The sequence below is a fragment of the Gobius niger genome (assembly GCF_951799975.1).
Source record: "Gobius niger genome assembly, chromosome: 23".
Classification (NCBI taxonomy): domain Eukaryota; kingdom Metazoa; phylum Chordata; class Actinopteri; order Gobiiformes; family Gobiidae; genus Gobius; species Gobius niger.
In genome coordinates, this window is record NC_136874.1 from 6,223,944 (window position 1) to 6,345,839 (window position 121,896).

Below are 121,896 nucleotides of genomic sequence, written 5' to 3' on the forward strand. Positions count from 1 at the left end.
AATGATGACTAGACATTTTCATTTTCATTCAAATCATAAAAGAAAGGGGTTGAATGGCGAATGTGGAGTCCTGTATTCGGGTTTCATTAGGGGAAAGGTTGCCAGGTCGGAATGAGGTTAGCGCAGATTAAGCACAATAGGATTTTGAAAGTGTTTAGGTCAATCAAACTGGGCTTAATCCAAAACACAATGAAAACATTTATTTACAAATGATGTCAAGCTAAACAGCACTATTTCCTGGGGCTTAGACACCGCGTTCCCAAACGCCAGATGAGACCAATTACAAGGGGAAAACAACATGAAACAGCTTCATTCATGGTAAACAAAGTCAGTTAAAATGGTTAATGCTGGGATATTACCTGGTCATAGGAGACGGGGGTTTGTCTGTGGGTGGACAGCTCTACGAGAGTGCTGAGGTCAGTCCTCAAGTCCGACTTACAGCCCACCAGAAGCATCTTTGTGTTGGGACAAAACTCCTGGATCTCCCCCTTCCACTGTGGACACAAAAAACACTTTAATAACACATCATCAGACTCAGATCCAGTGACTTTAATAATTCTTTCAGTGTCTTGTAAAAGCACCTTTGTACCTTTGTGCAATTATGAATATTAATGAGATAAATACTTCATCTCAGAGCCCACGCCTTCTCTACAGATCTTCATCTCTCCTAGCATTGCAAACACAAAGCAGCATGTGCAGCCTTAACTTAAACACTATCCCACACAGGTCTCGGCTCCTGTCACCTGGGCTTTAAGCTACTTCCTGTCTGCCCTCGTGCTTTGAATGCTGCGGTGGGGGGAAAAAAAAAGCACAAATAATCCATGTGTTTCCTTCCTGTATTACAATGCCTCCTCTGTTTCCTCCGGCATTTCTCCGGGAGGCTTTAATCTCGGGGGTAAAGTGCCTGCGGGCCATGTACCGGTCAGGGGAATCGGGTTCACCCACGTCCCATGAGGGAGTCCTGAATGCGGTGTGACTAAACACTGGGATACACTTAAAGCAGCAAAGGTCAGCTGACTTAAGATTATAGGCAGACTTCAATCAGTCCTTCTCCGGGAAAATGTATTGACAATCAGAGCTTGTTTCTAGCTCTCGCATACTATCCCCATTTCCCACATGCATAACCTAACATACAGCATGTGTCTTTTTAGGTTTAGATCAAAGTCTACGCATTAAAAATCAGCTTTCTCCAGATTCAATCTCGCATCACATGTTTCCCATCATCTCCAATCAACGTTGGTTTACATAAACGTCTGCCTTTTCCTCGCAGACTCTCGTGACCCGACAGCTAAGTCAATAAGCCCAAACAGGAAGTGTAGGTGCGGTACAGAAATACGCCGAACCATCAGATGACGGACAGACTTCCCATGTCCCACGGCGGTCACAGGACCAGCCCTTGTGAGTGACGAGAGGCTTCACCGTTTCACCTACTGCTAACTGAAAATGAAACTGCCTCGGGATGTGCCTCCAGTGCTTCAAGTAATGTGTCCTTTCAGCCACACATCTTGGCCTTTGGCTTCTTCTTCGATTTGCTTCATGCACTGCTTCCCCTTTCCCTTTTCTTCCATTCTAATAAATCCTTCTGAATCCTTGATCGTTGTACTAATTGCACTACTACTTGAGGAACTACTGCAGCTGAAGTGGCCTCATTTGATCCATGTATAGGCGTAGTGGTACTTGGAAGATCAATTTACTGAAAGGAGGTCCTATAGACATAATGAGCATTTCTTACAGGTATTGAAGATTGTATGTTCCTACACTATTGCTGCTCCCTCTTCCATTACCACCATCACTACTTCGACTACTTCTGCTAACAAGTAACAACCCCTCCTATGTCCACTGTAGTCATCAGACCTTCCCATGTGAGTGACTCGAGGCCACGCAATAACCCTATGGTACCACTTCCGGCTGATTTAAACCCGCAACCGCATGACCCCACTTACTTAAATCCGACTGGGAGCCCTTGAGCGACGCGTTTGTTATGAGATTTACACGAGGAAGTGGCGGTTCATGAGTCAGTCGCGTAGCTCGGAGCTCGGAGGAGAAGTGACTGACCTTTTTCAGCACGCTGTCGAGGGTTTCGGGCCGGCTGATGTCGAAACAAATCAGCACGGCGTCCGAGTCGGGGTAGGAGAGCGGGCGGACGTTGTCGTAGTACGGGGATCCTGGGGAAACAAAGAAAACAAATCTGTTAAATCGTTTGCAAACCAGACATAGTTCAATTACAGTTCATTGTACTTTTCACTATTGCACAATAAGGATTTAGTTTTCATAGGAACAGCAAACAAGGGCCTGTATTACCATTCTGAAGATTAAATATGGTAAATATGTTTGCGACTGATTGCAAAGGAAACACAACCATTCAACACCATCTAACCCCAACCTCCCAGTGACCCACTTTTACGCCCTGACCCACGACTTAGGAAACCCCTGCATTAGGCATTGGCCCAGCGTTACTATGTCCACCTCAAATGGATGCCCCCTCGTCCCAAAGACAGGTGAGGTATTGAGGGCCCCCTTTTCCACATTCAATTAGTGCTATTTCGGGAGCATCAGAGAGAGGCGAGTGGGGCAGCACAGGCAGCTCACTGTACGGCCTTTACAGGGGAGTCCAAAAGGAGGCTGTGTGGTTGAACCTCCCAGAGCAAATATGTGTTTTATTCAGGTTTTTTGCCAGATAGGTCTATTTACAATGACAACTGGTGAGGAGGCAGCAACACAGACGATGTAAATAATGAGATAACTGAGAGTATGGCTTATGAGCTATAAGATCACTGCGATTCATATGAAGGGCCCAGGATCAGTGTGGTTTGGCAAGAGGGGGACTTAAAGGGACTAGATGCAAGTTGGCCATTTTTATACTCACTACTGACACCTCAGGTCTTACATGTAACTGCAGCTTCTATATTACGCTCATGCATGACGGCACTTTGGACCCGAATTAACACCTTTTTGAGTGACGGTGCAGGATATTAGAGACAGTTGTGGTGTCTGGAATTGTAGGGGGAGGAAAACACTAACATTTTAAAACTCCGTATAGTCCCTTTAAACCAGCAACCTTCCCCTTATCGGACACCAGTGCAACCAAGTCATTGCAAGGGGGCAACCATTGTGAATGCTTTACAGCTACTATAACCACCAATACTGATAATCATGGCTGGGTACCATTAAACAATACCCAGTATGGTATCAGGGAAAAAGTGTAGGTACTACTGGTATCGTGAAAATGAAAGTATTTGTTTCAGCTCAAATGAAGGATTTTTTTTCTTCTTTTCAATTACTATTTTTCCACCTCATTTTTGCAAATTTTTTATAACTAATACATTTTATAACCACATTTATTCCAAATTTCTCACACATTTTTCTTATTTTAGGTATTGGACAAAGTATCGTTCAGGTATCGGTATCGAAAACCAAGTATCGCACTACTGCTACAACAACCACCAATACTCGTTAGTTGCCGACGAAGCGTCTTGTGACGGGATGCAAAACGTCCTCAACACGAACCCAGTACAAATGACGGCTTGAGAACCTCCTCTATATTCATACTTTTACAACGAAGCCACTGCTGCGGCGTACACACAACACAGCGGAGTAGTTAGCGACCTAGCAAAGCACTCCTACAAGTCCTCTCTGCCGCGAGATATTGTCCACAGTCTGCAAATCTTCAAACATCACTGACACTTTTTCTTTACTCTCCCGACGGCCGCTTCTCATGCCGTAGCCCATGGCAACCGGAGCGAGAAATAACAAATAATGCAGCGTGGGGTGAAAATATGTGCTGACTTGGACATGATCACTTGTTGAAAGGCTCTGCGGGGAGGAGCGGGAAGAGAGCGAGGAAATGACTGGGGAAATGGGAAACATGTGTGGAGGAGGAGGAGGAAGAAGAAGTGGGAGAGAGACGCCCAAGTACTCTCGCAATACTGTGGTATTGCAAAACGCGATTAGGCAGATTAAGCTTGCTGTGCATATTTTATACAGGTCTAAAAGGCTGGAATAATAACTGCTAAACTGATGCAATGATAACACCTATTTCAGAGCAAGTCTGGAGATCTCGAAGGGTTTATACAAGAGCATTATGTTCTTTTGTTTGCAAAGGATATTGTACTGCCTAACCTGAATCAATGTTTCTCAACCAGGAGGCACTTCGCAGGAGTAAATACTACGCTGACAGAAATGGCGAAGGGAGAGAAGGATATTGTACATCCAATTACACAATGGAGATATTTTTTTTTTATTCAAACTTGGCTGTAAATACTGTTTAAAGTGGAGTTAGCCCACAGTTAGCTTTGCCCGTTAGCCTGTTAGCGTCTTCGTGATTCTATTAGTGTGTATTGGTGGCTCCGGTCCGGTGGCAGTCAAGTTGCAATTGTGGTTTATTCAAATGCCACAAACGCAGAAACAACGGCACATATTTCATTTCTTAGGATTTGCTAATATTTAAGATAACTGGACAAAACGTTTAAGCCAAAAAACGTAGTCAATTTCAGCCAAAACTGCAAATGAATATGTTTAGACCAAAATGTTGGTAATATTGTTGAGGGATGTCATAATTTCCCAATAAATTTAGCTTTAATGCCCGTTTGAATCCAATTTAATGCCCTTTAAATGACATTTAAAGTGCATTTGAGACATTAGACAAAATTTTACACAATTATTTTAAAGATTTTGCTAAAGATTGTACCCAGCTTTCTTTAGTTTGGCCATTTTTTTGACGTGTGTAGCTTCACTTCCTTATTGGACACTGACAGGAAGTGACATAGTAGATTAACAATGTTAAACTGTTGCCATGACGACCATGTTAAGTCAATGGGAAATGAATGAGTCAAACTGCTCTGGAACATGATCTAATGTCACTTCCTGTCAGTAGCTTAGATTTCAAATAAAAAATACATTTTCTGCCCAACATTTTTTATCTGAAATGATAATTATGCAACAGATGAACTTGCAACAGATGTTTATCCTTCTAATTTAGTTGTTGAGGTTTTGAACCACTTCTTCACACGTACTGCTATTGCTATAGTCGTAATTTTAGAACTGATGCAACTAGTTAATGGAGACGGATTGCAACCGCTCACTTTAATACAAATGTATAAAATAGAAAGGGTGTCCTAACAATGATGGTTTGTTGCTAATTCTAAGACATGCGGTCATGATTAAAAGCGCTATGTTGACTAAATAGTTAACACAAGTTCGTTTTTGTTTTGTTTTTCTATGACACTTTTATGGATCTTAAAGATAAACGTTTTTCAGGCAGACCAGTGAGAAGCGCGTCGACAAGTCAAGGTGAGTCAGGCTCATATGACACGCTCCGACCGACCACACACGAGACCAAAGACCGAGCGAGAGAGAGAGCGGGGAATCTGGGGAATGTTGTTTTTGGTCGATTTAACTGTTCCCCTGGGAGGTCTGGCTTTAAACACCTCCTGCAGGACCGTCCCGTCACATGCACTCACAATCAGAGCCATATTTACACAAGCCACACTTCCTCCTAAACACACCAACAAAGCCACACTCGAGGGGAGTGCAAGAAATGTTCGCGAAAGGGGCGAAGTGGACACGGCTAATTAGCTCTGGACTCGCTGGACGGCGGCGAGGTGCGCTTACGCTGACACACACAGTCGCACACGGGCAAGGTTGCACAATGAGATCTCCTGGCTTCGTTGGGCCCAATCCAAACATTTAATGGTTATCAGATGGGAACGCACCACGGCAATTTCCAAAGTTGTTTTTGTGCAACGCTTTCGCAAGAAAATAAGCTTGGGGTTGACGGATAAAAAGCAAGGGGTGTAATTCAAGTCTGTATCAACCTTTCGAGTTATGGGAATGGGAAACATCTGAGAGCAGGGTGGTTTACAAGAGTTATCGCAATCAAAACCACAATTAGCAAAAACCTGCTAATCCTGTAGATATGTTTTGATCGGGTGTCTTGTTTCTTATCTCATGGCAGAGTGGAGTTTATGCTTGGCCAGGCTAAAACAATGGCAATGCGATCACCTACTACAATGATTTACCCCACATGTTTCACCCCCGTTCTGCAATCAATCTTTGTCCCATCATCGTCTGAAGTGTTATTTTCTCCCCAGAAACAATCACTGAGGAAAAACAGAGGCGCTGCTGCGGCTTAAAGGTGAAGCAGGAGACTCAGGTGACATTTACAAGGAATTGATTGCTTTTATCAAAGGTAATCAGAGGCGACATGACAAAACAAAGGTCTTTTCTGTGGACACAACAAGCTGATAAACCTGCTTGGTGGAACGTATCAGAGGTCTATTCAGTAAATGCACTGTTTAGTGGCATTTCAGAGCCCATACTGTATCATCAAAAGTAGTCACATGAACAAACCAGGGAGTTATGAGTATTTTTAAGCATCCTGGTCATAGAAAGCACATTGTGAGAGGAGCTCACGGAAGAGGCCGGGTTGAGTCCTGGTCCGGATTTAGAGATCCTCTGGAGGACAATGGCTAATGACACACTCCCTTTGTGTCTGTGGGCACTTCCTCCATCTCCCTGCGCTGACAGGAAGATGACCTCCAACTGCAACACTGACTCATGCTGCTGGAATGACGCGGCAAAGAAAAAAATGTATCCCCAAAAAAAAATTAAAGAGCGTATCAGAAACTTATCAAAGAAAAAATAATCTTTCAAAAACATCACGCGCTATGGAGAGTAGTCTTATTATAGCTGGGGGACTCGCGAATACAGACAAGCCATGACCACAATATTAAAACACACTATCACATTTTGCCTGGTCTTTCATTAAGCTCCTCGTCTATTTGCGACATCTGGCCTCAAACAAACCGCCTAACTCAAGAAATATGCAAAAGCCAGCCTTGAAAACTTATTGGAACCATTTTCCTATTCCCAGATGTTTACACACACACACACACACACACTCAAAATCCCCCAAAGTGTGTTCCCAATCATGTCCAACTTTCCTCTATTATGGGAATCCTAGTCAAGGTATGTAGCTGGTCTGCAAGCTGGTCTGCTGCATAGCTGACATTGTTGAATTGGGAGACCAAAGAACATGTGTTTTTCATTGTGAAAGTTTCGTAAGCCCCAAGGGAGACCTGGAAAAGCCAATGATGCCATACCAGGTATACACTGTGTGGGCTGCAATGCATTAAAGTCCCTGAGAAGCTTTAGAGAACACAATAGACTCTGAGAATAGGACAAACCAACAAACAAACGTCCCATGTGCGAAGTCTAGTCTGCACGTTTTCCCATTGACTTTGTCTTGTAGCGGCTTCTAATGTTTCCTTCTTTGGACGGCAGCCAAACCCATTCAGTTAATAGTGAGGTTGTAGATGAAGTATCATAAGCTCTAATTAAATATCCATCTTGGCCAAGGACAGAGCAGTGATTATTATGTGCGAGGAAATGTTAGCGATAGAAGTTGAAATGTTAAGTAATGTATTGAAATGATTGAAAAAGATTGTTTCCCTTCTAAAAAAGACTCATTTTCATAAAGTTGCCCAAAGCTGTGTCTATAGAGAAAGACGGGGTCAAAGCACATTGTGAGGTCAGCTCGTGGACTCTAGTTCCCAGCATGCATTTCTTCCCACCGTATTAAAAACACTGCGATATCGTCTCGCGCCCCGAGTTAAGGAAGCCCTCTCGTCCCAGATCTTATATCATGGGAATGAACCTAAAGTCACCTCAGCTCCCTCCTTCAGGCTTTCTAATGGGATCAAGCACACGTGAGTCTGCGCTACTGAAACTGTGGACTGCAGGGCAAAGGCGGGTAATCCCATTGCATCGCTTTATAAGATGCACTGTGGTCGAAACTCTACTTGATTTGATACCGGATGATTAAATGCGGATGCTTTCTTGTCTTTAGGGCTCATTTGAAGAAGTCTGCCACCTTCATCATCAGGTCAAAACTGAAAATACAACAGGTACAAGTAGGGCTGGGTACTGCAAAAAAAATGTCGATACTTTTAACGATACTTGGTTTTCAATACCTATGCTAAATTATTTGTCATGTAGAACCATAAAACAGATTAATAATGTTCCTTTTGTTTTGCTTTCGTATCATTTGTTTGAGGTGAAACAACCAAGAAACTTCCTTTAATGACAAAAGGGCCGAATTTTCTTATTTTTCCCATTTTTAACCAATACTTTCACGTTTTCTCTCCAAATTTTCCATATTTTTTCCATAGATTTTCCCACTTTTTCCCCCAATTTTCCCCGAAATGTTTTCCTACATTTTTTCTAATTTTGTTTCATTTTTTCCCAATTTTTCCTTTGTGTGTGTGATTTTTCCCAATTTTTCCACTTGTTTTTCCCAGTTGTTTTTCCTCCCAATTTTCCAATTTTTTTTGTCACTTGTTTTCCAAACCCCCCCCCCCCTTTTCACTTTTTTTCATCAAAACTTGAATATAAAGATTTTATATTTCTTTTCAGTAGTCCCTAAACCGTTTTTTTCTATACCAGACTGGGATCGTTTGACGGACCCAGTTCTAGTAGTAGTTTTATTAGTAGTAGTAGGTTTTAAACCCCTTGCTTTTCTACTCTAAATTTAGCTGTTTTTGTCCAAACCATTCATGTGAAACTGGCCAACAATGACTTCAACAAAACCTCAAAAAAAAAAATCCTGCAATTCTCAAAGTCCTTGCGTAACATCCCTCTGCAATGTCCTTTCATGACACCAAGTACCAGGAAGTCTCTGCGATCTCCAACATTCCTGTGTCCTACCAATCTCAACATCACAGCATTGCGTTTGTTATTGGCAAATTCCTTTCGAAGATTCTATTTCTCCAAGGGCAGCGAAAAAGAAGTCCTGCTTTATCTATTAGTACAGCGAGGGTTTAGCCAAGGGTCAGTCCTGGTTTAGGCTGGTTAAAGGGCAAATGTAGCCCAACAATGCAAAGTACACAGCTAAAAGTATGTATTGATAATTAAGACTCTTTTACCTTATTTTGAGTAAGTCTTTTTGCACTTATTTCTGAAGTTCCGTGCAAATTAAGTCCATGTTTTCTGGCTTAGTGCAAACATTTCCCAGGTTTTTGTCCTGTTTTAGCCCTGATTTGCTCTTGGTTTAGTTGTATTAAACCTGGTTTGCCATCGTTAAGTAATGAAATATTGTCGTTTTTCTGACTCATGCCTCTTCGCAAAATCCTTGACCTTTTTAGACTGAATTATTTTGTGCTTTGCTAAGGTTTGGTCCCGTTTCAGTGAAGAAATGTTCCTGGCATAGTCCTCGCAAAGCCTCTGCATAGTCCTGGCCTTGGTTTTTAGTGTTGATTCACTTTTGAGCGGTTTGAGAGCTAGTTTAGTCCTGGTTTCCACGTTAGTTAGATCTAGTTCAGTCCGACAAACCACCAGACATGTCCCCCCACAGAAGGCTAAGTATCCCAGGCTTGTTGGGTACAATAGGGCTCTTTGTGCTGGAGGAAGTGCAAACCTGTAGTCCAAGGAATGCCAGACATGCGGCTCCCAATTCGCTGAGCCCAGAAATGTGATCCCACGGAAACAAAGGCAGAGGAGGGCGAGGAGAGAGCCAAGCCAGAGCAGCTTCAGAGGGTCTGGAGGGGAGCGGAGGGGGCACCAGTGGGGCAACCCGCCAGATATCCCGCTATCATACATGAATGAAACGTATAGCAGTATGCACGTCTTTGCATTTCATTTCCTTCCATTTATCTCTTGTCAAACTAGGCCACACTCCCAAGTCTTCGCATTACAAACCCAAAAACAAACAGCATCACATTCTGCCTTCGGAGACACAAGTAATCAAAAACTGTCTCCACCGCGGGGGACGGCGGACTGGGAGCTGCAGATATGAGAAGTGCCCGTGTCTTTTCTTCCTTGATAAGATTATGCTCTCGCTTTTATTCGCTGTTGCTTCAAGACGTCGCTTTGGAATAAACAACTGCCACCGGTGCCAGAAGCGAGGAATCTCACCATTGATTTGACAAGAGCATCAAAGCAGAAATGATGAGATAATGGAAGAGACAATCGTTCGACGTCCAGTACATTTCTTTGTTGTCGATCTCGACGGGAAGAGGCAGTTCTTTTGCGATGATAGCCTCATTTGTCTATGTCTCATCTTATGATAGCTCGTTCAATATCTGTCATTCTGAAAGATGCTTTGCCTCGTCAGCCATTATTCTATGGGTTTTTGGTCATTCAGCTGAGCTATATTGTGGTCACAGAGCAGAGAGGGTGGTCCATTACCCATTTTTCATAGTTCTGGTTGAAACAAAATACTTGTGAGACACTTTTGGGCATTAAACCACCAAAAGTTCAGGTGGATTTTGTGATATATTGCGTTAATTATCATTACTATTACCATTAAGTACCACTTCTTTCTGTGCTAAAAAAAACAAGGCCTAACGTTCATGTGTTCAGGCAGTCTCATCTTTTCTATGCAACAAAAGCTCTTTATGCTCAAGCTGTGCAATCAACCTTCAAAATTAAAAAGATTAAGTTCGAGCCAAGAGCCTTTACAAACTTTTCTCTCTGCACTTAAACCGCACTTTCAAAAGATACACACTTCAGCACAAGGACAAAACTTGCTAAGACATTTAGCAGTAAAAAGAAAACAGGATGCTTTGGGCAAAGGAGTGTTTAGTTTTTGAGGGTCACAGGCTCTCCTCGGAACACAACGTCAGTCCTGCCCATTACGTCATTCAAGGGATGGTGCGACCGTTTAAAGTGCTTCCTTTGAGGGAGGGGTATCAAAGCCCTATCCCGCCTGGAGCCTGAGGGGGGGAAAGGTCTGCAAGATCCGGCGCTGTCCCGACTGTTAATGACCTCATGAGCAGAGGCGGGGAGTTATGAGTCGCATTTACTTCAGAAACTTTAGAGAAATGCCAGGACTCATCGAGCTCAATGCTCAATGTCACTCGGTCTTTGTGTCTTTTATGAAATCTTAAGAAGCCTTTTATGGACTCAGTTAACATTATCGTTCTGTTTTCTGGTTCTAGATGACAAATATTATGGTATAGGCATCATTCAGGCATTGTTATCATAAACCAAGTATTGTTAAAGTACCGGTATCTACAAGAAATGCAAAGTAGTTGCCGTCGTATCGTGTTATTCCTTTGAAACAAAATCGAGTTTGAAAGTTTAGTATCGTGACAACACTGCCTGATTGAGGAATTTTCACTTCTCTACTTCAGTATATTGTCTTGAAGAAGAATTACTCTGACTTCAGTAAAATATTAAGCCACTCCTCCCACAATGCCTATAGATACAGACGGCATCGCGTCATAGAAAGGGGCATGGCCTCGCCAAGGGGGAAAACAGAATCTTTTTCACTCTTTTTAGCCATTTTCTGGTGGAATGTGAACTTAATAATCACATACAAATAAAGTTAAGTCTAAATCGGGTCCATATGGATGTTTATTCACAGCAGATTGTTCAGTAGAAGCGAAAAAACGGCAGCTGTAGCTAGTGTTAGCATTAGCACGATGTTAACATGAAGCATCGTGCTAGCATTCTCCGTCATTTAAGTATTTATGGGCTGTTGAACCACTTTGCATCTTTATTTAGTAGAAAACTAAGGCAATAATTCAGCCTTTGTTGTAGTTTTTGAATAATAAGAGAAAGAAAAAAAATGTTTTCCCCTTAACTGTTTTCAAACATGACCATATATGGGTGATTCCAGAGATGCCGTCTGTATCTATATGTGACCAGTTCTTCTTCTAATCTATAGATGCAGCAGCACTGTAGGCATAGCTGGGAGATCCTGGGGGGGGCCTCTTTTGTCTTGCAAGGGTCAAGCCAACCCCCCCCTGCACTCCTGAGCACACACACCTCTAGAGATAAAGAAATCAATGCCGCTAGCCTATAGGTGCAAAGTAAGCTCCATCAATCCACCATTTGGGCCAGAGCGCTGGGAGCTGGAAGAGGGCCTTGCTTCATCTAATAGGGAACACTCCTACTACTCCCCCCGTTGTAGTTTATAAAGCAGAGAGAACTGGAAGAAATGGCTCCAGGCAGCCAGCCAGGAGAGCAGAGCAATAAAGCAAAACTTGGGCATTTGTTTGGATTCGTGACACATACCGGAGAGGTGAGGGCAGTGGAAATTGGAGAAAGGGGTTCCGCCGCTATAGGGTTTGTGCGATATTAAAAGAACACGGCCATGTGTGGTTAGAACTAAAAGCTGCGAATGTTGAAGCATAGGAATGAGTTTGTGTGGTTTTGACTGAGCATTATGTATCGAAGAAGATTTGAGCTAACCGTGAGAATTGCCCACTCTTATTTTTTTAACAAGCTAAAAGTGAAGAGTAAGCAAAAGCAGAACAACAATTTCAATCTTTTGTGTGACTGTTCTTGGCTCTGCATGTTGCAAAACTGGAATCCACGAGGCACGACGGGCAAAAAACATCTGTCTCTTGCTCAACCGCAACTCCCGACCGTTCAGATCCTCCTTTTTTGGTGCTTCACGGCGTTCACGTCATCGAGGGCAGAAAGAGAGAGGCGGAGAGGGAGAGGGAGGGGAGAGAGAGAGAGACAGAAGCAGCTCAGGAATCCCAAACCACAACAGCTGAACGCCGGTTTGCCTCCGCCCCGTAGCTTGAACAACCCCCCTCCCTCCCTTCACCACAACCGCCACCATATGCTGCCCTCATCGTTCTCTGCTGGGCAATTCACTCGCGGGACATTGATGGATGGAAGGAGAGAGGTGGGTTTGTTTACACGCGAGGCAAGCGAGTTCGGAGTCCAGCTAACAAGCATTAAGAGCTCTTCCAGGACACGTGCTGCCAAGATTTATTTATTTTAATGACGAAAATTCCCCCTAAAGTGTGGTCACCAGATGGAAATTATTCAGTCCTTTCCTGGATCTATAAAACAAATATGCACTGGAGTTTTTTGTCCCCCCAAAAGGATGAGGAAAAGCTATTACCAACTCTTGAAAATGCTTAGAATGGTATCGTCAAGCCCCTTCCATCAGAACAGTAAACATTTAACATTTCATCCAAAGGCAGGAGGTTTTGCATTCTAGGGGAAATTGGGGCATCCAGTGACTTTTAGACAGAGTTATCTCATCTCTGCAAACAGGTCACGCAAACAAAATTTTGGCCAAGCGATTGGGACATGTCCGGACATAACCTGACAGAGTGAAATGACCCGAGACAGGAAGCAGAGACAGCGGGGGGATCGAAAAGTGCAGTAATTCATTACCTGATGTGTCCCATAGGCTGAGCTCGATTCTCTGCGTGTCGATTTCAAAACTGGCCGTGTAGTTTTCGAATACTGTGGGGACGTAACTCTGCGGAGAGAGGACACAGAAAGTTATTAACATGCTGATAAAAGAGCGTAGAAATGAATCCGTGTTGTTGTAACATGACTACGCTGCTACTACAGTATATGACGGTAAGACACATGTTGCTACTGACGCGCAAATTTATGATCTTGCAAGTGCACATTCCGAAGTTATGACTACATATATTCAAAAACATAACACCCTAGCTCCTTAGTCCCTACTCCCCAACCCCTCTTTGTATCTATCAGTTTTATCTAATAGTATAAACATATTGACTGCAGAAAGCGACTCCCAAGCTCCGGTTACTTAAATGTCACCGACACCTTGATCGCTATAGGGCTCGCCATCATAGACACAAAGGTATCGGAGGCTTGTTCCCCTAGACATACAGTAGATAATGTGCCATTTAAATGAGAAAATTGGCTTAGAATAGCTTGAATCAACACAGTTTTGAGTAGATTTGACCTGGTTTTGAAATGCCCATTTTCCACCTAATATGCAAATTATAACTTGTGGAAGAAAAAAAAAATCTTAACATTTGTGCATATTTAACCTTTTAATGACTCAGTGGCGTTATGGGTGCAGCATGACACCTTTCCTTTCCATTACACTGGCCTTTATGAAGCTCCAGGATCATTGTTTTTAGGGGTTCGTACCAGAAACTAGCCAGAAACCCCAAAACGATTGATTTTGGAGCGTCGTAAAGGCCGCTGTGAGGGAAAGCAAAGGTGCCATGCTGCACCCATAACGCCACAGGTCAGATAGGCACAAATATCAAGCTTTTCTTTTCCACAAAAAAGTTACATAGTGCAGCTTTAAGAAAATACAACTTTAATTTCCAGACTAGTCCAAATCTAGTCACATCATAAACTCTCTACATCCACTAAAACCATCATAGATACATAGAAGATACGACCACTAGGCTTACGTTTTCACTATTTCTATCATTATGCTACATGTAACCCCACAGTTTGCACTATGCCCCCTTCTATAGTACCAATATTCTTATTTTTAGCAGGGCATTCTCTCCTCTACGTTTCCAAATGCGTAAGACTAGCCCCGGACATGGGTGCTGGGAGTGCGCGTGTCTCTCTCGCTCACCTCGGGGAAGCAGTCCTTGGCGAACACGTGAAGCAGTGCTGTCTTCCCGCACTGGCTGTCCCCCACCACCACGATCTTGCACTTCACACTCTGGCTCGGATCCATGGCGGATTTGAGAGAGAATTTCTGACACGAGCGTCTCTCCTTCATTGATTTCCAAGTGCGAAAAGTACGGCAAAAATAGACAACTCCGAAAGCGTAAAAAAGAAAAAAGAAAAGAAAAGGCGTGCGGAGGAGCGGTGCCGGTGCGTCGCTCACTCTCACTCTCTCGCGCGCCCTGTGTCCTTCTCGCCGTGCGCAGCTTCCCCCCTCGGTGTCTCTGCCTGCTCTGCGCCGGTAATTGCAGTTTGGCTGTATTTATAACCTCGCACGAGCCTGTGAGCGAGAGAGCGCGCCCCTCCCTCCCTCCCTCCCACTCTTCCGAGCCTCCACCGCGCGCATCAGGGCAGGCCCATGTGGGACAGGGATCAGCGAGGGCGCCCCCTTTAGGACCACACGCAGTCGTCAGCAACAAATGAGCCCAATGGAAAGCAAAATAACGCGCGTAAAGTTAGTTTTTTCATCACTATTTTATGTTTTGCGCAATGAAAATGAAGCCCTTCCGTGCGCAGCATATGCTAGGCGTACAAGTACTGCAAATAATTAGGCTTGTCATCGTCCAATAAATTACAAAAAAAACAAAAAATTTAGGCTCAGTAATCATCCTCTGCAGGCCTACATTTATTTACATTCTCCTTTAATTTTTATCCTTTTTTTTGTAATAAATATGTGTTTTAGGGAGTTTCATGTTTCAAATTTCAAATATTTTGTACTAAATATTTGAGCTTGGTTGTCCTGAAGTAGGTTAATACAAACCTGCAGACTAAATTAAACTCTTAACCCCCACCTGAACTGACCACGTGTTTTACAGTTTGGCAATATAGCAATGAAAATGAAAAAGCAACAACAAAGTGACCAAAAAGCAACAAAGAAGCAACAAAAGATCGACCCCTACGTGCCAGAAATGCAACAATAATGCTACATAGTGACAAAAACATGGTGAAACCACAAACAAAAAGTATATATCATTTATTATTATAGTCTATAATTATTGATATATGAAAAAGCAACAGAAACATGACCAAAAAAACAAACACAAAAACGCAGCAGCGACATGATTCTTTTAGTAAGACAGAGGGTTTAGTTCACCTGCTTCACTAGTTTCGATCACTTCCTCAGAAGTGTCACCTGGTGATGGAGGTGACGCGTCGTTGGCAGCTTACATGGATTTTCCAGTCAGTGGGCAAAGCTTCTGAGGAAGATCACAGGAAGTGATCGAAACTAGTAAAGCAGGTAAACTAAACCCTCTGTCTTACTAAAAGAATCATGTGATAATAGTGTTAACCTAAGAAGACAGTATGAGGCATTACACTGTTGCTCTCCAGTCATGTTATGTACCTTTTCGGAAAAACAAATCATTTCTCTCATTCCCCTCTGTCACTGAACTGTTGAATTCTGAAGGGAGTGTGTTTATTAAGTAACATAGACCTTTTCTATTGTTATGGACTATTGCTCACTTGAGCCTCTACTATTGTCTGAATCTGATGAAGCTTTCAGTTTTGGGTAAAGCCAAACTAGAGAAAATGCACGTTTTGACAGACACAAATAATATGGAACATTTCCGTCATTAATACTCAAATACTCTTTTCACAGACTCATTTTAATGCGGATGCTCCTCCTGTTAAAGCCACATACTGCAAATGTGCGAATGTGCCAATGTGGGTAACACAACAAGCAACACACTATTGTGGAATTTCTCAAACTTTTTTGTAAAGCTGAGAACATCTATTGCCTCTTGTGCTTTCATTACTCTCATGACAAAACTGACCGCAATGCAAATGATTTCTATCTTAAAGTTTTAACCTACATTTGCCTGGTTGTAAATCACTTTCCGCTTTAAGATAACAGTCCCGGCGGTGGCATCCTGCCCTTTTGGAAGTATGCTAAGGATGCCACGTGCCACATTCACTTCTATTCCTGGAGACAGACGGGATTTGCTAAAGTCCATGTGTCGGCCGTGGAAAACCTGTCCATATATTTACTACGGTTTATGCCCAGGCTTAAAATGTCAAACCGCCCCAGAAAGACAAGATCATTTCCAATCCTATTCCTGAAATGGTGCTGCTGATACCACTGAAATGTTAAGTGTAGTATCTTAGACTTAATGCTGTTTGATCTGGCCACTTAAGCTAGACAAATGTTTAAAATAGGTTATCGCTAAATGTGTTAAGGCTCAACGTTTGCTTGGTATTTTGAGGAATTCAATTACGGTTTTTGAGACCCATCACCAGATCTTCAGCTAAAAGGGTCAGGAATATAAGTATATATGTATGTATGTTCTGAGTGCTCCGGTTCCCCTCATATTCCCCTTGTTGCCAGGACCAACCTGAAAAAAAAACTCTGGAATCTCTTGGTTTAATGAAGATAGATGATACATAGAAAAAGAAAAATACTATAATACTATAGATACAGACGGCGCCTCTGGACTCGCCCATATATGGTCATGTTTGAAAACAGTTTAGGGGGAAAACAATTGAGAAAAATCTAAACTTTCTCTAATTATTCAAAAACAAAAGCTGAATTATGAATATAGTCTTCTAAATAAAGATACAAAGACATGGAGAGGAGCAAAGTGGCTCAACAGCCCATAAATACATAAATAACAGCTATTAATCGTGCTAACGGCTAGCTACGACTGCTATTTTTTCACTTCTACCGAACAATCTGCTGTGAGAAAATATCCATATGGACCCGATTTACACTTGACTTTAATTATGTGTGGTAAAGAACTTCATATTCCACCAGAAAATGGCTAAAAAGAGCGGAAATTTGTGTTTCCCAAAAGGTTCTATTTTCCCCCTCGGCAAAGCCACGCCCCCTTCTATGCTGTCTGTATCTATACTATACATTTACAGTCACATAAGGTAAATAAACTGGATGGATGCCATGAGTACGACTACCTTTTTCTCAACCATTACTAGCCATATCAAAGAGATTTTCTAATATCGAACTGGGTTGATTGAGGATGTTTTGCTTCCATCTTCCGTATACTTCAAAATGTAACAAGAGGAAGAACAAGCTTCTAAGCGAAACATCCTTAACCCAATCAACCCAGGTTATGCAGCCATATTTGAATATCTCTACTACTATTGAGAGCCTACACAAACTTACCTCTACAACCAATGCTTTGCAGTCAGCTCGAGTGGAAAACGCACCCCCTTTCATCTCTCTTGTAATGTATTATTAATGACGCCTTACAATCTGCGCCGTTTTACTCCAAAAAAGCACCAAAAGTGTGAGCCTGGCATCGCTTCAGGCTTTGGCAACCCACTTCACCACAGACCACCTGAGTCTAACCATGCCCTCGAGCAAGGCACTCCTGCACCTTCACACTCAAGTCAAATCCCTGTAATCCTTTTGTTCGCAAACCGCAAGAAACCCACGAACAAAAAGAGCATTTAGGCCGATTGGAAGTTTCAGAATGCAGCTTGTTAGCATATTCTGAATGAAGTCAGATGCATATGAAGAGATAGGAGATTAAAATCCTGTTGTGTTTCCTTTGGCAGTGTCCCGGGGCACCAATCCCAGTTGACAGAAGGGGCATCCCATGCATTTGGCCGCCTGGAGGGGTGGAGCTGCTAGCATCACCACCCAACGGCGCTATAGCTTTGGAACGGGACTGATCGCACAACATGGCATTTTCCAATTTCGGTTTACTGGAAGGGGGAGAAAAAAAAAGGATGTGTTTAGGCGTGGCTGTCTGGCTTTATACCCATAGGCCTTGAGAAGCACACACGCACACGAATTGGAAGGCATTACCAAACCCACCGGGACGTTTATTTTTCCATTTTAGTCAATTCTGTGTGATTCGCCGAGCGCAGGGTGCAGGTGATGGCCAAGTCTCACGCCTGGGGATCAGACTGGCCTTCATACTGCATGCTATTCCCCCGTGTGCCACTGTGCAAGGGATTTAACCCACAATATGAGCAGGAGAGCAGCAGAAGCATCACATTTTAGAGTTTCACCTGACGCCTTTACATTTCACGGTCCGGAAGTGAAATGGGAAATGAAAAGGCATTGTAGTAATATCAGACAAAATCAAGGTTTGTTTTAGACCTGTAGTATTTTGCCCGATCCAATTCTTTGGTTGTTTCTTCTTCTACTGCTTTAGTAAGTAAGTGCTTTATTTGTCAGTGTACAATTGCATTCAGGTGTTAGGCTTCCTCTACCTCCAAAAACATGCTGGAGGAAACCTGGTTGGCTGCCGTCAGTGCTCCTCCAAAGTGTTGTATCGCCTCCTGAGTTTGTCCCTGCTTCAGAGCATGGTGTCCTGCACTGCTCAGCTCCTCCACCTCCTCCTTCATCTTCCTCCTGCGCACCTCCCTCCACTCCACAACAGTCTTTCACCTTCTTCTCTCTCCTTGTGACGCCTCCACTGTCCTGCAGGCGTGGGGGGCTCTTGGTGCCTCTTCAGTGTTTCAGAAAAAGAAATGTGTAGGTCTCAAATGTCTCTAGCTCATAAGCTCGCTGTACTTTTAAAAAGCTGCTTCATTTGGGACCATAATGGACTCTTTTCAGTAAGACTAACACTTTTGAGTGACAGAATTTAGAGGCAGTTGTGGTGAACAGGTCTGAGCTCATTCTACTCATTAGGACATTGCTGGCAGATGTAGGGGGAGGAAAATACATAATTTTAACATTTTTAAACTCCGTGTAGTCCCTATAACACTGTTTATTGAAGTAAAATATATCTAAAGATTTCTAAAGACAGCCTATTGTGATTACATAATTGCTAATTGTTAAAGAAAGTTAGTTTATTTTGATAATACTGTAAGAACATGATTTGAAAGCAGCTCAGCACTTAGCACTAATGTTAGTATTATTAGCCCTAACACGCTCTCTATATATGTGATATTAGTCAGCTCTCCCGCTGCTGTGGTGCATCGCTGCAGGAGGAGGCTGGACTCAGGTGTGAATGTGTTCTGTTAATTGGAAAAAACACACAGTCAAATCCAGAGGCCGAAATATAAAAATAACACAGGCGTGATGAGAGAAGACAGACAGATAAATAGACTGGGAAGTGTTGCTAGCTTGAACAGTCCCCAGCCTTTTACCATCTTAACAAAAGCATTTTTTTGTTAGACCTGTCTGCAAAACCCCATATTATTTGTTTTTTGCAAATCAAACTTGACACTTCTGCCTTTTTGTTGTTGGCCGGCTCCGGACTTGGCCTTAATTTCCCCGAAGCTGCGCCGAGCAGGCTGTACGGGCTGTCCAGGAAATCCGCGCGCACTTGGCCCAATGGTAAATGTCACTGCCTTGCTGATTGAATGCACCGAGACAGAGATATCCGAGGGGCTGAGGCAGGGAGAGGGGGGGAGAGAGAGAGAGACCCACTGACCTAAATGGGAACACACCTCCAGCAGAACTGCCTTACTGTCAACCTCCAGCATAACCTTTCATTTCTGTTTTTTGCCCTATGTATTATTTCAATTTGGAGAATGTCAGGATGCATGTATGAAGGCTATGTGGCGTCTCGAAATTCGGTACCATAAAGAAATCTATGTACAAAGAAAAAAACACCTTCCTCTTCTTCATCCAGAGCCGGCGCTGGCCCTTCTGGGGCCCTAAGCAAAAATCCACATGGGGCCCTACAGTGCACATCCTATGGCTATTCAACGAAGAGCGAACCCATTTACGCTCAAAAACAGTTCCACTGTGCAGCAGTGCAGGGCAGAAGTGGACAATAATGAACTCAATTCAGGCCCAGCCCCTCTATGTGAGAACCACTAACCACTAAACCACTGTGAGACAGGGATTTAGGACTACTAGTCTATTTCCCAACTTTTTAAAGCACCTTAAGTTTACCTTAATAAATCCTTTTCGTAGTCCCTATGGGGGTAATACAAGTGTTTATGGGATGTTTGGAGGGTCTTTCATCTCCCCCTGGTGTCTCTGGCCAGAAAACCATGCTTGCAACTTGACTGCCACCGGACTGGAGCCACCAATACACACAGAATCACGAAGAAGAAGCTAACATGCTAACGGGCAAAGCTAACTGCAGTCTAGCGTCACTTTAAACAGTATTTACAGCCAAGTTTGAGTGAAAAAAATGATTTCCATTGTATGATTGGATGTACAATATCCCTCTCTCCCAACACCTTTTCTGTCAGCGTAGTATTTATTCTCCAAGACAATTAAAATCGTAACTTGCTTCGACACCTGCAGTTGCGCTTATGGCCTCTAGGGGCAAGAGCTACTTACTACTGCTTTAAAATAGTAAATGGCAAATGGTCATAATCTCTCACTTCTGGTCCCTAAGCCACAGTTTGGGTACCGCTGATTTAAAACTAACTGAAGAAAAGAGGTTTCATTCGAAGGAAGGAGCACAAGAGCTTGGATTAAAGCTGCTGCTCCTTCACGTCGAGAGGTTCTGGTTGAGGTGGCATATGTTTCAGATGCCTCTTGAATGTGTCCCAAGACCTCGGACGTACTGCAGGGTCGACATCGCTTGCTTGGCCAGGAATGGATAAAGACAATTTTGCTTTGTGAAATCTTGCATGATTCACTCCTGTTTGTCAAAGCCCATGTTAACATTACACACGTCCGTTAGCGAACTACAGCACTGCCGCTGTGAGCTGTTTTCACAAATGAATAATTCAAATGACTTCTAGCCGTAGATCTGAATCACCATTGTGGACCTGCCATAGACGCACTCACAATAGGCACTGACAGGCTTGGTTGTGTAACGAAGCGTTGTAAGATCACAAAGCAAGGCTGATTGATCTTATATAATTAAATATCTATGAGGGCGTCTATTATCGCGTTATCTAGTTTCCAAGGACGTCCGTGTTCTGTCAAATTGCGTGTGACAGCGGAGGAGACGGGCATTCCCAGTGGAAACGAGCGAGCTTATTGATGCCGCGGTCAAGGATAAGGCAAGATCACACATGAATCTATGGATGTGTTATGGTAATAGTTGCTCTGAACTGAAGGAGGATTAGAGGGAACTCGTTGCAACGTAGGGTTTCTTCTTTGGACCACACAGCAGCAGCACCAAACCGGGACTGAACCAGGACTGTCCCAGCACTAAGACTTGAACATAGGCTTGGACAGTGAAGACCAAGAACAGACCAAAAAAGCAAAACCAAGTCTAATCGAGGACTAAAACACTAAAACACTTGAGCTCGACGAAAGAAAAGTCCAGGTTTCTCTCAAACTGTAAAATAGTGCTTTTCCTAAATTGCCAAATGATTTTCCGTACCTAGCTTTAAAAGAAAAAAAAGCTTCAAAGTGGCACATTTTCGCACATTCCTATCACCCAAATCCACCTTTTTGCAAAACATCAAAAACTGTTCATCTCGGCCGATTCCAAAAGCTATAAATAATTCCGCGGGACCCGTTTCTCAGACTTACGACATTCATAAAACCTTCAAAGGGTCATCGGCGGTGATCGTAAAATCAAAAATATTCAGTCAAACCGGAGATGTCAGCCTGTGAATTTACCTTGGCTATATCAGGCCTAACAAGCTACGGTTCGCACTCTTGACCCTTGCACTTTGAACTCAGCCACTTTGAGGGAGAGGAGATGATATTTCAAACCTGCTGTAGCCTTTGAATGCACGTGTGAGAACGATGAAGGAGGCGTCCTCACGAATTTCAAAGTGTGTAGTCATCATGCAAAGAAGTTTGAAAAAGGAACTCTCTGCTGCCGTTTTCATGAGGCAAAGATTACCGTATTTTCCGGACTATAAGTCACCCTGGAGTATCAGTTGCCCCAGCCATAAAAAGCATAATGAAGAAAAAAACATGAGTCCGTGTTTAAGCTGCTCAAGACGATAGCATGCTAACAGCTAGCATTTAGCTTCAACATGATAAACACATGTATGGCTCACATCTATAAACAGCTCCAGCTCTGACCTCTGTCACATGTTGTATCCAAGACTAGACGTTTGGAGTGTGGTTCAGGGCTTTCTCTTGGAGAGGTCGGAGCTGAGGAGTTGAAACTAAATGCTAACCAGTAGCATGCTAGCATCTTGAGGCAGCTCAAACACTGACTCACTGGTTTCTTCACATCTGTGGCCGTGTTTTTACTGTCATCTTCTTGAGCAGTGATTGCGAGTAAATGAAAATGTATTTTTATACTAATTCTAATTCTACTTCAGTATTCAAAATGGCTGCCACAACAACAAAAGTCACATAACTGAAAAGCATGTATAAGCACCAGCCAAAAAATGCATAATGAAGAAGAAAAAATATACATACAAGTCGCTACGGAGTGTAAGTCACACCAGCCTTGTCAGCGACCTGGGCATGAAGGCGTGACTGCACCACTGACAAGCCTCTCCCAGCAGCACATTGTTCAAGCTCTCATTTGCAAACTCGTTCCTTTAATAGTGGCCATCGAGCTTTTAGCCCACGATTGGCTTTTTATGTTTTCTACATTGCAGTAAGAGTAGCCTCTGTCCAAACTTTCTTTCAACTTTTTAGTGGTACAGGAGTAGCAGATACTGGTACACAAGCCTAGAACGCCCTCTAGACTAACTTGAAATTATATATTTTGATATATAAGTCGCACCCCCAGCCAAACTATGCAAAAAAATGCAACTTATAGTCCGGAAAATACGGTAAAGCTGTTGTTTTGAGTCTGTGGATGGGAAATTCTGTTGTCCAGTGGTTCTCAAACTAACCAGACCATATACCAGCCTTACAAATTGATAACTTATACTTGCTCTCAATATTACTTCGAAGGAAATAGTTTTCATTTGCAGAAGTTCCACGTCCTGACCTGTTTTGGCCTTTGCCACTTTGACCCCGCAGTTTACGGCCACACTTAACTCTGCCTGGACAAGTGCAAGCAAGACTGCAGGTGCATCTCAATACATTTGTAAAAAGTGGTTTCCAAAGCTTTTCTGGGATTTAAAGAACACATTCAGATTTTGTTCGTGCTCAAATTGGCTTTTACGCTAAAGCAAGTCTTTGGGCATTGAGTCATATATAACAAGAGTTCACTCAAATGTTCAGTTCAATTCAAATGTTAAACCGAGCCTGCCAAATATCTTGTATGCGCAATGTTACGAATAGGAATTTTGTCTGGAGTTTTATTTTCTCAGTGCACGAAGCTAACTGTCTGGAACCGCCATAATGACTTCTAATAGGCCTAGGTGCCCTCTGGCTTCCCAATGAATGACATTTTGTTGTTATGAGCCATTAGCCTAATATGTTGCTGTGCTACTGTACAGGGCAACAAGGCCATGGGGTAGTTTGTCTATCTGTCATTATCTCCATAGCCAACGCATGGAGAGAGGCACTAATGCACTAAGACGGGACCGATGTGTTGAATCATTCGGGGGTGACCTGGTTTATGTGAGGAAGAGGGGCATGCTGGGAAGTGGAGTGTGCACGCGCAGGGTAATGGTGCGGAAAATTGTGTCCACATTAGCATATCCAGGAATGACATGCCGAAATTGGACAAATAAAGCAACCTGTTTGACATTTTAGCTTAGTAATGCTAAAAGATAATAGCAGGCAGATGATGCAAAACTTATGGAAACAGATAAGGTCGTAAAGATGCAATTTCAATCTCAGTGATCCGACTGAAGCTCTCGGTATGTTTCCAATTCGAAAGTGCGACTGTCGGAAACCTGCGGATTCGGATGTGGCTTCCCCCCTCTTTTATTGTACACTATATAGACCTACCACAGTCTCTCCCACAGTCTCTCTCTCCCTCACTCTCTCTGACGCGTGAGGTAAAGATCAGGGAGACAGCGGTGAAAATGCCTCGAGCTCTTTATCTCGCGTTTGACAAATGAGCGACTCCAAACACAGTCTAATGTCAGGGTGACACAAAGGCGGGAGACGGAGACCATAGGCCTCGCTGTCAAACCTGCGCAGGATCATGAAATATTCATTTGAGCGGCAATGCAAGAGGTAGGGGGGTAAATAACGTAAAGATTATGAGGAAAAGACACACCTTGATTCTAATTTTGGGCTCTGTGGTTTTGTAAGAGAAACTAGGTTGGGTTGTGGCTGGATGAAAATGCAGCACAAGTGATGACAAACTTGTACTGTATTTTAAACTTTAGTGATTCTTGGCCTTATTTTCCCACACAGCATTCCTATTTCAATCATATGGTCGCTCCCAAGAATAGATATGGCAGCGGCTTTGGCCAGAAAAGACATCTGAGGTAAAAGTCATATGCCAACTCATCATCCATGCTATTGCCTAGTGGTTCTCAACTGTGACGCTGTCAGGGCCCACCATAATCCCCGGATGGCAAGTTGTGACCCAAATAAGAGCTGGATTTCTTTTAGATCATGTAAAATATAGCAACATGTAACAGTAATAATGAATAAACATTCATTAAAACTGAAATTAGGACCAAAACAACAAATATCTTTCACAGTTTCAGATGTTTCTATACTCTTAGTGAAGATAAATATTGAAAGACATGGCGCTGCAACCCACTTTCAGGTCCCGACTTCCGACCCACCCGTGTACTAGACCACTGGTTCCCAAAGTGGGGGTCGGGACTGTTTTAAGTATATTTTTGAGTTTAAAACAGCCTATAATTTGTGACATCCATTCAAGTGTTCCAAATAAACAGTAAATACATCTTAAAGCAGTACTAAGTAACTCATGCCCCTAGAGGCCATAAGCGCCACTGCAGGTGCCGTAGCATGTTACTTTTTTTCACTTATTAATTGTCCGTGAGAGTAAATAGAAAGAGAAAACAGAAAAGACAGAGGGAGAGAGGGATATTGTACATCCAGTTACACAATGGAGATACATTTTTTTTCACTCAAACTTGGCTGTAAATACTGTTTAAGTGGTGCTAGCCCGCAGCTAGCTTTGCCCGTTAGCCTGTTAGCTTCTTCTTCAAGGGTGGTTTTCTGGCCAGGGTAGCAAGGGGGAGATGAAAGACGCCCCAATCATCCCATTAACACTTGTATTACCCCCAGAGGGACTACGAATAGCATTTATTGAGGTAAACAAATTACTTAATGCTGCTTTAACTGATTTTAAGTAGTAGTAAGTAGTATAAGAGGCAATAACTCTATACAATAGGGGTCCCGGGTTGTTTATGTGTCCATTTTTGCGGTCCCAGCCAAAAACGTTTGGGAACCCTTTGTACTCGACAATACTTTCAATCAAAATATCTTTCGGGAGCTAAAAAAAAAGAAATCCCGCAAAAGATGACTTCCTTCAACATCTCCTCACATCCACTAATCAAGTCTAAACTAATCAACTCCTCAAGTCTGTTTCCCTCGTCCAAATATAGCAGCCATCCAGGCCAGTCCGTGTGGCCCATATATATACGCGCTATAACGGGCCTATAGGAACGTGCCAGACGCCGCCGAGGATGCTGGGAGACGGGAGAAGCGCAGCGGCGTGTGCACACTCGGCCTCGCTAACAGTGGGCCATCTGACGCCGCGCTAACCTATACGTCTCCATCTGGGACGTCCGCGCTTCATTGACTACAGAGGCGTGAGATGATGGATGATATGTGCATGTGATATGAAGCCGTCAGACATGTTTCAGGTTGAGCGATAATGTTTTTGGAGGGGTATTTCTCCACGCCGAGGGGGGAGAATGTGTGGCTTTGATGGCGAAGATGGACTTCAGTGGACGTTGTAGGACTTTGGAGTTGCATATTAAAATTCATATCAAGAATTGAATCACTTTCTACTGATTTTCCAAATTCCTATCATACCCAATAGCTGCGGAAATGGTTTAATAGCCTAATACGAAGCGATGCGGGTAATCTACTGTCCCCGAACGCCTCTCTGTCATTTGATCGTGTGCGGTGGCGGTGGATGTGTTGAGAATGCAGCACCTCCTCCACTCTGTCTCCATCTGAATACGCTCAAATGGTCCATATCTATCATATCAGTGTGTGAGAGCGGGGGGAGGGGTAATGCAGGCCTGTATAGGTTACTTTCAAATGAAGGGGTCTCCAGCTCTGGGCGGGGAAACAATTGGTGGAATATTTTTAAATCTAGCATCATTTGTAGCTGTGGTTTTCAGCTTAGAAACCCTCCATTATCATATTATGGTAACGTGTTGATAAAATTATTCAGCAGTTTGACCCTGTGTTCAGAACATGATGTCAGAATAAAGTATTTCAGAGCCTGTGGGTGTAAACATTGATCTTTAAGCTGAATATCAAAAATCAGAACAGTTTTGGAAACGGACAATCTTCAGAACTAGAGCCGGGCTGAAAGGTTAGAATCACCTGAATAGAGGGTTAACCTATTGTGCATGTTTTGCAGTGATGGGGGGAACCAGAGCGCATGGAGTAAGTCTATCCGGACATGGGGAGAGACACATGCAAACTCCAGAAACAGAAATTGATTGGGGATTGAACCCGGGACCTATGTGCTGTGAGTGAAGCAAGAAGGTCCTGTCAGGTGGACAAAACAATGTTGAAAATGAGGCTGAAACTCAGCCCAGGACAGATCAATAGGCAGGTAATAGTTCACAACACTATCAAGAGCCTATAGTTAAAAATTGAGGTGGAGGGCAGGTAACAATTCCATGGTTACAGCCAAAAAGCAGATTTTCTTCTTGCATTGTTAATTTCTCTGTAATTCTTGGGCCAATCCACATAAAACAAAAGCTGACACAAAGTTCAAAGTCATCTCTTGCAGCAGATATGAACTATGGGTTTATAATTTCCTCATAAAGGCCTCCAAAAGAGGTGACAAAACGTATGCATGATGCTAGCCTGTAGAAAAAACTGTCAGTAATATGAATAATATGTTAGGTTTGTGAATCCAGTCACTATCAAATCACGATCAGGGAAAACATTTGGACCTGTTGCCAGTGATCAGCTGAGAGTAGGGCTGAGGTAGGTTGTTAGGACTTAGAACTACAAAGAAGTTTACCCACAGGTCAGTAGCCGTTAAGGGGAGAGACTGAGCCGAGCCAAACTCCTCCCTGAGCTTACAGAAAGTGAATCAGAAAGGGTTATCAGACCCAAAACATCCTCTGTTCAGACAGTTGGAGCTGCTCCCCTCAAACCCGACACACAGGTGCATCGCCCTCACGAAAAACAAGATCAGGCAGATATTTATACAACCAAAACATAATTGATATTTCATTTTTACACACTGTAGTTGTCTGAGCAGAGCGTGTATTATCTATGGATGTAGACAATGATTTTAACTCTTTGAAACCAGACATATGTGGCTGATGGTACAGGTGTGGTTTGTGCTCAGGCCTTTAGCATGTTATGGAGAATGTCGCCTTTGTGTATGTTTTACTCACTGCAAATTCATTTCCTCACAAAGACGACAGAGAAGTATCTACAAGGAAAAGCTCAACCCACTCAGCAACATAGTCCTGGATTGAAACAGGTTCATACTTGATTCGCCTGCCTATCCTAACATTTGGTTTTCGTTTCACAAGGTAGATTTCACCAAGGTTCAGTCCAGATTGGATCCTCGATAGATCCTGGCCTAGAACCGGTTTACACTGGCTTTTTTCCAATTAACATCCACCGTTCCCCATCCCGGTAGTGCTTTGATTCTCAGATATACTCACACACAAAGATACAAAAATCCCATCCAAGTTGCTGATCTACGCTCCGCTGCTCGTGTGATGTGTGGCGATTTGGCAGACCTGAGGCTCACCGGATTTGCCAAACCCACCGCGGGGCGATACGTTGGGGAAGGAGGGGGGATGGGATGGGCGCAGAGGGAGAGGTTTTATTTTCTGTCAAATATGCGTATGTGCCGGGACAGAAGGGGTCTGGAAGAGCGCAGGTATGTCACTGCTTATGAAGGCTTTAGCATGTGTGAAGTGGGATGTAAGTAATGGGGCCAATGCGTGCACTACAAAGTCAAACATGGCCTACTTTACATTTCCACCACTGTGCAGTCGTATCGCAACATTTACCCTGGAATGTTCCGCAGTGTGGCTTTAAAGTTAGTCGCTCTCATTAAGACGACGAAGGAAGTCTCCGCCTCAGACCTCAGGAGCGCAGTCCTTCTTAAACTCTAATTTATGGGTCTCTTTTGGAGGCTGCATGGAGTGAACGGATTGAAAGAGAAAGAGCGACTGCTGTTTTATGAGAAGAGCGAAACCCCCAGATACATTACGTGGCATGCTGGGTAATCGCGAGAGTCGGGACGTTTCCCAGAGGGTCATGGCTAGAGTGTGAAAAAATTATGTTATAGGCTAATTAATAACAGAGTCGAACAGTTGGGCACTTCAGTCAGTTTCACAAGGACAACAACCTCAAATTAGAGTGAAGTAAACTTAATTGAAGAAACAAGGTGAAGATGAAGGCGAGCGATGATATGATTGCCGTTTTGGGGCGTCGGAGGAGACGACAACAAGCTCTCATCCCCCACAGGAAGCTTCAATGAGCGGACAGCTGAGCGAATTATGGGCTAATGTAGCAAAGGGAACTGAGCCGGATACTTGCAAGGCAGACAGAAGGCCAGTGTAACACCTCATTTGAAAGCTAAGGCATAAAAAACTGATCTGAACGGGTCATTTTCCTCACAATGGTGCTTTTTGGGACGGTTAAGAGGTTAACTTTGATGACAGCACGTATTCGCTGTGGCGTTGTTTCAATAAGCTTCTGCAAGATCAAAACATCCAGTGTTGCTTTAAAGAGGGGGTATTCAGCTTTTTTCAATCACATAGCACCAGTCTATATCACACTACAATGATGACCAAACCTTCTGTTGGTCTGTAAATGCAGTAAATTAGAATAACTGCCTTGTATAAAATTGCTCTCTCAAAATGGCTGTAGTGAATGTCTTGAAATAGGCCTCTGTCTCTTTAAGAACCTCTGACCCTTTCCGACACGCCCCCTCCACACGCTGTCTGTGGCATCAGTGGGGAGGGGGTTCTGCTGAGGATCAGTGGTTGGTTACTCGGCTGGTGACGAAAGCTTGGAGGCGTCTCCAGGAGGTGGGGGCGTTCCTAGGAGGACTCAGGCAAACCTGTCCCTAAAATGGCTGCCATCAGAGTTTTTACAGATTACTCAAAAATACGTGAATGTGCCAAGGCAACACTTCAGGCATGTTTTTAATGAGGGAATGACATAATAACATGATGTAAAGCTTGAAAAAGTCGATTTTGCATAATACCCCCACTTTAAGATTTTTTATTGATGATGGGAGAGAGTGACCACTGCCCCAAGCCTTCTCCAGCTCATCCCAAAGGGTCTCAATGGGGTTAAGATCTGGACTCTGGATGTTCATTCAGGATGTTCTAGGCCTGGTGGTACGTTGGTAAAATGTTAGGTACAGTAAAAATGTGCCAAAAATCGTGGGAGCCGTGGAACTTCTTTCAAACACAGCCACATTTTAAATTGAAGGAACCTTTAGAAATAGGAGCACACCCCAAAAAGCAGAAAGACACAATGCTTAACCTTTTTCACAACCGCCTTCACACATGATAAAAGGTACCATCAGCTGGGACGTCCCAAGGGAAGAGAGGGAAGATGAGAGCGAGAGAGAGAGGGAAAGGAGTGTCCACTTTAAACAAACCCGGTGGGGCAGTGGTGTCGGGACGGGGCTTTGATCCCGTGGAGAGGCCTGAGGTGGTTCTGTCCCGCTGTGAGCAGAGGCTGCAGAGCTACGTGTGTAATTCAAAACATCAAACACATGGGAACACTACAGGCCCAGGTAACTCAGAGCACAAGGAATGTGTCAGGAGAGGCCGCTATGGAGGAAGTGAGGTTTGCAAATCAGTGCGTGAAGAAATGCACAGGTTGTTAGAGCAGCAAAGGAGTGAAAAAACTTCCATCATGTACAGTCTGGGTACAACATACAGCAGGTCTACATTTACTACTGCGAAATGAGGAGAGCACCTGGCGGATTAGGTATTAAAGAAGAACTAAATAACTTGTTTACCTTGATAAATCCTTTTTGTAGTCCCTCTGGGGGTAATACAAGGGATGATTGGGGGGTCTTTCATCTCCCCCTGGTGTCTCTGGCCAGAAAGCCACAATTGCAACTTCCCTGCCTCCCAATAAACACTAATAGAATCACGAAGAAGCTAACAGGCTAACGGGCAAAGCTGACTGCGGGCTAGCACCACTTAAACAGTATTTACAGCCAAGTTTCAGTGAGAAAAATTTGCTCTCTTGTGATGTACAATATCCCTCTCTCTCTTTGTCTTTTCTGTCAGTGTAGTATTTACTTTCACGGACAATAAATGAGTAAAAAAAAAGCTTCATCCATGTTGTGATAAAACATTCTCACCAAAAACATACCTTGAATAGCATTTTGGTTCATTCAGGCAGTTTTGAGAAAAGCTATTCTCTTAGCTTGTTTCTTCTACTGCAAAAGTGCTCCAAACTGTAATTCCTGAATTATAAAGCATTTGAGTCTCAGTGTTTTTAAAGCCAACAAACATCACCAGCCCATCCTTGGCTCAAATGTATCAAGCCACTATCAATTTGTAAGCATGCCATTGTGTGAAAATGGAGACTTGTATGTCATTTTCAGCATGTTAACTTCACCCTGGGCAGTGCTTCACCAACACTGTTTACAGTGCGGGTGGGGGGCTGCTGACCTCGACTGGGGATGTCGTCGGACGGTGGAAGGAGTACTTCGAGGACCTCCTCAATCCCGTCGTCACGTCTTCCAATGAGGAAGCAGAGGCTGAGGACTCGGAGGTGGGCTCGCCCATCACCGGGGCTGAAGTCACCGAGGTGGTGAGAAAGCTCCTCGGTGGCAAGGCTCCGGGGGTGGATGAGATTCGCCCTGAGTACCTTAAGTCTCTGGATGTTGTAGGACTGTCTTGGCTGACACGTCTCTGCAACATCGCGTGGCGGTCGGGGACAGTGCCCCTGGATTGGCAGACCGGGGTGGTGGTCCCTCTCTTTAAGAAGGGGGATCGGAGGGTGTGTTCCAATTACAGAGGAATCACCCTCCTTAGCCTCCCCGGTAAGGTCTACTCCAGGGTGCTGGAGAGGAGGATCCGGCCGATAGTTGAACCTCGGATTCAGGAGGAACAATGCGGTTTTCGTCCTGGTCGTGGCACACTGGACCAGCTCTATACCCTCCGTCGGGTGCTCGAGGGTTCGTGGGAGTTCGCCCAACCAGTCCACATGTGTTTTGTGGACTTGGAGAAAGCGTTCGACCGCGTCCCTCGTGGTGCCCTGTGGGGGGTACTCCGGGAGTATGGGGTCCGGGGCCCTCTGCTAAGGGCTGTCCGTTCCCTGTATGACCGCAGCAGGAGCTTGGTTCGCATTGCCGGCAGTAAGTCAGACCTGTTCCCGGTGCGTGTTGGTCTCCGCCAGGGCTGCCCTTTGTCACCGGTTCTGTTCATTACTTTTATGGACAGAATTTCTCGGCGCAGCCAGGGGCCGGAGGGTGTCCGGTTTGGGAGCCTCAGAGTCTCATCTCTGCTGTTTGCGGACGATGTTGTTCTGATGGCTTCAACGAACCAGGACCTTCAGCTGCTCTGGGGCGGTTTGCAGCCGAGTGTGTAGCGGCCGGGATGAGGATCAGCACCTCCAAATCCGAGGCCATGGTTCTCCACCGGAAAAAGGTGGTTTCCCCTCTCCAGGTCGGTGGGGAGTCCTTACCTCAAGTGGAGGAGTTCAAGTATCTCGGGGTCTTGTTCACGAGTGAGGGACGGATGGAGCGTGAGATCGACAGACGGATCGGTGCGGCGTCAGCAGTGATGCGGTCGCTGTATCGGTCTGTCGTGGTGAAGAGGGAGCTGAGTCGGGGCAAAGCTCTCGATTTACCGATCAATCTACGTTCCCACCCTCACCTATGGTCATGAGATTTGGGTAATGACCGAAAGGACAAGATCGCGAATACAAGCGGCCGAAATGAGTTTCCTTCGCAGGGTGGCTGGGCGCACCCTCCGAGATCGGGTGAGGAGCTAAGCTACCCGGGAGGAGCTCGGAGTAGAGTCGCTGCTCCTCCACGTCGAAAGGAGCAGCTGAGGTGGCTCGGGCATCTGTTCCGGATGCCTCCTGATCGCCTCCCGCGGGAGGTGTTCCAGGCATGTCCTATTGGGACAAGGCCTCGTGGAAGACCCAGGACACGGTGGTGGGACTATGTCTCCGAGCTGGCCTGGTGTCGCCTCGGGGTCCCCCCAGAACAGCTGGAGGAGGTGTGTGTGGATCGGGAAGTTTGGGTATCTCTGCTGAGACTGCTGCCCCGCGACCCGGCCCCGGATAAAGCGGAAGAAAATGGATGGATGGATGGAACTTCACCCTGCTGCCAGTGGAGGGCGCTCCAACCAAACTGTGAGAAGAAAACCAACACAGCCCTGGGATTAAAGTCTCTTTTGCGCCACAGAAATGATTTAAAGTGAAAAATTATAAGAATATCTCAGCCGAAGCGCCAGGGTTATATAAGCCACAATCGAGTAAACCCATCTTCAGACCTGAGGCTATAGGTTCATGGAGGTTTGCATGTTTTCTGTGGATGGGCAAACCTCAGAGGAATCCTATCACCACAGACACAGGGCAAACTAAACACAGCAGCAGCAGCAGCGTCGCAATTATCTTAATGAGACTGTTGCCATATAAGAATTACACATTTAGCCAAACCAAGATCATAAATCAAAGTTATACAGCTCTTGGAAACAAAAAAAACAAGCATCCCGGTTATTTTGTTTGCAATAACAAGGAGCAGATTAAAAATACCCAGAGAAGAAATAAGACGTGGGCACAATAAGACCTGCTCTGTTTAAGAAAATAACTGTACTGTAAACGTACTGTGGAATTCAATTTAACAGGTGCCTTTGTAATATGTCTTTTTCCTTCATAAAACGGGCCGTGTTTGTTGTTTTGCGAGCGCCACAGGCCAAATGGACAATTAAAGCGAAGGTGCGTTTAAGGACCTCATTAAAACTCTCGTATACTTCTAAATTAGCGCATTCTTCTCCAAATAGGAAGCCGGTTTGTGAGGCTGCCGTTTGTTGCGTAAGGAAACGTAATGCACAATGTAAAGGTGCCTACTGGCTGTCTTTTTTATTTATTCATTTATTTATTTTGCACATTATAGGACATAGAAGTGTTGCAAGATAGATTTTGAGCCAGATTACACACAAACACATCACTGAGTTTCACATCAGTGTCAGTAGAGCATGGATGAAGTAGGCCAAGAGGTCCTAGTCTCCATTTTTTAATTTCTTATTTGGATTTATGATGAGATTTTGCTGAATTACTGTTATTGCAAAATGTCTAGATCAGATAAGCACAAACAAATCAAGTCTCTAAACACTATTGACCCCCACAATGACCCCACAATCAATTCGTATTATCATGACCCTCTACCGACCAATGGGACACTGCTTCGAAACACACCATGTAATTAGCCCATTAAAAATTATGAATGTAATCTTATATATTCCCAGTGTCTCCGCATTTAAACCCGGCAAATCCCGGCTCTTTCTAACGCAAGGGCGGACACGTTGATTCGATTAGAGATAGCTTTAAGTCCTCTAACTCTCGTGGAAATGCCGCAGAAATCATCAAAGCTCCAGTCGCGTCCATAAAATCCCCATCAAAGGCATTCCCCGCATACTGCGCCCGGCGTATAGCGCTAGCTGGCGGGCTGAGCTGTCCACATCTGTGCGGCGTTACGGGACGTTTATATGGGACTTTTATAAGCAGAAGGGGAGAGACGGGCGGCGTGTTAGCGGTGTTAGCGCACACCCGAGTGCCGGCCCACCTACTGCTGCGGTGTCAGTTCAGTGTTTTGGTTTTTTATGAGGAAAAATCTGAGTAAAATGTATCGTACTTCCTGTTTCTTCGGCTTCCCTTTAAGTCACAGTGACAGCGAACCAGACAAAAAGCCATTAAGAATTCGATTTGGTTTGGCCCTGATAAGTAACAGTTAATTAGGGCGTGTAGTTGCGTTGCTTTAATTAGGGCAGTGTGCCAGCCTTTTAGATGCATTTCACTCTATTTACATTCATGGGCTTCGTGAATAGCGCCTCAGAGATACTTCATTTATGCTAATGTCATATTTGCTGACGAGATACAGGCTGAACCTCGTAACCCCCGCATGAACCGAGCACATTTTCTCCAGTTTGGCTTTACCCGAATCTAAAAACTTCTTCAATAAAGTGTCAAAATAGTGACAAAAATGTGACAAATAAAAACACCACAAAAGAGTAGCACAAAAATGACAAAAAGGGGATGAAAAACTGACAAAAAGTGGGCCATATATGGTCATGTTTGAAAACAGTTATTCAAAACTACTTTAACAAATGCTATATAGTTTTCTACTACATAAAGATTCAAAGACATTATACATAAATAGTGGAGAATGCAAACATCGTCTTCTGCTGAACAATCTGCTGTGAATAAACATCCATATGGACCTGATTTAGACGTGACTTTGTGATAAATACGTTTATAATTCACCAGAAAATGGCTACAGAGTGAAAAATTATGTTTTCCCCCTCGGCGAGGCCACGCCCCCTTCTATGACGCGATGCAGTCTGTATCTATTTATGGTATGTAGTGTGTTGTACATTGTAAATTTCATTAATCTGTCAGTGTCTCATCCAATCAGAAATCACAATAAACACTAAAAGCTTCTTCCAAACATTCACTTTAAGTTTACTCCATAAAAAAGTCACTTTAGCTTTTTGTGGCAAAAAGTTTTAAAAAGTATAATTTTCATACACCTTTCACAGCCAAGCGATTAAAAAAATTTGGTAGATTAATCGATTACCAAAATAATCGTCATTTGCAGCCCTAGAACATGCAACAAAAAAGTGAGGAAAAAGTGACAAAAATGCAACAAAAGAGTAACAGAAAACTGACAAAAATGTGACGAAAAAGCGACAAAAAACGTGAAAAGAATGAACAAAAAAGCAATGAAAAGAAAAATTCAAAAAAGTGACGACAACGCGGCAAAAATGCAAGGAAAAAAATCAGTTTAAAGACCAGACAGGTACGCATCAACTCGTCTAAGCTCAGGTAAGAACAAATCTCAGTGTGTATAAACGGTGGCCTGTTCCTTTAAGAGGTTAAGCATTGTGTGAATGAAGCAGAACACTTCTCCAGGTCTGTTTTTGACAAAAGAACTTTATAAAATGGATAAAGGCGCAAAAATAGTACATTTTTGCATGATGCGTCACTATTTACCAATCAAGATTAAACTAATTACTGTATGTGCCTTAAGTCAAGCTTGCAGAATAATTATAAAAATTCACAGTTTATTATCTCCTGTGCGACAAGTCAAAAGGTCACTCCAGTGTTTCTGAAGGTAATAAAAAATATGAACTCCTGCCATTTTAGATCCAACATTGCAGAGAAAGTATTCGTTTCCATCTCCCAGTTTCTCTTATCACATAATTGGCTGAAATTGAGAAGTTTTCCCTTGAAGGCACTCGGGCCAATCCTCATTTTCTCACTATCATGTTCTAGTTTGGCTGATGCCTGCACACTTTCATTAATTCGCATCCAATAGGAAATATAACAGCTTTGGCAATTTCCTGTGGGTAGCCGTGCTTTTGTGCCGGTGTGGTCTCCATGTGGCTGCCCGGTGTGCGTCTCTTCCGTCATTTGAAACGGGCTGCTGATAATTGCACTTCCTGGTCGGTTTTGCTGATAAGGGAGGATGTGGCGATGGAGACGTTTGATGTGCAGCATTAGCGGAGCAGCTGACACGGGGATCCGGGTCACGGCGCTAAAACGCGGGTGCTAATTTATTGCGAGATAGTAGTCGACATGTTTAATTTGAGTAATTGCATGTGATTAGGATGTCACTCCGTCGTCTGCACATGGGCTGGTTTTTGGTGTTTTGAGCATTAGAATAGTGTTGCATATGGCACAGAATATAATGTTAGTTAATGAGTTATTGATCGAGTGTCCACACGGTCCATAAAGCAGAGTAAAGGCACCGACCAAACACATCTAGCACTGGTTCTCTTCTTTTGTTGTAGTCCTTCTATAGAACAACTTTAGTCATGATTAAGACCAGTTTAGCCCGTCTTTATACTTGATTCGGCCCAATTTTTTGTCTTCTTTTCTAAGGTGGGACTTGATACTGCCTGCAGAGGGCGCTCCAGGCCAATTCTAAACCCGGATCAGCTTTTCTATAAATAGGCTTAATGTGTAAAGTAAGCAATGCAAACATTACACATCAGGCTTATTTGTTTTTAGTAATTACTACCTTGCAACATACTTGTATGGCGTAGAAAGAAAAAGATGTATAGGTACAGGGCCTTTAATTATAGATATGTCTGAGAGAGGCATGTATGATCATTGCCAGGAAACGTGGTAAGCATTTCTAGTTATTTACGTGGAAACAGGGTTGCAAAATGCCTTATCCCTAGTTACCCCAATTAGCATGCTAGTTTCACCCATAGGCTACGTATATACACGCGAGCATCACGTGACTTCCGAGTAGTCGTTTGCATATGCTGTGTCCGTTATTTCCCTATGAAGTCTTGTCTAAAAAAATAAATAGCTCAAGATTACATGTCAGTGAGTTACTGGTGGACAGTCACAGCATCATGTTAAAAACATCGCAAACAAAGAATTCACTGGAGGAGTATTTTTGTCTTAAAGGTAACGGCTAAAGCTAATTAAAAAGGCAAACAGTTAAAGATTTTGAACAAGTCTGCTCAAAAAAAAATTGGCATGTCTTTAGTATAAATACTTTTTAGACATTTAATTATTGAGATAAAAAGTCCTACCTCAAAAAACACAGAGGTTTCAAGAATTAACATCCAACGTAATGCTTTTAACACGTAGCGAGTCACTTTGGCTCAGTATCTCACTGTCAGTGATGTTTCCTTGAGCTACTTATCTTTTTAGACAAGACCTCATAGGGAAATAACTGAGGCAGGATACGCAAGCACCGACATAGGATCCACTTAGAAGTCACGTGTCATTTGATAGAGCCCATTACCATTAGGGTTGTTCCAGAATCGGTACTGGAATTGGATTTTATGCCAATATGACTATGATTTTTCAGGTATTGGTATAGGCGAATACCTGAAACAAAACCGATCGGAAACTAAAACCCCTAATAATGAAAGCAAGTGTTTTATCTTTTTTTGCCTTCACAGCACACAGACTTTATTTATCCTGCATAATGAGTCTTGCATAATGAGTCTTAGCACCATTTTCCCAGGCCTTACTATTATTTTTAGGTATCGACATCTACGCTGAGCCAAGGTACCGGTATCAGATTGGAAAAAAACGAAATCGGAACATTTACCATGTTTTAACTGTGCTGTAAAATAAAGTGTGACCCATTTCCTCTGCCCTGTAGTTCCCTAACATTAATAACACTCAATGGTTTGCCCTTGTTTACATTTGAGTTCACACGCTTCAATTAAAAAACATGATTCCATTTCCTACCATTTTCCTGGTCGGCTGCGCACCATTTCTCTAACTTGGCCCCCTCTCCTCCATCATGGCCGCCTCCTGCGAGCACTTATATAGGGGCAAATGCAGTTTCCTTGGCACTTATACGGCGATCCCTCCCCTCCTTCCAGTGCTTGCGTGATGATCTGTAAAAGAGGGAATCGTTAGGAACCAATTTGGCAGGCCACCATTGCTGCTAGCATGCTATCCATCTCCGCAAACGCCTGATCCGTGACACATGGGGGAGAAGCACCAGGTGAACTTTGGCCTTTCGAGATGTATGTAGCGGCGGAAGGAACGGTCCATCCAGAACAATAGGGAGAACAATTGAGCAATCATATCCAAGCTGCCTTCGAGTGTCCTTGAAATGGCTGCTATCAAAGTTAATATATTCATAAACCTAATTACACATTGTGAATAATTATATGGCAAGGCGTGGGATATGGGGATTGGCCGATACCTGATGATTTCCTGAATACATTTCATGGAATATACTGCTAAAAACAGCCCAAGGTACAGTGTCAGTAACATGAAAATAGACAGGAGATTCTTCATAATATTCTATTTCAAGAGCCCAACGAAAAAATAGCATCATCCGTGCCTCGGTGATTGTGACGTATCGCTGACATGTTTATGTTTTGAGCATTTGCAATAGCTGCTCTTAAGACAATGCTCGCTATAGATAGACGTGCACTCCGAGGGGGATGAAAACATCTCATGGGAATCACAATTGTTTAGTATTCTTGAGCGGTTCCCAACCTGGACTGGGCCTTTGTGGAGTTTGCAGGTTCTCCCCATGTCTGCGTAGGTTTCCTCCTGGTACTCCTGTTTCTCCTACCACAAAAAACATGTACAATAGTCCAGGATGAATGATGTGTACGCGAGAATGAATGATGGTGGTCAGAGGCACCGTTGGCGCAGGTGTGTGCAGTCGCGACAGAGCTTTTGTCAGTCTCCCCCAGGGGAAACTGAAGCTACATACTCAGCTTACCACCACAAAGTATGGAGTGAATGTCTATTTGTCTCATGTAAAGTGCTTTGTGACTATGTCTTTGAAAGGCGCTATACACATAAAGTCCTTTCCTTTATTAAAGGCAAGTCAAAATCGGTTCATACTGATGTTTTTTTCACAACAAATTCTTAAGCGAAAAACGGCACTCGTTGCTAGCGTTAGCATACAAGCATGAAGGCTAACGTTATTTACCTGGTTAGCATTGGCAGTTTTTTTTAATATTTAAGGGCTGTTGAACGACTTTCCTCCACTCCATGTCTCTGTATCTTCATTTAGTAGTAAAATCGATTCATAATTCAGCATTTGTTAAAGGGACTATAAGGAGTTTAAAAATGTTAAAATTAAGTATTTTCCTCCACCTACATGTTCCAACCATGTCCTAATGTGTAGAATGAGCTCAGACCTGTTCACCACAACTGCCTCTAAAATCCTGTACGGTCACTCAAAAATGTATCACTTCGGCCCGAATTGCCGTCATGCACGAGCTTAATATAGAAGGTGCAGTTACATATGGCCAGAGGTGGCAGTAGTGAGTATAAAATGGCCAACTTGCTTCCAGCCCCTTTAAAGTAGTTGTGAAGAAATGGGAGAAAAGTTCTGTTTTACCTTCTTTGTTTTCCCCCTCTCGCTGCTTCGAACATAATGGGCACATCCAAAACTGCGGTCTGTAATCTGGAATGTTCTGCAGTATGGCCTAAATAAAACAGAAAGTAAGAAGTATTGGAGCAACACAAGTAGAAGGTCAATGTTGTAGTAACCTAGTAGGCTAATATGTTTGTTAAGTGTGACGTCACGACTTCCACTTATCAATATTTCTGAAACTGACTGAACCTACTTATTTCTCAGACTCATTAGCCAAAAATGCCGCACCTACTGCTAAAATAGTAATATTTACTAAAGTCACTACTTCCGGGGTTAGCGTAAATGCTGCGCCCTTAGCATTAGTCTCCGCTAAAACCCGGATGTACCGATTTTGGTAAATATTACTTTTATAGCAGTAGGTACAGCATTTTTTTGGCTAATGGGCCTGATAAATAAGTATGTTCAGTAACTCTGTTGAGTCTCAGAAATATTGATTGTGGTATTAAAGAGTGTTTTGTAGTTTCTCGCACATCTCGGGAAGAGCTGTGACGTCACCAGAAAGGTTCAGTCCGTCACCTATGGGTTGAGTTGCCCAGTACAGATGACATATTTAAGCTTTCTGTACAATGGAAAACGAACTGAACTTAGCACGGACTGCCCTCCCGAGGTGTATGCTGAAACATTTGTAACACTAGCAAGGTGTTAAACTACAGGTGAGCTTCAATAACAAAGCCAGACAGTCAGTGTGGGTCCACCAGCCCTAAGGCAGAGTTTATTTACAATTAAAACACACACTAAACATGGGTGAATTGGGACTGTAGTGGTGTGGCCTCGAGCTGGGGTGAGAGGGGCATACCATTAGTGAAAAACAAACAAGGTTAAACACAAACAAACACCATTTCCATAACAGAAATCACCCATATACACATGTGCCACCACCACCAAAACTACAAATAAAATCACCACCTAGAGCAGGGGTGTCCAAACTCTTTTCATGGGGGGCCACATATTGGAGCGTACATGGGGTAAAGGGCCATGGGTCGGTGGTTAGTTCCACGAAACCTTCGACTAGCAGAGGTTTAAATTGTGCCTCATGCCTTTATTTATGCTTAAAACCTTAATGCCAGCTCTGTCTCACAATAAAATGATAGTTGTTAGGTTAGAATTGTGTAGAATTATTACATATTAAATAAAAAGGACCATCTCCGATTCTGCAAGCAGCCCGAGGGCCACCAAAAATTGGCCGCAATTTGGACACCCCTGACCTAGAGTGAACCCCTGTCCCACCCAGCTGTAGCTAGATTAGGTCCACACCAATTGGGAAGATCTTGTTTAAATGAAATAACCCAGTAAACTGAAACTAACTCCAAAATAAACTGCAACCAGCACTGAGCCTATAAAAGCACAGTGCGATTATTAAACAATATAACAGAACAACTGACAATTAAAAGCATTCCTTTAAAACTGGACGGTTGACACTTAAAAGAACAGAAAATAATTCACAACGTCAGTGTTTTACAATAAAAGGAACCTTAAAACCTTCAAACCTAAACAGTTGTTCTCACCAGAAAGCAACGCGTGCACAGGCCTGCTCAGAAAAAGGAAGCAAGCGCGTGTAGCTCCTCCCTTTATAGCCTCATGTGATCACCTGACCACACCTGTCCCTGCCACATTGTTTTACATTTGTATCAGCTGCCATGACATAAAAGCCTTTCAATTTCGCCTGCACCTCCTGCCTCAAACTTTCTGCTTGTTGACCTTCTCCAGTCTGGCCGAAAATATAATTGTTAATTGTCGCAAATCCTAAGAGCCCGAAAGGATGCTCAGTCTAAAGCGCCTCTCCTCTCTCTCCTAAATGCTTCCATTGTATTTCAAGGCCTCCCCTAACGACGTCTACCTCCGCCGCCTCCTCTGCGCGCTCCTATGGCAACACGCTTGGATGACATTAATATATTTTTTACATAATAATGAATCAATTATCTGGCCCGTGGAGCGTGCGCATTTGAATAATAATTTGGGAAGTGTGCAGATCAGCGCGCGCGTAGGAGACTGCATGGTGTGATCAGAAGACGTCTCGCTGACACAGGGTCGGGTTTTTGCTCTGCCAATCGGCCCCCCTCCCGTGCGTTTCGTGCGTAATGGGATGAGAGCGCGCAGGGGCTGTGGCACCTTCGCACTATTTATAACCAAAGTGAAGCGAAGAGCCACACCGACCCCTGCTGGCGAAAGACAGACAAACAACAAGAAGAGTTTAAAGCGTTTCTTTAATTTAGAAACCAGTCAGAAATCAATATAAGCCAGTTAGAAAGCAGTGCCGGTGCATTCAGCAGAGCCGAGCCTGTACCTCCAGTTGATGATTGGTAAAACATGGTTAAAGATAAAGAAACAGGCCAGATGCAGAGTATAATAAATTATGATTTGAACCCAAATCTGTGAGTAATTTGGAAAGAAATATCTGTCCTATGTAACCAACTGTGTTGAAAACTAACTATGAGACTTTGGATTAGGGCCTTGTAAATCCTATATACAAAAAAAATCATGCCATTTCCCTCATTCAGAAACAAAAAGACGTCTTGTTTTCATGAATAAACTACTAACCTCTGATGGATGCGTTCACTAAGAGCCGTCATTACGCACCTGCTGCTACGCTTTTGTTTTTCCTTAATTAAACACTTATCTCCAGTCATTAAAAGTGAACACTATGATGTTGAGACACTTTGTTTTTAAGCCTTGAGGTCATAGAGAAGATTTGGTAAGAATTGCAGCTTATAATAGACGTAGAAAAGTCGCATTAACTTGCGGCACTCAATTTTGGAATTGATGTAACCGCAGTGCCACCCAGTGGTCATCACAGCACATGCAACTGTAGGTGACTAAAGATAAAATAATATTGGATATTAGGTGGTTGAATCTTGAACATTTGCTCAGCATTGATTAATGAACAGTTTAAAATATTTATTTAGACCAGGGGTGTCTAAAGTGCGGCCCGGGGGCCAAATGCCGCCCTCAGACCAATTTCTGGTGGCCTTCGGCCTTGCTGAATGGGTACACATCATTAGAGATGGTCCTTTTTATGTGAAATGTAATCATTCTACACAATTCTAACCTAACTAACTATAATGTTATTGTGAGAGAGAGCTGGCATAAAGGTTTTAAAAGAATAGTTCACTGTTTTTACATACTGAGATATGTTCTTACCTGAGCTTAGACGAGTTAACACGTACCTGTCTGGTCTTTGTGCGTGCGCTCAGTCACGCAAAAAGACCAAAGATGTTGCTAGCATTTGGCCTCTCCCAATGTATTCCTATAGCTCCAAACGGGGTGAAGTTAGAAGCTACCACGCTCTTCCAAGGGCACAAAGACCAGACAGGTAGCCTACATAAACAGGATGCATCCAACCAACATTATAATCTTTCATTGATTGAAATGAAAAAAATCAGGTATAGGGCCTTTAATGCTTTACAAAAACAGTTAATGTTCCCAAAATAATAGTGTAGATTAATCACAGGGCTCATTCTTCTTCCTGTTATTTTGAGGCTTAAACCAACATTTCAATCAGAATGTTATGCTTGGATCTCAGCATTCCGGTTAAACGGCATGAATGTTTGTGCTTATTTATGGTCATTTCCCACTTTTCTTATAGTTTGATCGAATATTATACATGACATTGAGTGTTGTCCCAGTACAGGCCTACAGTTTGAGCCGTTCAGGTAGCACACCTAATCTAAGCACGCGCTTCGATCCTCCCAGGACTCGCGCGTCCCCACAGCGTCCCAGTGCGAGTATCTGAAATCCTGTCTAGTCTAGCAGCGCTTATCACAGCACTCCAGGTTGCTGCATCCTTTTTAGTCTGCAGCCTCCTGTCTCTCCGTCCCACATGATAAGAAAATGTAATGCTTTCCCTCATCACTTGTCCCTACAAGCCTCGCCGCGCACTTTGGAAAACCCCTACATTGTTCAACGCAACCTCAATTTGGACAGGGTCTCACCCAACATGGCTGCCATTCTCTCCCGGGGTAGTTTCATTGTAGCTTTCAGCTGACTTTGTGGCTTTTGCAAGTAGCTTTGGACCCACCTGTGCTCTGCTGCGGCGCTGATAAGCCACGGTTAAGTCCAAAATGCATCGAGATTAGCCACTGGAGGAGATTTGGAGGCTCTTAAAGGAGTCTTGGTCCATGTAAGCCCGGCTGGAGGGCATGTACTGACCATTGATCACTGCAGATTAACTTGGCGTCATTTGGAAGAAGGTGCAGGCGCAGGTATTGTCAAAAATAATTGCCTGTTTACAAGGAGACATACGGTACCTTCACCTTTCAAGCGCTGGAGAAAAAATGTTGGATTTTGGACGTCTTTTCATCCTCAACATTGATTTATTTATTCATCAGCATTTTGCAGCAATTTATAATACGGAATAATTGCGTTGTAGCTTTAAAGCTGCATTATGCAACTTTTTATGTGGGAAAAAAGTTGATATTTGTGTGTATTTGACTTTGTAGTGACCCGAGTGGTCAGCATGGCGCCTCCACTTTGGTCTCTACAACGCTCCAGGATTGTTTGGAAGGTTTTCCACAGCTGACGGATCCTCTCACCAGAAAACCTACACAACAATTGATCCTGGAGTGTTGTAGAGAACACCGTGATCGAAAGCAAAGGCGCCATGCGGACCACTCATACAGCCACTGGGTCACTACAAGGTGAAATACGCACAAATAACGACTTTTTCCCCCCCGCATTAATATCACATAATGCAGCTTTAATGTCTTTGACCAGGCTTCTTATTCAACTCATCAAGAGAGTTGACACTCCACCTCAAAACAAAGTACTTTATAGAGATTTCCTTATCAAATCGATCACCCCATGTTTATGAGCACTACATCTTACATTTTATCTTGTATGTGGCCAATTTTATGCGTTTCTGAAGGAATCACTAAAACTGAAGCTTAACTGTCTGGACATAATGTGTATTGTATCGATATATAACACTTTTAGAAAACTATTTAAAACTATTTTTTTTTTTTTCTAATTGTGAGATTAATGTGTTGTTTCTGTATAATATGGAAGCCGACATTTATGTTAAAAGACCTTTGTGCACGATGCATCTAATTATTAAGCCTGTTTATCAACTAGCTTGTTTTCTGTATCACCATAACAGCACTGCTCCCTGATAGTTGTAAATCGAGCCTAAAAGCTTGTCTCTGTGGAAAACTGAAGAATGATATTCTAGTAAATGTGAGAATGAGTTTGGACCGCGACAATACTCGCTTTCCACCAGTAGGGGTCTCTCTTTCATAAGCTACTCGCAGCATTTTCCAATTGCCTTTACAGTGGCATCCATTTCACCAACGCTACATTGAACTACATGCCTCATCTTCATATATGTAGGCCTACTTTTCATGATTATATAGTCATGTTTAAGTTAACACACGTGGTGCAAAGTTTTATTGGCTTCAGACATTATACATGGCCTAAGTCACACCTTACATGGGGCACCTCCAGTTATTTTTGCCATGAAAATCAAACAAAAGACACACAGCATTGCATTTTCTTTGTGCATATATAAACATTTTTAATTTAAATATAAAACAAAGTCGCCTGGGTGAGTGCAACAAACACGTCTCCGAACCTCCGTCAGTGCAAAAACAACATTCGTGGAGCCTAAAATGACAATATATCGAAGCTTTCTTGTAGAGGTCGATGGACTTGTACGGGCCTTGTTGTAAATGCTGTGGAAAATCCGGTGGCACGAACTATTACGATAATCTTTTTTTAACATTGCCAGGTTGATGAAGGCGAAGGAATAAAACGAAAGTAAAAATAAGCACACTTTTTGTAACAATATATATATTATAGATATAGGAAATTTAAATGCAAAAATATTATCACTCGGTTTTTTTTTTAACAGTGGCAACGTTTTCGAACTCCTCCTTGCTGGAACGAAAACAAAAGGAAACCCAAAAAAAGAGAAAAAGGCAGAATTTTACATTGTGTAGTGGCCATTTTGGAAACCGGCGGTGCTTGGTTATTGGAAAACCGTAAAATAAATTAACAGTAAACATTCGTTGCTAGTGACAGAGAGGATGGTGTAGTGAAATATTTTAGCAGCTACAAAATAGTCCATATCTGCCCCCCCCTTTTCTCCGCCAGCAAACTTAACGGCCGATTCGTCCCGATGCGTCGCTATTCTTCTGCCAGCATTCGGTAGGTTTTGGTTTGCCTCGTCAATACCCGTAGGAGGTCTCGTCACCCCCCGCCGTCGGGATGTTCACTGCGGGACAGAGAAAGGCAGGGAAACAGTGGTAAATAAACAGACAAACGATCAAACCTCGCCCCAAAGGGAGGCTTCGGGAAACTGCCTCCGTCAGCAGCGAGATGACACTTAACAGTCAGCTCGGGGCACTTTGGAGAGGAGAGGAGGCAGGTGCGGATTGGGCAGTTTGTTATATATAAGTGGAGTTGTTGCACATCGAGGTGAATTCCACGGATTTTAGCCATGTGAGAAAATAATTGCGATATTCCTCACGTATTTCGCAAAACCCGCTGAAAAAACCTGCTGATCACAGGGATCAGCAGGTTTCACACCGTTCCATGAGTTGCACTAGGGCTGTGCAATTAATCAAAATTCTATTACGATTATTACACTAAACGATTATCAAAGTAGCATAATCGGGCAAAAAATAAAAACACTTTTTTTTTTTGTTCAATTTTTTTTTTCAATTTTTTCATTTTTTTTTCAAAGCAGACTTTCATTATTTCATGCCGCTGGGATTACTTTCCCTTCGCATTTCATGTGCCATGGCTCAAAAACAAACGGCGCTGTGTGATGATGTCATCAGGCTGCGCTTGCTCAGTTTACTTGCGCAGGTGTGAGGGCTGGCCAGCAGGGGGCAGGTGTGAAACAGAGATCTCTCCTTAATCGAGGAATACTTGAAATCATTTGTACTTTTATGACTGTTCAGAAAACAGAAAATATTCAGTATAGTCTGTAGATTAATAAATACATAAATAAAATAAAGATAGACTTTTTGTTTAAAGGCAACAAATAATCGTTTTTTATGTTAAATTAGCATAATCGGGGGAAGAAAAAAAAAATTGTGCTGCTCAGTTTACTTGTGCAGGTGTAAGGGCTGGCCAGCAGGGGGCAGGTGTGAAACAGAGACCTCTCCTTAATCATTTGTACTTTTATGACTTAAAAAAACCCACAAAATATTCAGCATAGTCTTTGATTAATAAATAAATAAATACAATAAAGATAGACTTTTTGTTTGAATAATCAGGATTTCTTTTAATGACCAAAATAATCGTGATTATTATTTTTTCAATAATCGAGTGGCTCTAAGTTACACTACAAGACACTGACGGACAAAGTAAAAAAAGTATTTGACGACGCCTCGAATAAAAAGAGCTAAGAAACTGTTGCTAACATTTTTTCATTTTGCTGAATTATGACTTTTGTTAAATCCGTCTAAAATCCTTGTTCCTATGTGTTCATCCAAGGACACGAGTGCCTTAAGGCCACTGCTGTAATTTTGCGCCATCTCAATGAAATTAGATTGAAAAGTAGCAATCCATCACGAGATTGGGAGTAAAATCCAAAATTACAGCCATCCATCAGCACCAAAAAGCCTGAAAAAATAATATTCTTTAATACTAGGGCCTGAATTAGAATAGAAATTTTGACTTGACCTGAACGGTGCAACAAACCTATTTATCTTGGACATGCCCCGCAGCAAAACAAGACAATGTCAGCCGGTCTTTCAAGGTTGATTTTCTCCCCCCCCCCCCCTCCCAAACTTTAATCTATGCAAAGGTCTTTTTAAGGACATGCTCCCTTCCTTCTTACAAAAACCTTTATATCGCTTATACATCATTTCTGAAGTGTCAGACAGCTGCTTGACGCTTTGGGGAGGGGGGGGGGGTAAGTGTGAGCTCCACAATTACAACCGACGGACCCCTTTGCGAGCTCGCTGTTGACCGAAACCTCTCGAGAGATTGTTGACACGCCGGGCTTGGAATGAAAAAAAAAAGTGCAGGAATTACTCTGGGAGCGCGAAATGCCGAGGTGCTATTCGGAATAATCAGCACATTGAGGGGCCCGGATACTGCAGGTAGAGGCAGCTTTTTTTTCTCTCCCCGCGATCCAGGTGTGAATTCTGCGTCGTCTGTGAAATGATTTTGCTTACATTTCACAAACACCCGGGCCGCTCTCCCTCCCCTCAGCGATGCCAGCACATTTTCACACAATCGGAACCGAGGTTTTTGATTTGGGGGAGACTTCACAGGCACCGGCGTTTTGTTAAAAGACTTATATATCCCATAATTCACTTGTAAAAAAAAAAAAATGTTGTAGATCAAATTATGGATTGCACGGATAATTAGGTTATTACTTGGTTTTCGATTTTCTCTGTTAAATCCCAGCCGGGTTTCTACAGATACCGGCAAGTCAAATTGAAAGCTTTTTAATGCCATTTTAACGCCTTAATACGATATTTTTAATGTCACAAAACCTCAGCATATTTAACATCTCTCATACATAAACATTCCATCAGGTCCGGTTCACCATGTTTAGATTTCCACTGTTGTCGAAATATGAAAACTATATATTTATGGAAACCTTATGGTATAAGCAATGAGAAAAACAATGTTACCATTTGTCATGTGGTAAAATTGTGCAATTATACCATTTTCCCATTGGTCATCGCTACGGTAACACCATGAAACATATGGCAAGGGTTTCATTGACTTTTTTGATTGGAACGACCAAATGGAATCTTCTCCCAAATTCCGTAAATTTCTGCCAAACTAAAAGTTTTACCCCCCATAGAAATGTTTTTTCTTTATTTTTGCTTATCAGAGCAAATGGAAACATTGTTTTTCTGATTGCTTATTTAATTTTTTTTTTCTAAAATTTATTGATATTCAACCCGTTTGAGGAAAAAGAAAAGAAAAAAAAATATTGTGCACATTTTCAGCCAAAACTGCAGTTGAATGTGTTTTGAGTCATACTTTGTGCAGACTTATGTTACTTAAATTGCTGAAAAATGTTATTATTCTCCAAGAAATGTAGATTTAATGCCAGCTTGAATCTAGTTTAAGGCTACAGTTAATTTATTGACTTTTATTGCCCTGTGGAAGCCCTGCAACCCTAGTCCTGCTTTTATCCTAGTTTCGCATAACTTTTTATGCGGGAAAAAAGTTGCTTGTATTTGACCTTGTAGAGACCCAGTAGCTGTATGAGCGTTTATCATGGCGCCTTTACTTTCCATCACAGTGGTCTCTACAACGCTCCAGATCAGTTGTTTTGTAGGTTTTCTGGTGAGAGTCAGCTGTGAAAACCTTCAAAACAATTGATCCTGGAGCGTCCAGGAGACCACCATGATGGAAAGCAAAGGCGTCATGCTGACCACTGATACAGCCGCTGGGCCACTACAAGGTCAAATACACGCAAATATACACTTTTTTTCCCCACATAAAAAGTTATTATATTATGCAGCGTTAAGGATAATTTAAAGGCACACTGTATAACATTTTGGATTACACTGTTAACAATACAAAACATGCTCCTAATGACCAGCTCTTTATTCCAATAGGTAATAGACACAGACAGCATCGCGTCATAGAAGGGGGCGTCGTAGCTAGCTGTTAGCATTAGCGTGATGCTAACATGAAGCATTCTGTTAGCATTCTCCGTTATTTATGTATTTATGGGGCTGTTGAACCACTTTGCTCCTCTCCATGTCTTTGTATCTTTATTTAGTAGAAAACTATATTCATAATTCAGCATTTGTTACAGTAGTTTTTGAATAATAAGACCATATATGGGCGATTCCAGAGATGCCGTCTGTATCTGTCAAAGAATGGATTTGGATAAGGACCTAACCCTGGCTGCCTTTACTCAGTATCTCCATGGAAACAAGCTGGAGACGTCCCGCCCCCAGGTAAGTTACAGTCAAGTCTTAGGAGAGGTGAGGTTTGTTGAGGTTTTTCATTGATAAAAAAATATCTATAATAAAGTAAATGCTTGTATTTTCCTCTACGTATTGGGTGAAATGTTACGCAGTGCAGCTTTAAGGAACATCTGACCAATTTGAGCAAATCATGGACACTTTGGTGGACAAATAATCTCCGTTGAAAGGCTGAGAGAATTCTGCTTTTACAGCGAATCAAGGTCGTCCCCGTGCCGACAGAAGAGACATGTTTTAAAGCAGGAGTTCAAAGGCAGTGGTTTTACCTACACTCAGATCTGAAGACACAGGTTTGCGGCTGGCTCTCCTCCCGTGACTGCTACGCCACATCCCCAGCGGACCCTGTGTGCGAGAGCGAGACACTGTAGAGAAACCTTTATGTCTTTGTTTAGTCTCATAGTCTCAGGGTTCATCCCGGTTTTGTTTGTTCCTCGCCCTGGCTGCTCTTTTCTCCGCGATACTTGCCACACATAGTTACTCTACCGCTCCGGGTTTGTATAGTAATCAACCCGGACACGCTCAATTGTTTTTCTGTTTCCGAGGCGCAATAATGTCCGCTTATTTCAACGTGCCTGTGCGCATTAGCCAAAGTTGAAGACTGCAATTGCATTAAGGCGCTGTCTGCTATTTAATAAACAAACATTTTCTCCTTACAAAAACATAACTGTCGATTCGAAACCAATTGGGAAATATCTCCAAAACAATACCTGTGCGATCTCGAGGGGGGAAACAGCAGAGCATTATCGTACATTAACAATTCGATGTATTTGTTTCTTAATGCGTTTGGACAGGTACACTCGGATAGTAACGGAAAAAATTTAATAGCAAAAAATAACGCGGTGATCTTTTCTAACCAGGAGTGTAATTTGACATGTCTAGACAGTGCATAACTAAACTAAAAGATTGTTTGAAAATCTCTAAAGGATTCGGGTAGTTAGGATAAGAAGTAATGCCGGTTGTTTGGGTGTGTTCGAGCACCACTCAAGCCATTAAACGTTCCTGAAATGTTCTCTTTTAAAAGTGGAAATTTCAAAAGGACTGAGTCAGGGCTGCTCTTATCGATCTATTCAGCGACTTCAATGGGAGAATGTTTTGATATTTGCCAATCTTTTTTTTTTAACTTTCTTTGCAGACAGTTTTGGCCAAAAGTTTGCTGGCTTAGTTTATATGGTTGTCACGGTGACGCGGTGTGGGAGGTCCTCCGTTTGTCGTACCTGGTGTTTGGTGACCATGTGTGCGGCGTGGAGTAGAGGAGGTCTGATGGAGGGCTTGTACTGGAGCGGCTGCCCCAGGAGCGAGTAATGCGGCTCACCTGAAACATCAACAAAGCCACATTAAACTCAAACAGAAAGGAAAAAAAAAAAAGCTTCTGACTCTGGGGGGCGGGACATCTCCAGCTCCAGGGGGGTGCAAACTGTTTTCGAGGGCTGCATTTTGGAGTTTATATGACGTGTACTCGATGCAAAGGGTTTAACTGTGAAACCACACCCTTATTTAGGTTAGCCTTTAAGCTAGCTGTGTCTCACGTTAACTTTACAGAAGTAACAATGATCAATGAATGAGGAATCAACTTTGCCAATTCATACTAGGGCTGGGTACCGTTAATTTATTCACGACACCTTATTTGTGAATTATTTGTTTTATAGAACCATGAAGCAGATTCATAATGTTCATTTATTCCTTTTCCTTTCATTTCATTTCTTTTGCATTTGCATCATTTGTTTGAGATGAAACAACCAAGATTTTCCATATTTAAAAACAAAAGAAAAATCCCTTTATTATTTTAAATTATTTCTCTAAATTTATACATTTTTTCTACATGTTTTTTCCCCAATTTTCCACTTGTCCTTCCCATTTTTTCCATTCTCTTTCATTCTTTCCTTCCTTCTTTCCATTCTTTCCTTCCTTCCTTCCTTCCATTCTTTCTTTCCTTCCTTCTTTCCATTCCTTCCTTCCTTCTTTCCATTCCTTCCTTCCTTCTTTCCATTCCTTCCTTCCATTCTTTCCTTCCATCCTTCCCTTCCAATCTCACTTTCAATATAGTCCGGTCTGTCTAGCACATTAGGCTGGGAGAAAGTTGAACTAATGAATAACATGGTGCTTTTATTTTGGTGTGCTGGATCGAAACAGGAAGTCACGTCATGATTTGAGGTTATGCACAGAGTCAATTATACCACAGAATTGGCATATATTGATAATCCCCCCCATCTGAATTCCACAGTATTATTCTGCTTCATGACAAAACCGTGCGTGACCCCCTCTGACCTTGTCCAGGGTGGCAGAAGGCAGTAGGCAGCGTTGGGTGGTGGGGGTGCGCGAGGTGGGGGTGCGCCGCGTGGGGGTGGGCCATGAGCGGGATGGGGGGCAGTCCAGTCGGCATGGCCTTGATGCTGCCGTGGGATTGTCCGGGAGAAGGGGTGAGCGCCGGGGACGAGGGCAGGCTGCTCTACGCGCAACGCCCCCCGGTGGTTACAGGCGGGAGGGGAGGAGGAGAGACACAACAAGAACACATTCATTCAAAAACAAGCGGGGCATTCAAAGACCTTCAGGACAGGTCCCTTTTCTATATATATGACAAAGATTTCAAAGTTTGGAGAAAAATATACAAAAGTTGAGAAAACGTAATCAAATCGATGGACTTAAAGCGGCAATTCCCGTTTAGTTTAAGTCACAAAATCAGAGCCAAGTTTATAATGATGATGTTCCCAAATGACCACTTAACTAAGGTTCGGGACATTAGCTTTGCAAAACGTCTAGACGCTGGAGTAAAGCTGCCCGTTAGAAAAGTGTCAATAAATATGCAGATGCAACAAGGCTAAACGGGAGCGGGGGGATTGTTCAGGAAGGACATAAATACTTCAGATCCTTCCCAGATTATAGTATACAGGGATGGGACAAAATATCGTTTTGCAATACAGTGGGGAAAAAAAGTACTTGGCCAAAATCCAATAGAAAGTCTATGGGAAACTGACCAAATACTTTTTTTCCCCCACTCTATATCGCAATACCTCTTTGTTGTGGCACACGTATTATATCGGAAGGAGGTATTGCAATATTTCTGATACTATACTTCTGCAGAGGCTCACAGTTGCATATAATGACTCTATGAGGCTGCTGTTAAAGATGCCCAGACACTGTAGTGCGAGTCAGATGTTTGCTGACTGTGGAGCTCACTCTTGTCCTGCTGCACTTCGTCATTGTTATTTTAAATTTATGTGTAGACTGAGCAACTCTCAGAATGGTATAATACGGACTCTGGTGTGTCCTGTGATCAGCACAATGAGATTCACGTCAAAAATGTGGAATCATTGGCGCTCGTGTCTTTATGTGTGTGGCAGCTAGAGAATTGCTGGTACCTTGTTTTGTTTCTGCAATTATCTGCAGTATTTTAATATTTTTCTTTTAAACATAAATATGGATCATGTGTTCTCACTTGTGTCCTTAATAAAGATTGAATGAATGAATGAATATATATATATATATATATACAATGTTAATACTAGTTTGGGTGCTTTTAAAATGCCGCTGCCAATTGCACTTTGATAATGTTTTACTCAATGTCACACCGAACATGGGCGTAAAATATGGGGGGCTACAGCCAAACTATGTAACTAACTGGACCCCCTGAAAGGACCCCCAATATTTTACCAACTGTTACGCCCTTTACACCGATTCATATTTACTTCTTATACCTTTTGGAAACTCAACCTGTGCTTTCATATTCAATTAATTCAGGGTAAAGTATTGCAGTTTATTTGATTGACAAATCCTAATACTGCATCACAATACGTGCCATATCGGGCCCTCTGTATCATGATGTGTATTGTATAGTTTATACCATTGGTTCTCAACCTGGGGGTCACAAGACAAATTGAGGGGGTCACCAGATCATGTAGATAAAATATGCATATTTTTATTAGCATATAATCAAATATTTTATTGTAGCATGTGTGTGCTATTTTACCAGAGTGCCATTATTTGTACGTAATTTGATTAATTTTACTTTAGCCATTTGTCTTTTTTAAGAATTATGTAGGTTAATGTGCCCATTTCTCATGGTGTGACCAAGGCGGGCGATCACAAACCCCTTTAACTGTTATAAAGGGGGTCGCGGCTCCAAAAGGTTGAGAACTACTGGTTTATACAATAATCTTAATGTAAACCTACTGACAGTATAAAACAGGTCTAATATCCTTATCTGTATCGCCAAATTATATGAATTATCATGTCAAATATATGATTATGGATTAATTGAAAAGGCGAATGTAGTAAAAGTTTGACCAAGCCCTGAGCAATATTTCTAAAACATAATCAAAAGGTAAGGTTTGCAGGAAATAGGATTTATTTTCATTAATTTCACACACATGATGATCTATCTGAGACGTTACCATGGCAACAAGAACATTTTACCTGACAAAAAGGTGTATTTTTATGTTTTTTGTTGTTAAGCCCACCCGCAGAATGTTAAAGGGTTGCAGACACTTCCTCCAATGGCTCTAACTCTGCACGCCCTTTAACTAGAAGTGCATATTTTTGTAAGTGAACAGAAGCTTTAGATCGAGGTTAGCGACGAGAAGATGTAAAAACATTTAAAGCCAAAAATAAATAACCAAACTGTAAAAAGCTGCCTCCGTCATTTGGCCGAGTCATTTGTTCGTTCAAGTTGCTGCTTTAATGTCCCATTGGATCCCCATTAGCCCCTGTAATGTAGCGTTACCCACTAATGCTGGGGACTATTTTCTCCTCATTCCGAACTATAGCCGCCGCGCCGCCTCCACTCACTCAGCCGATTTAAAACAGACTTTTAACCTGCCCCGGGCTCCGGAGACACACCAGGGAGGGGCGTACAGTAGGTCGCCGTCATACCCAAACAACTAAACTAAATTGCCTCTCAAAATTGCTTTCTTAACTTTTTGACACATTCGATATTGTAGATGTGAGAATTAAATTAAAACTTTTAGGATATTACGCTGTCGTCTTAGCTTGCCGCGGGGTCACGGAGCTAATTGAATCTCTTGTTGAAGGATTTTATATGGTTGCTGATACAAGCGTCTTTGTTCCCTCTGGCTTATCCCCACAGTAAAATCATCAGGCTCTTAGCATTTAGTGATTAGCATAATAATTTGGAACACGTTTTGGCTGTAAATGCTCTTCTTAAAGCAACACCCGCGATTCATGTGGACTTGGGAGCCGGCGGAGTCGACGCCGATGCAATTTACAAACCGAGAACAGAGAACAGAGAACAGAGCCAAGTCTAAATAATACCCGACACAGACTCATCGCTCCACGTCTAGTCTTGTACCTGCGTGTTGTCCAGGGGCAGCTGCAGCTCCTGGGCCGTCCTGCGGGGGCGCTGGTGCTCCGAGCCGCTGTTATGCTTGTGATGGTGGGCGCTTTGTTTTCGGTGGCACGGGGACGGCGCTCGCGGCTGCTGACAGGTAGAGGGCGACGTCATCTGCAGCATCACCATGGAGCTGCCGGGCGGTGGCGGTAACAGCCCTGCACAGAAACAAAACGAAAACCCCTTAAGGATAATGTGACGACACGTTTACCTTATCAGATATACAACCACTAGCTAAACTTGGACTAATAGTGGAAAAAGCTTCTTCTAACAGCTTCTTCATGAGCAAAAAGCTTCTGGAGATGGAAGCGAAACGTCCTCAACATGAGACGACAATAAAATCTTCACTACAATGAATAATTCCCGGACGACTGAGAGCCTGTTGTGCTTTGTGCTTGTGTTTGGTAATCATCTCAAACACATCTTTAATCACCATCTTACTCTTTGTTGGTAAGAAAATGCAACACTGAAACTAAGTATGTTTCCCTTCCTGATCCTCCATGTGATCTCCAAATAAGCCCCTCCCCCTTGCTCCCCTTCGCTGTGCAGCTGTTTTAATCGAGAGTCAGGAGGATTGAGCTTAGCAAGAGATTGAGAGGCAAGGAAAGACCTGTTAGTCTGTGGTTGGGACAATGGAGTGTCTGACTCATCCTCCGGAACAGTAGGGGGCGGTAATGCTCTAATAAATGGTTGCCAATCGCCGAACAACTTGAAGAAGAAGAGGCGAGGAAAGCATTTCCTGGATTTGTAGGACCTCTGGAGGAGCTTTTTGGCAGCCATTGCCCCAAAATGTCACCCGAAAATGTGCTAGTGGCTCAAATATAACTGAGGGTACGTTTTTGATGACATGGTTAAAAGCTCTAGGGGTTATTGGCGCATAATACCACACCCTTTAACAACTACCGTATTTTCCGGACTATAAGTCGCACCGGCCAAAAAATACATAATAAAGAAGAAAATAACATATATAAGCCGCTCTGGAGTATAAGTCGCACCAGCCACCCTGCTGCACTGTTGACAAGCCTAGTAAGGGTATCCTCTTTTCAGGCATTTGTGTTCTTCAGTCTTCGCAGATACTGGTAGACAAGCCTAGAGCGCCCTCTAGCGGCTGTCAGTGTGAAAATAACGAACATGTGATATTATATTTTGATATACAAGTCGCCCCTAAGTATAAGTTGTACCACCAGCCAAAATAAAATAGAGTTTTAGTCCGAGTTGGTCACCATATCTTTACTATTGTAAGGCAACGCTTGTGCTTGGGCTGAGATCTTGCCCATGAAAAAGGGCTACATGCATTCAAATCAAAAGTATTCTGTCTTCATGGCGTCTTCATAGATTTGAAAACGTTTTGTGTTGATTTTGAACACCTCTGACCAAACGTTTTCTCCACACGAGCACAAAAAAAAAAAAGACAGAATAAGGAAAATCCACCTGCACCGGGTACGGCCGAAAACAATTACCTAAATGCACTTTACCTTTGATGGCATTTCCAAAGTCACATCAGTCATGCGTCGCCGGCTCATTAGCAAAATTGAATTGGGTGGATTTAGAGGCAAAGGGAATGGAGCCTGTTATTGCTGAATGGGATTGTCTCCTTTTATAATGAAGCCACTTCGGAGCTAATTGCCGAGCGCGGAGCACGGCGGTTTCTGATGAGGTGTGGAGAGACTGAACTAAAGTGCTGAAACGACCACCCAGACAAAACTATGAGTCATTCCTAAAGGTGAGCTGCTCTTTACGAAAATTATCGGCTTGGGCGAATGTTGAAGTGTTCAGAACTTTTTCTGCAGTACTAGGCGATAGTGTTCCCGCAGCCACATGCAGTCCTCGCATTCAGAGCAAACACGATTAAAACTAGTGAGAAGGTTTCAAAAGGTTGCGTGCTACTGCTGTTATTATGCCCTTGGGCCTTGCCTTCAGGGCCTGAGCACGCTGGGGTATGAATGTGAGCGTTTGGAAGTTCAGCAGGGGAAATGGGACAACTTTCATGGGGGAAATGACCAATAATTAGGGCCATAATCATGTATTTTGTCCGGGTTGAAAGCACCATACAGTAGTTAGCCATAGCCAAGGGTTAAATGCCTCCCCCCCCCCCCACTAATCTTCCTCTGTTGACATCCCAAATCCGATCCCAGCCTTTGTTGATTCATGTTTCGTTATTGCTAATTGATTTATAAGTACATCCATGAATATTTGACTTAATTCGACTGGCCGGGGCTTCTGCCAATTAAAACTGTTTACTTGCATCAGAGTACAGTGAGGGAGACCTTGATGCGCCCCGCTAATGATGTGCTAGAAATAATGTCTTCTCCCCACTGCTTCGAAATTATGATCCGACATGAAAAATAAAGGTCATTAGCAAAAGGACGGCTCCACCTGGGCCCCTGGGTGCCGATCTCCGCAGCTTCGGAAAAGGGCAAACGAATTTAAAGCAGAGATTAGACTAGCACTTTCCCAGGAATCGCAATGTAATTTCAACACTGTTGCATTAAATGTTCTTGGGGGGCGATTTAAAGAATGGTTGAGTCATCGATACAGTAAAAAGAAAAAAAAAAAGAAAATCAGGTTTTATGAGCACTTTGAGCTGCTCATAACCGATCAAATGTAGGATTTTTAAAGATGTGGAGGAGGGTTGTGTGTTTTACCTACATAACCAAGGAAGCACAGATCTTCAGAGAGCAGGAAGCAAGACTACGCAGGAAGCAAGACTACGCTTTTAGATGCATTCAGAAACAGGCCCCCGGGACGCTAAACAGGGATGACGGGGCTTTGTTTGCTTTCCCACACCTGGGATGCTCCTGAGGAAGTCGGACAGCAGATGGCGCTATCGTCCTACATCCTCTGCAGCCCAAACGGTCAGGTATGAAAACCACATTAACCACTTTTCCCCTGGCAGACACTACCCAGCCCAGGGCCTGGTCAACCCGGTAGGGCGAGCATTTCGGCTGCCGAGACCAGGGCCAATCCGGTCTGACCAGGTATACGTTTTAGCCCCGACCTCTAGCTGTGAGAGAGAGGACAGCCCTCACTAATAACATGCAGGTCATACTGATTTAATATTTCACATCATACCTCTGTTCTAAAGAGGGATTTTGCCGATGTTAGCATTTAACTAATATCACTGCTCGCGCAATTTTAGCTGGTGCTTTGTTTGATTGAGACCTGAGCATAGATATAATATAATACAGATGAGTGGGTCCCGTTCAGCCCCATTCATGGTAATGGTCCCTAACCCGCTGTGAAACTTACATGGCTGCCTGTTCCTTAAAAGGGCAAAAAGGCGGGAAGCCCTGCACTCACGGGTTGGGTGGAGCCTCCACAGAGCTCCAGAGCTTGATTGACAGGCGCTGGAGCCAGTCAATGCACTGAAAATGCGATTTTGGGCTGAAATACAAAAACCAGCGTGGTTAAAAATATTTCACCTACCCCAGCGTTGTCACATGGGTCATAGCGACATTTAGAAAAAAAAAAAAAGGTCTTTGGAGCCAGGCTTTTAAGCCGGTCTTGGGAGGTTTTAAGTCCCATTAGAATCCAATCTACAAAGTGTCTTTTGGAGTCGCCCCTGGCCACAAGGGGGTGGTATAAGAGCAATGTCAGCTCCCAGCCCTGAGGATTGGACCTGAGATTATGACATCACAATCTAAAACCTATTTGCCGTGATATTGCCTGCAGAAACCCTGTCTTAGCAGTTTTTTCTTATTTATTTTTTCTTGTTTATTTTTCTTTCTATGTTTTTGATGTCATTGTTGTTTCTGTTTTTCTGTATGTACGATTTCCTGTTTCCCTGTGCCCTCTGGCTAATTTAGTCCTTCATTTGTTGTATGCTTTAAATCAACGTATATATATATGTAAAAAAAAACATTAGCTTGTTGCTTGTTACTTGTTACTTTCATAGTTCGTCTTTAAGCTGCTTCTTTCCTCTAGTATTTGCCTTGGCACCTTTGAATGACTCCACATCCCCCACGAGAAGGCAGCATTTGTCCACATTTGTTCTCCTTTAATGACGTTCTGTACGACATGCACATCTGTTGTGTCGTGTAGTGGAAACACAAGCATGTAGTCGATACATGACAAGGCAAGTACTGTAGAGCCGTGTTCAGTGGAAAGGTGGCAATTTGGTCAATGGATGAACGCTCAAACCAAAGCCATTGCCCCATTACCGTCCTAAATGACTTATCATCGTTCCTCCTTGTGACACAGTGTGTTAGTTAAACAATTGGACCTATACAATTGCACCTTCGGCTCGGCCCATTCCTGCCGCACAAATGATGCTTGTGTTTTCACTTTATCCGAACTCCAGGGAGGTGTAATCATTGCGCTTGGCTCTTTTTCATTTCGGGGGATCCGCAGTGCAAAATCTAATCACGCATCTGCCTGGCTTACAAAGGCAAAGTGAGCTCCGCGAAGATGATTTCATTACGCTGCCCGAGTTTTAGCGATGAAGGAATACATTGCGGGGTTATTGACAGAGAGAGATGGGGGGGAAGAGGGGGGGGTGAAGATGGGTGAAAGCTGCGAGGGAAGAGGGTCTCCAGGGCGAGGCTTGTCAGGAGCATTAGCCTCTATAACATCACTGGAGTACTGCAGATGGCACAGACAGGGGTGGGAAATGAGGACGAAACGCAGAACTAAACTAGATTGAAGCCTGGACTTAAACCATGACAGAAAATGGGACTGGGTCAAGACTTAAAGGGACTATACAGAGTTTAAAAATGTTAAAATTATGCATCCTCCTCCCCCTACACTCTCACTCAAAAAGGTGTTACTCCGGGTCCAAATTGCTTAACATAGAAGGTGCAGTTACACGTATGACCTGAGGTGGCAGTGGTGAGTATAAAAAGACCAGCTTGCATCTTGCCCCTTTAACCAGGACCAGAAAGGAACAGAACAGTGCCGTTACCTGTGTACTGCTGTCCCGGGAGCGGCTGCGACACACAGGGGGACGAGTTCTGGGGGAAAGACAGCTGCTCCATCACTGGTGTGGGCAAGAAACTCACCGTGGAACTGCAAAGAAACACAATTCAACATTTAGGGTGAAAGGTTCAAGTCCAAGTGTAGTAATGTCGACTAGGACAAGTCCAGAAATGCAGGGACCTCCTTCATTTGTTACCATTTGTGTCCAGAGTGCATATATTTGGGTACCAATATCGATCTTATGTTCATAATTTTGGAAATAGCACAATAATACACAATAGTGCCCGAATTTTGAAAAGGTTTAGCTCATGGACAGTCCAAGTAAAGAAGGGGGATGTGAGGACAGAGGGAGCCTGGAGACAGTTATCCATCTGCCGTGTCACTGTTGACTGTTGGGACATTTGGACATTAAATGTGTTCGTCTGTTTCACTGTTTGATATCTGTCACGTTGTTGATTTTATAACTGTGTTCCTCTGTTTGAAACTGAATCAACAATGAGTGAAGCCACTGTGGGGCGACTCCTGGTACTCTTTAAAGGGACTATGCGGAGTTTAGAAATGTTAAAATTAAAGTATTTTCCTGCCTCTACATGTTTCAACAATGTCCTAATGTGTGGAATGAGCCCAGACCTGTTCACCACAACTGCCTCTAAAATCTAAAATGGAAAACCTTTACAGCACAGCATATGATTATAATGTAAATGTCTAAAATTGCAGAGTCCCCGAGTATTACAGTCGGGGAACTTCTGCCCTGGATTGCATTTCATTGTCGAAAACATGATTCAAGCTTCTCCGAAAGCGCAAATTGCCAATATCTTGGTTGGTGATTGGCCTCGGAGGCAGACTTTGAACACCAAAAGCTGAAGTTAAATCGCATGAAAAAAGTGCCTCTTTAAACCCTTTAGATGTCCACAGAGCGCTCCCTAAAGCTGCTCCTGCTTCATTAGGATGGGACAGCCGACGCGGACCCATCTGCTCGTATCTGCGCTCCGCCGTGTTGCCGCGGGGACCATGGCTGCGCTCGGTATGCAGCTGGTCCAGGTGGAAGTCCGGGATCTCGTGGGACTGTCCCAACTCTCTGCCCAACCGACACATAAATCATTTCGGCGGCTGACTGACCTACTTTACGAGCGGGGATAAAGCGCTGGCGCTCGAGCAAAGACTGGAGGTGGACTAAAGCAGGACTAATGCGAGGACTGAGGCTGGTGAAAGCAGGTCTTAAATGGGACTAAACCAAGTATCAGCGAAGGGCTGCATGAAAACTGCACCAGGCCAGAGCTATAGGTATAAAAGAGGTCCAAACCGGGACTACACTACAATTGTACCAGCAGTAAACCACGACAAAACCAGACTTTAAATTAACCCGAAACCTTGAAATCCAACTATACCCACGTTATTACAATAACTTCTGAAACCTAAAAACAATCCAAATCCTAAATGATGCCAGTCTGGAATCGAAAAAAATTAAGGTATCAAAAGTAAGAACCGAAAAGAAATATAGAATCTTTATATCCAAGTTTTGATTTTTAAATAAAGGGGCCCCCCCCCCCCCTTTTTAGTGGAAAAAAATTGGGAAAATTGTGGGCAAATTTTAAAAAAATAAATAAATAAATGAATTTTAAAAAGTAGAAAAAATTGGATTAAATAAAATGAAATAAATAAATTAAATAAAAATAAAAAAGTAGAAAAAAAAAGTGGGAAAATTTAGGAAAAAATTCTGGGGAAAAAATAGAACATTTGGGGGAAAAAAACTTGGAAAATGTGTTAAAAATGGGGGGAAAATAAGAAAAACTTAGAAAGTGTTTTTCTGGCCTTTTGTCGTTAAAGGAAGTTTCTTGGTTGTTTCACCTCAAACAAATGATACAAATGCAAAATAAATTAAATGGAAAAGGAGTAAATTAATATTATGGATCTCTTTTATGCTTCTATATGACAAATATTTAAGCACAGGTATTGAAAGTATCGTTCAGGTATCGGTATCGGAAACCAAGTATCGTTAAAGAAAAAAACAGACCAGTACCCGGCCCTACATTTGGACATACCTTAGTTCTGGATTAAGTATTCACATAGTTCTAGTTCAGACCTACTTTCGTCCTGCCTGCACCTGTTCTCTCCTTTTTTCCCCATCCTCACGTTCCCCTCGTGGGACCGTCCCGCGCCTCTCTCCCGCACGCCGCCACATAAATCATCCCTGCCCCGCTACAACAGCTGGGACAAAGCCAAAGTCACCTCTTCTTGCTAACGCATGTCTTTGCATTGTTCTCCCCCTCTTGCTTTGTGACTTGTTATGTATATGCCAGGCCACGACGCTCCCAGCAGTGCCACCGGGCCCGCGCTCCCCTTCCCCAGATTGATTAGGTCCGGGGAGGAAGCGCGGGGGAAATAATTATTTTGCTTGCGGTGAACCGGTTCTATCAATCAGTTTTAATGAGAGGGGATGCGCCACACTTGTCCCGCTAGAAAAGCATAATGCGGCATAAGCTATGAGACGGTGTCAAATTTGCCATTCATGAGCTATTCACCGCGCCACTTTACAACATGTATTACGGTAATAACATCATTTTTTTCCTCCCCCCGCCACACGTGCGTGACCTTGGCTTTTCCGTTACCGGGGGGATTCACTCGTCAAGCTGCCTTTTCGGTCTATAAATACTGCTATCAGGTATGACGGATTGCGCGGCGCCTTTCTAGGACGAGCTATGGGCTAATAAGTGGATCTTAACCCAATTGTGGCAAGTTTTTTTTTTGCGATTAGGGAAACGTCAACGCACAAGAAGAGGTATTAATCAGCCGGCTGCCATCATCAGTGAGAACAGGACTTAACATAATTGCGGATTTAAAGGCTGCACATGTAAACACTATTAAGAGCGCTTTAATTCTACTCGCTTCAGGGTTTGAATGAATTATTAAAGAAGTCAAAAAATAAATTATACAAGCAAGAGAATGGCAAGAGGGTGAAGTGCCAGTTTGGAACGGGGACTTAATGACGAGGAGCAGAGGGAAAATACTATTCTTTCCACATGGATTTCTTGCAAATTCCAAAACAACAAAATAGCAGTTGGATGGTGCATTTTAGATCATTAACTGGAGCTGCTTTTACAAAGGAAAAACAGCTGAAAGGCTTAAAGATGACACATGAGACACAACAATGAGTCAAACAGCTGAGGAACTTTACCTCCATCTACGTCACTTCCTGTCATTAGCTTCAAAAACCAAGCATTTTTCAGAATAATAAAAAAATAACACAAAAGAGTGCAATTTTAATAATCATAATAATGCATTGGTTTTATATAGCGCTTTTCTGGACACTCAAAGACGCTTTACATTGCACTATTCGTTCAATCGATACTCGGTGGTGGTAAGCCACTATTGTAGCCACAGCTGCCCTGGGGTAGACTGACGGAAGCGAGGCAACCAGTCTGCGCCATCGGCCCCTCTGACCACCACCACTCACTACATTCACTAGGCTTCCTGGTGTTTCCCATAAGGTCTCCCATCCAAGTCCTGCCAGGCCCTTCCCTGCTGAGCTTCCAAGGTCTGACGGTCTGGGGCAGAGCAAAGGCGGCACGACCACAATTTTGAATGAAAATCTACATCGTTTATATCTTGTTTTTTTTCGATTTTAATGTTTGGAATGTTCATATATTGATAACGATACGATAACGATATATCTTTCAGCCCTAGTATTTGGTAATAATCTCAGATACTATCTTGCATTTTTATTGTTAGAAAATGTAACTGATCTGAAACACTTCCTGATTTTCACACAAAGGCTCTAACAACCCCTTCCTCTTGCTCCTCTTTGCTGTGCAGCCGTTTCCATAAAGACAGAAATGTGATTGCTTGTCCGTCTGGCTGTGTGGTGAGCACTTTTACTTTGCAATGAAAGGATTAAGCTCAGCAAGAGATCGAGAAGAAAGCATTTCCTGGGCACATAGGAGCTTTTTGGGAGTTGGCCCTGAGCTTCTATGAATAGCCACAGGTGAAGATCCAAAGATTACTCAAAGATGCGCTATCAGCTTAAAGCACAACTCCAGGTATATTTTGGATTTTTATGCTTTTGAAAAGTCAGTGTTGCATAATACTCCCCCTCTCATGCTTTGAGGAAGAGTACACTCTAGGCCAGGGGTTTTCAATGATTTTTCAAGATGATATGACACAAATGAGAGATCAAATGCCTGTGAACACTCTAAAAATGTGTGAAATACAGTCAATTCTTTCTAAAAATCTTCAAAACAGAACCTGAACAATAATAATTACAGTTATAATAATAATTTTGGGGAAAATGTGGCTCAAAACAAGGAAAAAATGTGTGAAGAAATGGGGAAATACATTGGGGGAATCTAGAAAATATTGTAATAAAAAATAAGAAAAAATTAGGGAAAAGAATTTGTAAAAAAAATAAAATAAAATAAAAAAAAAGAAAGAAAGAAAGAAAGAAAATGGGGAAAAATGGGGCAGTATAGGACAAGAAATTGAGAAATAATGAAAAAAAAAAAAAAAAAGACTTGAAACAACCAAGTCACTTCCTTTAATGCTGTCCCTTGACCAACAACATCAAAACTGTATCTTTCCTCCCGGTAACTACATTTAGATACCAGTAGAACCTAAACTTTTTTCCCGATACCAGACTGGTATCATTTAATGGTAGCCCTAATCCTGTACAGACAACGCTGGCATTTGTAGAAAATGGTGCTTTACTTTGGGCTAAAATTGGCAGGTCCGGCCCCTTAGTCTTTTTACAATGAAGAAAATCGTCCCTTCCCCGAGCGAACTTGCCTATCCCTGCACTAGGCCTTAACATTTAGTAAACAAGATGACATTTCAACACATATTAAAAATCACTTAGTTTCCTCTTAGTGCACCAGCTCATAGCTACAACCTCAAAAAAGCACATAATAAATAGAAGTACCTCATAGTGGCGTGCTGGTTTTGGGGCAGCAGGCTGTAGTACGGCTGTACCCCTCCCACTGGCATGGCCCCCTGTCCCGTCTGGTACGGGACCAACACCGGCTGCTGGTATGACTGCTGCTGCACTGGCACCTGCTGTGGAGAGAACACGAGGACAGTGAGCAGGACGGAGGGAATCAGGGACATGGAGAAAAGCTTGTATAACAGTACGTAGTATTTACTCACTTATTACATACTTACTAATATAACTGCTTTCCTATTGTTCTGGAATTATTGCTTACTTTGATACTTTGGAAAGCATTAATCATAGTTTTACATCGGTCAGTGAAGAGTCAGTGTTGTGAAACTTATAGTGCTTTACCAAAGACCAAATAAAGGAAATGATTGCAATATCCAACATATAGAAGTTATATAGAACCCTGCATTCCCTCATTCTATAAATCCAAACGAAAGGATTGCAATATGAGTCATTGTGAAAGCCGATCGCTCGACAAAGGCCGGACTTGGTTGAGTGACGAGCGCATTGCATTTCTCTGATCTCAAGGACAAATCGCAGCACTGTAAAAATATGTATTTCACTTTAATATCAAGGCTGTGTTCCTATTGAGCTTTTCACTTCTTTTTTTTTAATGGCGCGACAAGAATACAAAAGCCTTGCACTCCTTTGAGAGGCACAGAGACGTCATTTATAACAAAATAAGTCTGAGCGCTCCCGTCCCATTATCGACTGGTAACATTATGCCGTTTGACAGTGGGTGAAAAGAAGAGCTACCTGATAAGACTGCATCGGAGGGTACTGGACCATCATGCCTTGCAGCGGGGTGTTCATATTGCTTTGCTGGTTGGCGGGGAGGGCGAGGTTGGCTGTTGGCTGCACCATGGTTTGGTAGCTGGATGCTTGGTTTGGCAACATGGCCTGGTGCACTGAAACAAAGATAGACATACTGTGATGAAGTGAACAGATATGAAGACGGACCAGATGTTTACATACACTTTATAAGAAGACACATCTGTATTTGTTTCTCACTGTCCGACTTGAAACCAGAATTAACTTTTACTCTTTTAGGTCAATTAGAGTTATAAAAAATATTTCTATTTGCTAAATGCCAGAAGAATGAGAGCTAGAATTTTACACAGGGTTGTACATTACTTTTTACAAAACCAAAAATATTAATCGTTAATTAATTAATCGTTTGTAGCATTGCCTTTAAACTGTGAGTCAAACAATTGGAATTCCCTTCCACAAGCTTCTCACAATAATCGGCATTCCTTCATACAGAACTGGTGTATCTGAGCCACATTTGTCGGCCATCTTGCCTTCTCAGCTCATTTTCAACTGGATTGAGATCAGGATTTTGCGATGGCCACTTCCAAACATCCTAAAAGGAGGTATACCTGATTTTACTTCTAGAAATGCAATGAAATGTATTTTGCCTTCAGTGTATTGTAAACTCAAAACAGTGTGTATCAAATTAGCAAACATCTGTACATTTTATGAACTTTCAAGCTATTTTTCTAGCATTTTTGTGAAAGTGTCCCTGAAAAGTGACCCTACAAGTTGTGAAATGTGCCCATAAACTTGTCCCTGTAAAGAATTTGGACGCTACAAATATATTAGGAAAGTTATGAATGAGTTTGGACCACAAATAACATTTCCTCTTTCATTGTTTGCAATCAAAAAAATCAGGTATAGACCCTTTAAGCCACTTTGTAACCTGTATTGGCAGTATGCTTTGGGTCATTGTCCATTTGGAAGATCCATCTGCACCCAAGATGTCTAGAGATGTTGTTCCAATATGTCTTCCAATCACTCCCACAGCGAAACAGCCCCACAGCATGATGCTTCCCCCCCAAGATTCCCCTTTTGTCCTCCAAACATGACAGGGGTCTTTATGGCCTAACAATTCGTCAGAGCACAGGATATCTCTCCAAAAATGTAAGTCTTTATCCTTGTGTACACTTGCACACCCAAGATGTCTAGAGATGTTGTTCCAATATTTCCACATAGCGTTCTTTCTTCATGATGTCATTTACTGTATTTTGTGCAGTGCACCAGTCCCTCCTGCAGCGAAACAGTCCCACAGCATGATGCTGCCCCCCCGTATTTCACAGTTGGGATGCTGTTCTCAGGCTTACAAGATTCCCCCTTCATCCTCCAACCGTGACAATGGTCTTTATGGTCTAACAATTTGTCAGAGCACAGGAAATGTCTCTAAAAATGTAAGTCTTCATCCTTCTGTACATTTGCAAACGCCAATCTGACTTTTTTATGTTTCTTTTGGAGTAAGGTTCCCTCTCAATCCTCAATCCTACTTCGTCCCGGCATGTTCCACAGCAACAAAGGTACTCATACTCGTACACAATCCCTGGCTACTCTACCCTTCTCTTATAATTAGCGCCCGACAAAGGCACAAGACAGGCTTTGTTATCTCGACTTTCAAACTTTTGACGCTTGATATTTGCCGGAAACAATACGAGACAAAGCTCGGTGCGCGGCGTTCAAAAGCCCGTGACGGGGGAACAATGGCGGCGATTGAAGGATGGCGGATGAGGGGAGTAGAGCTGTTACTCGCCGAGCTCGTTTGAGGCACTTGGAATAGATGAGAAAGTCGATATATTTGATTTCGCCCGCAGTGGCTTGAACCTGCAACCTGAGCGACTCTGATTCTCTGTCAGGAAAACAAGGAGCCGTCAGCCCTCTAACCAGTGATTAAGCCGGTGCAAACAAGCAACAATCGATGAAATAACAATGTCACTACACTTCACTATTTCATTTAGGGGTATTTAGCAGATGTAGATTATTCAAAGGGGACACATCAGGCAGAACTGACTTTTCTGAGCTTAGAACCATTTTTTAACATCGTTCTCTTGTCAAACACATACCTGGAGTAGTATTTCTAGGGCTGTCACGATAATTACTAAATCGACTTCAATAAATGACAGATAAACAATACATTTTCAGACTCAACATGAAATACAATGAAGCAGACGATAAATGTTAACAGTGAGATATTTTAAGATTAAGTGCTTCTCAAACATAGCTCCTTCTCTGGAAGCCTTAGAGTTAGTTTCTGTGGCATTAACCTCTTAAACCCCTCCTTAACCAAGTGCATTTTCTCCACATCAGTCAGAGTAACGCCTCATTTGAAAGGAAAGACCTGAGAAACTCCTCTAAACAGATCTTATTCCTCGTGTTGTCGTTTTTTGTCGCTCTTTTGTTGCATTTGTTGCAAGTCCATTCATACGTGGATATTAAAGCAGAACTAAGTAACACATGCCCCTAGAGGCCACAAGCGCCACTGCAGGTGTCGTGAGCATGTTTTTTTCACTCATTAATTGTCCGTGAGAGTAAATACTACGCTGACAGAGAAGACAAAGGGAGAGAGGGATATTGTACATCCAATTACACAATGGAGATAATTTTTTTCACTGAAACTTGGCTGTAAATACTGTTTAAGTGGTGCTAGCCCGCAGTTAGCTTTGCCCATTAGCCTGTTAGCTTCTTCTTTGTGATTCCATTAGTGTGTATTGGTGGTTTTCTGACCAGAGACACCGGGGGAGATGAAAGACCCCCCCCAATCATCTCATTAACACTTGTATTACGCCCAGAGGGACTACGGAAAGGATTTATTAAGGTAAACAAGTTACTCAGTTCTGCTTTAACAGCCATTTAATATTAGAGCTAATGAATCAGTAATTCCAGAATGGGGTGTTTGTTCCCTCCCTCTTTTTTTCCAGTACAGAAATACATGGCGATCTCACAGAAAATGAGGCCACACGTTCGCACTTCTAAACCATTTGTAGCTGAGTTGAATAAAGACAACACAAAGTCATTTGTTCCGGCCATTTTCCAACCCAGACTAAAATGGTGGCTCTCTCGCCGGAGGGAGAAAAAAAAAATCAAGACGCTTAAATGTCAAGGTGAGGAAAGAGACATTTGAAAAACGGCGTCCCCGGTGACACGCGTGTGCGGCACAGGCAAGAAAAGGACGTCCTATTGTGAAGGTGTCTTTAGCGCCGGACCGCTCGGGGAGGAGAGAGCAGCGAGACAATGAAAGAGCTCCGCTAAGGAACAAGGGCTATTTTTACCCACCTGCCTCCCACCTGTAATGACTGTAATATCCAAGACCCAAATGCACTGGAAACGCAAGGAGCCATTTTGAATTTTTCTGAGACTTACAGGACCATCTTATACAGAATTAACTTTTTTTTTTACATGTAGTAGCATTCAAAAGCAGACATGGAGTGGTCATTTGCTCATGTTTAACCTCTTAACCCCCACCATAACCAAGCCAATTTTCTCTAGCTTCTCGAACTGGAGCTCAGTGTAACGCCCCATTTGAACGCTAAGATCCACAAAACGGATCGAAGGTTTTTGCCTCGCTGTTTTCACTTTTTCATTGTATATTTTGTTGTTCTTTTTTCATGACTAATTTGTTGCGTTATTGTCTCTTTTGATGCTTTACTGGGGCCTTTTCATCCTAATGTACATCTCGTATTTGTCACTTTTTTGTTGCTTTTTCATCTCTTTTTCATCACCTGTTTCTTTGCTTCTTTCCCGCTTTTTTGTTGTTTTTTGCTGCTTTTTAATCACCTGTTTTGTTAACGTTTTTGTCTCTCTTTTGAGGCTTTATTGGTACGTTTTCATCTCGCTTGTGTCACTTTTTTGTTACGTTTTGGTTGCTTTTTCATCACCCGTTTTGTTGCTTTTTTCTTGATCTGTTGATGCTTTATTGGTGCATTTTCACCTTCATTTCCTTCTCGTTTTTGTTACTTTTTGGTGGATTTTTCATCACTTTTTCATCACCTGTTCTGTTGCTTTTTTACGCGTTTTTTTTTTTTTAATGCTTTTTTATCACCTGTTTTATTGGTGCGTTTTCAACCTCATTTCCATCTCATTTTTATCGCTATTTTTATGCTTTTTTCAAGATTTTAGATTTGGGTAAAGATTTGACTAGATGCAAGTTGGTCATTTTATGCTCACTACTGCTACCTCTGGCCATACGTGTAACTGCAACTTCTATATTAATTAAACTAGGAATTTAGAGGCAGTTGTGGTGAACAGGTCTGGGCTCATTCTAGGAGGACATGGCTGGAACATGTAGGGGGAGGAAAACACTTAGTTTTAACATTTTTAAACTCCATATAGTCCCTTTAAGGCGGGGGTTAGGAGTTTAAACTAGCACAGAGACATGTAAGTAAACCATTTGTTATGCCAGATGCCTTTTCTGACTCTAGTTGATCCATTCATGCTGGTTGGATTTCCCGAGGCAGTCTGAAAAGTTGTACCTCGTGTCCTTTGATACGTTACAATAGGAATCCCATCCATTATGCGGCGGAAGGGAATCACCAATGAAAGGGCTCGACCAGAAATAACAACCATCTCGACCCACCGCCTCCCAACCTTCCCAACCATGAAATCGCTGTAATATCAAACGGCGCAGATCCCATTCCAGTCGAAACCGATGAGACAACTGCGACTTCTTAGGAAAATGCCTTGGCGGAGGATAATAGCCCGCTCTCCTGACATAATGACAGTGAATCCGGTGCTCGGCTGACCTCTCTTTTGTGCAGGGTAGAGCGGACCGGAGCGAAGAGCCGATGCTAAGGTTAGGCCTAATTAAATTGCGCTCGGGATGTCTCAAGGCTGTAATATAAAAAAAAAAATGGAGACGTCTTCTTCTCTTTTCCCTGCAGGTGAAAAGCGAGGGGCTGAAAAAGAGACCGGTTCACTGTGAGATTCATAGAGGCCTCTCAGACAGCGTCCCGGCCCCGTATCCCGCACCTCAAAATCCCAAAACCCAATCTCTCTCTACTCATGGGGTCGATCACATGACGTTTTCCTGCTACGTACGCCATTTTGTTGGACTCCTGTTTATCTTAAAGCTAGAATATTTGGTTTTGAATTTGTTCATTTTCATGAGTTGAGCAAAGTGGATTATCTAAATAAAGCATTCGACAGTGGACCTGATGTATCGAGACATGTGTTATATGCGTTAGCTATATAAAGCAATGCAGATACATCTCCGTGGAAACGAGCCAGGTTGATGTACCGCCCCCAGCATCTTATCTCAGACAAAAGTGACTTAAAAGTGCTTGAATCAGAATTTGAGCTCATTTTGACTAGTATTGATAATATTGGTATTAGTAGTTGACAAAAAACCTCATTGGTCTCAACTTATATAGCGATTTATCATTGCGATTTTTCTGACAAATATTGTGATTTTTTATATTTGAAACATTTAACCTTTTAATCCTCACCATAACTGTGTGTATTTTCTCCAGTTCAGCTTTACCCAAATCCAAAAGCTTCTCCTCTGGAGCCAGTGTAGCGCCTTATTTGAAAGCCAAGACCTATAAAAGGTATCTTATACCTCACTTTATTGTCATTACGTTTTTTTTTATTACATTTTTGCCACTTTTTATTGTGGTTTTGTCACTCTCTTGTTGTGTTTTCATTCTTGTTTTTGTCACTCTCTTGTTGTGTTTTCATTCTTGTTTTTGTCACTCTCTTGTTGTGTTCTGCTGGGGGTTAAGAGGTTTAATGCACAAACTGCTAAAATGCTGAGTGAAGGAAGTCATGTTACTTTTAGACTTTAGTCAAACAACATATTCTTGCTCAGATTGCTCCAGATTAGAACAATACACAATAAACTACTTTCAAAAAATATTTAGTTTTAAGTGGACAGCGCCCTCCTCTGGAGGAGTTTGGTTTCCAAGTCCGGGCTGGAATCACATGGCGGTGACCTCACTGCCTTTGCTCTGCCAGATCCCATCAGACCTTGGAAGCTAAGCAGGAAGGGCCTGGTCGGGACTTGGATGGGAGACCGTTTGGTAACACCAGGAAGCCTGGCGAATGAACTGAATGAGTGAGTGGTGGTGGTCAGAGGGGCCGATGGCACAGACTGGTTGCCTCGCTTCCATCAGTCTACTCCTGGTCTTATTTTTAGCGCTTGAATGCTTGTTCCATTGGCAATCTTATTTCAAGACAGTCCAAACCTACTCTTTAATTGTCTTAATTCAAGCACATTTCAAGACCTAAGATCTAAGATAAGACGGCATTTTCCCAGGACAGCACGCCAACTTCAAAAATGTATTTATCTGCAATAAAAAAACACCTGCTGGTTTTTTCCTTCACTTTTTGTATGAAATGTTACACAGTACTGCTTTAAGTTTCACAAACTCCACAGCAGAGTCGTGCCCTTAGAGATCCACGACGATAGAACTACATTCATTAATCGAGGAGCGAAATAACGCCATCTTCACCTTTGCATGTGCGTTTCAAATTAATTCACAAGTAGCGAGGGAAACGGCGGCGGCGGCCATTTTTCCCCACCTTCTCCTATGAAATAATTGCTGTCCTTTGGCTTTGTAGGGCAGCTTCATTTGTCCGCTGTCCAAGGCCCCAGCAGGGAAGGCAACATTTGCAGCCGGCGCAGGACAGAGTGTGTGTGTGTGTGTGTGTGTGTGTGTGTGTGTGTGTGTGAGTGTGTGTGTGTGTGTTAGCGAACGCACAAAATCACAATGGGGCTTCGGCAATCGCTTCGCTGATGACTGGGGTGTGTGCGGGAGCGCGAACAGGAGCTAAAAGAACTCCCGCGGTGCAGGGGGAAAAACAAAAAACTAGAATAATCAAGTCAATGTTTCCCGGGGAGATGTACGGAAAGTCATAAAAACAAACAGAACAGAAAAGGGAGAGCAGGGAGGGGATACAGCAACGATAACGCAACGTTATGTATCCAACAATGAATCGGTTAAATCGACCTGGGAATAAGCCTGGACAATTTGGGGGAAATAATTGAGGTTTTCCCCGACTAGAATTGCGACTAGAAGATTTTTTTCCAAGATTAAAAAGTAAACATGTCCAGGAGCAACGACACTGCATTCATATGTTCGCAGATGACACTACACTGCAAAAAACTAGTTTAAACGTCTCAATCTGAGCATAATAATCTAAATCTGAGTTGTTTTGACTTGTTAACTTGCCAATGGGGTTAGAAAATCAGTCTCATCTTATTTCAGGCAAGATTTACTTTAGAACTAGTTGTAAATATCATCAAAAGAGCAAAACAAACTTGGTGAGATCGGAACCAAGTTGAGTGAAAATGCCAATGCTTGATATTACTTTTTGTCGTGTAAAATCTCAGTGTAAATGATATATTACTCCTTAAATACTTGTTAAGGTTTGATAGCAATTAACTCAGCTTTGTTTGCAACTCTCTATTCCAAGTTTAAAAAGGCTGAACTACTTTCTGGATAGAATTTACTCCAGATTCATATTTATTTTATTGTTTGTCTCACAAGGGAGAAATTTGACTTACCATTTACCAACATTACCGTATTTTCTGGACTATAAGTGGCACTTTTTTTTCATAGTTTGGCTGGGGTGCGACTTATACTCAGGTGCGACTCATATCAAAATGTTTGTGTCACATGTTTGTTATTTTCACACTGGCAGCCACTAGAGGGCGCTCGAGGCTTGTGTAACAGTTTCTGCTACTCCTTTACCATGACAAATAAAGCACCTACTTACTGTAGCACAAAAATAAATAAGTCGAGAAGCGGAAAGAAAGAGAAATGAAGAAAAGGCTAAAAAATAATAGCGGTCTAAAAGTGTGATGGCCACAGCGAGAGGGAAGAGTTTGCAAATAGGTGCTTTAACAACGTGCTGCCGGGAGAGGCTTGTCAATGCTGCAGTGCGACTTATACTCCGGAAAATACGGTACTCATACTCCACATATTAGAAAAAACATTGATCATTGTTTTAGTCTGGCTTTGGCCTGGGTTAGAGTCGGTTTAGACCCGGGAGAGTTCTGGTAAAGCATCTTTTACTCGTGGTTTACACTACAAAAAGTAAATATCAAACATGGGTTCAAATTATTTATTTTGTTCTGAGCAGTTTTCACTAATTTAGACACTTTTTCCTGATCTGACTTACTTTCAGATGGGTTCTAAGGTCATATTGCTTGATATAAGAAAGTAAAACTACCAATGGGACAATTTTCTTACCCCGTTGGCAAAGAAATGAATCTGAAATAAAGACAAAATGTATTGAAACGAGTCAAAAATCCCAGAACAAGTGAAATAATCTATGGTAAAAGCCCAACAAAGTCTTGGCAAGTCAAAACAACTCAAATTCAAAATCATTATGCTCAAATTAAGACATTTAAACTAATCTAGATACTCATTTTTTGGAGTGTAAACCTGGCTTAGTCCTGTTTTACATGTGGTATTGTAAAGTCCTGAGGTAAACCTTGGTTAGACCTGGTTTAGTCCAGCTTTAATCCGTCCTTGTGCAGACCCGATCTAGCTTTCATACAAAACTATTCAATTCCACATCCTGCACCGATAAAAAGATGAAACTTGGGTAACGAATCCCTCTGCAGCGGACTTATTTTTGTGCAAAGCCTGTGTTTGTCCTTGCAGACTTGTGGCTTCCCTTGTGAAGAAGCAACGCGGCAAACAAAGCCATCGAGAGAGAAGTGCGGAGTTAACAGCCCATTCATATCTCCGTGACGACTTACAGAAACAAGGACACGCTCCGCTCCCGACAAAAATCCAGCCCGATCACTCAAACTGACTTCAAACGGCGCAGACCTTGGCCATCAAACAGTGCTTTACATAAGGAGAGATGAAGGCGGGGAGTACTTGCGCGATCTCCCATGGTGTTTTGTAGAATTAAGAGTTGCTTTTTTGTGATGAGATCAATGTTACAGTGCTTTTTTTTTCCACTTTTCGAGATTAGGAAGTGTTGAAACATTGCAGAAATGATAATAAAGCTGTCATGTGTGCGCAGTTGTGGGGAAGTACCTTGTTGCTGGGGCAGGTTTTGGCTCTGGGGGCAGTTGTAGGGGTTGACAGGGGAGCGGTAGTGCTGCTGAGGCTGAGTTTGTTGCTGCTGCTGGGTCGCGCAGTGCGGGTGGTGAACCGAAGAGCAGTAACACGCCGAGACCTGCAAATACACGCCGTAAGTTATTCTACTTCATCATGTAGCAGTCCGGCTAAACACATTTACTTCATACGGTGAAGAATCCTGCAATAATTGACTCCTTGTGACTTCCTGTTTTGATCCAGCGCGCCAAAATAAAAGCACACGGCTCGTCTCGTTGATTAGTTCAGCTGGTACTTGCAACATTACAATAATACAATTAAATACACACATTTTAAGTGTTTTGCCTGTTACTAGGTAGGCAGAAAGAAAGTTGAACCAATGAATAAGACTGTGCTTTTATTTTTGCGTGCTGGAACGAAACAGGAAGTCGCTTCTTGGGCAGCGCTGTTATGATTTATGAAGTTATGGTCAAGGTCAATTTTATTTCTGTAGCACATTTACCACGGCTGCCCAAAGTGCTTCACAACACAAAACCGATGATAAAAACTAGGAATACAAATACAAACAAGGCATAATAAACTATAACGTCAAGAACAATGAAACAGAAAATACAACAGCTAAACATATTACGGCACAGAGACAGTTATACAATTTATCCATTGGAGTAAATGGGGAGTTCTGGTCGTCGCTATGGTAACTCCATTAAAAATATGACAAGGGTTACATTGACTTTTTTGATTGGACCGACCAAATGGAATTTTCTGCCAAATTCTGTCAATTTCCGCCAATTTACTCCCCATAGACATTTTTCTTAACATACCAGAGCAACTGATCGTTTATTTAATAAAGTTTTTAAAAATGTATAGTTTTTTAATACTCTCCACAAAAATCAGGCAAAATTACATAGTGACCCTGACTATATGGATGTATTGGGCGGCGTTGTTATGATTTGAAGTTATCCACAGAGTCAATTACTCTACAAAAGATGAACATTTTTAGTGTTAGACTTTCATACAAAGAGGTGTGAGTCAGCCAATATGAATCAAATCCTTTGCACCACAGTGTGAGTCATGGCTGCTTTGTAGAGGGGAAGAAATTACTATGGAGATTTTTAGATTAAGATTTGGTCAGTTCATTTGTTGGCGAGGCAAGATGTGATGGGGTTGATATTCATAAAAAAAAATGTGGAGATAAAGTGTAATGTTTTAACTTTGCTTGAGCTACACAGAAACTATCAGGATTGCACTTTAAAATGACAGTCCGTAAGTTTGCAAAGTGAGGAGAGATAAGAGTCAAATTCCTCCCCTCTTTAACCAGAAAGCACTTCTTAATTTGCAAAAGGAGGAACTGAATTTTCAGAAGTAAACGATCAAGCTCTTCCCTCTTCTTTCCTGATTGGACCAGCCACAATAAAGCTCATCTCATTGGTCAAAGTGGCATCCCGTCGATTCTGATTAGTCGCTGAGAGCAGCAAAGGGAAGGACTTTTGAAAAAATACTATACTTATGTTAAAGTCAAATTTCAGACCCAGGTGGTCACACAATCTATTCAATTTGTAAAACATTGAAACTTACAGACTATCACTTTAAGACATGGTGACAGTGCAGCTCGTTGGATAGAGAACCAAGATCTGTGGTACATTTCACTGCAATGACTGAGGAAAATCTAAATCTGACTGAATAAACGATGCAGATTGTGGAGGTCATTCTGTTTTCAATGCTTCACAATAGCTTTATATTGAAAACTACAAACATGGCGGTACAAAGTATTACTTAAACAACCACTAATAATGCTAATATTGCTGCTTCTGCTAGAAAAGATGGCGACTGTACCTGCTGCATCGGCTGTTGAATATAGTGTTGTTGGAACAGCGGGTGGTTGAGCATCGCCCCAGAGAAGGCTCCCGGTCCTGGGGTGGAAGAGCTGGAGTAGCCCTGGTTGTGCCCCCCAGAGTGGGACAGCGGGACGTGCTGAGGAGCGGCCATCATCGCCCCGTGTCCCCCGGAGGTCACCACGTAGCTGGTCACCTGCTGCGGAGGCGCGCCCTGGAGGAGCATGTGGGGTGACGCGTGGTGGTGGGGTTGGTGGTACACGGCGGGGTAGTAGCGGGCGTCCGGTGCAGGGGCACTGTGGTCGCCCTGTCCCGGCTGAGAGAGGCTCATCTGATTGAACTGGGTGCTGAGGGCTTCAGGCTAAACACAAGGAAGACGGACAGTATGAGATCATGCCACAAATTGATTTTTTTTTCTTCATATTTACAACATATTATGGCCTGTAGGCTCTGTCCACAGTTAATCATAAGCAACATATTAAAAACTATAGATACAATACTTGACTAGAGGAGACTTTAAAGGTCAAGGCTAAAGCTAATGTGAAGCAGCCGCCCAAGAAGTGACTTCCTGTTTCGATCCAGCACGCCAAAATAAAAGCACAATCTTATTCATTGGTTCAACTTTATTTCTGCCTAACTATTAACAGACAAAACACTTCAAATGTGTGTATTTAATTATATTCTCATAATGTTGCAAGTACCTGCTGAACTAATCCATGAGACGAGCTGTGTGCTTTTATTTTGGCGTGCTGGATCGAAACAGGAAGTCACTTCTTGGGCGGCGTTGTTATGATTTGAAGTTATGCACAGAGTCAAGTTGTAGTAAAAACAACTGCCTCGACTTCAGCTGAGATACCCGACTCCATGTTTTTGTACAGCAAATATGTTTTTACCACAAGAGAGTAGAAATCTAAATTAGTGCAATTTATTTCGGGGGTTAATTTGCTTGAACAATTTGGATATACAGGAGGGATGTGAGAGCTAGAAACAAGTGTGGGCTAAAATGAAAAAAAAAAAAAAAAAAAAAAAAAAACACATTTTGAACAGGAGAAATCAGAAACCCACAAAAAAAAAAAAAAAAAGCACAAACAGAGAAAAACAAGGGAGGTGGGGAGGGGGCCGGCCCTTCACTCATACAAACTACATTTTTTATTATTGTGTCCCAGTGCTCCAGAAACTGATCTTTCCTTTTAGATTGAATTTCTTCCTGTTGGATATGTTTCATTATCATCATGTAAGGTGCCCCAGCTTTAAAGGGACTATACGGAGTTTAAAATTATGTCTTTTCCTCCCCCTACATGTTCCAGCCATGTCCCAATGGTTGTTATGTTCACTTTACTGTGCGGATGCCAAATTACTCCTGGTATTATTACGCCTTACAATATAGTTCCCCCTTTTATCCGCTTAGAAAATCCACATTGTTTAATTCTGTGTAATTATACTTTGTAGTGGAACACTTCACGTAACCATATTTAAATAGGGAAAACGTGGAAGAGCTTGGTAGCTTCTATCTTGACCTGTTTTGGAGCTATAGAGGAGCGAGGGAGAGGCTAAATGCTAACGCCGTCTGCGCTGTGTTTACGTGACTGAAGGCACGGGGGAAGATCAGACAGGTCCTAAAGAACTCGTCAAAGCTAAGGTAAGAACATATCTCAGTATGTAAAAACGGTGGCCTATTCCTTTAAGTAGTCTTTATAATATTTGTCAATATTTGTTATGAGCACACAGGAAATGATCCCATGTACAATGTCTACTAAAACTAAACTTGACATTCAAATACATGTGATCACTAATAGATAATAATAGGTTGGTAGATGCAGTAAAGTACTGATAAAAACAAAAGCGCATTCACAATAAGCAGCCATTAAATTTGTAGATAATAACCAGCACATTTTAACTCTTATGAATTATAATTTTGGTCAAGGATTACTCCATTACTCCACCATGTCATAAAGTTGTGCAGCCATAGTGTCTGTAAACTGAACACAGAGTAAATAAAGGTCTCTCTGGCTTAAGCGAGCTCAAATAATGACTTTTAATTAACCTTCGCCACCGTTTGAGAAAGTACAGTATGTAAAGATTAGGCTTTAACAAGGATTAAAGGGATAAATTAAATACATCAGCTCGTGCCATTATAGACACGCCCCGGTACAAGGGCAATGATGAGCGGGCGCATAGGTCACAACGTATTTTCATTTGTCAGTGCGCTCACAAACCCCCAAATCAATACACCCAAACCACCGGGGGGCCGTCGGCTGGTCCGTCTCAGGCTAAGTGCGAAATCAAAGACATTTGCGGCATTGAATTTCACTTGAAGGAGTAAACAAACACTTCTAAGCAAAGGTTTAACCCCCGGAGAATCACTGAGGGCGACGCCATTTTGGAGTCACTTTTGTCATGTTTCTGTGTTTTAAAAAAAAACCTCACGGTTTCTGGACATGGATTATTCAGAACGCAAACATCTGGTGCTAGAATGAAATATTGATGGAGGTTTTCACAGGCATAAAATTAGCCCTGGCGGCGTGTCTTTTAGCGGAATCAGGTCAAAAATGAGGTTAACTAAATGCATGTTCTATATATGAAGGGAGAATGGCCCCCGCTGGGTTCAAATACACCTTTGCTTCCATTAAACGCTCTTTGAATAGTTGATCCGGGATAATAGGGTTCAGTTCTCGGAGTCTGAGACAGCGTTCAGCCCGACCTCAGACACTGCCGTGAGCATCCGATGATCAATTAGAGCGAGAAAAGAAAGTCTACAGCCAAAAAACGGAGAAGGACAGTCGGTAATAGCTGCGGTTTGAATGAAAATGGATTCAGTACGTTGGTGTCAGCTCAAAAATAAAAGATTCTATTAACATTGCATACAAATCCATTCTACATAATACACGCCTCCACTTTAATGTGAAAGGCCTTGTTGGTTTGACGTGAGGCTAATATTCGTAGACTTTCACAACCTTAAGCCTATACTTTCACATCAGGCCAGTGTTTTCCAATTATGAATCTATGAAGAACCATCGTCTCTGCCAATTTTCATATTTTAGGGTTTCTTCAGAGCTCTCACAATTGACTTGAGGAAGAAACTGGAGATAACTTAAGATGCAACAGGGTTTGGAATTAAAACTATATAATGGCGTTGGTAATTATGCCATAAGGCTGACATTTAGCGAGATACATTAGCGATACATGGTGTAATAGCAAGCTGATAAAAGTATGAGTCATTCTAATGGCTGACACATACAAGATGTGAATATTTTTCTGTTAAACGTGAAATATTTTTTGTTGAAGCTTATTATAGATCAGACGGCACCTCTGGATTCGCCCATATATGGTCATCTTTTGGTCAAAATTAAAAAATCGAAACTTTCTATAATTACTCCAAAACTACTTTAACAAATGCTAAATTATTAATATAGTTTTCGACTAAATAAAGTTGCAAAGACATGGAGAGGAGCAAATTAGTTTCAAAAGCCCATAAATACATAAATAAGGGAGATAAATACATGATGCGTCATGTTAGCATCACGCTACATGCTAACGCTAGCTACAACTGCCGTCTTTTTTGCTTCTACTGAACAATCTGCTGTGAATAAACATCCATATGGACCCGATTTAGACTTGACTATATTTGTGAGTGATAATTAAGTTTATATTCCGCCACGAAACGGCATTAAGAGTAAACAATTGTGCTTCCTAAAACACATTTAGTTTAGTTTAGTTTATTTGAGCAACAGATGCATACAGGTATAGTATACATATAACACACAGAATTTTTCACAATATAAGAGGTATTAGTGCATCCAAGTGTATTTAACCCCCTTGTATTACCCGATGCCGTTTTTTTTTTCTTTTTTATGTATAAGATACGTTTATTTTGCTACAAATGACAATTTTATTTCTGTTACACCGTCATTATTGCATGGTGGCTACACAGGGTATTTGTGACTATGATATTGTTATATTCTGAAACCATGTAAACTACAGTGTCCCATATATAGAATACACAAGACTGCACCATTATTTGCCTAAGAACCTGTTTTCGCTATTTTTGTTTAGCACATGTGACTCGACAAGTGCCTAAAGTTTGACATTTCGGAGCCACAAAAGTATAAATCATACACCCACATGTGCTAGTCTTTCCTCTCAACATGTTCAAGCCACTGATTATACAGCAAGTCCTCACTTCAAACCCTGGTTTAGCTTTAAGGGGTGACATTGTGGTTTGGCGCTGGAACATTGGGCCCAGCTGGACATGTCGGCGTAATTTGTTTCAGACATTCAGCAAAACTAGATCTATCACGAGACAAGCCGGACACAGGACGAGCACAAATGGAGAGTAGAGGCTCCGTACCACAGTGTACTGTTGGGTTGGACACACGGGCAGGTATTGAGAGGGAGCGAGAGGAGGATGGAGAGAATAGGACACCGCGGGGTTTTGGACAGGCTCAGAGGACGCCTGGACAGGACAGATTGGCTGAAGACAAAGGACACAAGAAGGAAAAGGAAAGGACAAGGAAACTAAGTTAGGAAGGATAGACACTGATACAGGTTAGTATACGGACTAACAGACAGGTGTGAGAGGGCGGGGCGCACTTACCTGAGAGTGCAGGTGATTGGCTGGCTGTGGTGGGCCGGTGCTTTGGATTGGCTGTTGCAGGTTCTTCCCCATCTGTGCGCTCCTGCCAGCGTGAGGAGTGATTGTAGCTGGGTTATACACGACAGCGCTGCCGTCGGGGTGCATGAACGGCTTGCCTGTCGAGAAACACACACAGATAAATGATCAGAACAAAACGTCTCTTGCCTTGAAAGTTCTGGCAAACAATGCGGCAACGTGACGCGACAATCTGGGAATATATACTTTCTATTTTTTTACCCATGTGAAACTCATTGTGGATGATCTAAATTTGCTTGAGTAGGTGAGGGTTAAGGCGAGGCACTGCAGGTGAATAAGGAAAAAAAATAAATGTAGAGATATTGATTTGAAACTTTTGCTGAACATTACTGATATAAATATGAGGTCATTTTATGTTTTCATATAAAAATAAGGCATTTTGTGCATGAAAATGGCCATTTTGCGGCTCTCAGAAGGAAACATACCATATTTGGATCATAGTGTCATCACGGGGACCTTGAGACGTGGATGTAAAATCTGTCAATATTTATGAATGAATACCCGTGTGAAAGACGGCTTTACGAAGCGGCCGGGTTATTGCCACTTCACTCACGGACAAAACATCATAAAATAAACATCATACAGGGTAAGTTTTGTCATTTTCATTCTCTGACGTGAAAACTAAGATGTAAATCAATCGTGAAAAAATCAACACCTGCCGTGTCTTGCCTTAAGAGGTTCAAACAACTTTGGTTTTGGCAATATTTTACTTCAAGCATGTTCAATTAAAAAGCATCAGGGTTTCCCATTAATACATTAGTTTGTACTAAAAAAAAGCTGTACCCTGTGTATATTAACCAGAAATGATTCTTTTCATAGCAGCAAAATAGCCAAAAAGAGTTATTATTTATTGCTTAAAATGCAACAGTATGAAGGAAAACGCATCTAAATTTAAAAAAAAAAATCTCATGGGGGAAAATTGTGAAATAAATTGTGAAAATAAACTAAACTAATAAAAAAAAACATATATAAAATTCAAAATCCTAAAGCCTTTAAAGAACCTAGACTACCTAGACCTAGACCAGGAGTTTATGAAGTTAAAATGGGTCGAAATGAGCATAACCCAACATCAAACCAGGCTGAGCCACTTACAGAGCAGTAACTTGAGCTTCACTGCGTGTGAAAGGAAACAAACTAAACCCCAGTCGTCTGCAGTGGAGAGCCCGCTCACCTGTGTGCGCGTTGACCAGCACGCTGCCCGGAGGGATCCCTGAGGCTTCCAGCGGCAGAATATAATAGTTGGTAGCATCGTGGGCTGCTGGCGGCTGCTGAGACGGGACGTTCTTCACCATGTCCTGGTGTCCCGCTGCCCTGACGTCGTTGTTGGGGTGGACCGTCGGCGTGCTGGGGATCGTGGGGCGCGTGGGGGCCGGCAAGGACAGCTGCGGGCGGGACAGGGAGCTCGACGAGGAGCCGACGCTGCTACAGGACTCCGAGCCTGAAATGGACAAAATGGAGGGGTCAGTGTGCTGTCGGAATAACATTAAAATCAAACACACAGAACACAGAAGCAAAACTAGGTGTAAATGTCACAAACTAGGAATAAAGAAGCCTTAATATAGTCTAAACCTGGAGGATTAGCACCAGCGCAATATCCCAAACCTCCTCGACACACAACATCCAAGTTATTAAATATTTTGCCTGAATCAGCAGCTCTGGCCTCCTCCATCCCCCAGAATGCCTCAGGGCTTAGTGCATTAAGTTGTCAATTATAACGTGTGGGTGGAAGGAGTTGATAGTAATAATTAGGAGGCGTTTTTTCAAAAGGCAAATACTTCATAATCTCGAGTGGCTGCGGTAAACTCGTGTCTCCAGATGCGCCGTGTTGTCTTTCTTTATGAGTAATTACTAAATGTTGAAGAGACTGTCAGAGATTAGTCAAAAGCAAATAATTACACAAGCGATGGATGTGGGTTTTTTTCCCCCTCCCCCTGAAGATTATATCCAACTTCAAATTGTCTAAAGCTCGAAAGAAAAAAAAAGATTATTTACAGGATGCATTATGTAAACTACAGTGACAACTAAGAGAAAATTAAACGATATTCTAAGAGTAAATAAACCTCATTATAACAGTCTTAAAGAATAACACTTGTACAATAACACTAGGGATGCACCGATACTGGAAAAAATACGATATCCTGTATCGGCAACAAATATCCGATTCTGAAGTGATACCAGTTTTGGCTAACACCGCCTTAAAAACACAACTTTCACGGACTAAATCCAAGTGAATATGGACACGCAGCATGTCATTTGAAAGCTAAGAACCTGGAGAATTCAATCGCTGAGTTAGTTTTAACCTTCGCAAATGGATTTTTGATCACCGGGCAAAATGCCTCAGCTAGCAACAGCACGCTAAAGCTAGCAGGAGCATGCTGTTGCTAACGGCAACTGATCAAGGCTGGGTCAGAAACTGTGATAGAAATACCTAAAGTAAAATTAAAAATATGCCACTGCTGGGGCTGCCAAGTGTTTGTATTTAGTTTAATAAGATATTTGTAATGATCAGATCTCGTTATGTGAGTCGTTTATATTCATGTAAAATAGCCTGTCCCAAGGTTACTCTTGAAAACCCAGTGATCCTTGTTAAATGTTTTTCCATCATTATTTATTAATAGATATGATTAATAATTGATCGGTAACATCATGACAAGAAAAGATAAGACTTTATTGATCTTAAAATGGAGAAAAAAAGGACCATTCACTTTTACACTGAAGAAATTCTCTTGGTATTGGTTAATATCGAATATCGGCAGATACTCAAACCACCAATATCGATATCTGAAGCATATACGTAAGTTACATAAGAATTTCACCATGTTTTCAAGTAGTTTGCATTTTCTTTCATATCTACAGTGTTTAATTTAAATGATTCATGTTTGTGTGTTTTGAAAAAGTCTATTGAGATTTTGAATGGGATTTTTACTTCCTGAACCAGGATTGAAAGGGAATCACAACAATCGAGGTCCATTACGAGAGCTAGAAACGAACTGAGGCTGCAACTACCATCTTATTCTCACTTACGGCTTGGAAAAATAATACAATAACACAATTGCGAGCGGGGCTTATCATATACAACGCTTCAAAGAACCCTCCCCTCGCGCCGCTGTCGACCACAGGCTTTTGTATCGCCGCGGCGCTACCGTCCCGTAATTAGTCTTGACAGGTGTCCGGTGGCGGAGCGGCCCGTGGACCATGGCGGGACGGCAAACATTAGCTCTGATTAAGCGCGAAGGGGAAGCCGGGGGGGGGGGGGGGGGGGGGGGGGGGGGGATCGTTTGAAGCCGCTCGGAGGATGTGTGCGGAGGAAACCGTTTCTACATAATCACCAGCCAATTAGTGCTTCTTCCTCCCAGTGCGGTGACAGAGGCCATGTTTTAGTTCAGCCCGTGTTTGCTTACCAATACTAGACGAATAATGAGAAAATCCTTTGTATGAGCTGATATTTGAATAACCCGTCTCTTTACACACAATAAAATGTATTGTCTGTGCACCTCTGTGGCATATAATAAACTGCTTTGCTTAAATAAATGTAAATATATGCATTGGACTGTCTGCTTTATTTGTACAGTAGAGCCCTCAGGATCTAGTGTTTTTTTCTTTCTAGATCAACAATGGGCCTGAGGTGGTGGCTCTCTGGAGTGTTATCCACAGTCCATCAACTTCTGGATTGAATGTTTCACACTGAATATAACTTCCGACGCATCAATAAATGCAAATATCAGCTTTTGTGTGGTTACTCTGTGGACGTATTGCTCGTACCCGTTTTGGACAGGCGCCCCGTGCTCTTGCTGCTCGCGGTGCTGTCCCCCCTGACCAGGCCAGGGGGCGATATCCCGCTGAAGCTGCTGGCCTTGGTGATGGGAGGGCGCGGGGCCAGGCGGTGGGAGCTGTCCGAGCTGTCCGTGCTGCTCCAGGGCCGCGGGTCGCTGTGGCGCGGGAGGGTCTCTGTCTCCGAGCTGCTCTGTCTGCTGGCCCCTGATCGACCCACTCCCAGCCTGGAGACGGGGAAGAAAGTTCAGGCTAGTTAGAAGGACTTTCTAAAGACATGTATAAAAGTACAAAACTTAGAAACAGACGGCATTGCGTCATAATAGGAAGAAAGCATCTTTTGGGAAACACAATTTTTCACTATTTTTAGACTATAAACATATTGATCACATACAAAATCGGGTCCACATTAGTCCGGTTCACTATGTTTAGATTTCCACTGTAGTGGGATTTCCATGGACAGTATGAAAACTATATATTTTTGGAAACTTTACGGTACAAGCAATGAGAAACAGTTTCCATTTGCCCTTGTCATTTGGTAAAATTGTGCAATTGACTTCAAATCACAACCATGTCACCAAAGAAGTGACTTCCTGTTTCGATCCAGCACGCCAAAATAAAAGCACACAGCTCGTCTCATTGATTAGTTCAGCTGGTACTGGCAACAATACAAGAATATAATAAAATACACACATTTTAAGTCTTTTATCTGTTAATAGATAGCCAGACAGAAAGCTGAACTAAAGTGTAAGATGGTGCTTTTACTTTGGTGTCCTGGAGCGAAACAGGAAGTCACTTCTTGGGCGGGGTTGTTTTGATTTGAAGTTATGCAGAGTCAATTACACAATTTACCCATTGGAGTAAATGGGGAGCTCTGGTCGTTGCTACGGTAACTCCATGAAACATATGACAAGGGTTTCATTGACCCTTTTTGACTGGAACGACCAAATGGAATTTTTTGCCAAATTTCATAAATTTCCACCAAACTACGTTCTTTACTCCCTATATTAAATGGAATGGAAATGGAAACATTGTTTTCGTAATCGCTTATCTAATAAAGTTTTCAAAATGTATAGTTTTTTAATACTCTCTACAAAAATCCGGCGAAATTACATAGTGACCCTGACTATACAGATGTTTATTTCACAGCAGATTGTTCAGTAGAAGCGAAAAAACGGCAGTCATAGCTAGCGTTAGCATTAGCATGATGTTAGCAATCTCCATTATTTATGTATTTATGGGCTGTTGAACCACTTTGCTTCTCCCCATGTATCTTTATTGAGTAGAAAACTCTCTTCATAATTCAGCATTTGTTGAAGTAGTTTTGGAGTAATTATAGAAAGTTTAGATGTTTCCCCCTCAACTGCTTCAGACATGACCATATATGGGCGATTCCAGAGATGCCGTCTCTTTACTATTATAACTACATTGCACAAAGGGCTTGAAGGGCACTCTGAATCAAAAATGCGATAAGTAGTCATCTCGTAGGGAACAAAGTCAGCAAATTCAATCTCATAAATCCGCAACATGTGATCAATAAGCCTGTATTCCATTTACTTTTTCGCCCACGGCATTCCCCTTATGCGCCATCAATAAAAGATGACATGTACAAGACACACACAAAAAAAAAAAAAATGAAGAAGAAACGTTTTATGCTTTAATTGGCAGCGCTTTTCGACCCACACAACGAAGAACGCCGCGGAGGAAAATGCAATTTGAGGGAAAGCTTTCGTCAAAGCCTCAGATCGGCGGCTCGTGGTCCTGTGTGTGAGGCTGATTAGGAGCGACTACCATCCAGGCTCCGGAGATTAATCGGAAACCGCGGGGTGGATTTGTTCTGGCTTTTTGGACCTACCTGAACATCTGCCGCCGCTGTTGGCTGCTCATGCACGAGTCTTCATCCTGAGCGCTGAGGAGGAAGAGAAGGAGGAAAGCGTTTACAGGACCTGGGATCTGACAAAGTGAGACGTTCTTCTTCCCGCTTTTCAGACATGACAACGCTGACTCTAATTGCTCCTTGGATGACAACACAACCAATTCAACACGAGCCAGGTGACAAGCTTCGTTCGAGTAGGTTTTCATGAAGGAAATTGCCTTCTGTTAAGTCAATTAAATCCCTGTCTCATCGTAGATAAGGCAAAAATAAGATTACGAAACAAAAAAAAAAGGAGAGATCTGTCGTCTTGTAATCTGGCTTGGATTTATAATTGGGTGAAGCATAAACAACAAAAAGAAACGCTCTTTTGAAATGGAAATACGTGATAAGTAAAAGATGTGTTTATACAACTTACCTTCTGTCTAGGATAAAATGATCGGCCTGCAGGCGAAAGAGAAAATTGCAATAGATTAGAAAATTCCATGGCTTTCATTATCATTTCACCACTATCTGCAACATGTGTTTTTGACTTTAACTCTGCTTCAAGCTATTCACACACACAAAAAAGAAAAAAAACGTCTTTCTGCCGTGGCTTGATTTCTCGGCCCCTTTTTTATCTCAGGGCTCCAAGAAAAAATCAAAGTATTTCATCACAAATCCAGCCTAGGTAATTGGAAGAAGGCGAAATGTACTGATTTGCACATGAATAAAAAATGACTCTTGATTTGGGTAAAATGGCGGCCGCCCCTCCTCCTTCTCCCTCCTCCACCTCCTCCTTCTTCCTCACCCCCACTCTCGCTCTCTGCCTCCACCAACACGCCTACACGAGCGGTTCAAATATCTCGGTGCAGATATCCGTTCCCTGGCGCTCGCCGCTAACGCCATCGCACACTCCTCGGTCGCTCTGCTCTCCTCGTCAGCTCTCGAAACAATCTGGCCATGACGAGCGCGTCGAGCGGCCGAGATTAATGGCAATGGAATCAGAAAAAAGCAGTTTGAGGAGTTTGAACTTAGCAAATCGTTAAAGCCGCAGCGACACGGGCGATGCTGTTAAAGCCCCTTTGCGAAATACAAATGGAATTCTATATGAGAAACCCTTGTATTCCAGTCTTGTCTCAACTTTTAAAGGCAGGGTCGTATATTTAGGGTTATTGCCCCATGGATTTAGCCATAAGATCTGCCAACCTAGAGCTCACTGGCAATGGACAAAACGTGGACTTAAAGCAGAACTAAGTAACTCGCCGCTGCAGGTGTCGTAGCATGTTATGGTTTTTTACTCATTAATTGTCCATGAAAGTAAATACTACACTGACAGAAAAGACAAAAGGACAGAGGGATATTGTACATCCAATTACACAATGGAGATCATTATATTGCCTCAAACATGGCTGTAAATACTGTTTAAGTGGTGCTAGTCCGCAGTTAGCTTTGCCCGTTAGCCTGTTAGCTTCTTCTTCGTGATTACATTAGTGTGTATTGGAAAGTTGCAAGTGTGGTTTTCTGACCAGAGACACAAGGGGGAGATGAAAGACCCCCCAATCATCCCATTAACACTTGCATTACCCCCAGAGGGACTACGGAAAAGATTTATTAAAGGTAAATAAGTTACTTAGTTCTGCTTTAAGAAGAGCCATAACAAACATAACCTTAAATTCTATGCTCAATTTTGCTGAAAATGTGGCCCATTGTGTCCAATTTAGTTGTAATATTTAGTAATATCTGAATTCCCCTTCAATCTTCTGTGAGACTTATTTGCAATTAAAAAGAAAAGCAACTTCTACTTGCCTTTGTGGCATTAAAATATAGCATTAGCGACCTCCATATAGCAACAAACAGAATTTCACTTAACAGTTCCCTGCAGGAATCCTCACAACAAAAATTACCTTGAGCACCTCAAAATTTAAACCGTTTCTTGATTCTGCAAAATGCTTTTGTTGTAAATAAATCAACAGATCAATTGTTACAGGTACAATCTTTTATAATGCTTAAGAAACAGTTCCAGTTATAGCCACCATTTTGACGACTTCTGTCCAATCCACCAGAAAGAACTGACATTTTTTAACCCGTTTATTGATGTGACAATTAATTTGATCTTGCTTGAAACCCTGGGATATAATATTGTGCCGTCACCTGAAACCATGTAATTAATAAATCTACGTATTGTACAATATCAAACATGGCTCTTATGAATTTCTGCTCCATCAATTTGCTTTTCTTGTCCGCCTTCAACCAACTCTCACAAGGACACATCACACTCGAGAGGAAACACACACACCAGATTGTCTCGCTCTTTCCAACACGTCTGTAATAAAAGTGACAGCTTGATGGCGGAGAAAGAAAAGAAAAGGAAAAAAAAAAAGAATATATATAAATAAATAATAAAACAAATATAAGAAAACACCTACTGAGATGTCTTCGCGATCAAAGCTGGAGTTGTCTCGTTTGAGAATGTAGCGTTTCTGGAAATCGTCCGCCCTGTCATCCTTGATGTGCTCCGAGAATTTCTGATCGGGGCTGTCACCGGGGAAAATTCACAGGAGAAAGAGAGTGGCAGCTTAATTTTCAAGGCAGATGCTGACAAAGCCATATGGATGGGAAAGAAAAAAAAAAAAAAAAAAAAGTAACAACGCTACTTTGTCAGCTGTATCTGGTAGCAATAATTAGTGGCACTACTCAATCTAACGCTATGAAACTGCAAAAAGTACAATATGAGAAATGTGTGTCGACGAGATGACATTTAATATGCCGTGTAATGACTTATATTTATTTCATACATTTCTTTTTGCCATATACAGTGTGATATAAAATTTAAAGCTGCATTATGCAAGAAAAAAACTTCTTTATTTGTGCGTATTTGACCTTGTAGTGACCAAGCGGCTGCATGAGTGCTTAACATGACGCCTTTACTTTCGATCACAGTGCTCTCTACAACAATCCAGGATCAATTGTTTTGTAGATTTTCTGGTCAGCAGTGAAAACCTTTCAAACAATTGATCCTGGAGTGTTCTAGAGACCACTGTGATCAAAAGTAAAGGCGTAATACTGACCCCTCATACAGCCGCTTTGTCACTACAAGGTCAAATACGCACAAATATCAACTTTTTTTTTCTACATAAAAAGTTGCATAATGCAGCTTCAAGGTTTAGTTTAGACCTCATGAAGGGACTGAACCCCACACTGGAAAAATAACCAGCTTAACTTAGATAAATGATTGAATGAAGCTACTATATATTGAATTTGAGTCAGTTTGAACTAATCTAAGATAAGATAAAAATGCATAAATCCCACTTGAGATCATACAAATTAACTTTACTTCTTTTTCACACACATAATATTCTGAATTAAGAAAAAATGTGCTTGTTCCACAGGCAATAAGAGGTTTTATCTTATCTAAGACTAGACCAAATGTACTCAAACTTCAGATTTAATCTCTTAATTCAAGTCATTTTATACAATTTCTTCCTTAAAAGGGACTATACAGAGTTTGAAAATGTTAAAATTATGTAGGTGTAGAATGAGCCCAGACCTGTTCACCACAACTGCCTCTAAAATCCTGCACTGTCACGCAAAACGTTTTTACTTCGGGTCTGAAGTGCCGTCATGCACGAGCTTCACATAGAAGGTGCAGTTACACGTATGACCTAAGGTGGCAGTAGTGAGTATAAAATGGCCAACTTGCATCCTTTAAGATGATTATTCTTTTTCCAGTGCAGGATTAGACCTCTGCCAAGGAACTGGCCTTCAATTGCTTACACTATGTTTTTATTTATCAGCTAGCGCTATTAGCACCTTGTTGCTAATAGTTACGCTGCTAATATGCCTCTTCAATGTGCTCCCATTCCTGTTGCTATCAGCAGAGGGCGACAGACGCTTCCTAAAAGCTTTCAAATGTAAAGTTGCTGTAAACCTGACATATATTCTCACATTCTGGTGTTGCTGGTCTTGTTGATGACCACGGATTTGCCGCTGGGGTCTACGTTGTGGTCCATGCCGAAGTACGCAGCCACTCGATGTAACAGCATGCGGTGGTAGGACGACATGGGCGGGAACTTCCTCTGCTGGCTCCTACAAAATAAAACAAAAAACAAGGTTATGCATAGGATATACAAGTTCATGAAAAAAAAAAAAGATGGAAAACCCCTTCGACACCTTGATATTGCCATAACAATAGATCAAGCTCCTGTGCAAGAGAATGATTCTACATGATGGGAACAGACAGGGCTATAGTCCTCATAAACAGCACCGGCAGCTGCTCGTCTTAATTGTGTGACATGAAGCAAAGACGTCTCCAAGTGCCAGCATCCATCTGTGCACGGAGCGCCGGGCCTGTCGATCTGCTCGCTCTTGTTTTCCAATCCGATAAACAACGCCACACGCGGGTATTAGGCTCGTGTTTCTTACTCATTATTGCTGATGAAGTCCAAGATGTCCTGCTCCAGCTTGAGTAGCATGATGCGATCCCTGGGAAACGAAACGAAGATTATTAAAGCGATTGAGGAGATTACAGAGAAAATATTAGATTTAGTGAGGGTTTTTTTTTTCCCCTGACCTGGGATTTCCTTTCAGCGTGTTCACCAGGAACTCGTGGAGATCTATTCCTGTTGAGTCAGTGTAGTCCTGACTGGAATCTGGTAAAAAAAAAAGGGAAACAAATCCTTAAATACATGAGCTTTATTTAACCACAAAAGTCCCATAGAGATGTATGATCCACATATCCATTTTTTCGATACTGAATACCAGAAATGCCATGCAGTAATTCAGGCAGTTTTTATATTTGAAGAGTTTCGTGGCGCTAGGCTAGTGCTAGGCTAGCGCATTTCTATGGTATCAGCTAGCCTGCATTTAAAACAGTCTGACCCGCTCCACAGTGCACCTGCGGTAAATCACTTATAACACCAGACTAACCATATAAATGTCTGTGTCCATGGAATAATTTTTGGAATAAAACTGCATTTTGAGGGACTATTTTCTAGCAGATCACTCCGCCGCTGCGTAGCTTATACAACCACGAAGCTGATGCTGCTCAAATACAAGTTCTTTTGAATTCAAAATGGTTAAAATTATTCTATCGACAGACATTTATATCGCTAGTCTGGTGTTATAAGTAATTTGCCTCAGGTGCACTGTGGAGCGGGTCAGACTGTTTTTAATACAGGCTCATGTGCTAGCCTAGCACTAGCCTAGTGCCATGTAGCTCTTCAAATATAAGAACTGCATGAATTACTGCATAGTATTTCTGGTATTCGGTATTGAAAAAATTCAGTAGTACCTAGCTCTACCTAATTGGTGTTCTGTTTGGAATTTTTTTAATAATTGACAGACTGTTTTTAATGCAGGCTACTAGTTACCATAGACATGCACTAGCCTAGCACTAGCCTAGCGCCACGTAACTCTTCAAATATACGTACTGCATGAACTACAAATAAAAATCTACAGAAATCAACAACACTCAGGAAAACTAGGAAATGAGGCCCTCTGTCAAAAATCCTGAAATATCCCTTTAATTTCTCTAAACTCGCCCCAAAAGTCACTTCCACAACCTTTCTTGAACATTTCGGACATCTGCTTTTTGAGATATGTTGCTAACAAACCGATGCCGAGGTAATGAAAGCTCCAATTATAACATTAAGGCTAAAACAAACTGGAATCTGCTCGGCACCGTCATAAATGGCCTAATTGAGCTTCTAAATAGCCCTAAAAGTAATTTTCTGAAATGTTCCAGTCTGTTAACTCCCCAAATTAACGATAAACACTTAATAAAACGCTTGTTTGGATTATTGAGATGCAAATTAATCAAATTGTCACTCAGCGTTTTTCCAGCGGAAAATGGGAAAGTCGTGTGGATGGGGAAACTTCACAGAGGGGTGACATTGTTGACGCCGGCACCATTTTGCGCGGCTTATTGTGTTCGAATGAGACAAACAAAAAAACCAAAAAAAACCTGGCAGCAACGATTCGGCGACTGTGAAGGGCTGCCAGCTGAGCCACTTAAGAAATTAGAGGGGGAAACTGGTCACAAAATGAGAACAAGAAACTTCCAGAAAAGGTTGGGTTTATGACAATGCATTAATAACGATGCCATAAACTCCTATTCATTCATTATTTACGATTTTATTTCATTCCATTCATCCATCCTTTGCTATAGCGTCCATTAATATTTGTTCTAGTTGTTGAATTGTACATTGGCGAGTGAAACTAGCCACGCCCCCTTTCCTCTTCGTTAGCGCACGTGCCTCGTTTCTATAATTGGAGCGTGCCCGGGTGCTGTTGGGGCGAGCAGACACCTCCTTTCGCCTGTGGGAATCCGGATAATTGCTTCACACCTTGAGCTTGTCGCAATTAACTGAATCACGCCAATTATCGGCCCATAATGAGATAGCGTTTCAAAAAAAAGAATGGATTTGGGAGAAAACGAGCACTTCGTCCAAGAAAGAGAAATGTGTAGGTCTGTGACACGGAGAGGGGGTTTATTGTAAGAGGGGTGTAATTTAGTCGATGAGCGCGGACAAGCACGGGCTTAGCGTGGAGTGGACGACATTGTATGCAAAGACTATACAGCTATTTAAAGGGTTTAAAGGGACTATACTCCCCTACATGTTCCAGCCATGTCCTTATGTGTAGAATGAGCTCAGACCTGCTGAATCTAGAAGGTGCAGTTACACGTATGACCTGAGGTGGCAGTAGTTAGTATAAAATGGCCGAATTGCATCTAGCCCCTTTAAGCTCTCCTATTGCACCTATTAGCCTGGTTCACTATGTTTAGATTTTTCTCTGTTGTGAGATTATCATGGAGAGTATGAAACTTTTTCTTTTAACTTTTTAACTTCTGAATGTTCGTTTATGTATGTTTTTTTACGTGCTAAGTGCTCCATACACAACATGGATCTACGCCTTATCCTGCCTGTCGCTTTGTGGATTTTAATCTGTGGATTTCTTATTTGCGACGTTACCTGTGCTATTGGTGAGGCTAGGCTACAGTACACCCGGGATGTGTTGCTGCAGCTGAAGTCTGTTTGCGTGACAGATTTTGCGCCTAACCTACCTGACTTTATCAGAAGAGACTTTATTGAATCAAGGCAAGTTGAACGTGAAGGGAAGAAGAAAAAGAAACGAGGAAAACGCGGAGGCGTACGAGAGCGTCTTAAAAAGCAGCGGGTGACCCGGCTTCCTCTGCCTTCGGTTATTCTTGGGAATGTACAATCCTTAAAGAATAAGCTTGAGGAACTTCAGGGAAACATCCGTTTCCAGAAGGACTTCAAAGAATGCTGTGTCCTTACCTTTACGGAAACATGGCTTACTGACCGGGACCGGGATGGAGATCTGCGCATTGATGGGTTTGGTACCCCTTATCGCCTGGATCGAGACGCTGATGTGACGGGGAAGACGCAAGGCGGCGGGGTATGTTTTTACTTAAATGAACGATATTGTAAGTCTGTGACTGTCAGAGAGCAAGTGTGCACACCGGACGTTGAACTCTTATCCGTGTCTTTTCGCCCATATTACTTGCCGCGGGAATTCCCACAGCTCTTCTTTACGGTGGTATACGCGCATCCAAAAGCTAATGCTGCCCTTGCCACCAATGTAATCTACGACGCTGTGCAGAAGCTTCAGTCAATCTCACCTGATGCGCCCAATTTTATACTGGGAGACTTCAATCATATCTGCCTCAAAAAGTCTCTAATGAACTTTCACCAATACATCACCTGCCCCACGAGGCGGGGGAAATCTTTGGATCTTTGTTATGGATCAGTGAAGGGCGCGTATAAGGCAGTACCTCTCCCTCCACTGGGCTTATCAGACCATAACTGTGTCCACCTAATGCCCATATACAAGACTGTTCTTAAGAGGGAGAAGGTCAAGACTAAAGAAATAAAAACTTGGACTGAGGAATCTACCCTATGTCTACAGGAATGCTACAACTGCACAGACTGGAATGTATTTAAAGACAGTTGTGGAGATGATTTGGATGAACTGACGGATGTAGTGTGTTCATATATGGTTTTCTGTAGAGACATGATTGTGCCATCTAAACAGATCAAATTATACCCGAATAATCAGCCTTGGGTAAATAAATCTGTGAAATCATGTATACAGGAAAAAAGGCGAGCTTTTAAGCAGGGATCAGCCATGGAACTTTACAACGTTAGTAAATCGCTAAAATGTGAAATTTTAAGAGCCAAAAAAAGCTATAAAAATGAGTTGGAGAAAAAGATGGCTGACAACAGACTGGGCTCCTTTTGGTGTAGCATGAAAACCTTGACTGGTCTTCACAAGGAAGGCAGTTGTCAGGTGCTCCTTGAAGGTTTTAAATCTAACATACATTTGGCAAATGCATTTAATGATCTTTATTCTCGCTTTGAAACCTCAGATTTTATGAATGAGGTTCAGGAACTTAAAAATAACTTGGAAAATAATCAACATTTTGAGATTTCACAAAAACAAGTGGAAAAGGTCTTTAAGTCGACCAAAGTTAACAAGAGTTGGGGTCCTGATAACATCTGCGGCCACACTCTTAAAAATTGTGCCAAAGAGCTGAGCTCAATTTTCTTGCACATTTTTAATTTGTCACTGGAAAAGCAACATGTGCCACAAATCTGGAAAGATTCAGTGATTGTCCCAGTCCCTAAATCGAATAGACCCAAAAGGTTGGAGGATTTTCGTCCTGTAGCACTAACATCCATTGTTATGAAAAATTTTGAAAAGCTAATAAAATCAGAAATTCTTCGAAAAACTGAGCATGCACTTGACCCCATGCAGTTCGCTTACAGGCCGAAAAGAGGCGTTGAGGATGCCACTATAACCTTGCTTCATCTGCTCCTCAAACACCTGGAGGGAAAGGGGACTCATGCACGCCTTCTTTTTATTGACTTCACGTCAGCTTTTAATACGATGCAACCATATGTGCTTGCCAAACGACTTATGGAACATTTTAATCTTGATTTAAACATTGTAGGTTGGGTTCTTGACTTTTTAACTAAAAGAAGTCAAAGAGTGAGAGTTAATGGTGAACTCTCTGATCAGTGCACTGTTTCGACAGGCTCACCCCAAGGTTCTGTTCTCTCTCCCCTGTTGTTTATATTGTACACTAGCATGTGCCAGAGTGACCATGAAAACAGAATCATCTTAAAATACGCAGATGACTCAGTTATTGTAAGTCTACTTCACAAAAATGAAAGTCAGCATGGCCCAGTTGTTGAGGATTTTGTCAAATGGTGTGATGAGTCTTATCTTCTCTTGAATGTTGCAAAAACAAAAGATATGATCATCGACTTTAGGAAGAGCACTCTCCCACATGTTGTAACATATATAAAGGGACAATCAGTGGAGTGTGTGGAGTCCTACAAGTATCTTGGAACAATTATTGATTGCAAACTGAATTTTAATGAAAACTGTGCTGCTGTTTGTAAAAAGGGCCACCAACGACTGTATTGTCTTCGGAAACTGTCCTTCTTTCATGTAGATAAAACTGTGATGACACTGTTTTATCGGGCATTCATCGAAGCGACCCTAGCTTTCTGCCTGGTCGCCTGGTACGGGAGCTCCTCTGTTAGAAACAGAAACGCCTTGAATCAGCTCGTCAAGTGGTCAAGTAAAGTCATTGGCCAGCCTCAGACCAGTTTGGACTTTCTGCATGATAGACAGTTAGAGAGGATGGCACGAAGCATCGCAAAAGACTCCGAGCATCCTTTGCACTCAGAGTTTCGATTGCTTCCGTCTGGGCGTCGTTTTTTGATGCCAATGAGCCACACGAACCGTTTTAAGAAAAGCTTTGTTCCCGCTGCCCTTTCCTTTATGAACAAGTCGGGATCAAATTGCCCCTGACGCGGTTTTTTTTATCTTTGTTACTGTCAAGTGGCTTAAACTTCAGTTGTTTTTTTGTACCAAAGGCACATCCTGTTAGTATGTGGAGCACTTACAAGTTTTGTATTTTATATGTGTGATGTTTTATCTTTGTAAAATGTGTTTTAATGTGTCGACTAGTTCTCAGAATTGCAAAACGAATTTACCCACGGGTACAAATAAATTAACCTAACCCTAACCTAACCTAACCTAACCTAACTATAGATTTTTGGAAACCATATGGTAAAAGCAATGAGAAAAACAGTGGGGGAAGATGGGCAGGCGGACGAACGGGCAGGGGGGAGTTCGGAGTGTCTATGACAACATATGATCATTTAGTTCTGTTTTACTTATCCATTCAATCACGCAATCCTCCCTCCCCATATGTACCCTGTTTGTCTCTTCTATTGGGTCCTGTGTCCTTCTCACTTGTGTAAATATGCACTTTATATCTTATATACCCATCACTTTATACCTGTGTATTACCTATGACTTAATAAAGGAAAAAAAAGAAAAAAAAAATGTGTTCCCATTGGTCATTTGGTAAATTGTGCAATTCTAACATTTTCCCATTAGAGTAAATGGGGAGTTCTGGTCATCGCTACGGCAACGCCATGAAAAATATGTGATATGATATGGGTTTAATTGGATTTTTTGACTGGAACGACCAAATGGAATTTTCTGCAAAATTTCGTAAATTTTCGCCAAACTAAATTTTTTACTCCCACATTGAGTTGCCTTGTATATGAAATGCGCGGTATAAATAAAGTTGCCTTGCCTTGCCATTGGAAATGTTATTATCGCCATTTTCTTTTCCATATCTGATTGCTTATTTAATAAAGTTTTCAAAAATGTATAGTTTTGATACCAGTGTTGGGCAAGTTACTTTAAAATTGTAATATATTTTATACTATTAGTTACAGTTAGTTTTTTTTTTACATATTACTGTTTAAAAAATGTAGTTAAGTTACACTACTTTGAGTTACTTTTGGTAAAATATAAACTGAAAATAGCAAAAATGCCACAGAGTAAAAGATTTTTCTTCCTTCGCCATCCCTATTCTCTTGTATAAGATTTGCAGTTAATATCGTCTAAACAAAACACACCAGTATTCAACATGATTTGGTGCTACATTTTATCTTGGGGGGTATGTTTTTTAATTTAAATGCACTCTTTTACTTCAATCATAATCACTAATATCTTCCCCTATTCTGTTAAAGTAATGTTATATTCCTTAGTTACAGTTAAATTCAGTGAAATTACACGGTGAACCAGACTATATGCAGGAAGAAAAATGCAAAGTATTTTCCAAGAAGCCCCAGGTGTGTGCGGAAAAATCAACAAAGCTGTGATTACAAAAAGCTTTACCATCTCCACTTTCATAAGAGTCTCCAAAGAGATACTTTGTGTAAGAAAGTAATTAAGAGAGATGTGAAAAAAAAAAAAAAAACACATTGAAAAGTGAATACCTCTAGACAGCATTTTCCGAATCGTCTTCTCTGGTTTGTCTATTTTGTCGCCCTCTTTCTCGGCCTGATCCTGCGTGCCCCGCTCTTCCTTTTCAAACGCCTTTGGAGGGAATCCGTCCTGCAACAGAGAAGAAAGGATTACAACATCTGAAGCAAATGAGTTTTTCCTTTTTATTAAAAAAAAAAAATGCGTTGATCGGTCCCAGTTTAACAGTTAAGGGTCCAGCGGGGTTAGCGCACAAGCAGATAAACATCAGCAAATTAGAGATAAAAACAACATGGTGACCTCGGCTGCCGTGAGAAGACGGGGTTATTAAATAAAGAGAGTTTAGCTCCATGTGCCATCTTTCCTGAGGTTGTAGGTTAATAGCAAAACTGCACCAATGAAAGATTCCAGAGGCGGAGAGAGACCAGATATTTTTTTGTAATGTTTGATAAGTACGGTTAGCATGTCTTGAAGATTGTGAGAACATTATTGATACCTTCCATTAAATTAAATTGAGTAACTCATGCCACCACTGCAGGTGTCGTAGCAAGTTATGGTTTTTTACTCATTAATTGTCCGTTAGAGTAAAACTACGCTGACAGAAAAGACAAAGGGAGAGAGGGATAATGTGCATCCAATTACACAATGGAGAGCATTTTTTTCACTCAAACTTGGCTGTAAATAAGGTTTAAGTGGTTCTAGCCTGCAGTTAGCATTGCCCGTTAACCTGTTAGCTTATTCTTTGTGATTCCATTAGTGTGTGTTGGGGCCTCAGGGTCGGTGCAGGGAAAGTTGCAAGTGTGGTTTTCTGGCCAGAGACACCAGAGACTCAATCATCCCATTAACACTTGTATTACCGCCAGAGGGACTACGAAAAGGATATATTAAAGTAAACAACTTACTAAATACTGCTTTAATAAATTATGAAATGACACTTAAATCATCATGAACAATTCATTAGTTGAGTGTGACTAACAATGAATATCTACTAACCTAATACAGTTAATGTCTAACTCATAATGGAAAGTTCTTCACATACTTCATTTATTGTTAAAGGCACACCGTGTTACATTCTGGGCTATACAAAACATGCTCCTAATGACCAGCTCGACACAGAAAATGCTATTTTTGCAGTGGGTGATAATCAAAAAATGGATTTGGATGAGGATCTAACCTATTTAAATCTAAAATTCTGCTGACTTTAGTGGACATCTCCATGGAGACGAACTGGAGACGCACCCACTCCCGGTAAAGTTACTGTCATGTCTTAGGAGAGCTGAGCCGCTCACAGCAAAGGCATTTGTTGATGAGGTATTTTTTTAATGAGGAAAATATCTGTCGTAAAATAAATGTGTGTATTTCAATTTTATTTGTTGGGTAAAATGTTACACAGTGTGGCTTTAAGTGTTAGCTCATCTTTTTCTAAGGCTGTAAGTGTAGTCATCACAGTCAGATGGAAGCTCTCAGTGATTTTCCGATCCAGTGTGGCTTCACGAGACATTGATATTGTGTCACCTAATAAACAGGCACATATCCGTCAGTCAACCTCAGGGCAGCTGTGGCTTCAAACCCTCACCTCAGCTAACTCCAGGTCAAAATCCTATCTATCCTGCGCCTCTTTTTTGCCCCGCGTAGGTGTGCCCCGATGCAGCCAATAAGCGTCAAGCGGCGGCAAACAAACCGAAAGGGCGCCCGTATTCCCACCGCAGTCTCGCATGGTCGGCACTCACACGACGTCCGCTATTACCGCCATCAATCATGTCGGGGAAATTACAATCTCCTCGCGTCAGCTGCGGAGAGCCGTGGAGCAGTCTAATTGAATACTCCTGATATTTCACCCACTGCTTGTGTTATTGGGCAGAGGCGAACCCGGAGGGGCTGAGGTAAAGCAATAAAGAAGCGGAGCTAAAAAAAATAAAAAAATAAAAAAAATACATTAGTGAGTACACGCTCCACTGTAACATCGCCGCTTGTTCCCCCGGCAGATATCGGCAGCTGTTGGCGGAGGGAAGACTAAGCGGGCGTAGTGTTGAGAGTTCATTTTTCACTGCTAAATAAAACAAGATAAACAAATACTAGTATATAACGCGCTGTCTGTACTTCCATTTGTCACTAAGTACTGCATGAGTGGCCCCTAAATGCAATATTTCACTTACTGCTATAACTATTGCTGCTGTCATGACACACCTTCAAAAAATACAACCACAAACTTGTCTCTCTCAAGCACTTTTATGCCGATACCACAGATTTACAGTATTGGGAAGTATATGAAGTTTAATTTTGTGTTTTTATTATCAAAGATTTTTCTGCATCTGTATTTCACCAACCATATTGAGAAAAAAAAATTCAGTGTATTTTTTTTCGCTGCTTCAAACTCAATGATGGACAGCCAATCAGATCGTGAGCTCACCCAAGGGCGGAGCCAGGAAGGGAAATGGCTGCGTCCAAACGTCAAACTTGAGTTAAAAGTACTCACTTAAACCCATAATAAAATTCTAAAACTAAATGCATCCATTGTCGAAGTGTAGGATCTGATCACTGGTGCTGTACCAGGTTGAAAGGAGCAGGCGTTTTTATAGAAACTTACGAATAAGTGAGTGTTAGCTTTGCGCTCACTCATTTCTATGGGTTAGCCTAGCCTAGCGCCGTCCATTGGTTTACATGGAACAGTTAGCATTGGACAAAAAGCTGTGTTTTTTTCTTTAAAAAAAAGGGAGAAACATTGAGGATTTTGACTGTAAATAAACAAAAAATGTGCACGTATGTACCAGCCTTAAAAGTGCATAGTTTTATTAAGTAATTTAGTCGTGCAAGTATATTTTTGTTTGAAGTATAGAAGTACAACATGCAATAAAAACACAAATCAACCTCAATTCAAGTACCTTAACCAAAAGCTATCCACACCAAATTGCATTGATTCAAGCCACAGCTAAATCTCCCTCTGATAAGCGCAGCATATTTTTGTGGCACCTTTTTGTTGCCTTCATTTAATCTTTAGAGTGGAAGGAGGACATAAGTAGAATTGAACAGTTCAAGCCCCAGCAAACAGACTTTGTTTATCCTGCATAACAAGCCATGTACTCTGGGACTTCGCATCTTTTTTGGTGGATTCTCGGAATTATCTTTGGGGCCGGAGAATGTACGTTGGAGGGCCGGGTTTAGCCCGCGGACCGGACGTTGCCTACCCCTGTTCTCGGGACGGTGTTATAGCCTTCCTTGCCAGTACACACAGCACAAACAAATCCTCCAGCTCGACAATCCTGACTATATCCCTGCACTAAAGCCTCCTGAAAGCTGCTCCAAAGTCTTTTTTAACTTCATTTTTCTCTTCTATGTTTTTAATTTATGCACAGTCGCCTACCTTTCCCCATTAAAAAAAATCTGTCCTCAGACGTTAGCGCCGTCCTGTATGAAAACAAAAGCCTCCTGAACGTATAGACTTCTCTCACATTGTACTGCAGTCACTTCTAATCAATGGCCCATCGTCGAAAGGGGCTTTGAATGCCGTGCTTCAACTGTTATTCTTTTTTCTTTTTTTCTTTTTTTAAGTTTCAGACTGACAGCACGTTCATTATGCATTCACAAGACCGTCATTTTCACGCTGTTTTGCCTTTATCTCGAGGTAAATGCGTGTCAGGGAACAAATGAGGCGGCTTCGCAAAAACACATGCACATCACCCCCCAGCGGCTCGCTACCCACGTGACTCCGAGGGTGGCATAAAGAAGCGAAGGCAACTTCCAAACCGGGGGGAAAGAAAGAGAGAAGAGAGAAGGAAAAAAAAATCCTTTGACAAACACACAAACTCGCTGCTGTCATCTCCTCCAGTGCATAAATTCTCACCCGGGCAATTAGTCACTCACTCATTTGCATTTTACATTTGGGCTAAGCAGCTAGCGGCTAAAAGAACGTAGCATCTCATTAGCGTGCCTTGCAGCTGTTACAAAGATCGCACTCAATGGCCTCTTTCTGAGTGTTATTATTGTTATGAGTCGTAGGGGTGGTGTCTACGGCAGCTGTAGTAGTTGTAGTCAGTAAATTACTCACGCAAGTGTATTTGTAAGTATATAAATAATGTCTAAGTACGTATGGAAAAGATTGAAAAAAACATATTGGCTGGAGCTCCCTCTAAAGGCTACTGAGGGAATGACAACATAGAAGAGTAAAGACAACAACAAATTGATCAATGCAATGACCTCAAAGCGTCTGATTGTAGGGGTAGAATCTACGGCAGTTGTAGTACTTGTAGTTTTATATATTAAATTATAGTATATTTTTGTTTGAAGACTACATTTATACGACTTAAATTTACATGAATGAAGTAGAACAGTGTTTTAAATAATGTCTAAGTACGTATGGAAAAGATTGTAAAAGCATTTTGACTTGGCTGGAGCTCCCTCTAAAGGCTACTGAGTGAATAACATCATAGAAGAGTAAAAACAAGCTTTTATTTTTGACTAACAGCGTGCTAACAAATTGACCATGCTGCAAGTAACTCAAAGCGTCTGGTGGTCGGGGTCGTATTTTCAGCAGCTGCAGTAGTTGTAGCTTTATACAGTAGCAGACTAGATGCAAGTTGGCCATTTTATACTCACTTCTGCCACCTCAGGTCATACGTGTAACTGCAACTTCTATATTGAAGGTACACTGCGTAACATTTTGGACTATACTGTTGCGGCAAAACAAAACGTGCTCCTAATGACACAGAAAACGCTGTTACTGCAGGGTGTAATAAAAGAATGGACTTGGATGAGAAATCAACCTGTTTGAATCCCATATTCTGCTGCCTTTCGTCACATCTCCATGGAGACGAGCTGGAGACGTACCCACTCCCAGTAAAGTTTACAGTCATATCTTAGGTGGGGTGAGCCTCAGAAATGTTTGCTTGTACATTTGTGAGGTATTTTTCAATGATGAAAATATCTGTCATAAAATTAATTCATCATGAACAATTCATTAGCTGAGTGTGACTAACAATTCATATCTACTAACCTAATACAATTAATGCCTAACTCATAATGGAAAGTCCTTCACATACTTCATTTATTGTTAAAATAAATGCTTGTATTTAAATTGTATTTATTGGGTAAAAATCTACACGGTGTGGCTTTAAGCTCGTGCGTGAACTTTCTGAATGACAGAGCAGGATTTTAGAGGCAGTTGTGGTGAACAGGTCTGGGCTCATTCTACACATTAAGGATGGAACATGCAGGGGGAAGGAAAATGAATATTTGTAACATTTTTAAGCTCCGTATAGTCTCTTCATGATGGCTTGAATTTTAAATAATGTCTAAGTACGTATGGAAAAGATGGTGAAAACAATTAGACATTTTGGCTGGAGCTCCGTCTAAAGGCTACTGAGGGAATGACATCATGGAAGAGTAAAAACAAGCTTTTATTTTTGACAGCGTGCTAACAAATTGATCATGCTGCAATGAACTCACAGCATATGGTGGTAGATTATGATTTAAACAAGGGAACAAGTACGGTAAAAATAATATATCCCCTTATATAAAAGTATTCATTTATTCGTGTCTGTACCAAGCGACTCTCATTCGTACACATTTGGAGTGCCATCTTCACGCATCACCTGATTAGCATTTTACATCTCTGCTTCGCGACTAAAAGAACGCAGCATCTCATTATCGTGCCTTGCAGCTGTTACATACTCAATGACCTTTTTGCTTTATGAGGCCCTCCGCCATCTTTAAGCCACCTACTCATCTATGTATAATTTTATTTCCAAAACACACAACTGTAAGAGGTCTCAAATGTTTGCTTCCCTCCCGAGTTGCGTTTTTAATCCACTTACGGCGCACTGGCGAACCCCTTTCTCGCCTATTCAGCTTCCTCCCCCCCCTCCCCTCCCCTCTTTTCAGCCTTTGAAGAATCGCCTCAAAAGCAAATCAGATATTTCTTATACTAGAGCGAGTGGGAGTCAAGTGTGGAAGACGAGAGGGGAGGAAGATAAATAAATAAAAAGAAAATAGGCGGTTTTTAATAAAGGTCCCAATACACAATGCCACTCTGCGCAGACAGATTGTGCGGTATTGATTTTGGAGATCTTTACAGTGGGGTGGACAAACAAGAGGCATCTTCAGGAAGAAAAAAAAGAAAAAAAAATCGAAAAGGATTGTGCTGTGCTGTTTAATTTTGCCCAGGGATTCATGTATTATTCACACAGTTAATAAAAACAAGCTAATCTGCGAGATTAATTGCCATGGCGATTTGGATTTCGCAGTATAGGGTCTGGATAATGGAAAGTGAGGGAAATCTATCCATCGGGAGGTCTGAATACCACAACATTTTGGAGTTCCAACCCTGGGTAAATAAAAAGAAGGAACTACTACGACTATAACAACTCCTCCTTCAAAAAGAGTGCGTCTAGACACATTTTTTTGAAAGGGGGTGCAGGTAATTTTTGCAAAGTTGCTCTCAGCAGGGGCGCTGGGAGTCGACTGTGATACGTTTCGATTGGGACGCCGAGGTATTTAATCATAGCTGTCAGACAAGCGCTCCTAATCAAGCGTCTGAGAGGGGAGGGGGGCTACCTGCTCTCGTGAAGATGAAACGATCAAGTCAGCAGTCCAGTCAAACCAGCTCCCCTCTCGCTTCTCCGACGGGGGACGTGGGCAAATTGGACATCACGGACTAATTTGGTTGCAATTTTCGTTTCAGCGGTGATTGGGTGAACAACGTAAATGTGTTTTTAGTTGATGTGTTTCTCGTCAAGAGCTGTACCGGAGACTTGAAGCTCCCCCAAGCTCAACATCTATCGTCCATTGATAAAACAACAGCTGCCTTGGTTTCAATTGGTCGTGTAGAATGTGTATCAAACAATGCTCGTGTATTGATGGCTCAACTCTTCCGCATTGCAGCTACACTCAAACCTTTCAAACCAAGTACCATCTGCGTGCCACCAGATCTAATCCCAAGTGATAAAGGGACTATGCAAGGTCAAAACTTGGGCAGAGTGCTTGAAAAATAAAGATTAGGAGTAGTAGGGTTGTCTCATGATCAGAAGGTTGGGAGTTCGAATCCAAGGTCCTGCCAACGCCCAACCCAACACCAACGCCTTAAACCTCCTTGCCTCCAGTGTCTGCGTACATTGGTGTATGAATGAGAGTGTGAATGGGTGAGTGGTTCCTTACTATAAAGAGCTTCAGATAAAAGCGCTTTATGAATTGAGTCCAAATAGTCCAAATTCACTATCAAAACAAAATAGTCATACTGAGAATATGGTCCCGTTACAAGACGTTCCTGCAATGGCCACCATTTTGGTCAGTTTTCATCATTTAAAGCAGAACTAAGTAACTCATGCCCCTTGAGGCCTTAAGCGCCACTGCAGGTGTTGTAGCATGTGACGTTTTTTTACTCAGTAATTGTCGGTGAGAGTAAATACTACGCTGACAGAAAAGACAAAGGGACAGAGGGATATTGTACATCCAATTATACAATGGAGATCATTTACTTCACTCAAACTTGGCTGTAAATACTGTTTAAGTGGTGCTAGCCCGCAGATAGCTCTACCTGTTAGCCTATTAGCTTCTTCTTTGTGATTCTATTAGTGTGTATTGCGCCTCTAACCCAGACGGAGGGAAGTTGCAAGGGTGGTTTTCTGGCCAGAGACACACTTGTATTACCCTCCAGAGGGACTATGAAAAGGATTTATTGAAGTACACAAGTTACTTAGTTCTGCTTTAAACCCAAGGACATGAGTCAGACATGGGTGGAATATACTGTATGTATTTGAAAGCCATGCTCCCTCCCTTTTCACAATGCGCACGTGCAGATATATAGTATATCTGTGGAGTAGATTGATGAAGCATGTTTGAAAAGCATTGCCCGAACATGTGCGTTTACCTGAGGAGCTGTGGAAGCCTCAGTAATAGCACAAGGAAAGGACTCCTCGCACACGGCCAGGCTCCGGACGAGCTTTAGCCTGGTGTTGGACTGATGTGAGAGGGAGTCGCCAGGTAAGACGTGGGGGAAGGAGGGGAGAGTTAAAACCATGCACCAAAAGTCCTGCACCAAAATTACAGTCATGGGAGCAAGACGACGACAAGACTCAAAACAGCCAACAGGTGCAAAGCAAAGAGCTAGATAAAGGAACTAACATTGTGGTTTTGTTAAGTCCAATCTCATCCTTTGTCAAAATTGCTTATAATGAGGCAGTGGGGGCTCTAGTAATTGCAAAACCATTCATGCGAGCAAACAGTTTCAGCAATTTAGCGATCAAAATATATTAGTACAAATCACACACAGCTTCCGGTGCAATAACCTCACTCAGCTTCACAAAATCCTTCACAACAAAACTGCAGCCATTTTTGACATGATTCTGACAACTTTCTGACAGCACACGCAACTCCCCAAAACACTCCATCCAAGCAAAAAAACACAATGCCATTCAAGTGCACACGAGGAGAAAAAAAACAACACAAAGACCGCAATATCCATCATGCATTTGGGGTGCGGCCTACCTTCGAGTACTTCACAGGCTGCCCAAAGGTAGAGAACAGGAGGAAAAAGTTAAAAAATACAAGAACAAGCACAACCACAAAGAGACAGGTCGGTTATGAAAGTGCAGGGGGCTGAATTAAACATGAACGGCCCAATTCGGAGCAGGCAGGGTTCAAAAACAATTCAATAAAGGCGGAGAAATGAAGGAAATTAGTGACAAGCTTCAGAGGAAAGAACCTGAATCAACATTTTATTGTGAAATACTCAAGCATGTTTGTATGAGTAAAGGCAGTTTGACCTCTAAAGCATCAATGTTATGAAAGCAGTTGCGGCTGACTGCTTCTGTGTGGTATTTATCAAGTATTTATTGCTTTAATTATGTACACAATGTGTAGTGCTGCTGCTTTTAAGGTCACCCAGATGGGAGGAAAACAAGACGTCCCTTCAAGCACTTGCATCCTCAGCTAATACGTTTCTGAAGCACTTGTACACAGACCTGAGAGCCGGCACGGTTTAACACACGATAAGAGCATCAGTATAGATATAGGAGTCGGATTGTGATTCGATATCAAGCAACTCAATGGTTCACCTTGAATGAATGCACAAGTTCTGTTTCCGCTAAGCTAACCGTGAATCAGTGAAACGTGAAGTTCTTTGAAAACTGCTTAGATGTCGGGTTAAAGCGCAAACCCTCTTGTGTCCTGACGGAGTGGTATCGAAGAGGTTTTGATGCAGTTGGGTCCAGAACTGAGTAACTCATGCCGCTGGAGGCCATAAGCGCCACTGCAGGCGTCGTAGCATGTTATGTTTTTTCACTCATTAATCGTCCGTGAGAGTAAATACTACGCTGACAGAAAAGACAAAAGGAGAGAGGGATATTGTTCATCCAATTCCACAATGGAGATCGTTTATTTCACTCAAACTTGGCTGTAAATACTGTTTAAGTGGTGCTAGCCCACAGCAATCTTTGCCCATTAGCCTGCTAGCTTCTTCTTCGGGATTCTGTTAGTATGTATTGCACCTACGACCCGGTGTAGGAAAGTTGCAAGTGTGGTTTTCTGGCCAGAAACAGATGAAAGACCCCCCAATCATCCCATTAACACTTGTATGACCCCCAGAGGGACGACGGAAAGGGTTTATTAAGATAAACAAGTTACTTAGTACTGCTTTAAAGGAAGTTTTTCAGCTCAAAACATTATTTTTTTTATGATTTTTCCCAATTCCTTTGCCATTTTTTTCTCCATTCTCCCCTTTGGATTTTTTTTCCTTTTTACAACCAATTTTTCCATATTTTTTCCCACAATTTTTGGCTAAATTAATCCCCATTTTTCACACATTTCTTAACATTAGAGAATAACCCAATACTGTAAATGTGCCTATCCTCCTCACATTCTGTTTTCCGGTTCTAGTTTTCGTTCCAGTATCGTAAACCAAGTATCGTGGAAGTACCAGTATTGACAAATATAATGGTACCCAGCCCTCGTCCTGACAGAATGATCGACCACTTTTAGCCACTATTGACTTGCAGGGGTGCCTTATACATATGCATAGTGTCATTAAAGCAACGATATACCCCAAAAATATACACCATGGCCATCATTTATAAACATTTTCAGATATTAGAAAGAAAAATTCAGTCCAGTGAAGTAGCACCGACTTTCTAAGAATCCATTTCCATAAACCCAAAGTTTGTCTCCATCTCTACTGCGCCTTTTCCTCTTACCCACATCTCGCCAAGACACTGAAGTGGAAAAAAAAAGAGAGACAGTGCATTTGGCCCGGGCGAGTGCTTAAGGCCAGTTTTCCCTCATTGCTCCGGGCTGCGTTTAGTTGTCATGTGGAGCCGACCCGGGCGAGTGAGAGACAGTGCAGTGCCTTCACGGACCAGCGGGCCTCAGCCTCTCAGTGTGAGCGTGCGGATAAACAGACGGACACACAGCGGAGGAAGGAAGGGATCAGAGAGGGAGGGAGGCGGGGGGGGGACAGGAGGCGGGGGGGGGGGGGGGAGATGGAACAAACCAGCCACATTTGCAACACCACCCAGTCCTTAGATGCCTGTATTATGCATCTTACTTGGAGCAATCTCTGCCACAATTGAATAAAGCAAAAGGTGGAGAATTTGCAATATTTGATGAATACTGTAATGAAGGATCAGGATCAAAACAAGATGAGGATCCGGATCAAAACAAGATGAGGATCTGGATCGAAACAAGATGAGGATCCGGATCAAAACAAGGTGAGGATCAGGATCGAAACAAGATGAGGATCTGGATCGAAACAAGATGAGGATCCGGATCAAAACAAGATGAGGATCTGGATCGAAACAAGATGAGGATCCGGATCAAAACAAGGTGAGGATCAGGATCGAAACAAGATGAGGATCCGGATCAAAACGAGATGAGGATCCGGATCGAAAACAAGATGAAGATCCGGGGTCATAACAAGATGAGGATCCGGATCGAAACAAGATGAGGATCAGGATCGAAACAAGATGAGGATCCGGATCGAAACAAGATGAGGATCCGGATCAAAAAAAGATGAGGATCCAGATTGCAACAAGATGAGGATCCAGATCAAAACAAGATGAGGATCCGGATCGAAACAAGATGAGGATCCGGATCGAAACAAGATGAGGATCCGGATCGAAACAAGATGAGGATCTGGATCGAAACAAGATGAGGATCTGGATCAAAACAAGATGAGGATCTGGATCAAAACAAGATGAGAATATGGATAGAAACGAGATGAGAATACGGATCGAAACAAGATGAGGATCCGGATCGAAACAAGGTCAAAATGGATCTAAATGAGAAAAATCATGACTAAAATGATCTTCTGCAGACCTTTTCTTGTTTGTAAAAGATATGCTTTAATCGTTCCAGACTGATTCAAATTGCCAGGCCACTTTCTGTTCCAAAGCATGGCAGTCTTTGTAAAGGACAGGGAAAGCGTGTAGGCCGGCTGGCAAGGCTATAAAATAGCTTTTTAGATTTTATTTATGCGCCCTTAATATAGCCATAATACTCCCCAATCATCAAATCCCAAATCTGCGAGCCGTTAAAAGCCACTGAACAAGCCGAGTATCGCTCTTGGTATCGCTCCTGCGCCAGTGTCACAACGCCGCCGCCCACACACACATGTCCTCTAAAAACTAAAAGGACAGCCCCTCCCGCCGCCGCTCTCTCGCTCACCTCCAGGGCCAAATCACACCTATAAAAAATTGAAATGGACTGCTGTTCGCCCCATCTCTCCTGCACATGACCTACTACTAGAACCCTCCCCTCCCCAGACGACTCCCCCCTCCCCTCACCCCTTTCCCTTTTTCTATATCAAGGTAATATAGACGTGGGATTGCTGGACTGTGGCTAATTGCGCACCGTGCGGGCCAATGGGGACCGAACAATGCCCGGCAGGAGATGGGGATGGGGAGGGGAGAGTGTGGGAGTGTACGTGGGAGAGAGGTGTAGGGAGGAGGGAGGGAGGGAGGGGTGTCTGATGGGAGAGCGAGGGCGAAAGGGCTGGAGTCAGCAAAAGTAGGCTACAGCCAGCGGCCACCTGTCCCGGACCGCAAAGGACGGATCACGAGCTGCGGGCAGATGGTGACAATGTCAGACCGTCTCCTGTCCTATACTCGTCCCTCCCCATTGTCATTGCACGAGTGAAGCCTTGTCCTGGTTTGGGATCGTTAGTTTTATGCACAATCCTGGTTCCGCCATGATTCATACTGTATTGCTGATATGTTTAGACCCAGACCTGGTTTCGTCCTATTTACTTATTGATTCTAGTAGTGATTTGGTCTTCTTCTGCTTGATACAGAAAACTAGCTATTTCCAAAAAAACACATAAATGCAACTGTATCATCCAACTACACAACATTATAGTTCGCAATGAAACCATAACGACTCATTTTTCCAGTGTGCATCGCTCCATCAACCCTGAACTGCTTCCATTTTGCCCACAACGAACACTTCTCCTACTTAACCCGAGCTGGAAATTGCGAAACGGAAAAGGTCAGGGTTCCACCTCGGTGCCGTGAGCGAATCTCAAACCCCCTTTTTTTTGCTTTAACCGGACAATTATAGACCTGTGAATTCAACAGAGGTGGTGGGATAGTGTCAACAAAAAAAAAAACACCCCACATTTAAACAGGTCACTGAGAGACACGGGAGGCATAGCGCTACAAGGAAAGTCAATTTGAGGTGAAGTGTGGAAGGACGGTTAGCAAGGGCGATGGAGAAGAGAGAGCCAAACAAAGTGGAGGGTTAAGCTATAAAAGCGACACCACGGAACAGCCCGGGTTATACGTAGCAAGGGCAAATAGGCTTCCAAAAAGCTGATGTATACTGCCAGCATTACCACATGTTTCTTAGCCTGCTATACCCTACAGCAGATCCAGTCCTCCAGCTCAGCACCTCTGGCCCTCAAGATGATTTTGAGAAACATTATCACACAAATCAGATGTACTTTTAACATTATTAGAGTTAAATGGGAGGGAAAAATGTAGAAATACTGTCAATACACCCAGTTAGGTCATATATTATGTAGGGCTGGGGAAACAAATCTATTCATATTTTCAAAAGATTGATTTTTGCTCTCTCTGCTCAGAGGAAGGTCCAACTGTACAAATGTGCTAAGAAGAACAGAGCCCAGATGTTTTGTTGTTTTACTAGCTCAATCCAAATACAGTATAAATAATTGGGATGTTTAACAATCTTTGTTGCACAATGACTTTTCAGTTAGAGACAGAGTTTGCCTTTGCAATTTTGTTTTTGTTTTAACTCTCGTGTGGCCCTTAATTTTGCACCCTTTCAAGACCCTAATGTAAAAAAAATGTACACTCCAAAAAACAGCCTTAAAATAACCATACATTCATATTTTTTTCTGCTTCTTTTTACAAAAATTTTCAGTGGCTTTTGGGTCATTTTGATGAAGTCGTAAATCGAGTTTTTAATTTAAAAAAATCGCCCAGCTCTAATATGTACAACACTGGCATTTGAAAGAAGTGCATTGGAAAAAGAATAATCGTTTTAAGGAAGAAATGACTTCCTTCTACTAAATCTACTTGAATTAACAGATGAAATCTAAGGTTTGAGTGACGAGATAAAACCTCTAGTAGTAGTTCTTCTCTTCTCTTATTCTTGTTCCATTGGCGCTATAGCGTTTGTATCTTGGATTAGTTCAAACCAACTCCAATTCAACATAGAAGAACATTCAATTCAAGCAATTTCAAGTCATTTATCTCATTTAAGATGGTCATTTTTCCAGTGTTGTGCTTTACTTTGGGCTAATAATCCGAGGCTTCGGCCCTCGGTCTATTTACAATGAAGAAAACCCTACAGCCAATGGCAAAAACTAGCAACTACTTCTCGAAAGGCTACTCTACGGCCATCAGTATTTGTAACTGCTGCTGTGACCTTTTAAGTGTGGAAAAATACGACTTGAATACGTTATCTCGAGGAGTAAAAAGTCAAGCGAAAACCGGGAGTTTGCTTTGTGTTTTAGCGCGGCAGAAGAAGTTGCGGCAGTCAGCACCAGTGATGAAACCGGCTTTAGCGGCTAAGTGTCGAAAGTGTCAAAGAGCTCAAGTGCATGTGGGAGAACTTCTTTTCTACGACTTCCACAGACTTAAAGAAATGCAGCCTAAGAGGTTCGTATCTCTATTCTTACCACGGACTAAGGGCTGCACGATGCGAGGGGAAGGAAGCTCCGTTTGATAACTGCGGCGGGATATTGGTGGCATTTTAATACAGCGTGTCGGGTTTTGGGGTCTGGAAACAAAACATCATGCATTTATTTAATTTTGTAGTGTATAGTTCACTTCTTCGCCCTCTAAGCTTGGTCAATTATACATTCTCTCCGCGTAGTGCAGATATCCGCGCTCCCTCGCCGGTGTCATGCTGCTCCCCAGGGTAACAGCGACAGGAAGTTGGTAGATAAGCCAGGATTTGAGCTCCAGATTATCTGCCTCTCTTCGCCGCTCGGACCACAAGGCCAGATTGTCTCATTGGCTCCCGCCTAAAAATAGGATCCAGGCCAATCCCTTTTTTTTTTCTTTTACCCCCCTCATTTCTTGACCACGATTTCAAAACAATTTGTGTTTTCCCCTCCTTTCGTTCTGTAAAGCAGTTGTTTCAATTAAAAAGATGGATTAGCAAGTGCAAAATGTTGTCCCTGGAGTGGTTGTTGCAAATGACATAAGGATCAAATTAATTAGGAGATTTGCTGAAACTGGCCTTTTTAACACAATACGCTCAATTCCCAGGCTTGTAATCAGCCTGAAAGTACACTGGGTGACTATAGGCGATGTGACCTTAATTCATGAGCACAGATGATGATGTTTTGTGGTGCTTTATGTACTTGGAAGACAAAACTGCTTAGTATTTTTAGATTTAATTGTAGACCACGGCCAAGGCATTGACTTCTACTTTGCAATGCTAAAGATTTGCCCTTTTCCTGTAAACCCTTTTTTTGTTATCATTTATTTTCGAACAGTTTCTATAGCAAAACCCACTACATCAAACAACTAATACTCACCCATAATACTATATAAGTGCTAGATATACTTAAAGTGCATATGACAGGTTTAATGCTTTTGAAAATATGATGCATTGAACAGGAAGTGAAATAAATGGAGGTAAAGTTCTCCAGCAGTTTGACTCATTTCCCATACGTTTGTTAGGTGTGACGTCACGACTTCCGCTTCCGGGTACTAGCATACCGGCTAATATGCGAGAAAAAAACATAAAAAAACTCTTAAAAACAACCATCAATATTTCTGAAACTCAACAGAGAGTGACTGAACCTACTTATTTCTCAGGAAAATGTCGCACCTGCTGCTAAAAAAGTAATATTTTATTTACTAAAATCACTACTTTCGGGGTTAGCATAGCTGCTGCGCCGTTAGCATGTATCTCCGCTAACCCAGATGTAGTAATTTTAATAAATATTACTTTTATTTCTTTTATTTTTGGCTAATGGGCCTGATAAATAAGTATGTTCAGTTACTCTATGTTGAGTTTCAGAAATATTGATGGTGGTATTGAAGAGTTTTTTGTAGTTTCTCGCACATCCCAGAAGTAGAGCTGTGACGTCACCACTTAACAACATGGTTGGCACGGCAACAGTTAAAAATGGTCACTTCCTGTCTGTGTCCAATAAGGAAGTGAAACTATAAGCATCACAAAAATGGCCAAACTAAAGAAAGCTGGGTACAATGTTAAGCAAAATTTTAAATATAATTGTGTTGACTATGTTTTCGCAAACACCGTGTCGAAAATGCACTTTAAAGCAACACTGTGTAACGTTTCGGTTGGTCAAAATATTAAATTACAAGCTTTTCTGTTTGCTTCGCTTTGTTTATTAATGGAAAATACCTAAAAACGAACAAACATCTTTACTAGGGATGGGTAGAGTTAAACAATACTCCTCAGACTTGACTTTGCTGGGGGCGGGACATCGTCAGCCCGTTTCCATGGAGACGGAGAATACAGGTAGCCAAACATGAGGTTTAAAAGTGTGATTTTCATAACCCAATGCAAAAAAATAAAAAAGAAATAGCATTGTCGGTGTATGGGTTGCCAGTGTGGCTTTAATTACCCGATTTTAGCTCGTAGCATTTACAGCTTACGCGCAGTCGCCTCGCTAATGAAAAGTTACAATAACGACTTCTAATTTATGCCACGCTAACACAATCCCCGCTAAAACTTTGCCAGAGTTCTGCTTTAAATGACCGAGACGACGTGTCAAGACGCCGCACTCGGAGCCTTCCCCATTATTATTGTGCAGATTATACTGGTGTAGTCGGGAACAATTGGGCCGGCTTAGGCGTTGGGGGAAATCATCGCACAACGCCGCAGGTGACAGGAGATCCCCGAGGGCAGCTGGGATTTTTTTTTTTTTTTTTTTTTTTTGCCTTTCCCCCCTCGCTGACACTTAGTGAATTTTCATGAAGACGACGGGCCGCGGAAAAGTAGAAAATGTTTGGTTGGGCATGTCAGTTGTCCTCACCTCAGCGCCAGAAAGTCCGTTCGTGACATCTCCAACTTTGCCAATTAGCAGCGGCTGAGCTAGCACTTACAGTCATTTGACAGATTGCATCTCATGAATATGTCAAAATAAGAAAAAAAAAAATAGGAGACCACTGCAATTTACAATATGGTTAAGGATAGCAGGAGTTTGACAACCATCTCAGGCCTCTGTCTAAATGTCTCCTCACTCTTCGCTCTCCTTCATGGGCTTCATTATTCGGTTGGACTGCACCATTTGGGGAAAAAAAAGTGTCTAATTGCAATTTTTCTGCCTTGCCTTGCGATTAGTTTTGTATCCAAGATTCAGACCATGCGCATTGCAACCATTCACGTTATTATGATGATGTAGATCTTGTGAAGCACTTTGGTCACCCATGGTTGTTGATAGCCCTACTATATAGCAGTAGTTCTCAACTAGTGGCTCGGGATCCGAAGGTGGGATCTTTATCTGCTGAAAAGCACCAAAACCTACCAGTGTCCATTGGAGTATTTAAAGTTGCACTAAGCAACTTTTTATGTAGAAAAAAACCCTTCATATTTGTGCATATTTGACTTTTTTCGTGACTCAGTGGCGTTGTGGGTGAAGCACGGCACCTTTGCCTTCCCACAATGGCCTTTATGACGCTCCAGGATCAATTGTTTTAAGAGGTTCATACCAGAAACTGTCCAGAAACCGAAAAACAATTGATAGTGGAGCATCATAGAGGCCACTGTGAGGGAAAGCAAAGCTGCTATGCTGCACCCATAACGCCACTGAGTCACTAAAAGGTCAAACATGCACAAATATCAAGGCTTTTTTCCACATAAAAAATTACGTAGTGCACCTTTAAAGCTTCTTCCAGAATAATTTATAGGAAAACACAGCATTTTACATTGTTTTTGTAGCCAGTGTCATGTGTCAATGTGTGGGATGAAGTTTTAAAGTGGAAGCAAGATCAAGGTTTATGTTTAAGAGTTTACAACACTATTTGAATTATTTCGGGAAATTCTACAGTTACCATGGAGATCCGCCATCTTTGCAGCTGTTAGCATAAATTTCCATTGACTAACATGAGCTAAAAACAGTGTAAAGAGTGGAGAAAATAGCCTTGGAACAACTCTGTTAACTGCTGAGTTACTGCTGGTAAATACATCTAACTCACTGTGGTGTCCAAGTGTTTTAATGTGAACAATAACTCCAGTATTTTAACTTTTAAAATACCCTAACCCATTAGTTTACAATTGCTGCTAATCCAATAATGCTTAGCGGTATGACATCACATTCCCGAACGCTATTGTGTCTGGGAGCTTTGAGTGCCCAGAGAACAGGACCATCACCAGTGAGTTAAGTCTCAAGGAAGACTAAACCTCCAGTTCCAAGTCTTACATACAGTATCACATTGTAAGTTGTGTGTTTTTCATGCCGTTTACCTGCGTGTCCCTCTTATTGTTGGCGCCGTGCTCATCGCGGCTCATGCTCTGGCTGTCAGTGGTCTGGTCTGGCCTGGTGGTGGCGCTGTTGTCTTTGGGAGACGGCACTCGGTCCTCGGAAACCTTCATCGCTTCACAGTCGACCGAATCGGACATTCTCATCGCAAACTCTTACGGGGAGGCGTCCACGAGCGCAGAGAACCTAGAGGAAGGAGGACGGGGGGGATTGTGAGAAACTGGTTCAAGACAGTGCCCCCTGCTGGCCAATAAAACCGCACATCTCAGACTAAGACGTCGAAAGGCAGTTGTAGAAGCCTGAAATAGCTTATTCGTATTTCTCTTAAAACGTTGCCATAAAAATGATAGATACACGCTTTTTTTTCCCCCATTTGCATTTGAATCTCCAAAATGGCCACCGCAGAAAGAGAGGGAAAGCGAGCGACCAGGAAATATCAGAAAGGGTGACAGAACACATTCATTTCACAGCACTGCCGATCCGCAGCTGCTCTGTCAAAGACAATAGGCATGATTGGACAAGATGCAGCAAGAAGACATTTCGCCGCCTTGTGAATGCGAAAATCCTCCCGAGATGTGTGGGCTTCTTGGAAGAACGGGGGCCCTGGCGCACAGATCTCGGCTTTTAGAGGAGGTTTAGCAAATTAGCCGCTCAATGCGTGACACATTTGCTCATTGGCAGCGGTGGAAAAAGCGAGTGGAACGGCACAAGCGGCTTTGGGTTTTATGTAATAAGTCGAGCACGGAGCGTAAAAAAAAACATGGAGGGGGCGAGCAGCAGTTTGGCCATATATAATAAGCTTCATCGTCAAGGGCTCGGAACGCTCGGCCTTTCACCTGATGATGTCACGAGGTGGTTCGTTTCCCATCCCGAGAGGCCGGCGTGTCCAAAAGTACTAAGAAGGTTGAGATCGGAGCGTGTATGTAAATGTCTGACCTCCTCGTGTTAGAGTCACGGTGTAGGTTGGACCCGCTGATTGTACGGCGCCCCCCCCCTGCCGGGACCGCACGAGGAGGAGGAAGGGGCGGGGGGGGGCGACATCTGGCACGCCCGAAAATGATTAATAGGTTAATTAGCGCGGCGCTCCTCTCGTTCGCACACATGACGGGCTTCTCCCCCCCCTTCCTTTCCCTGTGCTCCAAGTCTATTTGCTCGCCGGCGATCGCAGCCATTTCCCCCGCCGCGTCTCTCCGTCGGAAAACTTGATTGTTTATGTGCGTCCCGAAAGAGCTGAGGCAGCGGAGCTCTTAAAAAGGTGGCGTCCGCCGCTCCGTGTCAGAGTAATTGACTTCTGGTGGTGGTCCCGCAGACGAATGGAGCGCTCGCCCGCGTGTGTCAGGGCTAAGAGGTTAGCTCAAATTTAGCGGCGCTCCAGAGGGCATATGTTGAATTTCAATGACCTGTCAGAAGGGTTGACAAAAGCAACTCTGGCTCCTGCTTTACATTATTTTTACATTCGGAAGGAAAACAGCTTAATACTCCAGAGTGGGGCACGTCTTTGAATATTTAGTGTCTGCGCCTGACATTTTGATGAGTGAACTCTCTCGAGTGCTGTGCCCAATGTTTTCCATATTGGACAGATAGTTTCAAGAGCCTGCTTTGCAATAAGAGCTGTTCCGTCCCATCCCAGTCCATCCGTCCTGCTGAAAGAAATGGAGTGTAGGCCTAAATTTGGCTGTGGACTTTGATAAATTCAGATCTCCTCGCGGCTGACGGAGGTACAGTAATTGCACTGTGAGCCTGAGAGTCCCTGTTGTTACGACTGCATAAGTAATGCTCATCATTTGATCTCTGCCGTAGCATTAAGGAAAGCGCCTGGGAGCGGACAGACTGGGAAATCAGGCCTTTTATGAGAGAAATCAACACCGAGATCAGCGCGGATTTAACATCTCATTCATAACTCCGAGACGTGCCATAATATCGGTAACATGTGCTGGAAGCTCCGCGGCTCTTCGCCTTCTTCGTCTTCGGTCAGGGCTGGATCCATATTTATTACGAACCGCACTGGTGTGTGTTTAACATGAGCGTTTTACTGCCGTAATCCGTCACGGGGGCGATGACATAACAGTAATGGTTCCAAACTCTGACGTTGCGTTTCGCGAAGTGTCGATGAATTATGAATGCAGCTGCACTAAGAATGTGCCATAAATGTTGCAGGCGCTTTCAAACGATTACGAGCGAGCTTTCAGAGAGGCTCAACATCAGGAACGGCACAGCCTGATCGAGGAAACTTTTGTTGCATCATCTTGGTAGAATCTTGGATGAGGTCTGATTGAGTCATTAGAATATGTGTGTGTTGCTTTAAAACTTGGTAAAAGATCGGATTGTGCCATCTACGATTGTCGATTCACGATTTCTGGTTCCAGGTTCACTTTTTATACATGTTCAGGGGCAAGAATGACCGGTCTATACAAAAAATGGCTGCTCAATAGTGAAATGATACGCACTACTAAAACAATTATGAGCAGAAGTTCAATTGTTTGGAAAGTTAACAGCTGATGCCTGCTATGGCCGTTGTACGTACTTGCTTGGTTGCCGGCGGTAACGGAGGACGAAGGAGGAAGTGGCTGGAGAGGTCGTCGATGCGGATCCGGTGGGTGCCATCCAAGAGCTGTGTGCCATGTTCGCCTCAGCTGCTCCTCGCAGCGCCCGCAGCCTCGGCCGCCCTCATGACCCCTGCTGACCTGGGCAGGGAGAGAGAGAGAGAGAGGGGGGGGGTCAAAGGTGAAGGAGTTGACGCAGACTGACGGCTATCGAGGCATCAGCAATTCTTTCTCCCCCCCCCTCCCTGAGTGAAATATCTGCGTCCCCCGGAAGGCGCGGGAGTGCGGGGGTAAATTGAAAGTGTATTTTCTGTGTCATAAATAATGTATAAGGCCGGGGCGTGATGGGAGCGTGGAAGGAGGCAACAGGAGATGCACCCCTGCCAACCTCGTAAAAAACAGGCATTAGGCATTCACAGAGCAGCGAGCGAGGAGCACATTTCAGAAAAAAGAAAAAAACTCCCAAAAATCCCCACTGCCATTCGGTGCCACATAAATTTCCAATTGTCTCGCGTATACACTACTGCAGCGGCACCATCTCTATTTTCCGGCGGATTCCTTTTGAGATGAACTACGGGAGGGTTTTGCAGGGGCAGACGTCGGCAAATGTCAACTCCACTCCAATCCAGTCGCCATGAATCATTTATGACCAGTTTGATTTGCTGCCGTCGTATTTTCATAAGCCCTATTAGCATTTCTCTAAAGTCGCTGCTTACTGCTTTAACATGAATGATTGGCTTTTATGCGGTTCATTTGCCTATCCCCGCTGTCCCTTTCCCCTTTCTCCCTCCCCTCCCTCCTCCTCCCCTCCCTCCCTCTCCTTAATCCACGTCTCAGTGAACAGGAGCGGCGCCATGCTGACTTTGGCACCCGGCGTGGCCAGGACGCGCATCCAAAACCTGGTCTTAGCGCGCGAGCCGAGATCCGGCCAACAAAAAAAAAAAAAAAAAAAAAAAGGTCAAGTTCAATTCCTCCTCCCGTTCGTAATCTCTTTCCTTTCCTCCCTGACATCTCGGCTCCGCGCACCCCGAAAACGTGGAACCCCCGAAGACGCCTTTGTTTTAAATGTTCCTTTTACGCGCGCGCTCCGCCTCCAGACTCTCCGCCTTATCGCCGCTCTCTCCAAAAGTAAATTAATTTGCGAGAAGCTGCAGAAGCTGCCAACGGCGGCTCATCCATATTAACATTTGAAGCCTTAGAATATCAGTTCAAGATCTTTCCCCTGACGCCGAAATGATTTTCTTCTTCTGTTGTTTTGCGCCTCAAATGGAAAACCTGCAGCATTTCCCGTCAGCGCGTGGTCTCTGCAGGTCGCCTACACTGCCTGCTTTTTGGGACTACACTCCAAGACATTGTTATGCATAAAAAAAAAAAAAAAAAGGCACATATCTTTCCGTGTTTTGACAGATCGCCACAAACGCTTCGGAGGAAAAAAAAGAAAAGAAAAAAAAAAGAAGAAAGAAATAGGGCCCTTTTTTTTTTTTAACCTGTTCCCTGACAAAGGAGAAGACAGGAGGGGGAAGTTGTCGAGATGCGCGGCTCGTTGCCGTATTGTGCGCCTGTCGGCAGGGAGTGGTTCATTGGTATTACAGTCACCGAGGAGCCGAAAAAAAAGGAGGCAGCCTTTAAAGAGAGCAGCTGCCTCCAGACGCCGTCAAAAACCCAGCCATCATAAGTGCAGACAATCTCCAATGCAAATCAGCCGCAATTAAAACGTCTTGAATGAGGCACCGAGACAAAGCGGACCAGGAGCGACCAGTCTTTGCATTACGGTCATGTTGTAACGTAACAGGCCGCGCGGGTGAGGTTCAACATTTGAAAATAGTTCAATCAGAAAGAGGCTGATAGCAACAGTGCCACTTAAGACACTCAGCCCACGAGCCTGACCTTTCCTCCCACACCTCCGCTGCGTTCTGGGGCTCTGAGCAGCTCATCTGCAGGTTAAAAGAGCTCGCCACCCTCCAGCAGATAAATCAAAGACTAATCTCCAACTGCGGCTTAATCAGAAGGAACGTTTCAACTGTTTTTTTTTCTTCACAGACAAAAAAGAAAAGAAAAGGCAGCGTCTTTCAGTTCTCAGATTGTAATCATTAAAAAAAAAAAAAAAAAAAATCATTGTTGGGGCTTCATTGCAGCTGACGAGCTTTTTCACAAGTGTCACATAAAAGGAGGAGCGGAGGCAGTGCCAAACAGCTGGGAGATCGCCTGCGTAGATGTGGAATACTAAGCAGTTCGTGTCACTAAAGCGCAGCAAGGTTACTCAATTCTCTCCCCGTTATTTCCATCACAAAAGCAAAAGGGAACAATTCTGCGAGAGGCGAAAAAAACGTGCCTCTAATAAGACAAGGCTGAGCGGCGCGGCGCGTGCAGACAGACGAGCACCTTTGCAAATAAAACCAGCCGTCAAATAAACTATTAATCGGGGATGCTAATGCGGGTTCACACTCGTGGCACTGCAATAAAATTGATTTTGGCGTTTTGCTTAACTGAGTAACTAATCTCCCATTTCTTGCCATTTCTGCTAATTGCGAAAAGCGCGTGGAAGCACTGACAGGGGAGCGATATCACTGAAGCAGAAGGCGATTAGTGGGAAGCCTCTGGAAATGAGATCACTTTCACTGCCGGGATTCAGGAGCCACTGGTTGGTTTAAGGAAGTGCCCGCGATAGCTCAGACTGAATTAACAGAAAACGCACATAAACGGCCGCAAATGAGGCTCTAATTGCGCGGCTCGTCTCCGCCTCGGGCTCGCGCCGGGGCAGACACGCCGACCGCAGCACGCCGGCATTAATAAATTAAATCCACAGCCCGCGCGCGTAGGTAATCCATTACCTATCCCACAGAACAGCCGGGCTCCCAGGGAATATCAACCCGGGGCAATTAAGCGCCAGAAAACAATAAACACGCGAACACTTCAAACATGCAACTCCAGCAGTTTGTGGCTTAACGCCTCGCCGCCTTTGGAGACGCGCGACAACTTTTGAAGTCAGCGAGAGTCATTAAAAGTCCATTTGCTCACAGCACCTGCGGATCACACGGGGCAAAGACGGCGGAAAACACAACGCCGACAAGGCTTTTAACAGGCGGCTCGGTTAATTAGAATGGAAAGCGAGAGAGGGGAGCAGAATATGATTTAAGCGGATCTGGCTGTGCTGGAAAAGCGCGCAGGAAGCGGCACTTACGGACCACCGAATGTGATGTTAAGCTTAATTTAACACGCCAAGACATCCCATCAGATCACAAAAGCACTCTCCACCTTCACGTCTTAATGGGGGAAAACACAGACAGCAAAGCGCACGTGAGATGACAGCAGTAATTACGCAAAACACACAGGGAAAAACGCTGGCAACCTACCGCTTTGTGCGCACCACCCGCCATCCCATGTGCTACGGGAGCGTTTAGTTCCCATTATACGGGAGGCGAGGGGGTTTAGCTGGTCCGCTGCCTCCCGTACGCTCAGCTCAAACGCATGCGAGGAGTGGAGGACATGGGCGAGCGGCAGTGTGCAAAAAGAAAGGCGCTACACGGGGGGAGAGAGAGAGAGAGAGGGAAAGAAAGGGGAGGGAGAAAGGGGGAGAGAGAGAGTCTACCTGCCACAAGCCATCACTGCAAATCCAGCCTTGGAGACAGCGCCGAATCAACAGCTGGCCCCCGCGTGATGTCATTGGCCGCCGAAGCCAATCGCGGGGCGGCGAGGGAAGGAGTCCGAGCGGCGGCGCGCGCAGTACAGTACGGGGGTACGGGGAGTGCGGCGCGCAACCAAAGT

At 42.6% G+C, this 121,896-nt stretch overlaps 2 protein-coding genes across 9 annotated transcripts in view; both read right to left on the reverse strand.

Moving 5' to 3' along the window:
* Window positions 1-14,718, reverse strand: part of rnd3a (Rho family GTPase 3a) — a 15,787-nt gene extending 1,069 nt beyond the window's left edge. Inside the window, exons 1-4 of the mRNA XM_079581854.1 lie at window positions 14,321-14,718; window positions 13,138-13,225; window positions 2,056-2,165; window positions 360-494 (exon numbers count right to left, since the gene is read on the reverse strand). Of these exons, the coding sequence (XP_079437980.1) occupies window positions 360-494; window positions 2,056-2,165; window positions 13,138-13,225; window positions 14,321-14,470 (483 nt within the window). The 5' untranslated portion in view covers window positions 14,471-14,718. The remainder of the gene's footprint in view (window positions 1-359; window positions 495-2,055; window positions 2,166-13,137; window positions 13,226-14,320) is intronic.
* A 30,097-nt stretch (window positions 14,719-44,815) lies between these two features.
* Window positions 44,816-121,641, reverse strand: LOC306982055 (R3H domain-containing protein 1-like). 8 transcript variants are annotated; one of them, XM_079581823.1, is made up of 26 exons: window positions 121,485-121,641; window positions 118,113-118,272; window positions 115,573-115,774; window positions 106,156-106,173; window positions 105,539-105,628; window positions 97,692-97,809; window positions 90,932-91,010; window positions 90,784-90,843; window positions 90,307-90,447; window positions 88,788-88,896; window positions 86,798-86,823; window positions 86,362-86,415; window positions 84,498-84,733; window positions 81,907-82,173; window positions 80,661-80,815; window positions 80,415-80,537; window positions 76,068-76,427; window positions 74,214-74,355; window positions 65,176-65,327; window positions 64,405-64,538; window positions 59,479-59,582; window positions 54,540-54,736; window positions 51,503-51,683; window positions 50,452-50,549; window positions 49,508-49,579; window positions 44,816-45,540 (listed from the first exon to the last, which is right to left on the reverse strand). In XM_079581823.1, exons 3-26 carry the CDS (start codon window positions 115,732-115,734, stop codon window positions 45,538-45,540), a joined length of 3,081 nt encoding a protein of 1,026 aa, XP_079437949.1. In that variant the 5' UTR covers window positions 115,735-115,774; window positions 118,113-118,272; window positions 121,485-121,641; the 3' UTR covers window positions 44,816-45,537. The 8 variants fall into 8 exon arrangements, 6 of the variants coding, with proteins under 6 accessions (XP_079437949.1, XP_079437948.1, XP_079437950.1 ...); XM_079581822.1 differs by having other exon boundaries at window positions 49,504-49,579; XM_079581824.1 differs by lacking the exon at window positions 105,539-105,628 and having other exon boundaries at window positions 49,504-49,579.
* Window positions 121,642-121,896: the final 255 nt, after the last annotated feature.

Coding starts and splice junctions, on each gene's coding strand:
- LOC306982055 (XM_079581822.1), bottom strand. CDS start 115,734: ATGAGAATGTCCGATTCGGTCGACTGTGAAGCGATGAAGGTTTCCGAG. Junction 64,539..65,175: donor CTCCGATGCAGTCTTATCAG/GTAGCTCTTCTT, acceptor TTCTCTCCACAG/CAGGTGCCAGTGCAGCAGCA. Junction 51,684..54,539: donor TGCCCCTGGACAACACGCAG/GTACAAGACTAG, acceptor CGTTGCGCGTAG/AGCAGCCTGCCCTCGTCCCC.